At 34.7% G+C, this 144,179-nt stretch overlaps 1 protein-coding gene across 5 annotated transcripts; it reads right to left on the bottom strand.

Moving 5' to 3' along the window:
• Nucleotides 1-37,444: 37,444 nt before the first annotated feature.
• LOC123542745 (dynein axonemal heavy chain 6-like) lies at nucleotides 37,445-123,872 on the bottom strand. Of its 5 annotated transcripts, none has more exons than XM_053531109.1 (76): nucleotides 123,745-123,872; nucleotides 121,382-121,698; nucleotides 120,394-120,721; nucleotides 119,723-119,858; nucleotides 118,878-119,025; nucleotides 117,632-117,754; nucleotides 116,081-116,342; nucleotides 115,614-115,752; nucleotides 114,826-114,997; nucleotides 113,266-113,331; nucleotides 109,273-109,463; nucleotides 108,700-108,808; nucleotides 107,988-108,108; nucleotides 107,111-107,262; nucleotides 106,317-106,469; nucleotides 104,648-104,749; nucleotides 104,132-104,281; nucleotides 103,415-103,543; nucleotides 100,601-100,714; nucleotides 99,986-100,129; nucleotides 99,135-99,344; nucleotides 98,375-98,587; nucleotides 97,882-98,062; nucleotides 97,290-97,386; nucleotides 96,346-96,497; nucleotides 95,855-95,934; nucleotides 95,099-95,245; nucleotides 93,613-93,726; nucleotides 93,015-93,140; nucleotides 89,532-89,687; nucleotides 88,936-89,097; nucleotides 88,253-88,390; nucleotides 84,004-84,157; nucleotides 83,102-83,373; nucleotides 82,282-82,494; nucleotides 81,706-81,891; nucleotides 77,133-77,329; nucleotides 75,603-75,786; nucleotides 74,479-74,703; nucleotides 73,769-73,990; nucleotides 73,406-73,553; nucleotides 72,775-72,932; nucleotides 72,285-72,416; nucleotides 71,419-71,590; nucleotides 70,513-70,676; nucleotides 67,265-67,396; nucleotides 65,209-65,369; nucleotides 64,743-64,893; nucleotides 63,973-64,154; nucleotides 62,122-62,308; nucleotides 61,253-61,407; nucleotides 58,611-58,791; nucleotides 57,429-57,664; nucleotides 56,460-56,622; nucleotides 54,673-54,755; nucleotides 53,705-53,942; nucleotides 52,555-52,857; nucleotides 52,210-52,395; nucleotides 51,559-51,731; nucleotides 50,956-51,136; nucleotides 50,136-50,315; nucleotides 49,423-49,529; nucleotides 48,992-49,107; nucleotides 46,883-47,040; nucleotides 45,780-46,138; nucleotides 45,171-45,264; nucleotides 44,578-44,763; nucleotides 43,930-44,085; nucleotides 43,326-43,430; nucleotides 42,883-42,997; nucleotides 42,496-42,617; nucleotides 41,089-41,346; nucleotides 40,570-40,816; nucleotides 39,912-40,075; nucleotides 39,115-39,337; nucleotides 37,445-38,841 (listed from the first exon to the last, which is right to left on the bottom strand). In XM_053531109.1, exons 2-76 carry the CDS (start codon nucleotides 121,679-121,681, stop codon nucleotides 38,738-38,740), a joined length of 12,648 nt encoding a protein of 4,215 aa, XP_053387084.1. In that variant the 5' UTR covers nucleotides 121,682-121,698; nucleotides 123,745-123,872; the 3' UTR covers nucleotides 37,445-38,737. The 5 variants fall into 5 exon arrangements, with proteins under 5 accessions (XP_053387084.1, XP_053387085.1, XP_053387086.1 ...); XM_053531110.1 differs by lacking the exon at nucleotides 113,266-113,331 and adding an exon at nucleotides 110,616-110,666; XM_053531111.1 differs by lacking the exon at nucleotides 113,266-113,331.
• Between the last annotated feature and the right edge of the window lie 20,307 nt (nucleotides 123,873-144,179).

The raw sequence follows: 144,179 nt of genomic DNA, 5'->3' as shown, positions 1-144,179 counted from the left end.
CTGCGCGGATGCGCAGGCTGGTCTGGATCCATGCTGGTCGCAAACCCACTATGTTGGTTTTCTCATGGCAAGGCTCAAATGATGTTTCCTTTGAGGTTTTTAGCTGTGAATTATGTTGTTATTAATTTGTCCTCGCAACAAAAATATTAAATTTAAAGTATCTATTTAAGACATTTTCACAATTTTGACATCGACATCAGCAGGCATTCAACGTGACCAAGTTCCATGAGCACAAAACATTTTGTGGTCTCAGTTGAGTTTGAGTTTCAAATTTAAGTATCAATTTTATTAAAATCTCAAGATTAAATTTCAATTGAAAATGAACAGGAATACTACAAATGCATTTAAAAATAATTATTAACTTAAAACTTAGTTTTAAACATGCTACTTAGATATATGTAATAGTGGCCCCAGGTTCTTATAATAACCTCGGACTGACAAACAGCAAGTGATCACAATGGCGTTACACGGACAGACGGACGGATAATGATGAACACACTTGTAGACAGTGGGACACTGGATGTTGGACACTTTTATTAAAGAAGAACTAAATATATAGTGACTAATATATTTTATTTTGTATATATTCAATTATACCAATATTGAAGCTAGCTATAAAAATGATAATTATATTGTACGTCCTAAATGTATTGAAAGAATTATATTTATATTAATTTAATTGAAAATAATTATAATGATATGGCCGTATTTAATGGTCAACAATATAGAGATAGACCCTAAAATTTTCAGTGATAGTAATACATTAAATAAAGTCTAGAAATTGATTTCCAAGTCCTTGAAATAACCAAAAATGATTTCACAAATGTGAAGTTTATGATAATTTAGTTAATATCAATAACAGAAGTTTTAATTTTAATTTAAAGTTGTAATCCACAAAGAATGACAACTCTTGCCTTGGGCTAGTACTTATAAGCAGAGATGTCTATTAGTTTACTTCCCTTGCAATTACACAATTGAGTGAAAAATGAAAACTGTTTTAGACACAATATCATACATTTTTGCACAACAGAAACATTTAGGATTTATTCATTTGTGTTTGATTTACCTCTCAAAACATGGTTCCTATGATTCTGTCAACTTACATATGGTAAAAAATTAACTTTTGATAAGCCAATAATAAAATGAAGTACCAGTAAGTAAATAATAGGGCAAATAATACAGTTTTGCTTGTATCAATATGTCACAATAGAAGCATTTTTGTAATACAGAACACCTGATAGGGTTAGTAATGGTGCAATTTTATTGATCTCTATTTCCTATGCCTAAACAATATTCGTTGATGAGCAATGGACTAAGTACAAGTTTACGTGCCAAGGCTAAGCCTTGTTATACTGACCTCAGAGGTGCAGTATCTAACCGACCGATACACTATTGTGTCTGGGTATATAAATGGTCAGTGGTAGAACAAAAACATTTAATTGGTTAATCTGAGGAAAAAAACAAGTTCTAAACCAATCAAATATGTTAACCAATGAAAATAAAATATAGTAAAATTCTGACCAATGACAAAAGGCGTATTATCTTAACATTAGGTAGAGTTTCCAAAATGGCGACGTCCATACTGAAAATGACAAAAAATTACAAATAAAATAGGTAAGAATTCTTTCCTATTACATTCCTATCTCCTATGAAAAATAAGACTAAGCAGAAAATTGAAAATTTAAGTAAAATGAATTTCTGAAAAATAGCCTAATAGTCTGAAGTTATACTTAACAAAACCTAATTATTAACCTAAGACTAAACTTTAAACAAGTTAAGTATTATTAAAGTTATAATCCTGTTAAAAATCACCGTTAAAATAAAGCAAATAACTCTGTAGATTTGTAGAAAACAGTCTAATGAAAAAGTTCGCACGTTAGTTAGACTTGGATGGCCAAAAAATGTAGAGATACGAATGGATATAAAACCATGAAATATTTAATGACCAGCTGGTCACTAATTCACTCGACAGGCTTCGCCAAATTTCGTAAATCAACGAAGACAGTGTCACGTGACAAAAATTTAAATACGTCGAAAACAACAATGGATGATCGGCAGTGATACTTACTTATTATTACTTTTATCCTCCTATCCAATCTACTTTTAACTTCTTGTACAGGCGCGCAGCTGCACATAATACTCGCAGAGAGGAGCGCTGCAGTATAAATAGATAGATATATAGATAGATAGGATTGTGTGTAAAGACGGTGGATAAATGCTGAAAATTACAAATATTTTGCTTTTCGATGCCATTTCTACAAACAATACATTAATGTTATAAAATTAAGACTGTTGTTAAATAAAAGGAAAGGCAGTTTACCAGAAAATGCGATACGAATGTGCTAGACATGTTGTTGTTTTGTTTCTTAAAATAGATTAGCGTGGCTCTTTGTACGGTCCCGTACGAACAATCATTTAGCGTGGCTCGTATTACGGTCCCGTACGTTTCACAATCAATTTGGCTACATCTGCACAGTAGTCCCTAGGTAAAAGTTCAGCTCAAGAGATGTTTATATAATATGCTGTTACGGATCTCTGAGCTAAAATGAATCCAGTACTGACACCTAACCAGGAATCGTTCCAGAGGTCTGTCACGCTAATATTATTTTATCAAATGCAATGGACTCACCTTTTACTATACAATATTTCTAATCAATTTTCCTTTTGATCTGGTATAAATACTCCATGCAACATAATTTGAACAAAAGTTTCAAATTGGTACCTCTGTCTGCAATATTTTATCCGTCATTGCAGTTGTCACCTGATCAGGGTACTCTTCATTTTGAAAAACCAATAGGCGGTAGAGAATCGTTATTTATTGACATTTTCTGAGAAATTGTATGTTGTTTTATAGATTTTATGTGATATATAATAAATTCACAAATAGGTAAAATTTTGATACTGATTTTCAACAATAACCACGTGCTCTGAACTGTTGCATGACTTCATGAGATTCTCACGAGAGACTGTACGAGATGTTGCGGTTTGAGACTGGTTAGTTAAACAAATGGGGTTTCGCCATGACTTAATGAATGCGACCATCAGAGAATAAAAACAGTGTCAGTTAAGTTATGTTAGCCAGAACTAGATACAAATGTAGTCCCCATTGTCAATGACTGACTGTGACCGGGAGGTGACTGTCTGGTCGACATTTTGATGATTAAGCCTTTATTGAAAACACAAATTAGTGTGCAATATTAAAATCAGCAGTATTATATTACAATTTACAGGTTAAAAGATGATAAAACATATATTTCAGGTTTGAACATCAGTACTCTAGGCCACTCCTGAACTTATTAAGAGTAGCACTAGATTTAACATGATGTGGTAGGTTGTTTCAGAGTCTAATGGTTCTTAGGGAAAATAATGAGTTCTTGTGAAAATGTGTGCGAGAGGAGGGAATATAAAAGTGTCTAGCTGGTACTGGTGATCTACAAAAAACAACAAAAGAACAATGGAATGACGGATTTTATATAAAAGAATCAGGGATGTAGGGATGTGGAATTTCTCCTTGTTTCTAACGTTTGGCAGTACAGTTAACATTTCTGTGATGCTTCATCTACAGACATAGTTGATTTGAACATATCTGGCGGCAGTCTTTCGTACTCTTTCAGTTTCATATATTAGAGATTGTTGAATGCCAAACAGTTGAGCAATATTCCAATTATGGTTGAACATGTTTTATATGGAGTTTCTTAAATTTGTACATTTATCATTTGTTTGATAATTTCTTTTCGTGTATTTTAGGGTCTTGTTTTTTTTGTGATCTAACACTACTGGTTCGCCTAAATATTAAGCAATTTTATAGTTTTCAATCCATGGATATGTAGCTTATAGCGAAACGCCATGTTTTTTTTTATTTTATTTCTTTTTCTATACCCTAATCACTTCGCATTATCGGAATTCAACTCCTTTGACCGGGTCTTTTTCCAAAGCTCTAATTTATGGGGGTACTGCTAGAGAGTCTCACAATCATGCATGATATTTATAGTGAGATAAAGTACTGTATCATCAACAACGAGTCTTACGGTGCTTTTAAGTGAGCATGGCAGGTGACTGATATGTTAAGGAAAGGTAAAGACCTAAGGACATACCCTTGCGATACCCCTGATACCAAATGTGGTATATCTGATTGAAGATCTTTTGTGTTCGTATTTAAGGGAAATGTTTAATCCACATGGATGATTTTCTATATATACCTAATTGAAATAGCTTGTAGACCAGACGATTGTGATCGACTTTGTGAAACGATTAGATAAAGTCCATTACTATTAGGTCTGCCTATTTACTAGCTTCAAGGTAATCAAAAATTCTTGACTACTATTTAATAATTGAGTTTCACAACTTTGCTTTGAGTGGAAGCAATGTTAGAAGGAATTAAGCAAATTTTATTATATAGATGATTAATAATATTTGATACTAAAACATGCCCCATCAGTTGGAAGCAATTGCAAGTAAAAGAATGTGTTTGTGATTGCTGGCTTTGCTTCGTAGGCCCTTTATGTATATAGCGACAACGATAGCTGTCCTCCAATCTTGTGGAACACTGCCGGTACCAACTGAAGACATGTAAATTTTAGTCTCATTTTTATAGAGGAGCAGTGTTTAAGCTATGGGCGGACATTGTGTTGTAAGCTGTTTCTTTTACTTTCCTGTTTTTTGTTGTTGTTGTTGTTGTTTGTTTTTTCCCCTTCTGATGAATCTAAGTGAATTGTTTGCTTTTGGTGTGATGTTATCAACATATTCTGACCAAATGAGATATATGTATTTACCTAGTGTGACGCTCAGACATTTAGCTACGTCTCTAGTTTTCAGTGGGGGAGAGAGGGGAGATAGAGAGAGAACGGGAGAGAGGGAGAAAGAGAGGACTTATTATTGTCAATATTTTTTTTCAGTCTTATCAACCGAAATATGAAAGAAAAAGAAGTAAGCGTATTACATGATATTCAAACGATGATGTGAACTTCTAGAGATGACATTTTTATTATTCACAGTTATTGCATATGTGCCATACGATGACAACAATATTGCACGCAGACATAAAATTAGCTTTTTCCTATATTCGAAATCATTTCCTGTTTATGTGCGACTGAAAATTAAAGAAAAGTACAGAAATCGGTCGAAAACATATCAGTTGAATGACTTAAGAACAATGTAATACAAAACTGCCGTACGAATAGCCACCTGCGGTTTATTTCACTATTCATACGGGACCGTACGATAAGCCACTTCCTTTAGCGTAGTCACGGACGTATCCGAATGATGGCGGTTGTGTCACTGAAACCGAAAGTAACATTTTTATATCTGTCTCCATCGGTGGAATCTGTCAATTTACAAATAAATTTATCCAGCCAATTTCTTCATGAACGGTTGTTTTATGCGTTGCTGTAGAAAAATGACCTTCCTATTACTTTCGCTACGTAATCTTATCTGGCCAGTATTATAACTTTAATAGAGCTGTATGCTTAAGTAATTCAAACTATACTTATGTAAAGTAACTAAAACTTAAATGAAAGATAAATTGTAACTGAATTTATAAATTTTAGTAAATAAAAATTATATTATTGAAATATGTGTGTAATTTCAAATTTATATGACCATATATTAAAATGTATCAATAACAAAAATGAAAAATTCTGACACTGATAAATCCTAACATGATTTTTAAGAATTCATATAAAAAATACCTGAAAAAAATATTTGTTATAAAAAACAACTACAACTTAATTTCATTTAATCGCTCCAGTCAAATTCTAAAAAATCTATCATAACTCCTCTGAATCCCTCCTCTTCCTTTCTTCCTTCTCTCGTCTTTCCATCTCCAGTCTCCTCTGTTCCTCTTCTTCCCTTCTCTCTCTCTATCCTTGCAACCGTCTCCTTCTCCTCTGCAGTGGGCAGTCTGGGCTTTATGGTGTTCCCATATATATAGTATTTATAGTATGAATTTAGAACTCTGTGTTCCTCAGACATATGTCTGGCCCCTGCATGGAAAGTGTGCCGACGAGCGTCGTATTTTTTAAGGGAAACGAATCCACACAGTATACATTTAAACACAGTTTTACACGGCTCATGTTTATTAATCCAGGGCTGGTTGAATTTTGTGTATTATTTTGAGTACTGTGCACAACCCGACACTGGACAGGTGTCCCCACCAACATTCCACAACGGTCTTTCATCGTCTGGTCGTCTTAACTGAGCCTGAGCCATTGGTAGAAGCAAGTTGTAATTTGTATGGATACTGAAATTAATAGAAACATTAAGAAATTTTTAACTTTATATTAAATATATTTTAACAATTTTTATATATATTTCTATACTAAAAGGCAGGTTCCTAGAATTTTAACTTGTGATAATTTCATTTGTTTTATTTTGATCGAGAAGTGTATTTATTATGAACCTGTCATTTTTATATGTTAGCTTTCACGTTTATCTCAAAGTTGAATTTTTATAAATCTATTTTTCAGATTGTATATTTCTTTATAAAATGAGCTATAATCAGTTTTTCGACTAATTATGTATACTATACACAAAATGTAGTTGATAAATTAAGGTATATATATATCTATATATATATATTATATATCTTATTCATTATTTATCCATAACTTATTTATAAATCAATATAAATATACAGTCACAATTTATGAACTTTATTAACAAAGAAAGACCACTCCATCAGTCTTATAGACTGTTCAGTAATACAATAGTAATCTTTCATGAACATTTCAGTTATCATGAAACCAATATATAGTTCATTATTTATGCATGTTAAAGGTCATTTGACACCCAACTTGATGTAATAATGATTCTCCCTATTGTTGGAAGTTAGCATTAATATATACAACTTACAATTTCGCCAACCCATAACTTAGGTTAAACATTTATTATATTGTAGAATAAACAAACATTTACTTCAACAATACTTTAAATTTCATCAATATATATTTACAAAATATAGATAAAATATGTTGTTTATTTTTTTATGGCAGAGCACATATCAAAATTTAATATCTAAGTGTAGCTTACTATTCTACATCTGTAAGTAATCAACATAGTGTCATTAAAAACAGTATGTAATTATCAAATATTAATTACATTTAATCATACTTAAGCCTTTACTGAGGTGAATAAATTTCACAAAGATTCACTTGTCTGTCTCGCCTTGATCTAGGAGCAAACGGTATACTTTTGTGAGATTAAGGCTGATTGCAGTTTTGAGTTTGAGATTCAGAACTCAAATAAGTACACTCTGACTGACAATTTTCTGTCCATTGCCAGCTTTCATAGCCAATTTTACATTGTAGCCTCCCTTGACTACCTGGCAATTCGTGCATATTTGGATTGTTTCCCTTAGGCAAGACCACAGGATTAACGTATTTCGGTTATCTGCTACCTTGTGAAAATCGATATTCCATTGTTTATTGGAAAGTCAAGTGTATCAATTAGTGAGAAAGGGAAACAGTGTATTTTAGTTAAAATTAATATGTGACACTTTTAAAAGATATACAAGAAAGATATTTGTTGATCAAACTAAAGAATGATAAAATACATTTTATTTTTATTTTATAGCTATTTGATCAAACATAATAAAATAATAAAAAAAATATTTAGAAATAAGTTACAAATTTCGTTATGTTTTGACGGGAAAAAAAAAACAAACAAGTTTTCTTCAAGCTCTGTCTGCAGAGGTGCACAAATTCAAATTTGATATGTTAGAAAAATGTGTTATTCACTCATCTAGACGTTTTGTTTCAATGCTTGCAGAATATTGTATAAAAACATTGGTCTTACTCTAAGATTAAAAACCGAATATACATGAAAAAGTACACTTTAGGCAACTGTTTGAAATCGAAAATTCAGTATAGATAGAACACAATAATTTGATTTTATCCAGTAATATTATATTCAAATAATGGTGATTGCATCACTTTCCCATTTTTGTAAGTTTTTCTATATTATATAAATATAATGGAAGGATCACCTTCATCGGTATGATGTTTTTCATTATAATTTTGATATTATATTGTTTGTCAATGATCATTATTTTTTTTATATTACTGCTATATCTTTTATTATTTTTTTCTTAATATAATATAATAATAATAACAATATCTATTAATCAGATAATAATTACAATCTAGATAGTAATAAAATAATTATAATAATTATTAAAATCATTATTATTATTATTCCACATTCACCATTTCATTCAACTCCACTGCACACATCTTCATGGTCTAGGTGGGTCCCCTACTGTGGCAATTGCTCTCTAATCAGTCAGTGTTACATAATCGCTGATAAGCAGCAGATAAGATGGGAGTTGTTTATTAGATTTTGGGGGAGACACTTATATATATATATATATATTCTTTTATTCCACTTTTCAGTGACTGACATAACATAACAACTATTTACACAGAAGATATTACAAAATATATGAGTAATGACAATATAACATATGTAAGTACATTTACAAGAATGGTAGTTACATATACAAAGTATAATGAAAAGTTGTTGACAAATAAATTTGTTCAGCTCAGTAAAATGCATTTACGCAGCACTTCCCTGCATTCCACATTACATAACTTATCGAAAAACGAAATATAAGTATCATGTCAGGGAATGTACAATCAGGTTATACACAAGACAGATTCATGTAATTTTAGTCATCTAAGAAGAAACCTCCTAAGGAGGATATCATTAGATGGATCTAAGATTATTTTTATATTCCATTGATACGTCGTGTATGTATTTACAGCATAAAGTGTTGAAGCTCTTTTGGAGTTCTGGGTTAACGCCAAATACAGCAAGTAGATTGTAATCAAAGAGACCTCTTATGAATGCTTCTGAATTTACTCTGAGAAAGAAACTGCAAATATCAGAACTTATTTCTGCATGAATGGATTGAGTAAATCTTGTCCTTTCAATTATATAGGCATCACACTCAGCTAATATATGTCTGTTTATATCCTCAGTTTCTATTCGACACTTGTTGCAGAAATAGTTTCTTACGAAGTGCCGATAGAATAGTATTTTCACAGCACTTATAGCTTGGATAATTTCACTGTTTGTATTTGAGAAAAGCCATAGATGTAATGGTGTTACCAATTCATGTATTGCAATAAATCTTTCGAATTCTTTATCACTATTTGTTCTGTCCTGCCACATGTTATTTTGTTTGTTTGTTATCGCCTTTTTAATGGTACATTTCCATGTATATTTGTTTGGAAAATTTGCATCCTTCATATAGTTGACAATAAAATAAAATTGTTCATATTTATATAATATTTTGCATATTTCAGGAATGAAGCCGTGTTGGTTTTTGTAGCCTTTCATAGCAAACAAGTTGAGTCTGTAGTTGAAAAGTTTTCTAGAAAGAGTATTTGTTGGCATTGTACACAGTTTTTGTAAGAAGCTCAGTTTTCTTTGATCAATATCTGCTTCAATAGAAAACCATCCTAATGCGCTTAGAGCCATGTCTGTTCTAGTGCTTTGTGGGAGATGTTGAATTTTCTTTGCAGCTAGTCTTTCAAATCTTTGGATTTTTATTATGTCAGCTTTTGACATATTATGCCATAATTCCGATCCATATAGGACGGTTGAAAACGATACTTTCTTGACCAATGATGATAGAGTTAGAGGATTTATATCACTTACATTGTTTTCAAGGGCTAGCACAGAGAAGAGCGATGATTGGCCTTTATGTACACGTAGATCGGTTGTATCTGCAGCAGATAATGACTTGTTGAGTTTTATGCCGACATGTGTGGCTAAGTCGCAAGATTTTATTTCAGAATTGCCGAATTTCGCTTGGAACGTGTTATCATGCGATTTTCCGCCGAATTTGAGTACACAGCATTTGTCATAGTTAAATTCGTAGCCCCATTTATTTGCATACGTGTTGACGATGTTAAGCTGGTGTTCCAATGACATAAGCGACGGGCTTAAAAGTGTCAAATCATCGGCCAGTGTTGGGTTGCCACAGGCAATATTCCTGGTGATTATACCATGATTGGAAGATTCAGGATATTGCAAAAGTTCGTCAATAAAGAGTAGATAACTCCAGATAGACAATATGCCTCCTTGTCGAATGCCTTGCATGACTGGAAATAAATCCGATGTTATACCATTTACTTTGACACAACCGAATAAATTTTGATAGCAGTTTATCATAAGGCGTAGAAATTTTCCTTTGATACCTAGTTCTTGCATTTTCACTCTTAAAGCACTGTGTCTCACATTGTCAAAAGCACCTGCTGTATCTAGGAAAGCGGCGTAGACATTGGAATTACTCTCCGTGTATGATAAAACAGCTTCTTGTAAATTAAATGACACTGTCACGGGCCCTAAATGTTTTTGATATGCATTTTGCTGAGTATTTGGAAATGTTAGCTCTTTGCATAAAGTCCAATCAGTGATGCGTTTATGTAAAACTCGTTCGAAAAGTTTATAGATAACTGGCAGAAGGGTTATCGGTCGGTAGCTTTTAGGCTTCGTTTTTTGTTTTCCATCCTTATGAATTGGTATAATTACTCCAATTATGCATGCTTCCGGAATGTAAGAACATTGAACCATCATATTAAAAAGTTTAAGCAAGTGGATAGATAAAGTATCGCCTCCATGAATTATATGTTCAGATGTTATTGAGTCTAGCCCGGGTACTTTTCTGCGCTTCATATCTCGAATACAAGTTTTCAGCTCATAAAGTGTTATCTCCCTTGTTAAGATTTCATTCTCTGAAAAGTCGTCACATGCTTCAAACGTACTTACACTGATATCAAGATTATGCAAATATTCATTTTCAAAAGCTGATTTGTTCTTTGGGGTGAATACATCGGCATAATAGTTTCTAAATGTTTGATCAATTCCGACTGGCTCACGAATAGTTTGACCTCCCTCAATGATTTCATTTACTGGGTTTGATCGTTTACCTTTTTTTCGTTTTATTAAACTCCAAAAGAGCCTCATATCTCATTCAGCAGTCTCATTTAGCTCATCATAGTATTTTCTATTGACATCTGATATAGCAATTTTTTGAGCATTTATGAATTTGCGTTTAGCATCTTTATATTTAGCAAAATAAATGTTATCTCTACCTCGTGGTTTACCTTGCTGAAGCCATTTTATGCGTTCAGCCTTTTGATGTTTATATGCAAGCTTAACATCTTTATTCCAATAAGGCTTAACGTGACTGTTAAATTTACAAATAGGTAGCAAATCGTCGGCACATTTTTTTAGGCACGTCACAATATGTCTATATGAGAGTTCAACATTTTCTATCGTGCAGTTCTGATTTGCGATATCTATTTCTGATAACTCTGTTTGGAGAGAAGCCGTGTATGCTAAAAGTTGAACGGGTGTACATTTGTTCCATGCAATATATGGAGAGTCAGGCACATATACATGAGTTAATGGTAAATAATATGTAGTAAGTATCGGTAGATGATCTGAAACTGAACAGCAATCGTCATCAAATATAATATTAGATTTAACAAAATCACATTGGGATTTACTAATTATGATATAATCTAGTGTTTTTTGAGTGGGACGAAATGTATAATTTATACCACTTGTTTCACAGGGTTTCAAATCATTTTGCCTTAGGAATTGTATGTAGCTAGCCACTCTGTCATTGTGCGTTTGTAGTTTATAGTCAATATCTACATTTGCATCGCCACAATACAGTATATTGCCTTCAGATGAATATAAGCCATGTAGACCTTGTAACGCGTCTATACAATCTACATAGTCTTCAAGTGTATAATTAACGGATGGCATATAAACGCAGAATAAAAATGTTGGAACCAAATTTGTTTGCGATATTTTGATGCCTACAATGCGATTTAGATTTGCATTTGGTAAAATATCAATATCAAAATCTAATGATTTTCTGTATAATATGCTTACACCACCTTTACCACATCTCATGTTCATGTCAACAGTTTCACAAACAGTGTGTGAGCGATAATCGGAATGAATAGTATTTAGGAAGTGCACGCTGTTAGGTTTCAGTTTGTGCTCTACTATGCACGCAAAGTCGATGTTATACTTATCAAGCATATAACTGATAGATCCAGACGAAGACATTGCACCGCGAACATTCCATGTAAGAATATTGCATGAAAAGATCTTGTTTGTAGTAACTATGTTAATAAAGAAATTAACAACTAATAGTAAGATGGTTGTGTGTTTAACTTCAATCATCATGGTATTGTTCATAGTTCTGCTGGGCCGAATTTTCTTCGGTGTTACCATTTTTGTAAAACTTTGACTCCCATTCCATTTCCGTGTACCAGCGCCGACAGTAAACTTTGCGCGGCCAGAAGTTTTTACTTTCAACATGTCGGCAATCAGACTGATAGACTGTTAGCTTAGCTGCGAGTGATCCACGATTTGTATCAATAAGCTTGATAGCAAACGGCTTTACATTTTTGCTCTTAAGGAACTCCAATATTCCAGCTTTGTCCGAACTTGTAGATATACCTCCGACATAGTATCTGCGAGTACGGCGTGACTGAACGCTCTCGAAGACTGGTTCATTATTATCATGGCTATAGGTTTTATGTTGTTTGTAATGAGAATTGCTTAAATCTGATTTCATATTGTCTCTTTCTGCTGCGTCGTGCTGAGCAATGTCATCATCAAGATGTGACCGATGGCCGCCATGATTCAAATTAGGCTGTCGTTTAGAGATCATTACTGTATCGACTGACCAGAAGTACTCACTGCTACGGACTGAGTGTTATTGTTCAAGGGTGCCGAGGAGTCGTTTTGTGTCGCTGGTTTTGGAATGTTATTAGTTTCTGCTCTCTTTGCGGCAATTGATGCAAATAGTGATGTTGAATTTGAGCGTGACCGAGGGCGTTCACTGTTTTCATCGTGGTCTTTCGTTGATTGTTGTCGTTTGTCAATGCCAGTAGCAACATCTGCGTACGTTGGTTGCTGTTGTGGTTTTTGCTGTTGTTGTTGTTGTTGTGTATGGTAAAGACCTGAATTCGAACCCTCAATATGTTTTGATAATGATGAGATTTTTTCATTTGCTATTTTCCTTAGTCTCTGCTCTTCGTGAATAGAATCAGTTAGCCTCTTCCTTAAAAAGTTAATTTCCAACACTGCAGTTTGCATTGCTTGCTTTAGATTTGTATTTTCAGTTTTCATATTTTTCATGTCTTGTTGCAAAAGTTGTATATTTGATTTCATTTCAGCTAATACTTGCTGAACGGTTTTGCTGCATTCCATTGTTTGCAGGTCGTGTTCATCATTCTTTTCAGATTTTGTTTGTACTCGTCGCCTAACAAATACATCATTTAGAACACGGGGATCCTTGTTATTAATGAAGTCCTGTAAGGCATAGCAATCAGAAGCATACCTTTTACAGCTTTCTTTGGCTATAGTCGTTCTTCTTTGAACTAGCGGACCATTTGGACAATCTTCAGATTCGCGCGCTCTTTTCAGAAGGATACTTCTATACATGCAAATGTCGTCATCGTTTTTACGTGCAGCACGTACTAATTTCTCAATATACTCATCCTTTGGCTTGTTGAAAAGAATCTCATCTAAGACACTGAAGAAATCTTGATTGCATATTGGCTGGCTATCTATATCAAACGTTTCATTTAGGTACTGAGTATCGTCAAGGTGATATTGCGAGTTTTCATCATACAGATTTAATGTATTGAGCGTCTCGTATTCCTTCGTGCTGTTACTGAAATAATCGTTGATTTCGCAATCATTTACTTGAGTGGCAGACGGGGCCTGGCAATGATAGATCAATAAACTCTTTCGTGGGTCTGATCGCTCCAGTCAATGGAGGATAATCTTTTAAGTCTCCAGTCGCCATCAGTATTTTTCCGTTAAGCGTTCAGATATAACCTTTACCGTTATGCCCTCCGGCGTTTGTTGAAAACATTTAGCGTGACCTCTACACTGGCGGTATTTTTCGAATATCAATTTTTTAACAAACAAAGGACAGTACCCTATAGTCAATAATATATTTCTAATGTAATTTTCTGTCCATTTTTACTTCAAAATCAATTGAATACCACTTAGCTTCAATTTATCCATATTTTTAATCCATTGAAATCCAATATATTAGGTAAAATATCCAAATTTAGTTTTCCCTCAAAATAAAAACTGCCGACATAACAGGAAACGGAAGTTCAAAACTTAAATTATAAAAATACGAAATTTCTATTTGAAAAATGGTTATTTATGAAAAATGGCTATTTTCCTCGTGTTTTCTATTGTGGGAATAGGGAGTGATAGTATCAATTTTATAACGACCAGGGAAGCATTAAGATGCTATTAAATCACAAAACCTTTTACATCATTATAATAATGAAAGATTAAAGTTTGTGCTCATATGTGGATAAATTATGTGGCTTAAAAAATGAAAAAGTTATTACAATTTAAAAAATCATTTCCTATATATCTCTATAGTAGCAAAATCAATCGGATCGAGAAATCGATAACGCCGATAGCGTATTTTCAAGGGAAACAATTTCATCGATAAGCCAGCGATTTGGCTATGAAAGCTGGCAATGTGATCAGCAGTAATTTCATCTTGAAGGAAAACAGTATGTTTCACCTAATTTCGAGGGTATTTTTCCCTTCAGATATCTTTAAATGATCCACATGTTCAATAATGGGTTTACTAAATTTAGACTTTCGAATTTTGTATGTTAAACAAGTTATCCTAGATAACACTAGATATGGACCTGTCCAGCCCAGTCCCAATTTCTGATTTGCAATGGGAGGATACCATCTCCAGACCCAATCACCCTCGGAAAATTCTCTAGGTTTTAAACCCCTGTCATAATAGCTTTTCTGTCTATTTGCAAACAGATTTAACTGATCATGGGCAAAAGAGTAAGACTTCAATTGGGCATTCTGTTTCTGACTGACCTGGTGGTTGACCTACCATTAGATCAATAGGGCTATCTACCTCACGGCCTAACATTAAAAGGTTAGGTGAGCAACCAGTACTACTATGTTGAGTTGCACGATAAGCTGCCATGATAACACAGATGGTCATCCCAATCTTTTTGATTTTCTTCAACAGACACAAACATAGACAACATTTGAAGTACAGTCCTATTGGCCCTTTCAATCATGCCGTCCGATTTTGGATTGTATGGACAAGTTCGAGTCTTAGTTTACAAATTTCAGAGAATAAATAAGATTCGAATACTCTCCCTTGGTCAGTGTGAATTTGTAATGGGAATCCATACTGTATTTTTTTACATTTACATTTGTAATCAAAATATCAGCAACTGTATAGGCAGTATTATTTGGTACAGCAAATGCCATTTTCCATTTTGTGAAATAACAGCCACATACAATAATATACTCATTATTTTGTTTAGTTAAAGGAAGAGGTCCTATAATGTCTACTGCTATGATTTCCATGGGGCGGGTGGCTCTAATTTGCTTTATTTGAGCTTTCCCTTTATCCGGACCTGGCTTACATTTTGCACACAACTCACACTGGCGTACCCACTGGGCAATATCATTGGACATTCCTGGCCAGTAAGATCTGCGTTTTATGACTTCAATAGTGCGATGCCGTCCCAGGTGACCTGAATACCTGTGATTATGTAACTGATCAAAAATAAATGACCTGATCTTTTCAGGAGCTACTAATTGCAAAACAGTATTGTCAGAATTATCATAAGACTTATGATACAATAACATATCCCTGATCTCTAAAACGTCCCATAACTGCCAGAGTTTAATTACATCACTATGTAAAAAAGCAGCTGTGATTTTTCAGGTTTATCTGAACATTCTCTTTTAAGCCTGACAATTTCAGAAATAGCAACATCCTTAGACTGCATATCAATAAGTTCCTGATTAGACCAATGAAATAGCCAATTTGGTTCTACGTTTTTGGTACATCATACTGTCATACACTTACATCATTTACACAAGTAAAGTGTGTATTTTCATAAAAACGGTGTATTTACTCATAACAAGTTTGATTTGTATTATCAGACAGATAATTATCGGGTACTATCTCAGACTTATTACTCTTGCATGCATATTAGGTTCTCTTTCCTCACAGCTTAATGTTGACAAATTTTGGCACAAATTTATATCAAACTGATTTTGAGACGGTTTTGATTTTGATTCATCATTTAACCTAACATTTTGTGTTTGAGTAAAGTTATTCTCATATTCAGGACAATTTGTTATTTTGCATGGCCTTTTTTATCCGGCGAGTAATGCTATCAGCTTTTGAATGTTTCAAACCTTCACTGTACTGAATATCAAATTCATAGATACCCAAGATACTGACCCATCGTGCAAGTAAACCTTTAGGCTCTTTAAATTTCTGCAAAAATGTCAGACTTTTGTGATCTGAACGTATTAGGAATTTTCTACCTAGCAAGTAATGTTTATAATGTTGTAAACAAATGAACAATTGCCAACAATTCACGTTTTGTTGTACAATAATTTTGCTGGGCTGGATTTAAAACTTTACTTCCATATGCAATTACTCTCTCTTGGCCATTTTGCACTTGCGAAATAATTCCAGGAATAGTATCTGCACTTGCATCAGTATCTAAGATAAATTGACCATTTTCTTCTGGAAATGCTAATACTGGAGGATTGATCAAACAGCGTTTTTCGAAAGCATCATTTTCAGATTGGTCCCATTTAAATATTGCTTTCTTGCGTGTGAGTTTTGTCAAAGGTAAGGAAATTTCTGCAAAGTTTTTTTTATCATTTGTCTGATAATAGCCGCAGATTCATGACAGAATTTCATGTTAATTTGTCGGCGTTGGCCAATCTTTGATACACTGTATCTTTGATGGATCACATGTTACATGTATGCCTTTAGCAGAAACTTGATGGCCTAAAAGCACTATTTTTGTCTGGAAGAGTTTGCATTTAGCAGGTTTTAATTTCAGAGTTGCCTGTCTAAATCTGGTTAACACTAAACGCAAATTTTCAAATGATTGTGAAAAAAATTTGCCAAGAATACAAACATCATCAAGGTATACTAGACAAAAGCCTAAACCATTACGAACTGTCTCCATAAGTCGCTGGAAAGCAGACGCATTTTTAGTCCAAATGGCATGACATTGAAACAGAACTGTCCTTGACCTGGGGTCCTGAAACTAGTTTTATATGCATCAAATTCATTTAACTTCAACAGCTAGTAACCACTCGCTAATAAATGATAGTAATGACTGTTAGCTAACTGATCTAATGTTTCATCTATTCTAAGTAAGGGATATGCATCAAAAATAGTAACAGAATTCAAGGCCCTCAGGTCAATACAAAATCTGACTGTGTTATCCTTTCTTCTTACCAAACAAATACCAGACGCCTACGGAGAATGGCATGGTTCAATGACATCTTGTTCTAGCATTTTTTGCAGTGTCTTGGTTTACACATTCTTGTAAATGTATGGGAATTCTCCTAGCCTTGCACTGTACAGGTTTAGCATCACTAGTATTAATAAAATGTTCTGCTAAATTGGTCCGGCCTAATTTTCCATCAAGACCCACAAAAACATCAGGAAAAGAAGTCAGTAAAGTTTTGACTTGTGATACTTGATCTTTGCTCAGATCTTGGGTAACAGACTGAAGTTCGAGCTTTAGATGTTCATGTAATACACGTTCACCCTGCGATTGGTGTAAAGTTTCCTTGTCATTATTTTGATAAACTTCAGCTATCTGTGAATCTGAGCCTAGAATTAAATATGTTTTTAACTTTACATGACAACTGTTTACATTCATCACAGAAAGAATTGTTTTATTTTCATTGACATCAATCAAGGATCGTGCCACAAAAAGTCCTTGGTCAAAATTTCTGTGTAGGGTCTAAGATATTCAACCTATCTTGACAGTTTCCATTCATGTAGGCATGTATAGGCATTTCTGACCTAGCCGGAATAGTAACTGTCTCAGCAACTTGTATTTTAGCGCATGAAATTGACTGATATTTATTTATTTTTACTTTGCCAACCTTAGTTTTCAGTAAACGTTTCGGAATTTTCAGCCAAACAGTGTATTCTTCAAAGAAGTCCATGTCTAAAATACCAACAGTTTCTTCGATTTCAGCAACTATAAAGTCAAAACAGAAAATAAGATGTTCAATCTCAAAATTAAGAGTACATTTTCCAGCAATGTTGAGCCTTACATCATTTGCTGTGGAAAGAGGTACACTTACAGACTCTAATTTGGGTTTATTTTCAAGACTATTATAACAGGTACTTGAAAGTATAGAAACAGGGCTTCCAGAATCAGTGGGCATTCCACCCTTAACTTGTCCTAGAGCAGCTTTTACATAATAACAATTTGTTTTTTTTTCTTGGCCAAAATTATTTGACGAATTTTCAAATAACTGTGTATCGACCTTGCCATCAGAATTTTGTAACGCAAAAGTACTTTGTTTATCTGGAGCAGAACGATCTACATTACGACCTCCGCTGATCGGTAGTAAATTTAGGTATTAGGCCAATATTAGAGTATCTCCTTTTTGAAGAGTATTCAATTTCTATCATAAACCTACTTTGACTGCAATTTTCTGGGGGTCGTAGGTTCAAGCCCCACTGGGACCAAAATTTCAAGACCGGTTTAAACTCCCCAGTGGTGGTTTTGCCACTGACCGTTTCAAGGCGGTGCCCAACTGTGTTCCTATATTTGTTTGTTTTGTCCTTTGGTGTTTCATTTTCTGTGTTGTGTGCGAGGGTTGTTCGTGTGTGTCTTTGGAGAGACTGCGTGTTTTGAACGTGGCTTTCCCTGTTGGATGTTCTTCCTTGTTTTTTTTTTTTTGTTATTGATTTATTACTTCTGCCCAAAGATATTTTTGAATAAAGTGAGCAAAATTCAAAACAGACCCGCAGAAAACAGACCCGCAGGATTCGACCTTATTTTTTCAATGTTGGAGTCAGAATAATTCTGTCTCATTAAATCTTTTAACTTGAGGCACCCTAGAAAAAATGATATTGACAGTTTTATTTTTTAATTTCTTAATTGTTTACCATTAGTTTGACGATTCTTTCATAAAAAAAATAATGGTATAAATAATTCTCTGCAAACGTTTTGGATAAAGGTCGCTCAGATTATATATATCGTACGCACTACCGGTAATCGTCTGTTTGTGTCTACTCATCCCTTGTCTACAGAGCAATAGAGATGCGAAACAACTGGTCACAGTTTGTATTTGTTATAAAATACACGCCGAAATCGTGGAGATTTTACCGAAATGTTTATAACTTTTGAGATTTACATTCCGTTGATAAAAGCAATATCATTTTGAAAATAAATCTCAATTGACGAGCACTTTTTATTATTTCCTAGGTTGATGAGAAATGTGTTCGTCGCTAAAATCGTAAGAAGAATTTCAATAGCTTTTAAATTGCAAGTGAAAAATCAAAACTATTGTATAGATCGCATGAAATGCCCATTTAGAAAAAATAAAATGACGTATAGGTCGCTTCGACGCATAGGCCGCACCCCTGAAAATTTCACATTTTTTAACGTATTGGCCGCGGCCTATTGTCCGGAAAATGCGTCATGTATTCACGGTCCAAAAATATAGCTTCTGATATAACAAAAATGTAATAGAATCTACTGCTGTGTAATAGTTTATGCTACGGTCACGGCACCAATGTAATAGTGGCCCCAGGTTCTTAGCATAACCTCGGACTGACAAACAGCAAGTGACCACAGTGGCGTTACTCGGACAGACGGACGGATAATGATAAACACACTTGTAGACAGTGGGGCACTGGATGTTGGACACTTTTATTAAAGAAGAACTAAATATATAGTGACTAATATATTTCATTTAGTATAATTATATTCAAATATACCAATATTGAAGCTAACTATTAAATGAATGATAAATATATTGTTATTAAGTCCTAAATGTATTGAAATAATTATATTTATATTAATTTAATTGAAAATATAATGATATGGCCGTATTTAATGGTCAACAATATTCGTTGATGAGCAATGGACTAAGTCCAAGTTTGAGTGTCAAGGCTAAGCCTTATTATATTGACCTCAGAGGTACAGTATCTAACCGACCGATACACTATTGTGTCTCGGTATATATATGGTCAGTGGTAGAACAAAAACAATTGATTGTTTAACCTAAGGAATAAACAAGTTCTTAAACCAATCAAATATGTTAACCAATGCAAATAGAATATAGTAAAATTCTGACCAATGACAAAAGGCGTATTATCTTAACATTAGGTAGAGTTTCCAAAATGGCGACGTCCATACTGAAAATGACAAAAAAATAATTACAAAGAAAAGTGGTAAGAATTCTGTCCTATTACATATTAATGACAAATAAAGTTTCATTATCAAGCTAAGCTGAGACTGAAAATCTTTTCGAGTCTTCAGCATTTTAGTATATTATACTTAACATACATACTCTTCGACGAAATCGCCACCCTATAAAATATGATATTATTCTAAACTAAGGTGTGGTTATCTTTGTACTGTACACACAAATCTATCGATTTACAGAAAGAAACAAAATCAATCATGCGGAACGAAAGGTGCGAAAATAGCATATGCACTCGCGGTCCCCGTGCACGGTATGGTATGTTGTCGTATTTAGTAGGAATGAATTCTTCGAGGATTGCCCTTTATGAAGTACATTAAATATTTCATCATTTTTTCAGGTTGCTTGGCTTTTCAGTAGGCGACATTTCATTAATGGGACGAATTCGAAATTCGTACAAACCAGAAGTGTTGCAGATCTCCGACGACGCCCTAAAAGAAGACTGACGACTCCCTCACAGAACAGTTAAATTGTCAATGACCACTTACAGGATCATTTCGCCACGACAGCGACGACGACACGTAACACTGCTGGCAGACACAACCGTGCAATTCGCCCACAGACCGTAAGCAATCACCTGAGCGTCGTGGGTTTGTGGTGCCGTCGTCCCCTACGAGTAAGGTACAAAAGCAAAATATTACAGGCATTTATTTTAAGATAATCCTGCATAATAAATACATTCCTGTGCAGCATATACACTTAAAAACTACCTTTAGATTATAGATTTGAACATTGATGTGTAAACATGTATTTATAGCAACTCTTGATGAAATACAACAACACTGCTACCACAGATTTTCTCCCGAAGGTTTTATGTATTTATTTTAAATTGATGTACATGTATCCAGTCTCCTTAAAATGTCAACGGATGTCGGTTATGGAAAATATCGCATACTCGATGTTGTCTTTGCAAATTGAACTAAAAGGTTTGTTTTCAATTTTGCTGTCAGTTGTGAAAAAAAAATCGGTAACAGTCATTTATTTAAAACTTCATGCAGTATCTTGTCAAAATACAATTGCAAGTTTTGTCCCTAGACTCGTGAACGTTTGGTAATACCTAGTATGTGTAGTGCCTAAGGCACATAGTTCTGTCGTAGCTTGTTGCAAATAATAGAACATTTGGTTCTTCAACGATTACATAGAGAATGGAAATCTATGACCATGCACTAGATTTTGTAACCAATATAAACACAAATAAACTTAGATTAAAAAATAAACAATATAAATAACTGCTTCAATAAAGAAAGCTAGAGGATTAATCTTAAAGGGAAAACAATTATTTTAAAAGTAAATTGAAACATGTGGAATGCAAATGAAGTATATTAAAGAAATCCAGAGTATCTTGAGTCATTTCCTTTGGGAAAATAAACGGCCGTCTTAAGAATGTATGATTTCTCAAATAGTCAGGCTATTACATTATAAATTTAAAATCTATACTAAGTATATGAAATAATGCATTCTGATATTCAAAACTGGAACGCTATACGGAAACACTTTTTAGTTTGTCATGTTGAAAAAAAGTTAACTTCTCTGTAACTGTACTTGAAAGATTTACGTTTCAAATCTATAAATAAGTAACGTTTATTGCTCTTGAAAATTTGGCTTGATTTCGAATTGTAATCTATTGCATATCATAAGTTGCTTCGAATAAGGTCAACCCTGTCGGACCACAGTCGAACGACAGCATGTCAATGCACGTGATCAGTTGTTTAGACGGAATATAAGATATGACTTGTTTTCCAATATGAATTAATTTACTTTCACATACTAGTACAGTGCAACCACTGTAGAGCAACATCCTTTGGGAGATACAAATATTGACTGTTATCAAGAGGTTGTTGTTCTGGAGATGTAAATTTGATAGTGTATTTCAGCTTAGGGTAATTTTGATGATGTTGTTATAGAGGTTTTTGATTAAGAGAGGGCAGATCTGGAGAGGTTGTACTGTATATGATTCTATTTTTATAAGATCATCTTTATCACTTTTGAAACATGATGGACGTTGGTTTACTGTATGATATGAAATAATCAGCGTGTACGTACTTCAACTCCAATGACCATGGATGGCTTGGAAACAAACAGGGTTACTAAAATGTGGATGCGGTAATGATTAAAATTACTTAGAATTTGGTAAACTAATATTAACCAAGTTCTGAATACACGTCAGAATTTTACTGGATTTTTTTTTTTATATTTGATTTTCCTAGACTTGTTGCTTAACCAAGATAGCTTTATCTAAGCATTAGAATAGTGCATTTCATTTGGCCTGACCTCTGGCTTATGCAAATAATGGTAATCTAAAAAAACAACAACAAAAACCAACAGGAAAATAGGTAGAGCAAACCGATGACTAAAATTCAACGCTACATTGGTTACAATGTAAGGTAGATGACCACTGAATAAGAAATCAGGTCGCCGAATAAACTACACATCCTGCACAAAGATGCAGTAGACCGTCGTGAACCCTGCCAGGTCATTCAGTTCGGTACAAACTGACTAAATGTAAAAATGATAAAGTTCCAAATATTAGCTCCTTGAACGTTCGTGGTATTCGGTTATCATTCTATCAACTTGGCTGTCATTTATCTGTCAGCTGATCAATTTTGCACTTACATGTTCTCTATGACACTGATACGATATAATACGATATAATTTATTATCAAACGTTATATAGTATCAGCTAGGCTTTCTCCCTTCTTGCTCCATAGTTAGTTTATAACAAATAAATGGGTCCCATTATCCTAAACAAACAGTAAAATAAAAAGGACTAATTCCAAGTAAGAGTTGTTTGAGTCTCTTACATTTCAAAAAGTTTTCACTGATTGAATTAATAAAAACCCTAAAGAATTTTGATTAAGAATTCGAAGGAACCAATTTTAAGTTCCCAAACTTTACATATATATTTGAATATTTTTGCATTAAAACTGCTTTATTATCTAGTGCAAATGTAACTTACTTCAATGGGCCTCATTTCTAAAGGTTATTATTAGATGTGATGTACACATATCTACCAGAGACCGGTTTTTCAAAGTTTATAGTAGAGAGAATACCTTCTCCATACAAACGACGGAGGTTAAATATCATTGAAAATACTAAATTATCATTTCTACTGACAACAAACTGTTGCTTGACTGTTTTCTATGCTGATTTTTTCATTCAAACAATTAGGCCTGTTATATTACTAAAGAAAATGTCCGAACCTTAAACTTATACCAATATGAAGTTTTATTGATGTATTTTAACCTTTAGTTAAGTATTCGTTACAGGAAAAAAAGTCCTCAAAAGACATCCAAGGCAAAACTGTGAAAATTAAGTGATATTTAAGGACAGTTTCCTTTAAATTTCACAAAGTATTGCAAGTTTATCTACAATATTAACATTTTAACAAAATATTAGTAGCATTTGAGCCGCGCCATGAGAAAAAACATTGCATAGACAAACTGTTAGCAAACAGCATGGATCCTGACCAGACTGCGCAGATGCTTGTCGCAAACGCACTATTTTGGTTTTCTCGTGGCGTGGCTTATTTCTTTATTCAAGAAGCATACACAAGTTTATAACTGTTTATGTATTTCGAGCAAATAGTGTTATTATCAAGTAACCAACCAATTTGCGGTAACATTGTGAATACATGTTTGTTTCACAAATCCCCTATGAATGTTTTCTTTTTCTTGTTTTTTAAGTTTACAGTAGATACATATGTTTGGTTTTTAAACCTTTTAACTCCAATGCCGACGAGTGTGGTTTAGAAAATATATGTGAATAAATTTGGGGGGAAAATGCAATATTTGGTGACAGACTTTAAATGATAAATTCCTTAAACGATTCTGTTGAAATTTCGTGATGTTCAGCAAAATAGTATATATCATGACCAAGCGATTTGATTATAACTTTCCGAAACAATCCGTTGAAATTTTGTGGTATTCGACTTTCATTGAATTTCATATTCGGTTTATTATTATCATTATGTACTGACTGACCAAATTTTGAAATGGTAAAGTTCCACATATTAGCTCCTTGAACGTTCTTGGTATTCGGTTATCATTCTATTAACTTGACTGTCCTTTATCTGTCAGCTGATCAATTTTGCACTTACATGTTCTCTATGACACTGATACGATATAATACGATATAATTTATTATCAGACGTTATTATGGTTATATAGTATCATTCTCCCTTTCTGCTCCATAGTACTTGATGAAATGAAACTTTATTAAAGAAACAACTAAATGGGTCCCATATTCTAAACAAAAGACCAGTTTCTAGTAAGACAAGTGTTGAGTCAAACACATTTCAAAAAGTTTTCCCTGATTGAATTCATACAAAATTTATAGAATATTAGATAAGAATCCGAAGGAAACAAAGTTTGCATAATAATATGCATTTAAATATTGTTGCATTAAAACTGGTTTATTATCTAGTACATGGGTAACTTACTTTAATGGGCCTCATTTTTCTAAATATCATTCGTAAACATAGGTTAGGTTCGTAAACTATGGTTAACAAGTGTGAACCGGGGTTCACGAGCGTAAACAGGATAACGACCGACATTCGTAGTTTATTCGAGAAAGCTAGGTTATCAAACGTAAACCATGGTTTACAGTCGATATATTAAGATTTAAAAATCAACTACGAATTTCGGGCGTGAACTTGGGTTTACGGCCGTGAACCTATATTTACGAGCGTGGACTTCGTTTACAAAGGTGAACCCCTGTCTACGACCATTATCCTAGGTTTGTGATCGCAAACCATAGTTTACGGACGTAACATGAATGGAAATTGTCTAATAAATACATGAATCCAAGTTCACCGTCGGAAAACTAGAATTAGTGATGGATAAAGTAGGTTTTTCGAACGTAAAAGCATGTTAAGCTATTCTTTCGAGTGGAAACATAGGATAACGTTGTAAACCATAGTTCACGATCGTAAACGTATGTTCACATTCGTACACCCAAGTTAAAGTTCAATTAAGAAACCTAGTTTATCGAAGGTAAACATGGGTTCAAGAGTGTAAACTATGGTTTACGCCCGTTATCCTATGTTTTCGCTTGAAAATATATGTTAATATTCGATAATCCTAGTTTTTCAACCAAGAACGTAATTATTGGATAATTTGATTGCCGCGAACCATTGTTTACGTACGTGAACCTATGTTTACCACCGTGAACATGGGTTTACCAGCGTGAACCATAGTTTACGAACGTAAAACTAGGTTTGCGTTCGATAAACTTGGTTTCTCAAACAAAACTATGATTTTCGGTCGTTATCGTATGTTCAAGAGAGTGAACCTCTGTTTACGGTTGTAAGCACATGTTCACGATCATAAACTTAAGTCCAAGTTTGTTAACGTATGTTCACGTTTGTAAACTATGGTTTATGCTCGTGAACCCTGGTTTACGTCCGTAAACATAGGTTCACGCTGGTGAACTTAGAATAACGACCGAAATTCATAGTTCAATCGAAAAACCTTATCGAACGTAAACCTGGGTTCACGAGCATAAACAATGGTTTACGCCCTTTATCTTGCGTTTTCTTTCGAAAATAAAGGTTAGTATTCGAAAAATCTGGTTTTATGTTCGAAAATCCTAGTTTAGGCAAATTAAAGTTTATAGAATGTATAATGTCCTTTCTTTTCTCTTATAAACACGATTGAAACGAGTTTGCTGTAGAAGTGGTTAATTTAGCCTATATAAAGAATATATATACAAGCCTCCTAGTGAAACCTTTATTACATAGTACAACTATACAGTCTTTGCCTTAACCTTCTTTGTGGTAATGGTGTCTAGTGATGAAACCTGTATCTGTCACTTTTACCCTACCAGGAACAATACTGACCTAGGCCTCATACTTTTATTTAATATCTAATGGTTAAAGTGAACTCTAGTGTGGCTTTTGAGCTTTTACTTGTATAACGCAAAATTTATGTTCATTTTTGCTCGGTTTGGTTTGCCACTTTCCAGGACAACCGTCCTTCAGTGCTTTCAGCGCTTTGATTAAACAATTTAACTGCAATGCCGACGAGTCCGTTTTAGAAATATATATGCATTAATTTGGGAAAAATGCAATATATATTGACAAACTTTAAATGATAAATTCCTAAAATTATTCTGTTAAAATTTCGTGATGTTCAGCTGTCATTGACAATTAATTGAGTAAATATAATGAACAAACGATTTAATTATAACTTTCCTAAAACAATTCGTTGAAATTTCGTGATATATTCGACATTCATCGAATATTATTTATAATTAATTATTATCATTACGCAGTAACTGACCAAATTTTAAATGATAAAGTTCCAAATGTTAGCTCCTTGAACTTTCGAGGTATTCGGTTATCATTCTTTTAACTTGTGTGTCCTTTATATATGTAGTCAGCTGAACAAAATTCCACTTACATGTTATCTATGACACTGATACGATATAATACGATATATATTATAGCGAGCGTAGCTCTCGAGCAATTGGGCGAGGCGCAGTTGCGAGCGCGTAGCTCGCCTTACGGCAATTTGTAGGCGAATATAACAGAGGCAAAGTGATGTAGCTGAAAATTTTTCTACTTCCGTCATAGTCGGGATTCATTTTTTATTTTTTTTTTAAATTGCATTTTTGTTTCTTTTCATGTGAATAGGTTCTCGCGGATTATTTTAAGCAGTGAATAGTTTATTTGTCGTTTAAGCTACGCTCGCTCAGAGGCTTTGCCTATTTTCATATTAAGACGTTATATATAGTATCATGCATTCTCCCTTTCTGCCCCATAGTACTGCATGAAATGAAACTTTATTATAGAAACAACTAAATGGGTCCCATATTCTAAACAAAAGTCCAATTACAAATTGGATAGGTATTGAGTTAAACATATTTCAAAAAGTTTTCACTGATTGTTTTAATACAAAATTTAAGTGTACTAGTTAAGAATCCGTAAAATCAATTTCAAGTTCCCAAAGTTTACATTATATACATTTGAATATTGTTGCATTAAAGCTTGTTTATCATCTAGTACATATGTAACTAACTTCAATGGGTCTCATCATCAAGTTCTAAAGGTTATTATTAGATGTGATATACATATTCCTACCAGAGACCGGTTTTTCAAAGTTTATAGTAGAGAGAATACCTTCTCCATACAAACGACGGAGGTTAAATATCATGGAATACTAAATTATTATTTCTACTGGCAACAAATTGTTGCTGGACTGTTTTCTATGCAGTATTTTTCACTTAAACAAATAGACCGGTTAAATTAGTAGACAAAATGTCCGAACCTTAAACTTATACCAATATGAAGTTTTATTGCTGTTTTATAACCTTTAGTTAAGTATTCGTACGATAAAAAAGTCCTCAAAAGACAATCAAGCAAAACTGTGAAAATTAAGTGATATTTAAGGGCAACTTCCTTTAAATTTCGATTTCACAAAGTACATGTACTGCAAATTTATAAACAGTAAAATCAATTAAACAAAATATTAGTATCATTTCTTTATTCACGTGCATATATTGTAAAATGAAGGAGATCAAGAAGCGCACTTAATTAATGTTACTGTCCATGAATTTCGAGCAATTATTGTTATTATCAAATACCCCAGCCCTCTGCAGTAAGATTGTGAATACATTTTTGTGTCACAAATCCCCTATGTTTTTTCCTTGTTTCTTAAGTTGAGATACATATTTTGGTGTTTAAACGTTTAAACTCCAGTGCCGACGAGTCTGTTTTAGAAATATATTATGTAAAAATTCCATTAGAAATTCTGTTCTAAATTTTGACACCAATGTTCTGCATTTTGTCACCCCAACGCATAGATGGTAAAATACTAAAGGTAGGCCACCCATATGTGCTTTTTTTTTAAGTATCTTTTTATTTTTACTGGTATTCAAAGAACAATATAGCATATGGACCACAGTAACGGCCGCAGTAAGTAATAGCAGATCAGATGTAGACGTTACTTCAGAATTCCATACGCAATATCTAAAAAATCTGACATGATAATTATCTTTGAGTACTTTTTCTGCGTTTCATTTCTTTGCTTACTACTTACTCCACAGCAAAACGTTTATGTTGGAATTAGTTCAGCCCCAATATTTGAAATGACCAGCATATGTCTAGCACATTAGGTTTTAATACTGATTATATTGTTAGCACGAAACGCGTTTTCAACCTGTCGCTTAGTGGTACGCGGAATATCTTTTCAAGCTATTTTGATAAAATTCCTGATTATCATTTGAAAGTCAGACTTTGACATAACTTCAAAGCAAATTATCATGTCTAATTATCACTGTGAATAAATTTTGATTATATTGCTTGATAAATGTGAACAAAATGTGATTATAACTGGTATTTCTATGATTACTTTTGTGATTGTGATTAATTTCACACTGACACAATTATAGGTCACACGGTGGCTTTTTATAATGGGGGAAGACCGAATGCTCCTAACGAGCATTATTTCATCCTTGGGCTGGCATCTGGATAGAGCCATAATTGATCTTCCATTTGTCAGCAAATTTCAATGTTTAAGCTGAGTAGTTGGTCATCGTGTTCATATATGCTTAATGCATTTAGAAACGCAATGTTAATACCCTCGATTTTTCATACTTTCTTTTATAATTTCCTCGTACATGTATATTTGAATTACATCAAGGGTCCAAATTCACGTTTGAACAAGCTAACAGTTAATAACGTGAAAAAAACACTATTTGCATTTACCAGCGCAAGACATCATCGGTTAAAAAATATTGACTGAAGACCAAGTGTTGCGTTTCTGAATGTACTCAATATATTTGCTACCATCAATTGACTAAACCAAGGCCTTGCATAGGTACAACTAAAATACTATGAGACAGATATTTAAATGATATAGGTCGGCATTGAAAGAAACCTGGTATAGACATTGAAAATCATTTTCTTTTAAATTAATATACAAATGACGTCAGATATCATAATCGCTTCTTTCAGTGCAAATCAACCACGCACGTTTCAGTAATGTAACTTATGAAAAGTCACATGAAGTACAAAATATTCATAATTAGACCCAATGTCACTTTGATACGCTGTCTTGATTTCAGTTAAACAGTCTAGTTACCGGCCTTCATACTTACATGTATAACCTTTTAGGACAGTCCAGTATATTTGTTGGGTTTTTGCTTTTATACATTTTATCTAGTTATTTTATTTTAAGCTATTGGACAATCATTAAGTTATGTTTATTCACGATATAATAATATAAAACAATCGCATTACATTAAATGCTTTTTGACAGGTTATAATACTATTTAAGTGTTAAGCGTAGTCGTATTGGCTAACATTTACTTTATTACACAATACAGTTGTAAACGATATTTCGAATTCACCTATCTCTAAATTTCGGCTATCACGAAATGAAGACATTTTCAAATCCCGTTCCGAAACACGTGCAGTAATATAGTTTTCAGTCAAAATAAAATGATATTCTATGCACATGTTTTCGGTACGGAACTTGATAATATATTCGATATAGCCGGAATGGAGAGAAAGGCGAGTTCGAATTATCGGGTTTTATCTGTAATTTACAAGTTATTGTGTTACATTATGCCTAAAAGTTTCACAAAAGACTGATGCAGTGTTACCTTTCATTAAAAGTATATAATTTGCATGCAATTGATGGGAGCAGTTCTTCTTTCCAGACGTACTATCATTGCTGCTAAAGCTATTTTCATTTCTTACAGTTTTATGCAAATTAGGCATGTTGCTAATAAAAAAGATAGACATGAGTAAGCTTTCACGCCATTTTAATATTTAGACTACTACACTATGTGAGACTTTGTTTAAAACAGTACAATAGAACATATAGCAAAATTGTAAGACGATTGAGCTCAGTCTCTCTATATAAATCATATAAATAACTTAAGGTTTCAGACTTCCTTTGATTTACTAACTTATTACAGGTATCTCTACTGGAAAAGCTCATCAGTTAGAATGTATTTTTTACGTGCATCCACTCAGCGTGAATTGATAAAGCATAGCGATATTGTTCAGTAACAGCATTTAAACCAAAGATCTTTCAACATTGTCCTAAATAAACAATCACATATATAAATATATAGCATAAATGTGAAATTTGGTCACTCAGTAACTAGTGCAAAGATGGAGAACAAAAATAGTTTCAAAGTCTTGTTCTGTTGCATATTTGTGTCTTTTTCCACTTTAGTTCATATTGTGGAAAGCAGTAATTCTTCTGAAATAACTGGTTTTGACAGTGATGAGTATTCCAAAAGTAACTGCAGCTTGATGCCGGAAAGAGAAAGGGAGCAAGTGAAGCTCGATCAATTAATTGATGAAAATAATCGCTTAATTAAACTCAGTATCACGGTTAAATGGAACCAATATCAACCGAATGAAACCTATCCAACGGAAATGTTATGGTTCCTGGCGACGGATAAGGCAGGACAACATTTGCTTTTGTTACATGACAATTATACCGTTATGTCTCTTGGAACATTATCGTATGGCATTGCAGCTATGCAGTTAACATTGAAACAAAACCCTGAAAATTGCTTACAAAATATGACTGCGGAAGAAGTAGACACAGTCCTAAAATATACAATGCTGACTCTTCCTAAAACTACAAAAGCAGTGAATGAAGACGGAATAAGTATTTTACACATATGCAATGGATCTGTGAATTCTAATGGAAGTTGTTGCAATCTTACACTGACAGGAGCAAATGTCCAATGTTTTATGCTTAAAGAATACAACTGGTGGTCATATATTTCAAACATTATTTTCACAGTGACCTTAATCGTATTTATGCGCAGTGTCTACCTCATTCCTCAGTCCGTTTATGCAGATGACAAAGACAATTCATATCATTTTCCCAATGACCATGACGATCATAGTTTTGGTATAAAACTTAGAATGAAAACCCATCTTGTTCCCGAAAATGACGACAAATCTAACTTTGATGAAAACTGGACAAAAGTTCACAGTTTAGATATAGATAACAAACCTTTACAACTGTTTAGAGAAAAGATAAAGAACCATATACAGGACTTTAAAAGCAACGAAATTCAGGATCGCGTTTTCAACTTTCATGTACAACTTAAATCAGTTAAAATGGACGATGATCAACTTGTGTCAGAGTGCAGATCTTCTCAAAGATTGTCGAACAGTCTCTACAAAACATTCAGTGACGTTTTTCTCAAATGTGAAGTAAGAAATGCAGATTTTTTAAGAGAAATCTTTTGTGAACCTTTTTATGGAAACCTACGTAGGTCTGTTTGTTTTAACAGAATGGCAAAACTCTTCATAGTTTTCTTCTGTTTGCTTCCTTTAATTTTTAGAATGATATTTATCTTTAATTACAAGGGTTTTTCATATTTTATGTTTTATTTAACAATGTATATCATCTTAGTTGTGACTTCAGTCATAGTGTTGATTTTAGAACTCTTTATCAACAAGAAAGAAATATGGAAGGCTACGAAGGAGAAGATAGCCGAAAGCTTACGAATTATACATTTTAACGACATGGAGGAAAAGATAAAAATGTTTATTTTAACAACATTTTCACCATTTAGTTTAAAGTGTTATATAATTGGTATCATTCTTATGCCTTTTAGTTTTCTTTGTGGTTTGGTCATTCTTAGTTACCATTCGCTTCCAATTCTTAAGCTTCCGAAAACCACTTTAGATGTTATCAGAAAGAAGACAGATACAGGAAAGCTGCATGAATTTATCGAAGTGCTGTTTGCAGTTTTTGTATTTTTATATTTTATTTTATGTATCGCTACTTTCCTTCTGATAGACTGTTTTTATTTTTACACACAATGTTTTTGCTATATATTGATTGGACTGCTGCTAAATTTTGACAATGTCTCGAACACAGTCTTACTGATTTTGATAGTTTTAACGTATGCATTTGATTGTTTTAGCCGGGCTTACAAACAGATAAATCATTTCAATTACAGAGTTATGAAAATCTTACATGGGTTAATTGGTACAAGTAGCACATGTGATGAAGAAAATCGAAATCAAACTATACAAACGGACAACGAAAATAAAGTGGTCAGATTTAACATTTTTTCTCAAGCAGGCGACCAGTTCATCACTATATTGGCTGACGGGGAGGGTAAACCATGTCTGTCGACAACTGGTTTACTAACGTATACCAATTTTCAAAACCCTGAAAATTTACCCTTTATGCATATCTCAGAACGATTCTTTGATGAATTAGCATCAATGCGCGGACATTTCTCACCAGGACCAAAATATATGATTCTTTTTAAAGCCTGTAAAGAAATAGCTAGCCTTCTGGTCGCTTTGTCTGTTGTGTTTTTAATTATTTTCGGCTTTGGAAGAATGAATGAGGTATCTGCCGGAATAAATGTGTTTGTTACCATCGGAAGTAGCACTGCTTTAGTAATGTTAAACAAACTACTGTTTAAATCAGATGAATATTCCGTTAATGATCACGATTCACACTTGAAAACCCTGGTAAAAAGACATGCTAAAGGTTTTAAGGACTTATGGGCGGAAACAAGCTTGGAAATTATTGATTTTGTTATTGATAATTCGAACGTACAAGGTGGTAATTCTCCGTCGACTGAGGACTGTGATATACTTGTTAAAATATGCCACGAAGAGAATGAGGGAAAATCAGAAGAAATAGAAAAATGGTATGTTAAGCCATTTTTCCGAATTAAGAGATTTCGGAATGTTACGGTAGGAAATTGCTGCTCTAAGAAATCCTGTACAGGATTCTTTATCAGAGGCTCTGACAGAAAAGAGAATATGTTTGGTAGGAGAGAACCCTTATTATGATTTTTGTTTTTAACTTTTAAAAGTATTTTTTGTTGAAACAGTACCATTAATGCGACAAGTTAATAAGTTGAAAATGTTGATTGTTGGATGAGAGAGTTGGTATGAGAATTATTTCATTACAATTTACTTTGTATTTTTGTATGAAAAGAAAATAACGTTTAGTTTCGTATAAACAACATTGCTGCAATAATATGAAGACCTAATCCGCGAGATTGAACATGAATCTGGCGTCATTCATATTTAGCACAAACAAAGTGTCGTTGTTAAAATATTATTTCAAAAACGACAATCAAAAATATGATGAAAATGAAGTTGATACGACATGGCGACTTTAATGATAATTCAAATTCATATTAGAACTGTATTTTATCGGAAGGCAAATTAATTTTATCGTGAGTCGGTCATTTTGGCTGTTTTATTAATATGTTGAAAATATCGATGTTCTGACATTCATTTTGATTTATTTTAACATGGGAAGCATTGCAAGTAACTTATTCTTGTAGCAGATTGCTGTAAAAATGTAAACATAATGTTTTGTTGTTATTTATGTGCATTTAGACGGAAACTTCTTGCTAGTACAATTATCACGCTAGGGAACTTGGATGACTTGCAAAGTCAAAAATTTTAATTAATGTAGTTTATACCCACCTAAACGCACAAACTATATCATTCAATTCTTAAAACAAACACTGGGACTAATAGCAAATCCATGAATCACAGCCCCAGTGTGGTTTATACCCTTATAATTGCACAAGAAGAAACAATTAATTCTTATATTTACATCATACAATAGTTTACATAGTCTACAAAATATCTGGCTCCTTTCCACAAGTATAAGAAATCATATAAGTAATCTCTGACCTTCGACCTTTGTAATATACAATAAATTTATAATCACGCAAAATACCTATCTAGTATCTACGTTGAATTTTAATTCAATGTTGTTTATACGACAATAAAAGGCTTTTTAAATATACCTGTTAAAACACACAAGAGATCACATGCAGTTCTAAAATAAGGACATGGTTTTGCTTTTTTATTGAGAATAATTGTATATGAATAGCACACATTATTATGATCAGTTAATCTTATGATAAGAACAAATGTATTGACCTTGTATGCAGACAGTATTATTTGTCTTGTCTACATATTTCCAGACTTTTTTTGTCATTACGGAAGTCTTGTTTAAAAGATTATTTGTAATGTATTAACTATTACCTTAAATGTTTGTTCTATTTGTACTTTCCCTTTTCATGTTTTATTTTCTTTTGTTACAATGTTAACCAGGAATAAATTATACACTTTCAATGGGTTGTTTCTTTTTTCTATGACATGACTGAGAGCATTTTACGAATAGTAAGAGCATTCGACCATATTGGCATAGTTATCGGTAGTGGAAAATATTTTTCTCCTCAAGTATTTTGACGCCTTTTCGCCTAAAAGGAACAAGTTACATTCTTGTAAAGGCCCCCATGTTTTATAGGATAGCGCTGTTTTTATTCAAATTCAATTTATAACTGTTGCATTCAACTATTACGATTGACGCATGAATGCGTTATACGTCCGCCAACATTATACAAAGATTGACTCGGCTACCGCCTTGGTCAATATTACTTTCTTTCGGTGAATATCACATCATACCCTCAATAACTGCTTTATTTATTTCTTGGGTTTAATGTCGCAAAGACAAAATGATAGGTCATACGACGACTTTCCAGCTTTAATGGTGGAAGAGGACCACAAGTGCCCCTCTGTGCATTATTTCATCACGAGCGGGCACCGACCTTCCGTAAGCCAGCCGGGTGGCTTCCTCACATGAAGAATTCAACGCCCCGAGTGAGGTTCGAACCCACATCGATAAAGGAAGTGATTTCAAGTCAGCGACTTTAACCACTCGGCCACGAACGCCCCGTTTTATTATATGGGTCCAAGTTTACGAATAAGTAACAAATATTTGTTACAACATAATTAATGTTTAAAAGTAACAATGAATAATTTCCACTCTATTTTTAGAAAGTGGGTTTTCCCCATTAAACATGAAATATATTTTGAAAGTTGATTAGTGGTATCGGCCAATGAAATTTAAGTTATTTCTATAACATTTAATAATACTGGATTTACGCACGTATCGCGTGTACAATTTAAAGACTGTACCCAAAAACAGATCTGGTGATATGATACAGACTCCGGTATGTATATCGGATCCAAGCGATTTGAATGACTAATATCTTTGTTGTTAATATTTTGTTATCATCGTAATCCTAACCCTAACCTTTAGCTGATGATTTTGTGACATGCGCAAAACGAGATCTGTAATGAGAAACATCGAAATATAAATAGACCCACAGTCATAGTAGAGGTCAAAGCTGCTAATATTTAACGTTCATAAACAACATACATGTAGTAGGATATTCAAATAACTTGGTATAAACTTCGCTGAGGTGTTTCCGCTACAAGACTGGAAACAAATCTCTAAGGGTTTGGGACCAGTTATGTCATTTTTGCAGTGTTATTAAGAAACGTTTCTTTTCGGAGTTCATGCAAAATGAACGGCAAAATAGAATCGGCAAATCCATGAATTAAATACTCCGATCCTATTTGGTCGTACATTTCGCATGAACTCGTGAAAAACAAATTCGTACGTTATATTTACATTATTCCTTTTTCTTTTCCATTTGTAACAAGATTTTTCTTCAAATGGCACAGACTCTGTTGTAGTCAACATTTGTTTGTTTTTGGGTTTTACGCCGTTTTCAACAGTATTTCAGTATTATAAACAGCTTCCCGATCATTCTGTTCACACTAGACAGAATAACTTTTGACGTCTTCTAAGGTATTCTCCCCGAGTATACACGGAGGTCGCCAGAACAGAGACAAAATCAAGACCATATGGAAGCTTGGTAACCTTTAAGGTTTGGTGATAGAGGAACCTCCTGATATTATTTCTAGATATTGGTTATACTTAGGTGAACCACCGAATTCCCACGCTCCCCAACATAAAAGCAGATCTACCTGTGAAAGACCCACCACGACCTAGTGACCTACTTTTTTCGCCAGCTGAAACTTCATGAAAATCATTCTTATAATACAGGTGATTTACAGTTATACTACAAGTTAAGTTTTTACGTGGACAATTTAGGCCCTTCCTGAATAAATGTGTTTTACAACTTTATCTACAAAGTTATTCAGTCAATTTCTTTTCAGCATAGTTCTAAGAATATAGATGAATAACTGCCTTACACTATAGAAACATTTAACTAAAAACACTGATTTATGTACATATTGCTACATCAGTTCAATAAAATGTTACATGTAAGACATTAAACACATTGTCCTGGCCTTATATATGTCACTGTGAATTTGTAACTAAATACTTGCTATGTCTTATTTTCTTCATGCAAAGCAGGTATAATTACCATCATGGAAACACAAAAGAATGTGCCTCTTTATGGCAAAACTAGCGTTTAGGAGGTTTACCCAGAAGTATTACACAAATCATATTGGGAAACGTTTTGAATGAACTGAACGTCTTTGGATAATTAGAGACAAAACTGTTATCACACCTCTTGTGGTGCCTTAACGTAAAAATAATTGAAACATTATCGAAATACTTAAAATATTTCCCTGTTCAAAGGACATGTGTCTGGGCTTTTCTTACATATTCATTTAATTCGTCCAGCACTGATCTGTCTAGCGGTTATATTTATTTTATTATATGTTAAACGAACTAATAAACAGGGACTAATTATTGTATTGGTTAGGCGATGCCTCTCCGATAAGTGCTATGTTGTTGGAAATCAAGCTTTTTCTACACTCAGCTGAATTTACAAGCGATTGTACCAGAAGATCGAATTTATGCATAGACTCACCAGATCAGTCTTTAAGTGCCGTATGGCGGCCGTAGTCTTTTCGTACTTTTTTAGTTGTGCGTTTAGATCATAAACCGACAGTTCATTCATTGTTTTCCGAATTAAGGTGTGCTTAAGTATATGAAATGTTGATGTTAGTAGGATTTTAGGAGAGACGAACAGACAAACGCACAGACAAGGCAGCGACTATATATTCTGTCATACATTGTTAGTGGAGCTCAAAAATGAACTGTGCACTGACATAAATTGCACTGGCTCTTCCATCTACTACAGACTATTAACAGTGCATCTGACTTTGGTAAACGCATGTCTTTCTGTTGGCACAATAACTTAAAATGAGAACAACGACCGGTACCTCATTCCTATATTTATCGTCAGATTTACCAAGTCCATAGTCCGTATCATGTAAAGGAGTGTTTGGGCAAATATTGATTCCATTACAATTTAAGTATGAAACGAAAGCAAATTATTTTTAAAACGATTTTTTATTAATCACAAAAATGTGAAAATGGTTTTACATCAAAAAACAATACGGATAATAATTGCATGTAAATCTGGATATTATATTTGTCATTGTTTAATACCTAAAAGAATGTATCTTTGTCTACTCTCACTACTATACATAATCACATAATCTGGACGGAATGATAGCTGTGCAAATTTCTTTTAGAAATAAGATATTGAAAATATCACATTTACATATCAAAAAACACTGGACGGCATAAAATTTAGTAACGAAGTTCTGCAAATCACCTTTATTTCTCGTGTGACGAACTTAAACAAAGTTATTCAAAAGGCAAACACATTGTTGGGAACATGATAAAACCTCTATGTTTGCTTATGAGTAAATCATGTCTCAAGGAATTACAAATACAAGCTGTAGTACTTATGAGTCACAAGTCTCTTCAATAACTTAATTCATAAAAATATTGATACGCCAAAATACTGAAAAACGGACGGAAAAATATAAATTATGAAAATACCATAAAGGAAATTTATTATCACGTAAATAATAAATACTTTTAAAAAATAACGGTTAAAGGTGATGTTAATATTTCTATTATGTAGGTAATAACCAGCAATTAATAATACTTTAATACGTTTATGCATAAAAATTGTAAAATATTTAAATATGATTTGACATCTTAAATACTGTACACTTCAAATTATATAAATTTAGTTACTGTATTCAATAACTTACGAACAAATAAGATAAAACAACAAAATATAAGATTTTCAACAATAAATATATACACTTATCAATGGTCTTTCAAAAATTACAATTGAAAGATCCATGCTTATCACAGTCAGTTCAAGGTATTTTATTAATGTAAGAAATATCACATACCGGGGTAGGTGTTTTATATTCTTTGTTCCAACAGAATTACTTATCACAGCAATACCGAAAGCAAGAATTGTCAAAATATTTACAACTGTTACTCTTGTACATCCACATTTAGCAAACATAAAATGTGCAAACTGTGGCTGAAATATATGTGATATTTTTCTTTGAAAGCAGTCTTTTTTACAGATCCTCAAAAAAAGTCAAAAAATACAAAAGCTACAGTCTGATTTCACTTGTTTGTCCTCTAAACACTCCACTTGTAGACTGGTTCAATTGTTAAAACATCACAGAAGTGAATAAAAACTCCTTCAGTATAACACGACATATTTTTGAATTTCTGTTTAATGTTAATTTTATGGTCACATCTGCAAAATCGTACACATCAAAATGAAAAAGAAGTTTAGGTAGTTTGTTTTATTCATTGAGTTGACACAGCAGTGCAGCTCCCTTTGCAATCCAATAATCCTGTGGTAAACTAGATGGTAGATACACTGCCACAACATAATTCGTAGAATGACCTGTAATAGAAAATGTCAAAAATTATATTGCAGTATCAGAGGATCTACGGAAGATCCTTTTCCATTCTTATGTTTGATATTGAAACCAAAACCAACTCAAGACCTAGGGACTACTTTTAGTTCGTTCTGCAAAGCACTTGAATAACGGGCATAATAAGGTAAAGCAATCATAACTAAATTTCAATCTCTAACAAAAAAATGAAATAAGACAAGTCATTATATCTCTTCATATACAGGTAAACATACTGAAATAATGTGATATAATAACCATACCTGTTGTTGATAATGTTCCAGCACGTGCAGATGTTTTATACAACGGTGCCTTATAATCGGCCGGATCTGGTTCAAGGTCCATGTCTGGTTCCATGTGTAACATGGGAAGCTCAGCACTCATTTCTCCTGGTAACGCATCAACAATTTTCATAGTTTCCATGTCCCAAGCACTGGCATCCATAAATAATCCATGGACTAGCACTCCATCTTCCGGTACAGTCATCTGAAATAGAATATTTTCACCTAAGTTTAAACACGACTTTTTATTTCAGAATCTACAATGTTTCAGTGATATAGTATCTCAAAATTCATTTGTGCTTAACCTGGGGTCTTGGAAGTCATTGATAATTATGCACTTGTCCATAATATCTCTGAATTAAACACACCTCTAAATTAACGCTTATTAGTACAAATGGCATTAAACAGTCAATTTTCAGAGAGAAAATGGTCGAGACTTGATTTCCAGACTAGAAAATGAACTATAAACATTTCAAATTCTCAGAAATGCCGCCATATGAGATAACTTAACAGAAGAAACAGATCAGTTGTTACAATCTTGCAAGGTATAATATATATGAGTAAAGTACATACAATGGGGATTGGAAATCAGTTTGAGAACAGGTAATACCCTTCTAAAATTACATTTTTGTGATTCATATAACTGATAACTAAATATACGAGTTGTGCAAATTAACTGTTTTAGAAGTGACCATTCTATTTTTTGGAAAACTAGGGCTCGTTTTATGTAATACTTGTGTTTGATGACAGAAGGAAGAGAACTCAATGAATTAACATACTTCTTTATCCATCTCCATTTCTTCCCCGAATTTGAGATCTGCCATCTGTTTGTATACCTCCTTCTGGTCACGAATAACTGGATATACATGATACTTGAAACTCAGGTGATCGATTGGAAGGTTGTATTTTCTGGCATAGTTCTGTAGGGTACCAGTCAAGAAACCTGGAAGACAAAAAAATAAAATTTATTCATATGGCTTCAATTTACTCAAGTAATTTAAACATTTTTTTTAAGATGTACAGGAGTTGTCATTAATATAACACCCAATTAAGGAAAAAGAGCTAACTGAACAACCACTTTCGAAGAACGCAACCTCACACAAAAAGAACCTTACAGATAGAACAGTCTGCGGTAAAACGCCACCAGAAGGTCAAAAACGCGTTATACACCAAGTTATGGTGTGAGGTGATACAGAATCGATCTAACATAAGCTCTCCTATGAAATGGACATCAGTAAGCAAATTCACATGAAGGTAATATAGCTAGAAATCAATAATTGTACATCCATCAAATAACTTAAAGCAGCATCAAAAACGTCACCTACTGCTTTCCGGAATGAATTAAAGCAGAACTAATCAACTGGAAACACAGACTAAACATATGGATCCGTAAAATCTTCTCAACAAACAATTTAATCAAAATAAGTGCAAATGTACCTTGTGGGAAGAAAAACCCTGACAGCCAGAAAGACTTTGGAAGTCCATGCTGAATCCAGTTGTCAATAAATGCACAACGATATACAAGATCTTGTACCCAACTTCCAAGGGGCTTCAGTGAGGGATAGGCCGCATTTGCCCACATTGTTGGCACATGGCTATTGATAAAACTGTTGTACACAGCATCCAATTGTTCACTCATCACCACGTAGCCCTTAATAGCCTTCTTTAGGTTGTCTAATGAATTCTGAAAAATATCAACAGACAAATGTGAATTTCTATCATTGTATTAAATATGAACAATATCAGCTGAGCAAATGAGCAAATAACTTCCATATTTCTTGTTAATGACATTAAAAATCAACACTTGGATAACAGCTTTAAATGCTTGCATATGTTTACAGAATTTCAAATATGCAAACAGTTTTACTTATCATTAGTTCCATTTTTCCAGAAAAAGCTTCCAGCACAAAGCCAAACCACAGTAATGTATAGTTAATAAGAGCAAAATTTACATACCTTGATGACTTTGAGCAGTTTATTAAATCTTTCCACCTCCTGTGTGAGCACAGTGGTCAAAGAATTAAGGCGACCTTTTTCATCTGGTTCAAACATCTCTTGATTGGCTAATTCAATGTCCAGTTTATCCATAAGTTTTCCAAGAATTGTGTCTGCTAGTTCATATACTATCTCATCGTTAGACTTGCCCGTCCCTCCGCTGGACATTCGAGGTTGAACATCAACAATAGTGTTAACCAGGTTTTGTGTTTCTTGTGTCTGTAAAAGAAAGTCAAACCGTATCATAATTATTACATACTTGTTTTTTTATTCTCTGTTAAGTGACGATAGAACTGGAAACATTATTCAACCATATTGACATCTGATATTTCTCAGCACAAAGCTTATAACCAATAACTACTGTGAAATCATTTAAATTCGCTGGCATAAAATTTCGCGCAAACGTGAAAAAGGGCTGTTTCGCGCGGGCTTTAATTCGCGCATTTTCAATTTATAAATGAAAAAATAGAATTAAAAAATAATAATAGCGCGGTCTTAAATTCGCGCATCGGTCCTAGCGCGAAATACGCGAAGATTCGTCCTATGCGAATAAAAATGATTTCACAGTATTCAATTTGCTCTTTGATATGTAAGTCATCACTTTAGAAAAGTATCTTAAATCTTAACTTTATATGCAAAAATATTTGATAGGAGAAGTCAAAAGCATGCATATTGTTGGGATGAAATGCAAGCTAAACATTCCATGTACAAAACTGAGTTTTAATGATCTGGGCCCAGTTGTTCGAAACTTTAACCGGCTGTTAAACTAGCCGCTGGTTAAATTATGATTCAAAACACTAGTCTTGATGGGAGAATCTAGTACGATGTTTTGATTTTATTGTAAGGATTTTTCAAAGTTCATAATTCTTAACTCATACATTTGTTTTTCTAAGTCTTCTAAAATGTCGAAAAATAACCCTCAAAGTTAATCAACCGTTAGCTTAATCGCCTGTTAAAATTTCGAACAACTGGGCCCAGATAATTTAAACAGCATGTGAAATAGTAAGAGAAGTATGTTTAACTAGAAATGTGTCCATGGGACACAGATGCCCCCACTACATGACATTAAAATGACAATTTTTTCCTAGGTCAGGGGCCATAACTCCTACAATACTGAATGAATCCAGACGCAAAACCCCAGGTGCACAACTGCTCATGCTGACCAACATTCCTGTAAAGTTTTGTGATTCTACGTCAAATACTTTTGGAGCTAGGCGCGACTAAACATTCTCAGAAGGACGGACGGATGGACGGACAAGGGCAAATCTATATACCCCTTCCAAAGTGGGGGCATAAAAAGTTACCTAAAACCTGATTTCTCAAACCTAAAGCCCTCTTTTCCCTCAGCATATTCAAAGTTTGACATACCTGGAAAGCAATGTTAGCATTTTCGTGCATGCCAAATATCTCTGGCTCATCAATGAGAGGCAGACCTTCAATGTACTGTCTGTAGTCTTCTAGTGTAGAAGAATCTGGGGCATAGTAAATACCTGAAGTGCAAAAATATACACATATTTATAAAAATTATTAAAGTCACTGTATCATGTTTACTAGATTTTAAGTAGAACAATATAAAAAAGCTGATTGATCATTTTGGTAAGCTGCATGCTCAAAAATCTTAGTAATTGCTGTTGATAAACCACTATCTCAAAAAAAAAAAACAACAAAAAACAACAGTTAAGTGACTTCTATACTCTACTAGGATATACTATGATCACAATTAAAAATAGGGATTTTAAATTCAATGTCACTGACCAGAAGTGGAATATTTGTAGTCTGGTGCAAGCGTTTTTGGATTAAAGAAGATTTTAAGAATGGTTCTCAAACATCTCTGATCCTGATAGTCTGTCACACGACCACCATAAGTGATCTGCAATACAAGATACAAAACTGTAGTGTTACAAAATACTGAGTGTTATTATGTATTAAAGTGCAAGGCAAGCCAATCTTAAGGAATGCAAAATGAAGATCATTGATGTTGCAAATTAATCAGAAGTATTTCTTATAGATACAAAGTTTCAAATTTTCAACTTAACTTGGCTTGACTACAGATATTTTTTTCACGTAATTTACTTATTTAATATTTCTATCTTTAATTTGACATAATGTAAGGTCCAAACATTTTATCACAGTCTTCAGCTGGGAACAAATCTTCTGTAATAACATATTCTGCCCACAAAGAAACAAACATTTTTTACCTCTCCGGTAATGTAAACAAGAGCATCCCATGGTATAACACCTTCCTGGCAAAAGATTTGCAGGTTGAGGAGAGCACATTCTCGATCACTGTCATTGAACTCATACTGTAATACATTAAGAAAGAGATTTAGAGATGCACTGTTGTAGCTTAAGAAATTAATATACTGTAAATTCATTTTATTTCGTGTCCAAAAAATTAAATAATTTCACAGTAACCAATCCAAAATAATTATGCTATTAACTCATTAGTAATAGACCTTTGAAGACTAAAATAACTGACAGTGTACTCAGACAGAAACACAACCAACTTGTATGTGTGTGTGTGTGTGTTCGGGTTTTACGTCTTTTTCAAAAAAATTTCAGTCATATAATCGACGGTGTCTACTTGTAGCAGTAAAGCACAATGCCCAACTTTATAGTGCTACCTCACTGGAATATCACGCCGTAGACACATGGCATGATATCCCACCCAGTCACATTATACTGACACCGGGCTGACCAGTCCTAGCACTATCCTCTTAATGTTGAGCGCCAAGCAAGAACCTGTAAGTAAAATTACCGAGGGTATGTCATCTAGCAAGACAGGCAGCTAGACTTTCTTACCTTAATATTCCAACCAAGAGGACCAAACTTCTTTCTTTCCTGTATAATAGCATGGAAGAAACAGACTCCAAATATAATTCTTCTCCAATCAGATCCAAGCACGTGGTCCTCAAAGAAGTTAGGAGTTATCTCTGCAAATGCTCTCCTTGTATTTGCCTGAAAATATACCCATAAAGGTGCAAATTTTGCCAAGTCTCAGTTATGAGTCTATTTTGACTTGTTATATTTTCTTGTCCTTGGGGATCATGGGGAGCATTCAATTTTACTGAAATAGATTTCAACTTAAGTTGGTGCTATGGGCATGAGGGATGATGCACACCTCATTACCTCTCATGAACAGACTCAAACTGAGTCTGCTTCTACGTTGCTTGTTTGCGTCCTACACTTCAGTCTCAGCCATGTACCTATTATGACTTCATATCTACACGGTAACTTTATGACTGAATTTATTTTTCTTTGTTGTGGGGGAAGGGGGAGGGGAGTGGGTGGATGGCAGTGGGGTCACTAACATATGCTCTTATTCTCACTATGGCATGAAAAGTAATTAGCTGTAGAAAACATTCTACATTTTATAACTTATCTTTTTCAATGCCTTGAGGACATAGTAATTATATAAACAGCAAAGAAGAAAAACAAATTTCTGATTACCTTTAGTCCCTTTGGTGGTTCATTTGTGACCTTCACACTGTTCTGTAGAACACTGACAGGGAACTTTGTACTTGGCATGGAGCTCAGGAACAGTCTGTATTCATCGTGGATTTGGTCTGGTTTTTCTGATATACTCTTTACTAGTTCTTCCATTGACAACATCCAAGATGCCGCCAAATGACAATTCTGTACACATAAAACAGTTCATTGTTATTTTTCTTTGCATTTAATATGTCTTACATCATAGAGCAAAATCTGAAGTTTCAGAAAATAAGATTTTAACCAAATTCTACATTGAAGAAAATATTTTGACTCGAACATGCAGAACTACCTTTAGTTTTACAAGCAATTACCTGGACAAAAAATCGTCTGGAATGCAGACTGACAAACTTGTTTCTAACATGATAATAAAGACAGAAGGTAATGGACAAATTTATTATCATAATGATTTTCTGAACAAAATAGGTCATACTAACAAAAAATCGTCTGGAATGCAGACTGACAAACTTGTTTCTAACATGATAATGAAGACAGAAGGTAATGAACAAATTTATTACCATAATGATTTTCTGAACAAAATAGGTCATACTAACCTGTAGGAAAATCCAGTCTCCACTCACTATAGCACTCTTGATCATTTTCTCTGCCACTGGTCCTTGACCTTGACCCAGTGATATTGACTGGACCCTAAAATATAAAAAAAAACCACCATAAGCTGTGTCTCACAAAGTTCAATTAGTGTTTAAAATTTCTAGAATGGTCCTAAAATAAACTATTTAGTGCATTAGACATCTAGAGAAACTCTCTTTAAAAGTCTGCAAGTGTCTTCATTTTTCACACATATTTATTATCCGAATTCTGCAAGTGGAAATATAAAACTTTATCAGATTTTTATTTACTTTTAACTGTTTATAACTGACACAAGTATATTAATCTATTACAAGAAAATCTGGCAGGTGCTTTTAAATTCCTCATTTTCAATAAAGAAAGACACAAAAAACTCTCTTTGTATATCATGTATTCAGATGAAGGGTAAGGATAAAAAATTTAAACAATTTACAATACCAATCATTCTGTGTTAGAACTAAGTTATTTCCATTTTCTCATTTTCTTACCTACATTCATACATAGTCAAACCAATATAAGTGACTTTGATATCAATAAAATCCTAAACTATCGCAAAAATAAGGTAAAGGACTTACTTGTCAGTATATCCCCTCTCTCGAGCAAATCTGAGGAAAGCTCCCATAGGATCAGATCCTGTACTCAGTACAAACACCAATGGGGAAACTTTGGTCATATCGTTATACAGAGTCTGTAGAGCTACATTAGGACTTTCTACAAACTGGTCCCCTAAGTTCTCTCTCACAAAGTCTGTTGTTCCAAAGATAGTTTTCTCTTCCTTGAAGATCTTGATAAACATAAGTTTCTGGAAGCTGGTCAGTCTCTTGTCCCAGTGACCTTTCACAGTACCATCATCTACCAAATCCATATCCTCTCCTTCTTGTGGGGCATCTGGCTCTGGTCCATAACCCTCATCAGTTTCTGGGTTTGCATATATCTATAAAGAAGCAGATATCAATTACCCTGATAAAACTGATTTTAAGAACATTGAAATAATCTTTTGTTTTGTTTTAAATACAAATTCATTAAGTCAATATAAAATTCCTTTTTTCAGAAATCAATGTTCTTCTCCATATAAAATCTCTGAAAACAATGGAAAAACAAATATTAGAGGTTCTTGACTTATCAAGAAGGAGATTCTTCACATAAATTCTATTCTTCATTAACTATGAAAAGCCAGGACACAAGTTTATTTTGTCAAAAGATGGCAGAAAACACATACAAATAAATTAAAATAATATAAATGTTGTGTTCTTATCAGTTTATAATTAAACAGAAAGCCTGTATGTATGCATTTTCGGGCTAAGCATCTGTTTCAACAGTCTTTTTAGTCATTTAAACAACGGTATCTACTAGCAGCAATGAGCACATTGCTCAAGATAACAGAACTGTCTCACTGGCATATCATGCAATAGACATGTGACACCCTACCCTATCAAACTATACTGCCACTGGACTGACAAGTTCTAGAACTATCCTCATGATACGGACAACAAAGCAAGAAGATATTAGTTTCCATGTTTTTCAGTATGACACAGCCTGGGAGGGAACCCCAAGACCTTCTGCTGATCTTCAGCACTTAAAAGGGGCACTCTACCACTAGGCTACTATGGCAGTTGGAACTCTATTAATAGGCAAATGAGATGGAAAAACAGAAGAATAGCCCATATAATATACATACCACGTTTTCTCCAAGTTTAATCCAGCAAGGTGTTTTAGTTAAGTCATTGTATATTCCACGGAATGCTGGAATAGCATCACTTATGTCACAGGCTGAGTTCCACACTTGTCGACTGATCCAGTTAACACTTGGTTTTGGTGGTCGTTGTTTGTCAAGACCTGAAAATACATGTTAGTAAGTAAATCATAGTTTCCTTTTAGCCAAATGGATAATTTCTAAGAAAGAAAACTTTTGAATGTAGACTCTTCATACAAAATATCACAATCAAGCACCTTACATATAATGAGTTAAAAATAATAACTCTACAACTGGAAGTACAAATATCTCCTTGACTGAACTTAATACCTCAAGAACACATAAAACCTTACTTATATTTTTTTATAGTTACTTAAAAAGTATGTCAAATAACAAGGCTAAACATATATGTTGTATATATATAAAAAAATGAATTTCAGAATTAAATACAAATGGCTTTATTTTACCATGGTCACTTGTTACCTATTGTCTAACTCAAACAGTAGATAAAGGAAAATTAAAATTAAGAATCTGAAGAATATCAATACTGAAAAAGTAAATAATTTTGACTTTTGAAGTAAATAATGTCTTGTTACTATTAAGAAAGAGACAAAGATTCCTGAACTTAGTTTTTTTTTCAGCTGAACAGAATAAGAACAGACAATAAACTTGAAACAGAATTAAACACAATGTAAATTGGAAAATATCTGTAAACAATGGTAAATGGACTGTAAGAATTTACACTTCTATAAATGAAATATTACAACAAACTTCAGGTTTTACTACCAAAACAGGAGGTATGGAATGTTGAGTTACGATCTGTACAAATTTCACTTAGGGTAAAAACACTCTGAGAAACTGACAAAGGCAGACTGATTTTTGTCAGATTTTCCCATACTATAATTGATATTATTTTCCAAATCTGCTATCATTATTGATAGCATGTAAAACTGACTTAAAATGAACTATTTTTGATATGAGGTACCGGTAACACAGTTTGGAAACCGTAAATGACAAAACAGGAAACAATAAAAGGAAGGATAAGCAAGTGAACATAAAACTTGATGAACTTATTATGAACCTTCTGATGCTGAAAATATATTAACATATAACTTGAAATGGTTGTTTATACATGTTGTATAATTGCACTTAAAATGCTAGTATTTCACCATGATACATGTATTTATAATGAAGTGGAACAACTTTAAACTTCATTTCAAAATTCCAAGAACATCATTATTAATTCATGCAGCCCTCTATTCGTATGACAGGCAACAAAGTACACAAGTGATTACATCAACCCATATATACCATCATATCAATAAAATGAGCCGTGCCATGGGAAAACCAACATAGTGGCTTTGCGACCAGCATGGATCCAGACCAGCCTGCGCATCCGCGCAGTCTGGTCAGGATCCATCCTGTTCGCTAACAGTTTCTCTAATTCCAACAGGCTTTGAAAGCGAACAGCATGGATCCTGACCAGACTGCGTGGATGCGCAGGCTGGTCTGGATCCATGCTGGTCGCAAACCCACTATGTTGGTTTTCTCATGGCACGGCTCAAATAATTCAATCATTTAGGTAAGTGATTATAAAGATCAATATTTTTATGAAGAGAAACTGTAAAACATCACTAAGCTAAGCATTCAAACATTCAAAAATTGTTCTAAAAAAAAAAAAAAAAGACCAGTTTTTTAATTCAACAATATAAAATTTTAGACAGTACATTTATTTACGTCTTTAAGAACCTTCATTAAAATCTATGCCTTAAAAAAATTTCTATTTGTGAGAAAGTCACCAAAACAGCTATTTCACCAGAGAATACCATAATAAAAACTTGGCTGAAATACAAATTTTTCAAATCAGTCTAGAAAGAAAATCAAGCCCACAATCCTTTATTTGTGTGAGCTTACTTTTATAGTATATGTTGAAGATTTTGAAAGTAAAGTGTGTTCTCTTCACCATAAATTTTGATTTTATTCTGAGCATGCAGAACTGCTAGATTCTTTAGCTTTGCAGAGTGATGCCAATTAAGTCATTTTCAGCATAGTCTGCAGAAATGTGTGTATGAAAATATGCATATTTAAACATACCAGCAGCACCACGCAGGAAGAAGTTCCATTCAGCTACGGAGATTTCTTCAGCATTTCTCATGATCTCAACACACAACATGAATGAGAATACGATCTTATCCTTCTCAAACAAACCTCTGAAATATATATAAATGGACCACGTTTTTTTAATTTTAACAAAGCAACACTTCTTTGAAAGAACTTAAGAGTCACATATCATTCATTCTGTCATTGATAAATGAGTACAAGGAGTAATGATAGTTTGCAAAATGAATAATCAAATTAATCTGTAGCTACAGATAGCTTTGCAATATTTCATTAGTACAGGAATGCTACAAACAAAGTTATGAAAATTTGAATATTTGTGATTCTTAAGTCTAAAGTCTAACTTCAAGCCTCTAAATTCATTTTGTGACAGATAATTAAATTCAACGTATTAAAGGAAAACTTACCTAGCCACATTCTGGTATATAGAGAGAGTGGTTTCACGCAGACAGATTTCAAGTCTCTTCTCCAGGTCAGCTGATTTCTCACTGTTCTCTATCGTCAGGTTGAACAGCTACAAACATCCAATAAAACAGCATTTACATTTGAGCTAAAAGTTATGCATGACAACTTAACATATTTGTTACTAAAGTAAAACAATGATGACACAAGGTCACAAATGGGCGAGTAAAATACTGGAATTATCATGGGTTTTGTGTCTAAACACAACAAATATAAGGAAAACGGCAAAGGAGCCCATAAATTGCTTGAGGGTGTCTGGTTTTCTGAGCAATCAATGCTGGAGTTAAAGGTGTTTCACTGTATTTCATAGCAAGGATTCTGAGAATATTTCACTGACTTGGATGAGAATATCAGCATAAATGATCAGAATTATCGTACAGGGGTGTTAAGAAAGAGTATTTCAAGCTCTGGTGAAAACATTGTTAACTCCTAAATGGCATGCAAGAAACATAAATGAATTTTGCAACTCAATGGCCTGTGCTGTCTGGCCACCATTTTGAAAAGGCAAAAAATACACAAAGATTTGAAAAAATTGACACAGTTTTCTTATAGAGCTGAATTGTTTGCCAATAGACAGTTATTATCATAGCATCTGACTAGAAAATGATACATTTATGTTTCAAACCGCTGAAAAAAACTTTCATCAAATTAAACTTACAGCTTTAAAGTACTTCAATGAGAACTGGTACATTGGATCCACTCCTCCCATGTCTGCAACGACAAAGTACATGACAGATCCGCGGGTAGCTACAACACGATACTTTTCACGAGCAAGACTGATCTTCTCCTCTGTCTGTTCAGCTTCAGCCAATCTCTGCTTGATCACACCAGATGTTACCTAGCAACCAAAAGCAAACAAAAACTGAGTTACCTAGCAATCTAAAAACCAAAGAAAATGTGTAATCTAGTAACCAAGAAAAAATATGGGTAACCTAGCAACCAAAAACAAAGAAAACTGGTTACCTTGCAACCATAAGCCAAGAAACAATGAGCATATTTTAAAGTTGTATGATATTCAAGCACATATTTTATTCTACTTGAAGGCATCAAAGTTATACTCATGTGTTAAGTTACTCCAGGCAAATATATTATTGAATAATATGAAGTGTTATGACTATGTTTTAATGAAAAGTACAAAGAAGGAAGAAGAGATAAGCAAGAAGACCTTGAATGCTTTAAGATTTAATATAAGAGTTATAAATGTTGTGTCATCTCTACAAATTGCTGAATTTATCACAATACTTTATAAAGGGTGAGGGAAAGTCGGAGCATGATATCCAATGAAACTTCTCAATAGTTCTTTTAAAACATACTATTCAGAAAAGCACACTTTCTATTTGCCTTAGATTCCATACCTCATGTTTTTATTTCGATGTAAATGAGATGTGAAACCAAAATTTGTAGTCCTGTTTGGTGCCATATAGCCTACACTGTGTTGGTGCGCCATAAAACCCAAATAAATAAATAAATAAATTTACCTTAGAATCATTCAAAGTGTTAATAAGCTCCTCATTGTCCAAGATGTTCCCTTCCGACTCAAACAGAAGCTTGAGAATTCTGTCCTCTATAGCCTTCAGCTGGTTCTTGTCTGCGTTAATCTTTGTAATCAACTGGTTCCTCTGCTCCTCAAGGTCTGGACGTTCCAAGCTCACAACCTCACTGTAAATCAAGATAAGCAATGATTTAAAATATACATTTTTTTTGTGGTATTGTACAAATTCTGAAATTATCTTGAAATACAAATACAGCATGATCAAAAGCTATACATAACTTATGTTTGTAATATTATATGTTTACTGACAAATAGATTTTGACTTGACTTGATTTGATTTAATTGATTTGATGTCTCAGCCTCTTTAAATCTAATAAGTCCTTACAGACAGTAATTGAAAACCAATCTATGTAAAGAGAAAATAACTGTAAAATTTATATTTCACAGAATAAAATATTGTGTATTCTTTAAAGCAGCCATTTACATTATGCAAGTCGGATTATTGTATTTATGGTGATGATAAAAATATCTAATACTTTATTTAGAAAGCTAACTTAATCGTGACATTGAAGTGTCAATTAAATTTTACCTCAGTAACTGGTCCTCCAGGCCAGATTTTGTGACAGTGAAGTTGATAATTGTCACCTTGATACATACTTCTGGTAGATAGTGTGGATTTGACATCTTGGTTGTCATGTAGAATTTAAAGTTCTTGTCATAATCTATATCACTGTCACCAAGGCGGATCAGCAACCTACCTCCCTGTCAATAATAAAATTAGACTGTGAATGTACTGTTAAACCTTCTTTAGCAGCCACCTGTAGTAAGCAGCTAGTCAGTTAACTTTCAAAACTGACTTTTTGTTCTAATTTTTTTTTTTTGAAAGTGCTTTTATTCACAGGTGGGAAAATACAGAAAACGTTTATGTTGGATATAGAATTGGCTTATAGAGCAAGATGGTCTCTTTACAGTTTGTGTTTAATGGAAAACTGTAGTAACTTATTCTTTTAATTCGATGAGTTACAACACTTTTCCAATCAGCTCTCAAACTACTTTTCTATACTACAGGTTACTGCATTGTCATTTTTTATGATACCTGTACATTTTTTATTAGGCGACCAAATTTTTACTTAAATAAATTATAAGATCAAGGTAATATTTTCCAGATTTATAGTAAAGTATTTGCACAACAAGATTAATGATAATAAACAATCTGAATAAGGTCAATTTCTTTATTTACCTGCATAAATGTTTGTTTTAACAAGACTGGTTCCAAAGCAGGATCAAGGAATTCACCCAAATCTTCACAAAGTACTGGCATTCCAATGCGGATACAATTTTCCAGTGTACGTAAGAAGTTACCATCTGTTAACTTGATAATCTTCAAACCATTCTTATTCTCCATATTTCTGATCCATCTGTTTGCCTGAATAAAATTAAACAGATTGTAGCAAAAAATATGATGTGCATTATCTGAAGAATAATTTGCAACAAAAATTTCGGAAAAGAACAAAAAGTTACTATCATGAAGAATAATAGAAACTGGGCTTAATTTAATTTGGAAATTCTTTATTTGAATCTGTACCTGTTCTTGAGGGTCAATCATGAGTGGCCAACGTCGCCCTCTGGTCACAAGAATAGCGTTTTCTGTTGAGACCTGATCTTTTGGCAGACCATCTGTATTCCATTGCCTAATCTCGTAATTATCTGCTAACACACTGGTAATTGTCATTCCTTGTGTGACTGGAATGTTGAGCTCCTTGCATCGTTGCACCCAGTCTTCAACAAGTTCATGTCGATAAACACTCGTAAATGCACCATAGTATGCAACACACGCAGCTGCTACAAATACGTCACCCGTCACGTTGCCAATCTCAATATTGAATTTCTGCAAGAGGAAATCAATATCAAAGTATATAAAATCTGTTCATTTGATTGAATTTAATGCTGTTTTAACAGTATTTAACTTAATGGCAGTTAGTTTATCCAACCAATTGTACTTTGATTCTTGGTCCAAAACTGACTTATTCTCTGTAAGTAATTGACAACTACCCAATATAATATTAGACATGGAGGAAAAATATCTTCTGGGAGTCTTTTGTCAAATTGCCATTCAGTAAATTTGCCTCATCCAAGGATCAAACTCAAAATTTCTGGAATCAAAGTCTTGTGTCCCTAAGCTATACAAATCCACTCAAAGCATTTACATTAATTAAGACAGGCCTGTATTAGTAGGTAATGTTACAAGAATATAAATTTGGATTCAAATACTGTAAAATCACTTTATTTCATCGGGCATTCAATTTTGTGGATTCAGAAAAAACCAATTAGTTTGTGGAGACATGAATAAAATATGTAAAAAGATCCTTTGGAAGCTTAAAATGCATCCAAGAAGAATAATAGCAGACTCGGTTTGATTGAGTCTGTTCATGAGAGGTAATGAAATGTGCAACACCTCTCATGCCCCCTAGCACTGGCTTAAGCGGAACCCTATTACACATCTATTGAATGGACTCCATGATCCCAAAGAACCAGAAAATATAACAACACTGAATCCAACTATGGGGAGACTTTTGAAGTCATAGCTTTCAAGATAAAAATTTTAAATGGAAATTTTGCTTATTCATCAGGATTCTGTCATCCAGCAAAATTAGTCTAGATAAATATTACTGATTTCACAGTACATTGTTTTGTTTTCAACTCCTGTAAAGATGCATTTTGCAAGACAAACGTACATCAACAGTTTCACCCCATCTGACTTGTTCGTCGCCAAGGGCAGTTGTCAGTTTGGCCGCTCTCTTCAATCGAGCAGCAGTGGTTGAGATGTTTCTTTCCAACTTCTGTTTTTCTGCCATACTGTCATCGTATGTCTTTTGTAACTCGGCTATCTTAGCTTCTACCTCTGCCAACTTGGCCTGCTTCTCTCTCAACATTGACATGACAGCGTCCAGTTCAGCCTGGGCTGTAGCTAGTCTGAAAAGTTATATGAGCCATGCCATGAGAAAACCAACATAGTGGCTTTGCGACCAGCATGGATCCAGACTAGCCTGCGCATCCGCACAGTCTGGTCAGGCTCCATGCTGTTCGCTTTTAAAGGCTATTGGAATTGGAGAAACTGTTAGCGAACAGCATGGATCCTGACCAGACTGCGCGGATGCGCAGGCTGGTCTGGATCCATGCTGGTCGCAAAGCCACTATGTTGGTTTTCTCATGGCACGGCTCATATGATTACATGTATGTAGTAAAAATCACAGAGCATGGGTGTATTTCTTGAGCAACTACCGTATGCACATACCAATCTGTCATGTTGGCACAAAAACTAGTTAACTCAATTAACATAAAGAAGCAGTTAACAATCTTAGCACTTTTGTGCTAAGGGGAGAATATGTATAAGCATGTATTAACTTTTTCCGGGTACTGCATTTGTGTCCTTGACGTATTAGTCATCATTTCCATAAATGTGTCATAGTAAAGCCTGCACTGATAGTATACATACAATATTGCTAAAATCTGAGATCTGTATGAAACTATGGACATATTTAAGTCCAATATTAGCTTTTCAGTATTTCAATATCTCTATTATCTATATAAAATCAACAATATAAAACTGGTATTGTACTTGCTTTCCCAGAAAAAAATACATTAACTTCATTTTGTGCAATTTAGACCTATAGTCTGTTTCAAAAAGGAGCAATATACTTACTTTTGACGTTTTGGCTCGACAGTTCTGTAGACATGAGCATAAGTGTCCATAGCTCTCACCCACATGCACATAGATCTGCATGCCTGTAATATAAATAAAAAATGTGTAAAACTGGCTATATTATGACCTAGATATATATATATTTATAAATTGCATTTATGAGTTACCTCCCTTCTTAACATTTTTCTACAGACAATTCTGTGCATGAAAAGACTTGCTGACTACATATGTAATATGAATTTGTAATTGCACATTAAGATTGGTAATAACTTTGTGTATATCATATGTTCTTAAAAAATGTTTCTTCTCTGAATGTTACTATTTTGGTAACTCTTTCTTTTTTTATATGTATGATTCTGCTTCACATTTTGTTTGTGTTGTTGCATTTTCAGTCGCACAGACACAATTTTAGTTATATAATAACTTTCCATCTTAAATGGTGGAGGAATGTGCCTCTCTGAAAACTGTTTCAGACATGGGTCAGCAATGACGTAGCAACATGGACCTTCCAAAAGCCAGCTGAGTTTCCCAACCTGAATAACTACTATATATATCCCAAGTGGGACTTCAAACCAACAGAGGTTAGAAACATCTGACAGGGTCACAGGCGTCCCCATGACTAACATTTTAAAATACAACAAAAGGTGAGGTGTATGTATGTGTGATATCACATTCAAATACGTCAATGTGTATACAAGTATGTGATTATTACATATGTGACTATCACACACGTGTATTCTACACATATGCATAAAACATGACATAAACTACAAATAACATAAACTGGACAAAAAATGTTTATGTCCCAAATTTCACACTTTTATTATCATTTTCATCATTGCTGATCAAATTACTTTTCATTAAGTAAGTTTAATATGCAAAAAATGAAATTAGATTAAATACTAATAAATTATTAGAAATAAAAATACTTTCATTAATTGAACATAAATACTTTTATATACATCCAGTTCACATATTTAACACTACTATATTTTACAGAAGTTACCTTAAACATTTTACCAGGCTTACAACAAAATATAAGATGGTATATATTCAAGCAAATAAGGAAAAACTAAAATAAGGAACATATAAAACATAATCATATAAATAAGTCTGTCAAATACTAAATTTCCTTCACATGAACTTTTCAAGTTATAAAACAACATTTTTCAGTAGACTTTCAGTTAAGAAACTAGTGTTCTTTGATTTTTGCATCAGTTTCTGCAAGTAACTCACAACTTCCCCACATGAATCAGATGTGGAGCTATGAATCAGATATGGAGCTATGAATCAGATGTGGAGCTTTTGGGTGCTTACTGAGAGGATACAGAGGGTAAACTGTGAAAGGGGAAGACTGATTACAAACTAGATGGCTTACCGTATTTACCAGTCTATAAGACAATCTTCTAACAAGACAGGTTCCTTTAACTACTTCAAAATCAGGCTCTTTTTTAAAAACTGTCGGCCAATGACGTTGACTCCCATATTAGATGAGTCAACATACTAGGTCTGATTTTTAAGGAGCAAATACTTGTCTTATAGGTGAGTAAATTTGGTAACTATCCTTCATAAAGGTAAACAAAAAATTGTGTTACTAAGTTCTACATAGAGTAGTATTTTCAAACAAGTAATGTCAAATATTTTGCAGCAGTGATGACTCACATTCCTTTCTTTTTTGCTGTAGAGCAATATTGTCATTTCAGAAGCTATATTTAGATAAAGCAGGCTATAATTAGAACAAATGCATGCAATGACCATAAATAATAAATCACAATAGCATATTTTACCTTTGAAACTTTAGCAACTTCTTCTGGGATGAATTTTGGATTGTCAATGTATTTTTTGAGTTTTTTCAATATAGCTTCTCCAATGTTATCTTTGTCATACTCATACAGTTTTTTCAGGAAGTTGGCATCACCCAGCATAGACTTTGCCGAAGCCCAATCAGTCCTGAAATTGTGTATTTTTATTATTAACAGTACAGTGAAATACTCCCCGCTCGGGAACCAGTGATTCATAAACTAGGGTTTGCTACAGTAATTCATGAAAGAAATCTATAAGAAGATCCTTTGGAAGCATAGAATGCAACCAAGCAAAATAATACTAAACATGGTTTGACTGACTTTGTTCACGAGAGGTAATGAAATGTGCAACACCCTTTATACCCCTAGCACCGGCTCAAGTGGAATTTTATTATACAGATATTGAATGGACACCTTGATCCCTAAGAATCGGAAAATATTATAACACTAAACCAGTCTGTGGTCTTTTTCCTAACATTTTATACGTTTGGGCCACTTGAAACCCTGGATTACTCTAGCATTTTGCTCAACACTTTGCAACTTGCAAACGATCAGTGATATAATGTAATATAATGTAATATAAATTTATTGTGTTCAGAATCTCCATCTACAGAAGTCAGAAAGCTGGAAACTAGACCAATATCAAGATCTTCTTTTGAAGAGTAATAAGAAGTAGATAACTCAATATTCATGAAAATGCGGGTTAGTTCACTTTGGCCTCAGACTACCCAAATGTGTTATATGTTTAACTTCACATTAAAATAATCCAAGTAATAATTCATTTCATTTATCATTATTTGCAATAGCTCAATGTTGGCTCAAGTTTAGAGATTAAAATGTGACTCTTAACAGTATTGGTCAACAAACCTAGTTTTGATAAAAGTTGTTTAAAAGATTTTTCTATTTTTAGCTCCGGCAGAACATTGGTTGAGGTGATCTAAAAATAGAACTTACTTCTGTCCAAGAAGTATGCACACAGATTCCATGACAGTCTGTACCATTTCCGGTGGTTTGCTGAATACCTTGATCTCAGAGATATCACTTTTATCCAGGGCATCAAGAGCTTTGATAGCTGCTTCCAGTACAGGAAGTGCCTCGTCAAGGTCACGCTGGGCATCGTCCGCAATGGACTGAGTCTCTTCTGCTTTCCCCTTGGCAGTCGCTTCGTCTTCCATGACAACTTTACGCACCTACAGTAATAAGATACAGTTAATGCTTCTTACAATTTCTGCAAATAACCCTACCAAACTTTTCTTGTATTTTTGTTAAATTTTATTTGCAGGCCATGATAAAATAAAATTAACCATAGTTAATTTGCATGATTATCATATAGTATGAAATCTCAGTAATTTACCAGATACAGAGTAAGCTTTCTACAGCGAATATCACCAATAAGACTAGCAAGTGTTATCAATCAGGGGAGGTTACTATACAAAAAATTTTATCAAAAAACCCCCAAAAAACAAGAATATTTATCTGCCTTTGTAAAGAGGTGTATGGTCTGAGAAGTTGTCGAATTACGGTTATATGGTCAAATCTGTGTTTAACAGTCAGCTAAGACAAAATCTGGCTTCTTTTGGCAGGTGGCTGCTTAAGACAATAAGAAAAAGAAAATAAAACATGATATTTTGGGAAGCTGACTTACTGGCTCCTTAAGTGGCTGCTTAATACAGGTGACCACTAAAGCAAGTTTAACTATACAGCTCCTGCCTTTGCACAAAGGAACATTCTTTAGTTTATACATAAGTTAATTTAGGTTGATTGTGAAGGAAGTTCTACAACTTATATTAATCACTCTCGACACCTCATTCCTGATGGAATCCATCGCCACGAGGGTATGAGAGAAGAGGCCAGTTTCCCTTTTAAGGCTGAGCGCCAAGCAAGGGAGCTACTGGTACCACTTTTCACGTCTTTGGTATGACGCAGCTGGGGATCGAACCCTCGACCTCCCGCACTCGAAGCAGACGCTCTACCACTAGGCTATTGAGGCGGTTTTTCTTGGAGATAGTTATACAGTATTTTCAGCAAGTAATTAATAATTACAGCATACAACTAAGATGAACTAATGCATGGTCCTGCACATATTCTTTTAATCTTCACTTTCAAATTGTCATCAAGAAAAGAAAAAGAACATACCGCATCAGCCTTTTCCTGATCTACCACAAGACGTTCCATTAAATTATTGGTGTCCTCTGACCTCTTCTTCAGTTCTGGTTCAAGGGCAACTAACTCTTTCTTCATTTTGTCGACAAGTTCATTAGTCTCCAGCAGTTTGATAAGACCATTGTGCACACGATCCTTTGCATTCTTCAACTGCCTGAATTAACAGTTAATATCATATATTCCCTTATTAATATCCCCAGGGCAGTATACTTTGCAGAAGGGGGTAGGGATGCATTTATCAAGACACTAAAACATGTTGTGTTTTCTTTTTACATATTTTTACCAGATACACAGACTATAAAAGCCACTTATGACGAATGAATTTGAACAACAATATATGTAGAACTACCATACTGTTGGTATTTACTTATGACCTTCATCAGCTATTAAATTAACTAAATCAAAGTACTGGAAGTACCGAAGGGGAGGTCAGTATAAAACTTTGAAATTACAACTGTGCAATGATTGAACAACTATAGCACTACCATACTGGTATTAATTAATGACATGAATATTAACTTAAACAAGAGGACCATGATGGTCCTGAATCGCTCACCTCTTCCCACATGACCGTTTTGAGTATGTCGTTTTTTCTATTATTTGACATAGTGACCTAGTTTTTGAGCTCATGTGACCCAGTTTGGAACTTGACCTAGATATTATCAAGATAAAAATTCTGGCCAATTTTCATGAAGATCCATTGAAAAATATGGTCTCTAGAGAGGTCACAAGGTTTCTCTATTATTTGACCTATTGACCTAGTTTTCGAAGGTTCGTGACCCTGTTTTGAATTTTACCTAGATATTATCAAGGTGAACATTCTCACGAAAAATATGGCCTCTAGAGAGGTCACAAGGTTTTTCTATTTTTATATCTACTGGCCTAGTTTTTGACCGCACGTGACCCAGTTTCGAAACTGACCTAGATATCATCAAGGTGAACATTCAGATCAATTTTCATGAAGATCCATTGAAAAATATGGCCTCTAGAGAGGTCAAAAGGTTTTTCTAATTTTAGACATATAGACTTAGTTTTTGACCGCAGTTGACCCAGTTTCAAACTTGATCTAGATATCATCAAGATGAACATTCAGACCAACTTTCATACAGATCCCATGAAAAGTATGGCCTCTAGAGAGGTCACAAGGTTTTTATATTATTTGACCTACTGACCTAGTTTTTTAAGGCACGTGACCCAGTTTCAACCTTGACCTAGATATCATCAAGGTGAACATTCTGACCAATTTTCATGAAGATCCATTCAAGGGTATGGCCTCTAGAGAGGTCACAAGGTTTTTCTATTTCAAGACCTACTGACCTAGTTTTTGATCGCAGGTGACCCAGTTTCAAACTTGACCTTTATATCATCAAGATAAACATTCATACCAACTTTCATACAGATCTCATGAAAAATATGGCCTCTAGAGAGGTCACAACGTTTTTTCATTATTTGACCTACTGACCTACTTTTCGAACTTGACCTAGATATCATCAGGATGAAGATTCTGACCAACTTTTATAGAGATACATTCACAAGTATGGCCTCTAGAGAAGTCACAAGGTTTTTCTATTTTTAGACGTTCTGACCTAGTTTTTGACCGCACATGACCCTGTTTCAAACTTGACCTAGATATCATCAAGCTGAACATTCAGACCAACTTTCATACAGATCCCATGAAAAATATGGCCTTTAGAGAGGTCACAAGGTTTTTCTATTATTTGACCTACTGACCTAGTTTTTGATGGCACGTGACCCACTTTCGAACTTGACCTAGATATCATCAAGATAAACATTCAGATTAACTTTCATACAGATCCCATGAAAAATATGACCTCTAGAGAGGTCACAAGGTTTTTCTATTTTTAGACCTACTGACCTACTTTTTGACCGCACGTGATCCAGTTTCAAACTCGACCTAGATATCATCAAGATGAACATTCAGACCAATTTTCATACAGATCCCATGAAAAATATGGCCTTTAGAGAGGTCACAAGGTTTTTCTATTATTTGACCTACTGACCTAGTTTTTGAAGGCACGTAACCCTGTTTCGAACTTGACCTAGATATCATAAAGGTGAATGTTCTGACCAACTTCCATTTAGATCTTGTGAAATATATGGCCTCTAGAGAGGTCACAAGGTTTTTCTATTTTTAGACCTACTGACCTAGTTTTTGATGGCACGTGACCCAGTTTCGAACTTGACCTAGATATCATCAAGGTGAACATTCTGACTAATTTTCATTGCGATCTTTAGAAATATATGGCCTCTAGAGAGGTCACAAGGTTTTTCTATTTTTATACCTACTGACCTAGTTTTTGATGGCACGTGATCCAGTTTCGACCTTGACCTAGATATCATCAAGATGAACATTCTGACCAACTTTCATAAAGATCCCACAAAAAATGTGACCTCTAGAGTGGTCACAAGCAAAAGTTTACGGACGGACGGACGATGTGGGATCACAAAAGCTCAACTTTTCACTTTGTGACAGGTGAGCTAAAAAATCAAAGTACTGAAAGTACTGAATGGGTGGTCAGCACAAAACTTTGAAATGCCAACTGTGCAATGAAAAGATACTTCCATGAATGAAAACCCTATACTTTAATACTTACTTAGTCTTCTCTGTCAGCATAGACAAATAGAGATTAATCAATTCAAGGTAACTTGTGGGTGTGGTGTAATACTTTCTCTTCAGTTCATTAAAAAACCGATCAGCCATATCTGTTACACTAACATGTATCTCCACACACATCTCTGCTATACTTTGCTGAAATGAGACATTCATTACCAAAAGCTATATCTTTTTGTTCTCTTTTTACATATATGCTACAAATCCCTTATACAATAATAAATGTTTCAAAATTTACATTCTAACACAACCCAACTAAAACTTTGTGTTACAATGAAGCAAAGTCTCTATTTGAACATCACAAATATTAAGTCATAGCATCAGATGTAAAAGCAGCATTACGGAGTAGAAAAACACATAAAACAGGCAAATATTTGGTGGATGTTGTCAAGTTAAGATAGATAAAATAATATCTCAGTGATTTTCTCTTGAATAAAACCATTGTTCTTCAGATGAGTGTTATTATATTACTTGGGCTATATCCCCATTATATAATTCCTTATCATCCAAATATGCAACAAATAATAAAGGTTTAGGATATATTATTTCTTAAACAAATTTAATCAAACTGCTCATTAGAAGTTAAACTACAAACTTAAATATTCAAATTTTGGTCTTAAAAATATATCTTAAATGTGTAATGCTTAAGTGGGGTAGTAATACTATTAATAATGAGATCTTCAACACTAACATGATATACCTTTGTATTAATACATGCACTAAAATGAAATGAAATTGCAAACCTCTCTACCTACAGAATGTTGGCTGAGCTCTTCCTGATAAAACACCTTTAAGACGTAACCCACTGCAGTTAACTTTAAAATGAAATTGAACTATATCAGAATGACTTACCTTTAGCTCATCTGAACCAAGTTCTACACTTTCGAAGAATGATTTAGACACACCCAGCAGAGCCTCACGTGGCCATTCCGTAAACCAGTCAATGGTACAGCAGTTGACAAGAGATGGGAACATACGGCATCGAGTACGAAATGCATTTCCAACGGGTGACATACATAACACTATATGCAAGTTGTTTCTAAAGAAAAAAAACAAGAAGTGAATATATGCAAAGTTTTAGAGGGGGGGGTAAGGGGGTTGTTTGAATTGGTTTTAACCTCACGCATTCATATGGCCACTTTTAAGCTTTTGACAGTAAAGGAAGACCCCTATAATTTCATACACAAGCGGGCACCTGGGTAAAACCACCCATCTTCTACAAGTCACATACACAAGCGGGCACCTGGGTAAAACCACCCATCTTCTGCAAGTCACATACACAAGCGGGCACCTGGGTAAAACCACCCATCTTCTGCAAGTCACATACACAAGCGGGCACCTGGGTAAAACCACCCATCTTCTGCAAGTCACATACACAAGCGGGCACCTGGGTAAAACCACCCATCTTCTGCAAGTCACATACACAAGCGGGCACCTGGTAAAACCACCCATCTTCTGCAAGTCACATACACAAGCGGGCACCTGGGTAAAACCACCCATCTTCTGCAAGTCACATACACAAGGGGCACCTGGGTAAAACCACCCATCTTCTGCAAGTCACATACACAAGCGGGCACCTGGGTAAAACCACCCATCTTCTGCAAGTCACATACACAAGCGGGCACCTGGTAAAACCACCCATCTTCTACAAGTCACATACACAAGCGGGCACCTGGGTAAAACCACCCATCTTCTACAAGTCACATACACAAGCGGGCACCTGGGTAAAACCACCCATCTTCTGCAAGTCACATACACAAGCGGGCACCTGGGTAAAACCACCATCTTCTACAAGTCACATACACAAGCGGGCACCTGGGTAAAACCACCCATCTTCTACAAGTCACATACACAAGCGGCACCTGGGTAAAACCACCCATCTTCTGCAAGTCACATACACAAGCGGGCACCTGGGTAAAACCACCCATCTTCTGCAAGTCACATACACAAGCGGGCACCTGGGTAAAACCACCCATCTTCTGCAAGTCACATACACAAGCGGGCACCTGGTAAAACCACCCATCTTCTGCAAGTCACATACACAAGCGGGCACCTGGGTAAAACCACCCATCTTCTGCAAGTCACATACACAAGCGGGCACCTGGGTAAAACCACCCATCTTCTACAAGTCACATACACAAGCGGGCACCTGGGTAAAACCACCCATCTTCTACAAGTCACATACACAAGCGGGCACCTGGGTAAAACCACCCATCTTCTACAAGTCAGCTTGACGGCTTCCAAACATGAATTAATTCTATATTCCAAGCAAGGTTTCGAACCCACAGCAGCGAGGGATTCAAAATCTCGAACCCACAGCAGTGAGGGATTCAAAATCTCGAACCCACAACAGTGAGGGGTTCAAAACCTTGAACCCACAACAGCGTGGGGTTCAAAATCTCGAACCCACAACAGTGAGGGGTTCAAAACCTTGAACCCACAACAGTGTGGGGTTCAAAACCTTGAACCCACAACAGCGTGGGGTTCAAAATCAGAGACCTTAACCACTAAGCATGGAAGCTACTATGGTAAGTATAAAACACAATGACCAGACAGGAGTAAGACACTTCAGATCTGAATTGTGAACTTCTCACCAAGATACAGAATGTAAAGTACAAATAATTAATGGTTTCTGTATCTGTAACAATATGTGTAAGGATCTCCCATTAAAAACATGAATACTTAAATCCAAACAGTTATTACCTGACACGATTAATACAGAAATCATAGATAGCATCTCTGTTGCCCTCGGCAATACCAACTTCCTTGGCAGCTCCTCGGCAACCAATGATAAGTTGTTCATACTCATCTGGTTCAAACAAGTTCGGTACTTCACCGGAGTTCAGAACATTGTTAATATCCTCGAGGAATTCCTCTACCACAATCTATCGATAAAAATATTTTCTTTCTTAATCAACAAAATAGTTTCTTGGGAAATAGTCAGAACAAATTCAAAAGTGAAATTATATGTAACAGCAGAAAGCAAACCAACATTTACTAATTTTAACTCAAGATAATCAAATAGGTTAGGCAAGATTTATTAATAAACCCTGCCTGAAGTCTGTTTGAAGCTGAAATTGAACTGAATGAATCTTTAAACCAACTCTTCTGTGAAATCATTAATATTCACGGGGGACTTATTTTTGAAGTTGAGTCAATCCATAAAATTTAATCCCAACGAACAAGTAAAATTGGCATTCATTTATGCTCAAGAGTTGAAATCCATGAATTCATATCCCCAAAAAATTGCCGTTTTTACCAAAACCACAAAATTTCATGCCAATGAAATTTAATGATTTTACAGTAATTACAGTAAACAGTTTGTAACATCAAATTAGAAGGGCATAAACTCTTAAACTCAATTTTGGAGCTCTTTTCAGAGATATCTAGAGAAAATTGCTACTGTACCAGTAACTGAAAATAATTAAACAAAATGAGCATCATTAAAACTGGATTGGTCAAAGTAAACGAACCTGTGTATCTGTAAATAAGAAGACCGTGTGTTCATTTTTCACTCCCGCCATGTCATAAAGTTTCTTGATATCATCGTGGAATGCAGCATAGTCATAACCTCTGCTCAATTCTATCTGGAAACATTTGTAGCCGCAAATATGGGCACTCAGTCTGTAAAGATAAATATAAGAGTGAATTCGCCACTGGCACTAAAACTCATTTTTATACCTCATTCTTAATAATACGAGTTTTTAATGTTTCCTCCTTTAAAATACTATTAAAATTATAAAACATTAATTTCAATTAAAAAATAAACTATAGTGACTCTTATCTATTATAAAATATATAAGTTATAAGCCCAGACAAGTACAGAGATTTGTTTCCCTTTACCAGAATGGTGAAGATCATAAACAAACTCGTTTTGGGGCTTTAAAATCATCTAAACCTGTGTATTAAATGCCTAGTTAGTAAGGTAAGGATTCGAACCTTGTAAGCGACTGTTTTCCAGTACCGCCAACACCAACAAGGAGAGCATTACCACGATCTTGTCTGATCATACGCGCTATACGTGACACGTGCTCCATGGCGTCCAAGAAAAACACAAGCTTCATTTCCTTTGACGACTGCATATTGTAGTCATCTAGGTACTATAAACAAATATTGGAAATTTGTTAGTTTCAAATCAGACAGAATTCCAACTATAAATTATTCTGCAAGCATGCTCGTGTGATTTTAATGAAAACATGCTTCTGATGTACTATACAATTTTGCTTATAAGATGCACTTGCTTAAAAGATGCACACCAACATCTGGGGTTTCTTTTTCTTTTAATTTCCTCGCTTATAAGATGCTCCCCACTTTGAACTGGAAATATGACTCCTAATAATGCGTCTTATAAGCGAAAAAATACGGTACTGTGAAATCAGTAATTTTCATCTAGGGGACTAAATTTTCATGAACTTCGTGGTTAAGTTAATCCATGATATTAAATCCTAACAAACACTGGAAAGTACTATACATGTTTTCTTTTAATACTGACACCCACAAATTTAAGCCCAAAATATACAACCATTACAGCCAAAATCCCAAAATTTTATGCCAACATTACATTAATTTAAAACAATTTCACAGTATATCGCTAGATTTTAATATGACCTATACATATAATGGTATATCAAATATTGAAACATTACTTCTTTGTCCCCATAAGTAGCTAAGTCAGTGTGATGTCACTGTTAGTGCGAATTCAATGAAATATTTGTCACATTAGACTATCATAATGTTTTTTGCCTCAAATAAATCTGAAATTTTTCAAATCATTTTCCTTAACGACTGATACCTTTAATTTGTTGCATTAATATATAAATAATTTCTCAAAAAATAAAATGAAATTTTATAATGCATTTAATGAACACCAACATTTGCATGTCTAATCTTTCTAATTCCGATGCTCATTTTAACACAGAGTTTGCGATTGTTTCAGTATTCACAATTACAACTGTCATTTACTTTAGTGTTCACAACTACAGCTATCATTTTTTCAGTGTTCACAATTACAGTAAGGCAAAGTACAACATAAAACGTAAAAACAGAAACTGTGATCACAACTGCATTCCGGTGTTAACAGTTAAAATGATCATGTTCACAATATACAGGTTTGTGTTCACTATAACATTTGGGTGGTAACAATTACAAATAACAAATAACATTCAGGTGTTCACAGTTACAAAATATGCAAATAAAACATGTTTTCAACATTTGTTCACTATTACATTCCAGTGTTCACAGTTATAAAATATGCAAATAAAACATGTTTTCAACATTCACAGTTATAAAATATGCAAATAAAACATGCTTTCAACATGTGTTCACTATTACATTCCGGTGTTCACAGTTACAAAATATGCAAATAAAACATGTTTTCAACATGCGTTCACTATTACATTCCGGTGTTCACAAATAAAAAATAAAATATGTTCATAAAATATGTTTAACACATGTTCACAAACATGTTCACAATCACAATATTAATATTTATGGTACCTCACTTTCTGAATACATCATTCGATGAACGTACTTCGTAAGAAATGCACAACATTATATAATTACAGAAGGATAAAAAGGATTTTGGAAGTTTGGCAAACTAAACATGCAATGTATTTGGATAAATGGACATGTATTGTGGGAAATGCTGTTGAATTTGGGCAATTAGAGGTTAAATATGGGGGACATGTGAATTATACTATAATAATTACGGTAACAACAAAATGAAATGACATTATACAATATTACCCCTATGAACAAACGAGTTAAATGTACAAAACTTTAAAGATATGTGTTTATATTAGGCAAAAATACAAAAGATTAAAGATTATTATATTTAAATTAAGTTTTAAAGTAACCTTGCTGCAAAATACAGGGTTACATCCTCAGACAGGTGCCCATTCATCAACAAGTGTATCGCCCATTTTCTTGGAACACCCTAGGAAAGTTAAAATGATAAGAATGAATAAATGAATATGTAAATTTCGGTTATACTTACATCCTGAAGAACATTTGCTAGTTTTTTATGGTCAGCAAACTCCTCATACAGACGGTCCGCTCGTTCCGTTCCCATCTTGATAAAGTCACCAAACAGGATAGGGTTTGTAACAAAGGAATCTGGAGCAATATCCTGTAATTCAAAGGTGATTTAAAGCATGAATCAGGAGTAATATTGTTACATTATATCAAGAGCTGCAAAGTTAGTTCGAGCTACATTCTGTTATTTAACATGAATTTGGTACAATACTGTAACATTATACATAAAGATACAAACAAAATTCGGCATATTATAAATATCCTGTTATTTTACATGTATCTGGAGTAGTATTGTAACATTATACAGAAATCTATACAAATAAATTTGGAACAATATCTTCTTATTTAACATGAATTTAATTTGGAGTAATGTTGTAACACTATAAAGAAATATATACAAATATCCTGTTACTGTAAAATCATTTAATTTCGTGGGCATGAAATTTCGTGGTTTTGGTCAAAACAGCAATTTCGTGGGGATGTGAATTCATGGATTTCAACTTACGAACATAAAATGAATGGGAATTTTACTTGTTGGTTGGTATTAAATTTCGTGGATTGACTCAACCATGAAATCCACGAAAATAAGTCCCCTACGAATATTAATGATTTCACAGTATTTAACATGAATAAATGACTGTGCAACTGAAATCCCAATATGAAAACCATGTAAAATTCTACTTGTGCTAGTGCTTAGTGTACCAAGTTTTCTACAAATATTTTATGAATGGTTAACTTAACACTAAATAAACATGTACCTTTAAGCCGCTTAACCTTTAGCCTGCTAAATTTCTATAATAGACTGGTTCATCATTCAATTTGGGCAGCACCAATTATTATTCAAAGGGGTGTTCACAAAAAGTTTACTGACTGAATAGTAAACAGAGCAGACCATGATCAGCCTGCACTGGTCTTAAAGGCAGAATCACTTGCTGCCAGCAGGCTGAAGGTTAGAAGCTACAACGTTCTTGAATAAACTGCAACATGCAAGTAAAGCTCCTTTACTTTATAAAGCTAATACAACTTAGGTCCTATGGTAACAGGTGGAGGAAGACCCCAGTCAGGTGACCTGCCAGCGCCACATATGGGTAGGACCACAGTGAGGTTCAGACAAAAAGCAATAAGGGGCAACTGATTTCAAGTAAGCAATCTGTATCCAAACACTCACAAAGATCCCCCTTTGGTCATTTTAAAACATGGTATGCAAACTTGTTTTTGGGTACTGATAGAGAGGATGCAGTAATCCAGCAGTAAAATAATGAACTACGAAACCAAGGGTTATGAGTTCCATGCCAATCTCCTCAATCTTAAATTACTAACATTCCGGTTAAAGTCCTGTGTATAGGTGCTTTACACCTGGCATGCTAAAGAAGCTTCTGGAATCAGAACCTCTTCTGTACCTCACACTCTCCAACTAAAATTACTAACACTTCTGAGAGAGTACATCCCCCATATGATGTACAACAGGCGACCACAAATAAGCTTAGATCTACATACAAATTAGAAACTGATAAGCTCCTGCTAAGAAATGGAACTAAAGGCAAAAACATGCATCAATATTTCTAAGAGGAGGTAAGCCTCTTTTCTTCTAGGTCTAAATGCAACTGCTGAACCTCATAAATAAGTTTTAGACCTGCTTGGTCACAATAATCAATATTCTAAAATTATAGCCTAACCTATAAAGACTGGTAACAGGAAAGTTTTTCACAGAACAATAACTCTTTAATTAGTAATGATAATTCAAATCATAAACTGTCAAATAATAACGCTTATAACAAATAAAAGCATGGGAGTAGTAATACTACAGTTATGTTTCAAAGAATACATATATGTATAAAAAAGACATAGAATGCTATTTAAAAACAATATTCATGTTACTATTATAAAATCTTTACATTTTCTACATCTAGTAAATAAGGGCCATAGAATTTTAGATGTGACTGATCCCCTATTGATCAGGTGATGGAAATTCTAATGTTTTTGTGTGTGTGGAATATACATACATATCTAGCAATACTTATATCAGGACTATATTACTTTAAAACCTACCTAGCTACTATAAAATCAGAATTTTTTGCAAGGGTATTTTTTTGCTATATTTCCTCACCCTCTATATTCATTTAAACACGTATTTGTAAAATTGCTGCGCTATTTATGTTATGAATAACTTATATTATTGTTCGTTTTATTCGACCTGGCGGGGCGGGATTTCAAGACGGTCCACTGCATTATTGTGCAGGATATATAGTACATGTAACCAATGAGGCGTTGAATTTTAGTCGTTGGTTACCGAAGATTACAGAATTAAACAATTATGTTGCTCTATCTATTTCGCTCATTTTTTGAGACTGCCGTTATTTGAATAAGCCAGAGATTGAATCCGTCCTGCCAAGTCGAATAAAACGGATTATAATATAATAACAAATTTGCCAAACATGGCGAATATTCTACAAAGCAAATCAACATAAATTTCAAATACAAAAAATTTTCCACCTCGCAAAAATATCTGATTTTACAGCATACTAAATATATATATGAGATGCGCCATGAGAAAACCAACATAGTGGCTTTGCGACCAGCATGGATCCAGACTAGCCTGCGCATCTGTGCAGTCTGGTCAAGATCCATGCTGTTCGCTAACGGTTTCTCTAATTGCAATAGGCTTTAAAAGTGAACAGCATGGATCCTGACCAGACTGCGCAGATATGCAGGCTGGTCTGGATCCATGCTGGTCGCAAAGCCACTATGTTGGTTTTCTCATGGCGCAGCTCATATGAAGAAAAGTATGATATGGATAATCTATATGCAGGATTTCTAAAAAACCACTTTATTCAAAAATGTGTATGCTCTAAAAATAGGTGTAATACACTCTACTCTCACACTTGTCTTGATTTCTTACCCGCTGTTTAAAAAATAAAGATATTAAAGAGTTAATGAATACATATAATAATAAAACATAGAAATCACATATGCTGGAAAGAAATTTTAATATTCAGAAAGTGGAAATTCTAAATTTTGATATTTTAGGAGATTTCGATACTCAAGTAAAACCAATATATAATATTCATGATATTACTGCCTTTTAACTCTAAGAAATTTATTTTTCAAAAATTTTCATGACAATTTCTTTCATACTAAAAACTGGTCTATAAGGACAAATTGATAACTTTTACAGAAATATTTCTTGTATCTAACTCAATAGGATGTTACCTCAGAGAAATGTTTTCCTGCCATCTCTGACAAGATGTTATAGAAGAAACCTTTGTCTTCTTTATTAATTAGACGATCATGGAACACACGCATGGACTCATGGCAGAACAACCTGAACATCTGTTTATTATCACGGATAACTCCGGTATCAGCTTGCAGTATACCTAAAAAAATAGAATTAGTATGGTGAAATTAGCACACATTTTCGGCACAAACCAGGCAGTGAACTTTAAGAGTGGTATCCATGTTTTACAAGTTGTTCTATTTGAATTGGTCTTACATGGCAGTGAATTTCTTATGATACATCAGATGAACTATTGAAATGAAAAAAGTGGTGAATAACCATGGTTAAATTGAAATAAACCACAGCAACATACTATACTACTGATTAAGGAAGTGGACTGGTAATGAGACTTGGCAATTTCATTGTGATGATGTATACTTGTTAGGCAGCTCAGCATTCTTCAGACTTAAGGTAGTGTACCCGTAATAACATTCTGCAATTTCAACACAGTTACATTTTCTCCACATGCGAATTCGGCACTGTCCGGCCTTCAGTTCATCTGAACTGCATTGGTAGCCAGAAAATGCCAATATAGCATTAGGAGAATATGAATTGAACGAAAATTGTTGAATACCATTAAGGGTCCATTACCTTAAATATATTACTCAACAAGCAAATGGCTTTCCTTAAAAATAACAAATGGAGAATGCTGCAACTAAATAAGAAACATACATCATTTGCCAACTGTCATTCTACCCTAAGAAAGAGAGATTTTACCAAGCTGTAAATGTGCTCTAACATTTGTTTTATCATAAAGAGAATGAACTTTGGCAGAAGAAGTTTTAATGTTAATTTACTTAAAATCAAAGAATCAATTTAAGAATAAACATGACTACACTTACCTTGAATACACTTAGACAAATCTCTCAGGTTGAAGACATAGTGAGATTTAGCGGGTGTCGGCAAGAGATCTGTACTCATACGACCATAGATCTCAACTGCTGCAGCTACAATTGGCTCTGTACATTGTCGTACAGATGTTGGAAAGTCCATCAAGAATCCAGCCAATATTTGCTGTAAGTTAAAATAACAATTTTTACCAGTATATTCATGTACCATTTTCAAGAAACAAAATCATATAGATAAGAGAAATTCTTTTTTTATATAAAAAACCAACAATGAGAATTATATACATAAGTTATACACATTTTTAAGTAACATCAAATTCTCAAAATCATAACAATAAAACATCAAATTCTCTAATTTATTAAATATGAATTTAAACAGAAAGTCTGTACCACCTTTATTAAAAGCCAAAGTGTGGAAAAACAGCTTTATGAAAAACCCTTTATGTTTTGAACATTTTGCACAAACTTTAAGGACGTATCCTAGAATTTGGTGCGAAAATTTTCCCAATAACAGAATTTCTTCAAACTTTGGATATTGAAGGACAATCATCTAAGAAACAAAAAAATGCAATAAAAATCATAGGTCACCGGTATCGAAAAAGAGTTATCTGCCCTTGAAAACGGCATTTCCCCCAAAAATGCCGTTTTCAAGGGCAGATAACTCTTTTTCGAATCTGGTGACCTATGATTTTTATTGCATTTTTTTTGTTTCTTAGATGATTGTCCTTCAATATCCAAAGTTTAAAGAAATTCTGTTATTGGGAAAATTTTCGCCCATCTCATATACAGGGAATTCTAGCATACGCCTTTAAGCAAATAAGTTTCTTTAATTTCTATCTTTACAATAAATTTATACATACCATGAACATGTGCTTGAGACTGTGTTCTGAAGGAGAAGGTATAGTCAGCATGGCAAAATGTCGGATAAATCTGGGTGTTACGTTGTTTCTACCGCCACCAGGGGGCGCACATGCTGCTGCCAAGGTTACATCCTGAAATAACCAAGAAAATAACAATAAACCCTGTCTGACTTATCAAGCGCAGAAGTTGTTAAATTAATTCTTTGAAAAATTACAACTAATAGTCCAAAATCTTCACCTATGTTTGTTTTAATAAAATATGCTAGATATACAGTACTGTTGTCCTTACTAGTCAGAGCATCAATCAATTATGGATAAAGTATCCATGATGTAATCGATGAAATTTATCATCAATGACCATTTTAATTACTGTCTTAATGCCAAAAAATATACCAACCATGTTAAATCAGACAATAATCCACGCACAAAGTTCTTATTTATCTATTTATAAATAAATCACAGAAAATAAGAAAACCAAAATAGTACAGACCTGTATTTCCCTCCAGAAGAGAACATCTCTGTCATAGAAACCACCAAAGTCTTGGTACTGTCTGAGTAGCTCTATTGGAGGCTGAGAGCCGTATGTATCCAGCTTAGGCATGTTCAAATCATCAATGAAGAAAATAACTCGTTTATCACGAGGTGCACCTATAAATAGAAACAGAGTTTATTCTGTTGATATGTTCCAGCTTGCACACTGAAAACACCTTTTCTGGGCAATATTGCAGGCAAATGATTGTCAAGACCAACTTTTGAACAGTTTGCACTTAATTATAAGAACTGATCTTCAGGAGCCAGCACATAACTGTAAGCATTGACCTTCAGGGAGCCAGTTGGATGAGTCAGTCTAAGCTTTTGAAGCTGCCTTAGCCACTGGGCCATGGCAGACCCTCCATTTCTTCTAAACATGGTTATAATAACTGAGTTTGGATACCAGTCTAGGATTATAGAACTCTACCATTGGTTGTTTTCAAGACTGTGCACTGAGACAACATTATCAAAGGCAAGACTTTTTTACTGGTCTCAAAACTCAAGGTTAATAACCTTGTGATCAGGAGATAAAAAAAATCCTAACCCTGATTTCAGTTACATTCTAAAAATGAACTTTGACAACTAATTACCTAGCACAGTTTTCCTTTTCTTCTCTAGTTTACTTTCTATCATTTCCTGGGTACGCTTGCTAGATGTCTGCGCTGAGAAGTTGATAAAGTATGGTACATAGCTTGCCCTGTCTGCAACGTTGTTCAACAAGCCTCTAGCAATGACAGACTGCAAGAGTAAAATATCACACAGTCAATTATGGCTCTTAATTATTTTTTCTAGTAGCTTAAATATGTTATAACTCCTTCAGAAATTAGAAATTTCAACCATAAATAAAACTGATAAAAAAACTTATCGGAACTGTCATTCAAAACTTGTAAACATGGGATGACAAAGCCATAAACTAATACTGCAGTCATATTAGACAAAAAAAACATCCCTACCTTTCCTACACCAGTACCACCAGTGTACAGTACTGGATGTCTAACAGCCAGCAGTTTCTCAAGCAGGTAACCAAACCTCACAGTATCTACTGTGGGAACCAGCATTTCAAAGAATGGAATTTCCTTGTTGTATTTGAAGGATGGAACAATTTTCTCCCACATGTCCATACGCTTTGTCTCAAAGTCAACAAAACAGCTCCACAAGTCTCCACCAGCTGGCAGCTAGAAATTAATATTTCATTAAATTATAATATAAATGTATAAGTTTTTTTTTTCAAACTACAATACAAATATACCCTAGAGTAATACCTGTATAACACACTTCATCAAATTATACTGCACAATCTGTATAGCTCCAGTACAATTGTTTTCTTTCAAAATCAGCAAAGCTTTTCACATTATTTGATGTTTAAAGATATTTGTAAGATATTTGTACACTTGTCAAAGTCACAGTATAATAAGTCGTAGCAATCAATGATTCTAAATACAATATAAGTTACAAATGGACAAATTAATAATGTTAAGCTAAACCTCTGTCCAATTCCTTTTGTTTAACTGCTAGAGATTAAACTGCATTATTTACAGTCACAGCAGTTTGAAGACATCTGTTTCATTCCGTTATGTCCCTTCTGATACACCATACCACATGTCACATACATAAAAGTGAAGTCTATAAAACAATTTTCAGACTTAGGCAGCAAATGACATACCTTTGCATCTCCATTGTCATCAAAAGTGTTCCTCACAAATGTATCAAAAGCATCCCAGTTGGATTCAACAATGTTCCCACCGATACACCATACATAGCAGAATACAAATGTTGTACACAGGAGAATGTTCAGTTTATTTGGGTCCATGCTAAAGTCGGGGCCTCCTCGGCAGAATAGAAGTGACTCCAGCAGCTTGCACAGTGTCTCCACCTTGGCAATGTCCACCTTACAAAATACAGACACAGTAAAACACCAATCAGTCAAAGTCCAAAGGTGACAACCATAATATGTTTGACAAAACAGACTTTTATACTAGTCACAATGACCTGATGTCAAAACTTAATTACAAGGTTTGTTTCATTTTTTTTTATTTAACGCCATTTTTCAACAGTATTTTAGTTCTGAAACAGATGGCAGTTAACTTTATGAATGTTCATGGATTCTGTACTAGTACAAACCTAATCTCCACAAGTTATAAACTACCAACTTCTTCACATGAATTAGAGATTAAGGATGAATGATTTCAGACACAATGTCTTTTACCAAATCATCACAGATCGCACTCACAACCCCAAGATGCAAAGATCTGCACTATACCTTTTTTGCTACGCAGGTTGGCTTTAATTTTTTAGTAACTGTTGTCTTTTATTAAAACAAAACATAACTAAAAGCAACAATGAATTTAAAGTCACATCTTATGCATAATATTGTGGCGCGCCATGAGAAAACCAACATAGTGGCTTTGCGACCAGCATGGATCCAGACCAGCCTGCGCATCTGTGCAGTCTGGTCAGGATCCATGCTGTTCGCTTTCAAAGCCTATTGGAATTAGAGAAACTGTTAGCGAACGGCATGGATCCTGACCAGCCTGCGCATCTGTGCAGTCTGGTCAGGATCCATGCTGTTCGCTTTCAAAGCCTATTGGAATTAGAGAAACTGTTAGCGAACGGCATGGATCCTGACCAGACTGCACAGATGCGCAGGCTGGTCTGGATCCATGCTGGTCGCAATGCCACTATGTTGGTTTTCTCATGGCGCGGCTCATATAAACCTGAGACTATGAAAATAGAAATATCATAGAGTGCTTTGTCATGACAAAGCTCCTATTCATTTTTTTAACATACCTGATTTATAACTTGTGTACACTTCTTGCTGACAAATCTGAGACCAACTTCCACATATCTCTCAAACAGTTCCATTATATAAGTTTTCACTTCCTCCTTCAATCTTCCACTCCATTGGTGCATCCACTTGTGTACATAAGGCATCCACTTGAGTTCATCTGCATCCACGTACACCATTCCACATCTAAAATGTTACAAAATTAATATAAAATTGCCCATTCAAAGCACCAAATTGTGTACATAAGGCATACCCATCCACTTTATACATGGTACTGCATCTAAAATATCAAAATATTAGTACAGAGCATCCACTTTGTATACACATAAGACATTAACTTGTGCACATAAGACATTAACTTGTGTACATAAGACATTAACTTGTGTACATAAGGCATCAACTTGTGTACAGAAGACATTAACTTGTGTACATAAGACATTAACTTGTGTACATAAGACATTAACTTGTGTACATAAGACATTTACTTGTGTACATAAAGTATCAACTTGAATTCATCTTTATCCTGATGTACACTATTCCACATCTTCTATATTATGAAATTAGGAAAGCGCTTTTCATTTAAATCAAGGTCAAGGTCTCTTCTATCACTTTTTCTCCAATCTATAATCAGGAAGACAAAATGTCCTGGAAGGAAATTAATTTGTTGTTGCTAGTTTATTAAAACTCCTTAGTGATATGATGATACCATGCAGATAAAAAATAAAGCTATTTGAAATCTGGCATCCGTGACCATGACCTTTGACCTAGCAAACTTGGTCATGCACGTTTTTGTGATAGATAACATTTATGAATAGTTATTTGAAAAACTAGTATTTTGAAAAAAAACAAAAAAAACAAGCGCTGTCACTAATGGTGACAAATGCCCCCGCAGCACCTTGACCTTTGACCTGGTGACCCCAATGTCAGTAGGGGTGGTGTACTCAATAAGTACTATCAGCAGGTGAAGTTTGAAGGTCCTGGGTGCAGTGGTTCGCATGTAAAGTGCCTTCATGCAAAAAGTTAATGTTGGTCCCTTTGACCTGGACCTTTGACCTGGTGACCCCAAAGTCAGTAGGGGTGGTGTACTCAATAAGTACTATCAGCATATGAAGTTTGAAGGTCCTGGGTGAAGTGGTTCGCGAGTAAAGTGCCTTCATGCAAAAAGTTAACGTTGGCCCCTGTGACCTTGACCTTTGACCTGGTGACCCCAAAGTCAGTAGGGGTGGTGTACGCAATAAGTACTATCAGCAAGTGAAGTTTGAAGGTCCTGGGTGCAGTGGTTTGCGAGTAAAGTGCCTTCATGCAAAAAGTTAACGTTGTGACGAACTAACTAACTAATTAACTAACGAACGAACGGATGGACAGTTGAAAACTAATATGCCTCCCTTTGGGGGCATAAAAATTTGAAGTATCTCCAAAATGGCAGCAATGTTCCAATTTTCTGTACCTGCACAAACATATCATCAACTCAAGGCAAAAAAACTGGTTAAATGCGTAAAAACTTTTTGCACCGAAGTGAAACCTATATATACCTGCTGACTGTTGCTGGTGATGCAACCGCCAAGTCCTGTACTTCAAACAACATGTGAATATATGGTGTGAATTTTATTCTCTCCGAGTTAGCTAGACACAACATCTTGTTGTCGTCAAGTACTGTGTTCATGTTCTCAATCCACAGGGCATCCACTGGTCCATCACATACAACCCACTGGTGGTCTGTAGAGGTGTCCTGTAAAAAAAGTATGTTGTGAGAATTACAAATCATAGTTTGATAAAATTTAACAATGGCAAAATATTTCCAGACTAGAGGTTGCAACAGTCTTGGTTAATAGCACTTCTGAGTCAGTCTGATTCACATGTTTTTAATTTGTTGCTTTTAAGCAAAGAAGACAAAATTGGTAAATTAAGTCTTTTGAAAAGTATTCATTTTTTCCAGCTGAATTTCTACAGGAAACCAAGTTTAGTAGCTAAATAATGGAAAATCAAGCAGGCTATATTTTCCAGAGTTAAGTGAGTTTCACTGAGAACATGTTTTTGGTTCTTATCAAGTATTAAAATACCCTTAAGGGCAGTTTTTGGGCTAAAAGATACCAAAGTAAACTGGTTTGAGAACAATGTCAACAGAAATGTACCCAACTCTAGTCTGGATTTTCTCCTTAAAAACAAAAAGAAATATTAAGTGTTGCTGAAATAATGTTAATGAAGGGAAGTTATTTCTCAAGCATGCCATGACAATATCAAACAACAGAAAGTTTGCTAAAATTAGTTTAGAGCAATACAAATTATAATAAAAAGAAATAAATCACAGGTGCACAAGTAAAATAAATGATTATACCAAGGATTGTGTGAACTTATCAAAATGCGAAACAATGCTATTAAACTTGTTATACTAAAAGTTTAGACAGTGTCACATTCCAGTTGTGCAAAATATATAACTTGGAAAATCTGCAAAAACAACCCTCATGCATACAAAGAGTTTTTACATATAAACTGGGAAAATTCTTTTTCATAAGCTAAATGCATTTCATAAGAAGTTCAGTGATTCAAGACAAAAACCAGCATAACAGTATAGTTTTACAGTTTTATGAAAATTAGCTCAAATTCAAATCAAGGGGAGCTAACTAGGACTGCCAAATCAAGTGCCAAAGTATTACTTCCCCTGGTTGATTATAAAACAGTTTGGAGACCAGTCTCAGATCTGCAGCATGTGGTTGGTTGATTCCTGAGCTAAATTTTGAAACTGACCAATGACAGAGCAGCATTCTGAGACTGGTGTCAAAACGTTTGTTTTATAACCATGTACTACAGTTATACTTGCTTTAGACTGGTAAAATTATCAAGGATGAACTTTTGGTAAGATTACCAAAGCTACATTATTTTTATTTACAAAGATAGATGGAAGAGAATTTTCCCAGTTCTCTGTACAGCATTGGTATATTGAACATGCATTGATTTCAAAATACTGCAATCCCGTTGTAAAAGCCTGACATGCAGGACACATGCAAATCTTGGTGCAGATTTATATATCTAGTAAAATATGTGCACAAAATACATGTATACAATACAGATAGAGAGTGAATATCATAGAAAATAAATATTTTGTATATATGTATACACCTATTCAACAATATTACAGTATAACAAGGTCTAATAAGTCTAACAGTATGTATAATAATCTCAAACCTGTTTAAATTTTTAACTAAGCTAAAACATTTTTAGGCCTTTTAAGATGTCCTTATGTAACTAACCAAGATGATTTAACCTTTGTTTGAGATAGAATGATGACCTGTCCACATAAGCTGCAGGACTGTTTAACCCTAATCATACTGGACATGACTGATTCTGCTTTTGCCACCAGTGTAGATCATGATCAGCCTGTACATCCATGCAGTTATATCATGGTCTGCACAGTTTGCCATTCAGTCATTATCTTCTTGGTAAGCACCCCTTTTAACAGTAAATAGTACTGTCCAAATTGAAAGATGGACAAGTTCATTATAGAAATATAGCAGGGTAAAGGGTAGAGATGTGCTTATCAATCATGGCTTAGATGGCTAATGAATGAATCGTCCATGATGTGACTGTCTACAAAATTTTTCATTGTTGCTGAAAATTATCATCCAAAAAATGCCCCCCTCCCCACAAGTTAATTTAGTCCAATAGTCATGAAAAAAATGATTGCTACTTATGAAAATTAACAATTTTTAAACCCTTAAATTCTTTTGTAGTTCTCATTCCACCAACATGCCGAATGTAAAATTGTATTTTCTGTACAAAATCTAGCATACAAACAAATTAACATGCACAAATAATGATGACTTAATTCAAATTTGCACCAATTATGAAGATATTACTAAGTTATGTTTAAAATATGTTATTTTAGCTTGACTGTGATGAAAGCTTTAAGCTCATTTGAAACATTCTCAATTCCACTTCCTGGGAAGACCAGTACTGTTGATGGTCTTTACCCCAGTGGGGCTTGAACCCACAATCTCTGAGCTAAGCAACTAACACTTTAATCACTAGACCATCACTTTCCTTTTGAAACAGAAATTTCTTTAAGAGACACATTTTAAGCAATCTTGTTAGTCTGTTTTTATCTAAAACTTACTTCTAAACAATGCAAAGATAGAGAAAAGAATTACAATGAATTACCAAGGTTTTAGCATTACCTCTACAGAGCATCTTCATTTTTACATATATGGTACAAACTTAAATTATGTCAAAGTCTATAAAGATTAAATTTAGATATACAAGCGTATGTTTGTGCAACCCTCCAAATATTGCAATAAGCATGACTGAGCCGTGTCATGAGAAAACCAAGATAGTGGGTTTGCGACCAGCATGGATCCAGACCAGCCTGCGCATCCGCGCAGTCTGGTTAGGATCCATGCTGTTCGCTATCATGCAATTTCTCCAATTGCATTAGGCTTTGAAAGCGAACAGCATGGATCCTGACCAGACTGCGCGGATGCGCAAAGCCACTATGTTGGTTTTCTCATGGCACGGCTCAGGTAAAAATGGGGTGCCATTTTACAAACCTTAAACATCTATCAAAAAGGATAAAGTCAAAACATATTAGTCACGTGTTTGATCAGAAATCATTCAAATGTTTTGTGTAGGTACCATATACATAGATTTTAACACGATATACTGTGAAATCATTTCATTTTGTGAGCCAAAAAAAATTTCATGAATTCAGTCAAAACAGCTTCTGTGAAATCAATCAATTTTGTGGGCATGAAATTTCGTGAGTTTGGACAAAAAAGCTACTGTAAAAGCTCATATTTTTGCTGGGTCAAATTTTGGCAAATTTGAAGTTTGCGGTATGTTCAAGAGGTTTAATATTCGTGAAATTGTAAAAATTGTATCCTACTTGAATCTGAATTATTATACTTAGTCTAACGGTGAATATTTACACACGGATCAATTTTTGCGAAATGTAGGGCCTCACAAATTGGCGAAAGTTAAACCCTCACAAAATTTCTGCTTTTACAGTATTTCAATGAAAATTGACTTCATAACCTCTATGATGACATGAAATCCACAAATTTTCAGAATTAGGTCTCCTCAAATGTAAATAATTTCCCAATACCAGAGAAAAAAAAGAAGATTTTTTGTTGATAAAAAACAACCTCTCGAAAGAATGACTTGAAAACATATATGGCAAAATAATGTCTTAATATTTTTATTCAATTAATCAAAAAAAAAAAGATCTCTTTCTGCAAAATTTTCTGGTTGAAATAAAAAAAAAATAATTCAAAAGATATCAAAATATGATCACAAACCCTTGTGAAAAAATACCCATCTGAAGTCAAGTATCTGAGGATGAAAGTCAGGAAAAAGAATGTAAAAAATACATTCAACCTAAAATACTGTATATGGTACATACTGATAATGTTAGAATTATTTACTGCATAGCATTGACAGAAAAGAAAATACATGTATAGCGGACTGTTAAATTACAGACACAATAGCAAGCAGACAAAACAAACATTAGCTGCAACAATTAATTTAAGCTTGCATATTTATTCCAATTTGATGACACAATTTAATACGTAACTTTAAAACATTTACATATTCAATTAATAACTTCTGAATAAGAAGTTTCTAAATGGGAGACACTAATTTTGATTTAAAATGCAAAAGAAACAAAACATCAAGAAACAGAAATGCCTTACTACAAGCCTCTTTTTAAATATTTATAACACTGAAAGAATTTCTACAATCTAGCCATTGTTTTAAAAAAAGTTCTGACAATCTGAAATTTCAGAAAATGATGTTATTTACACACCTGAAAGTTTGAAAAAAAATGTCATCTAAAATTAAAAGGGTCCTTTAAGCAGATAGATAAATTCTGAGGAACTTTGATATATCTGCAGTTTAACCACTTGTACATAAAAAAACAATAAAATTTACAAGAAAGAACGACCCTCTTTTTAATCCCATTTTTTTGGTAAATACATGTACTTCCTAGTATCTCCAAAAAATTGAAAATTTTTTTTTTTGAAAAAGACTATAATTAACAATATCAAAGCCATTTAAAAAATACTAGAAGACAGTATTATAAAGGCAACAAAATTAAATTTTCAGAAAACGATGTACCTGTACACAATGTCTGACTGTCAGACCCATGAGTCCGTCGTGCCATTCTAGAGTCAGTTTATTTATACCGCCGTACAGTTCCTCCATTGTGATAGCCTTTGGGTTCAATACGTATGTATGAACTGGCTGGTAAAACTCCTTCTTTACACCTTTCTCATGTAAATTTTCACATGTTTTGGCTAAAACCTAGAAATGATAGAATGGATAATATCTAAAAATAATTATTTTTTTGCTGTTGTTGTTTAAGGTGGGGGTTTGGAGTATTTATCTCTCTATTCTCAGTAATACAAGTTAAGAATGACATAAAATTGATAATATACATGTAACATCATTTTTCTCTAGCTTCGCTGAATAGTTAAACACTTTAAATTTCTTCAGAATAACCAAAAATATTTATTTTAAAGCTTAAAAAGCTTCATCAAAAAGCTCAAAAAGATTTATTTAAAAGCTCAAAAAAAAAATTACTTCATTCTTTTCAACTTTTCAACAGCTTGTATATATTATTAACAGTTTCTTCTTTTGAATCGAAATTCTGTCTGCTGACTTCAATACAGTATAGTTATAGGGTACACAAACCTGATAAATGGTAGTTTTGCCACCGCCTGTTGGTCCGACCAACATGACACCGTGTCTGACCTCCAGTGTCTCGTAGAACTGTATGACCTTTTTGACCTGAGTAGGCAGGACAACCAAGTTTCTCTCAAGGATCACACTTTCTATTTCCTCCTGTAGCTGGCCATAGTCGTGTTCCGGGATCATCACGCCAGGGAACAGATCAGACAAAATAGCCTATATGTAGACAAAAACAATGGTATCCAGTTTGCTACACAACCAAGCAACTCTTGTAAACTTGAAAATAATTTGAAATTTAAGGTAGTATTTCTGTAACAACAAGCGGCAATTTCTATGACATTGCATATTCTGCATTTTTAGCATCCTTCAGCCACAACAGAAAATTGCTTCTTTGAACAACTGGAAAATGCTGAAGGATGCTTAAAATGGGGAGACTATGTAAACAAATGGAAAATTTTGAATGCGTTTATGGGTGCATTACCTTAATTTTTATATTATCTCTAAATGTGACAATTAGCTGAACTTACAAGATTCAGAAATTATAAATGACACCCACCCCCCACACACACCCAAGTTGAAATTCTATTTGGCAAGATTAACTTTAAAACGTAAAAATATAAAGAACACTACCAACTATTTCACATCAAAATTATAGTCTTATGTCAACACTCTGAACAATTGTATAATTACCATTAACATAAAAAATACATATTTTCACCTCACAGTGTGCCTGCCTTAGAGTTCACATATTATCCAGGCACTGATTTTCATACATTTCAAATAAAAAATCATTTCAGCAAAAAATCTAAACTGGTATATATACCTGGAAGAGTATAGCATCCTGCGCCAAGAACTTGGGAAGGTTACTGTCCCTGAGAGCTCTAATCAGCACCACATCCTCATTCTTGTCTGGGTTCTGACGTTTCAACGCTCCGGCCATGACGAGCACAGATTTCACGGCTCGCATGCCAAAATCATAATGGTCCTGTTGTGACAACTGTTCACTACATAACTTGTACATCTGCGTCATCTTCTGGGCGAGACCCTTTGATGATTCAAAACCCTCGGAATACAAGATCACCTCAGCAATTAGTGCTGTAAACGAAAATATTACATATCGAGGGCTTAGCGCAAAACTACTGTATCTTGTTCTTTATTTATATACAGTTACAATAGTTTTGCATCAAGCTCACGATATATGCATCTTTATTTTCAAGTAAACATTAAAATTTCTGTGAGTAAATTCTAAATGTCCAACAAGAAAGCATGAAAACAACACTAAATACTGCAAAATCATTAATTTCCATGTGAGACTAATTTTAGTGGATTTTGTGGGTATGTCAAACCACAAAATTAAATCCATGCTTACAAATAAAAAGCCTATACATTTACCTTCAAAAGTTGAAATCCACAATAAATTTACATCTCCACGAAATACGCATTATAGCAAAAACCATGAAAAATTCTTGCTCACGAAATTAAGAGATTTTGCAGTATTAATTTATCAATGGTGAGTATTACAGATTTAACTTCCTAGTTTGTAAGGGATAAAACAATGCACATTACTATCAAACTCCTTTAAGCTACCCACTCCTCTTACTGGGGTACTTTTAAGTGCAGAAGGCAAGCTAGTTAACTTAACTTGAATCTCAGTGTCTTAGCTGGATACTCAGCTTCTTTAATAAGCTTACATGAGTGTGCACATTTTCTTAAGTTCATACTTACTGTAATCTGGTACCATCATAGCAATGGGTCTGAAGAGAGCCTTCAGGTTGTCCGGGAGTTCTGTACGTCCGGCGTAACCAGGATTCATCGTGATAAATGCTGCGCAACTCATAATCAGCTTGATCTCACGCCCCTCAAACATAAACCTCTGCAGCTGTTTACAGAAATAAAACACTTCAATGAATTCCACAAAAACGAATTTTCAATAATTTTACCTTTCCTATCAGCTGTACTTCAATTTTTTAATTCACTGTAACAGTTACCATTCCAGAAATCAAACACAAGAGTACCTCAGAACATTATATTCTTAGGCTGGGCTTATTTCAGAACAACTGTATTTCCTCAAGTATAATTTCTTTAGAATTACTAACAAAGAATATTTTATACAGCTAGAGTTCCAAAGGTCACATATCAGGCTCCAATGTTATTAAAAACTGTGTTTGGAAACTAGTCTCAAAATGCTGCCCTGCCATTGGTCAATTTGAAAATTGTTCAGAGAAACAACCAATCAGAGGCTGGAGATTTGAGACTGGTTATTATCCTTAAATCCTAATGATTAGCTTAACATGTTTGCATGTCTGTATTTTTTTAAACACCAGTCTTTCTATAAATTCTGTTCAAATTCATGAAATACTTGCCTGTAGTCTTCTTAACAGCAAAAACCTAATTTCTCAAGTAACCTTGTTAACCCTCCACCCCTCCCCCACTACCCGCTTTACATCCAAAACAAAAGTGAAAAAAAAACAAAAAAAAAAACAGTGATGCAATGAAAAAATGTGTTTTGTGGTCTATTTTTCCCCAATATAGAAAGCATCTAATTCTTATCCCTTGGCTGACAAATCACAGTCTACTAATTATCTATGACTGAGTGTGTGTGATCATAATTTATTTAAAATTTAAGTGACACATATTTGTCTACAAATTAGTGCTCCTGTAATCTGTTTTACAAGCAATAACTGAACAAGTAAACCAACTGTAAACAAACTTACTCCTCAATAAATCAATCATAAATAAATACATGTATTATTGACTGAAAAAAGTGATGATAAAAAATCAGCTTTAAATGCATTCTTTGCTGAAAATACGTACTGACAGTATTACAATGTGATACTACAGTTTTACAAACAAGTACACAAATGCAGTGCATATCCATTGAATACAAGTGTAGTATGTTTAAAATAATTATACATGAGCTTTTTGAAAACCGTTTACACATTTGTTTGCCAATGCCATGCATTTTGAATTTTTGCCATTCTAAATTGTGAGATATACAGAACTACCTCTTTTTTTCTGGTATATCGTTGACCATAAATCTCTAAAAGTTCTTTCTTTCAAAAAGAAACAAAATAGTAGTACAGAAATGTTACATTCAATATTCATTATGCGCATTCACCAGTGTTAAGGCCTAAAAAAACAAGAGCTGTCGGAGGACAGCAACGCTCGACTATTCAACAGCCTTGTCAATTGAATGAATACAAAAGTCAAAAAAGGGGCATAATTTTGTAAAATGCAAAGTAGAGGTATTGAACCTCTGTACTGCATGTCATATCATGACAGTGAACAAAGGTGTGAAGTTTCAATCCTTTCCAATTTGTGGACACTGAGATACCAGCTTACATACAAATACTTAACCAAAAACTGCTAAGTCAAAGGGGCATAATTTTGTAAAAATGCAAAGTAGAGTTATGGGACCTTCACAGTGCATGTTAGATCATGACAGTGAACAAGTGTGTGAAGTTTCAATCCAATCCAATTAGTGGATACTGAGATATCAGATTACATACAAAAATTTAACCAAAAACTGCTAAGTCGAAAAAGGGGCATAATTTTGAAAAAAAAAGAGTAGAGTTACGGGACTTGCTTAGTGCATGTCAGATCATGACAGTGAACAAGTATGTGAAGTTTCAATCCATTCCCATTAGTAAGTACTGAGATACCAGCTTACATACAAAACCTTAACCAAAAATTTCTAAGTCGAAAAAGGGGCATAATTTTGAAAAAAAAAGAGTAGAGTTACGGGACTTGCTTAGTGCATGTCAGATCATGACAGTGAACAAGTATGTGAAGTTTCAATCCATTCCCATTAGTAAGTACTGAGATACCAGCTTACATACAAAACCTTAACCAAAAATTTCTAAGTCGAAAAAGGGGCATAATTTTGTAAAAAAGCAAAAAAGAGTTATGGAACCTGTGCAATGTAAGTCAGTTTGTCACAGTGAATAAGTGTGTGAACTTTCAATCCATTCCCACAAGTGGTTACTGAGTTACCAGCTTACATACAAAACCTTAACCGAAAATTTCTAAGTTGAAAAAGGGGCATAATTTTGTAAAAAAGCAAAAAGGAGTTATGGAACCTGTGCAATGTAAGTCAGTTTGTCACAGTGAATAAGTGTGTGAAGTTTCAATCCATTTCCACAAGTGGTTACTGAGATACCAGCTTACATACAAAACCTTAACCAAAAATTTCTAAGTCGAAAAAGGGGCATAATTTTGTAAAAAAGCAAAAAAGAGTTATGGAACCTGTGCAATGTAAGTCAGTTTGTCACAGTGAATAAGTGTGTGAACTTTCAATCCATTCCCACAAGTGATTACTGAGATACCAGCTTACATACAAAACCTTAACCAAAATCGGGACGCGGACGCCGATGCGGACGCCGACGCATGGGCGAGTCCAATAGCTCTACTATTCTATGAATAGTCCAGCTAAAAATGCTTGTTTCCGGTATCCCGACCTACCCTAAACATTTGCCACGACCCTAAATATTCTTATGTTCCTACCTACCTACCCTATTTTTTGGGGCATGTTACCGGAAACAAACACTATTTTTTAGGCCTAAGAAGAGAAATTTTCCTGATTGCAAAATGTTCATGCTTCAAAAACTCCTGTTCTCTGCTAGTGTTATTAATTTTTATGTAATGGCCGAGCATTTTTTACTGGCTGAGTTTTTTCTTATGGTTGAATTCTGTCCTCATATTGGAGTGGTGTGACTTCATTTCAACAGGGCATGTCTTGAAATCATACTTAAATCTTATATCTATAATCTAGTTACCATTTACCAACCATTCTTTTTACCAGCTTCTTAAAGTACATTGCGGTTTGCTATATTCAAGATTTACAGTTTACTATCATATGATGCATTATGGCAATATATTCTTTATATACATGTAGGAAATTGCTGCCAATAATTTAAGAAAACCGAAGGAATTCAATTACTTACTGTACAGTTGAACTTCAATATCTCAAACTCATAGGGACCGACAAAATTGGTTCGAGTTATCGGTAGTTTGAGCCAACATATAAGATACATTACACTGGGATTTTGCCAGGACTTGCCCATGAGTTCAAGTGAAGAGTGATGTTTGAATTATCTAAGTTCAAGGGTCATTGTAATAAAGAAACAATACAACCATACAACACAAGAGTTTTCATTATTTACATGTAATTTTGTTTGACGGGTTATTTTTTACACCTATGCTATACACAAATTGTACAATACTGTGTTTGTTACACTAGGCACATGTACCTGTGCTTCTGTCTTAGGGTCACCGCGAGCCTTTCTCTTCAAAAATGATTTTGAAAAAAAAAACAAAAAAAAACCGATTAATAAATTACGTTGAATGATCACAAAATTAATGCCCATACTTTCATACCTTGAAAATGTCTACATTCTAAATTAACCCTATCCTTTCAAAGCCATGTTCTAATGTTGCAGTCACCCTTATATGAGCCGCGCCATGTGGGTTTGCGACCAGCATGGACCCAGACCAGTCTGCGCATTCGCGCAGTCTGGTCAGGATCCATGCTGTTCGCTTTCAAAGCCTACTGGAATTAGAGAAACTGCTAGCGAACAGCATGGATCCTGACCAGGCTGCGCAGATGCACAGGCTGGTCTGGATCCATGCTGGTCACAAAGCCACTATGTTGGTTTTTTCATGACGTGGCTCATTTTAAAAGTGTAAAATTTAGAGAAAACTTTCTTTTACTTAGGGATATTTTGGACACAAGAAGTAGTTCACCCAATTTTACTTCACTTCGCTTGACCCAAAATTTGACAAGATATAAAAGTTAATTGTAAAATATGTTAAATGGTGAACAGTACACACACTAAATAAAAACAATTGCATTTTGATAAAATCATCCTAAACTGAATCATGCCAAAATATCCCAAAGCACGATACCATTTCAAAGCTAAAAATGCTAAATTCAATCTGTATATTTATTCATTTGAATGCAACAAGAGTTCCCTACCTTGGCTGCTTTCGCATTTCTGATGGTGATCAACTGTTGCGCAATCACGGAAAGAACTTCAATGTCAATTCTGTTAAACTCATCAAAACAGCACCAAGCCCCTGACTGAGCCAGACCAGAGAAAAATCGACCCATCATCTGTCAAAACATATCATGATATGATAAGCATTTTGGATAAGGAAAAAATTGTATAATTCTGACACAAAAACAGGTAATTTCTGGAAATTTCAAGATGTTATAATTCTAAAATATTGACAACAACAGTAAAATCTTGTGCAGAATGATAACAAAATAATAGATATTTAGTGTGTTTATTTTTTGTTTTGTTGTTTTAATATTTATATAATGAAATTGAAGCGAGACATTTTTAGTTCAACTTAGAGAAGAAGCCAACTGCTATGGTGCTATATTTATCACCGTTCTATCTTTTAAACTATGTTAAAATATCATAATATAATTATATAATAGAGGTCTGCTTTAGCTAGTGCTAGCAGTTGTGAGATACGTTACACCTTTCACTGCCATTCTATCAATCTGACTGTGCAGTTTGACTGGCAGTTTGCCTGAGTGGGAATTATGTAGATGTTGTTTTTTTTTAATAAAATGTGGGAAAGTGTGAAAGAAAAATATAAAAACACAGAAAATATAATAGTATAATGATAGTGTTTAAACAAAGTACAAACCTTGTAATCCAGACCATCGGAGCAGTTGAAGACGACACACTGTTTGGCGAGGGATTTGGCGAGATCCTTGGTGGTCTCCGTCTTTCCGGTACCAGCAGGTCCAGCTGGCGCACCACCCAGATCCAGCTGCAGAGCTCCCATAAGGCACAGGTAGCAACGATCCTAAAATAGTCAAAGCATTATAAAAAGTTTTAATGTACCAAGTCTTTCATAAGATAACTACTCCATACTTTTCTGTTTAAAAATATTTGGCCACATATTGAATGTTTTACCAACAAATGTCAACAAAAAGCATCAAACATTTATCAATCACAAAACTGCATTGTCAATTTCTTAAGAAAAATTTCTCTGACAAGGGCTGCATATCTTTTTGTCAGTAGGGAGACAGACTTATGACAAGCATATAACTTTTTGTTTCGAAAAGATGCCTCTTACAGTTGTCTTTTCAAAAAAAGGCATTCATTTTTTGAAATATTTTGCTTCTACTTAATGGACCATAAAACATAGATGGAGACTTTTGAAATGTTTCGCTTCTTCTTTGAACAGTAAGCATAAAATGAGACAAGTATAAGCAGGTAATACTGAAAAATACATACTGTAAGTGGAGTGATGACAAGACGAGGAGATGCTCCGAGATATTCGTAACCGTAAATATACATAGAGTTGGACATCTTCACTACACAGTTGTCTAGTTCCACGTCCCAGTAATATCGCAGCTGTTTCTGCCATTCAAAGTTGTCTATGGAGTCGCACTGTAAATATCACAAGAACACGTGCATTTAAATTAAACGTATGTTTTTTTTGCTGAACATGGAGAAATGACCAGAAAATTCATTCCTTTTTTTAAATAAATGGCATATGAACATATGACATCTGCAACAATAAATTATACATAACAAGATGTAGAATTAAAGGTAAACACAGCAAACACGGCTAGCTCGACCAACAATGATGATGAAATCACCAATATGTTGGATAACTTGAGCATTTTGAAAGTTCAACTGTAAATGAAATTGTTAGTATTAGGGAAGTAACTCTTACTTATACAGAGATAAGTTTGTTACAAAGTAAAATGTAGTAAAACAATACTAAATTAATGTAAATTTGTTTCCAAATATAATCAATGAAGGCCAGATAATAGCAACAGAAAACCATGCTTTCAGCTATGATACATTTTTACATAAAATTCTGTTAAAATTACTGTGTTCAAATCAGTTCAAAGTCTGAAAGAGCAATAAATAATTTTTTGTATGTCCATTTTTTAATTAATTCTATCTTATACTAATTTATTTCAGCTTGAATGTGATGAAAGCCAGAAGCTTATTAGAATCATATTCAATCTGCTTCCTTGAAAAACCAGTACTTGTGTCATATGACGAAGGGTCATGACCCCACTTGGGCTCAAACCTACAACCTCGGGATTCAGTGACCAACACATTACCGCTAGACCACCTCTCCCCTAAATGACAACAATTAAAGTGTTGCCTTTTTCAAAAAATAAAGCACAGAACAAATGTCTCTGTAAAATGCATGTAAGTAGCATTTCACAATGATAAAATGTTACATGGGAGGAGCTAGAATTAAAGGGTAGATTTATCATGCATAAGGAATCAACACACAGAGTTCGTACTATATATCTATTATACATATCCATAAATATGTAGATATTACAAGAGAGAATATAAAGTCATGCAATTCTGATGAAAGTAATAAAAAAAACAACATGCATTGGAAATGAAAATCAGTACAGATGAAACACTATGTCATATGAATTGAAAAATATACTATACTTGGAACAACTATCATCAAGGTATCTGCTTTTTACTGAATTTGAGTATCACAAAAAATATGTAGTCAGTGCACAAATCTTAGTTGTTATTAACAGCACGAGAGTAATCTTGCGCGCGAGTGCCAGATGGATTTTGCCCGCATGGGTAAAATTACTGGAAAGCTAGTCTGGTGTGCATGAAAACAACCTTAAACCCCAACCAAATTAATGCATAAACCAGACTATTTTTTATGAAACTGCTTCTACTTCCATAACCATTCCACAAATTCACCATTCTGATAAATCTGTTCTATCTAGTATGTGATAATTCACTCTTTTGACAAATCCCTGTTCTATCTAGTATGTGATAATTCACTCTTTTGATAAATCCCTGTTCTATCTAGTATGTGATAATGCTGGTCTAAAGTGTTATTTAAATATACAAAAACATCCCTTTAAGTGCAGAACTTTTGAGAATAAAAAATTAACCTTATAAAATAGTAACTCACAGTTGAATGATATAATACTACAACTATAAATGAAGGGAAAAAACAATTATACTGTATGAAATCAAACTTGTTGTCTGCTAAAATATCATACACAAATAGTAAATTGACGGCTGAGCGAGGAACTATTGTAACAGTATATAAATAAAGAATAAGATACAATACTTTCATACTCAGCCCTCGAATTGGCATTGGCATGTTTTATTATAAAGTGGTTTTTGTCCGTACAAAACCCATATTGACACAAGTGCGTAGCCTGAGTACTAATATAGGTTTAAGGCAGCAAAAAACACTTAAAGTGTGACATTGCCAGTCAGCAAGTTGTTTGTTATGTATCTAAAAATAACTGCGCATGCTTCCAGTTATTCACAGGGCAAGTATTATAATGCCAGTCACGAGTTCTGGTGCGCATTTCCGGTTTCTGGCGTAGGGTTACAGAATTCTGTCCCGTATGACTGAGCGTACTTATAATAAAAAAAGGTATATAATGAGTATGATATGATTATACAATATAAAATTGCATGCTGCTATATAATTTATATCATTCCTCTTTTCTATGTGCGTTTTATACACTTACACGCTGGAAAAATGGGAGAAAATATGACATATTAGTAAAGCAGTTGTAGACAACAAGTAACACTGTTTTGGACAGACAAACACACTTCAGGATAAAATTAAACTTTTATACATTCTTAATACTGTAAAAGCACACATTTTCACTGGGTAAAAATTTCACAAATTTGAATTTCTGGGTATATTGGCGAGGTTTAATATTCGCGAGATTATAAAACTTATATCCTATTTGAATTTGAAATATACTAATGGTGAATATTTATGCGAGGATTAATTTTCGCGAGATGTAGGGCCTAGCGAATAAAGCGAAAATTAATCCCTGGCGAACATTTCTGCTTTTACAGTATTATTAACACAGAAAAAAGACTTGGTGATAATTGTTTAATAAGGTAAGTGGTGTTATTATTATTATCCCCATTAAAAGATAATTTAACTGAAAAAAAAAGCAGTTGACTTTAGCCATTCATTCCTTCAATCTATTTTTGGATGTACTTTTTTCTTGCCTATACTCAAAATCAATGAAAAATAATAATTTCCAGTCTGTGCCTTTTCAGAGAAAAATAGTTAAGAAAATTAGTAAACTGTTTATCAAAAACCTCTTAACTGTAAAAATTGCTCAAAATATAATTTTTGACTCAATTTTTTTTCGTAAATAACAAAATGTTATTAAACACTGTTCAGTACAATATAGTATCAAATAAAAATAGCATTTAAACAGACAAGGACTGTCATTTATATAAAGTATTTAGTGATTAATATTTGTTAATTGTTATGTTAATTAGATTGATACTGTAAAACCTTTATTAAGCAGCCAGTCAAGGAAGCTACACAATCTAAATGCTTAAGGCAGGGGGCTTCTTAAGACAAGTTGAAATCATAACAAAATTTCAATTTCGTAAGTTAGGTGACCGGCTGCTTGAGGTAAGTAGCCACTTAACCTTTAGCCTGCTAAATTTCTGAAATGGACTGGTCCATCATTCAATTTGGGCAGTACCATATATTTTCTGAAGGGGTGTTCAATGAAAATTTACTGACTGAATAGCGAACAGTGCAGACCATGATCAGCCAGCACGGACGTGCAGGCTGATCTTGGTCTGCACTGGTCGCAAAAGCAGAATCAGCAGGCTAAAGGTTAATATAGGTAACCACTATGGCAGGTTCACCTGTATTTAGAAACACTGAGGTTAAAACCGAAACAACAAACTATTCCTGGTATAAAGAAATATACGTACCTGACTTTTCACCATTCCGGTTATCATGTCACGTCCGTGTACATCTATTGTGATCAGGGCACACAAAATGGCACGGGACAACTTGGGCAGCTCTCCACGTACAATTGCAGCCAACTCGTTCAAATCCTACAAAATTAGAAAATGTAGGTTAGGGTCTCAGTTACATGAATAAATGTTTGAATATCAAGCTATATTTGCATACCATATCATTTTACAGAAAATTGGTTCAAGATTAACCCTTAGCCTGCTGGCGGCAGATGATTCTGCCTTTGCGACCAGTGCAGACCAAGATCAGCCTGCACATCCATGCAGTCTGATCATGGTCTGCACTGTTCGCTATTCAGTCAGTCAATTTTCAGTGAAAACCCCTTTGAGTAATAAGTGGTACTGTCCAAACTGAAAGATGGACCAGTCCATTATAGAAATATAGCAGGTTCAAGATTAAGACAAACTAAAAGGTTCAGGAATATCTTAACAAGTCACAGCTTCATTAAGAAGCATTAAATCTATATTAACCAAAACATTTTTTCAGATCTATATTTAACCTAATATTTTTCAAATCTATAAATACCCCAAAAAATTTCAAATCTATAGTTACCTTGAAATTTTTCTGTTCAAAATCCTTCATGCCCTCAAGTCTGTCAGACTCCTCGCCCTCTAGGATCTCTGTGACGTCTCTACACCAGATCAGCTGCGATACTGTCAATACAACCTGTAATAACAGATTCATATTGATTTATCCATTATCATGCCGAACACGACTGACTCTACCTTTGTGACCAGTGCAGATCATGATCAGCCTGCACATCCTTGCAGTCTGATCATAGTCTGCACTGTTTGCTATTCAGTCAGTAAATTTACAATGAACGACCCTTTGAACAATAAGTGGTACTGCCCAAATTGAATGATGGACCAGTCCATTTTAGAAATTTAGCAGGGTAAAGGTTAAAAATGTGATTAATTTTGCTTATAAAGTGCTATCTCTCTAGAGCAATGCTTCTGGGAAGGCTTACACTAAGTTTGTTTGAAAGGATTTATTGCTCAAGACAGGTTAATTGTATGGATAACACGTTTTATCCTGTTATAACACCTGCAGAAACCCAAGGGACAAGAATACCAAAGTATCCTGAGGGATTCTGCAATGTTATAACACAAAACTTACATGTGTTAATGCTATTCTAGCATAAAACAATTAAAAACTTAAAAGTGAATATACCGATAATAAATGTTAACATATTTTCATGAAATGTGCGGAAATGTCAACATGGTTTCATGAAGCTGAGGTCATTTCCTTTTGGTATATATGTAAAAAGGTGACTTCAGAGAGTGAATGTGAGAATCTCTCTGTTAGCGCACAATTACTCTCCTATTAAAACAACCCCATAAAACAATGAAAGCAGCAATGTTGTGCTAGTAATAGGTATAACCTGTATTAATTCTTATCATGCTGGACACGATTGATTCTGCCTTTGCGCCCAGTGCAGATCATGATCAGCCTGCACATCCATGCAGTCTGATCAAGATCTGCACTGTTCGCCATTCAGTCAGTATCATTTTGGAAAGCACTCCTTTAAACAGTTAATGGTAATGTCCAAACTGAAAGATGGACAAGTTCACTATAGAAATTTAGCAGGGTAAGGGTTAAAGATTCCATTAATATTTCAACTTTGTTATTGAAAAGATGGATAAAACAGTAGGTCAATAGTCAAACAAACAGGAAGTATCAGAAAATGTCATGGTTCTAGGATTAGAACACTAAATGTGGAGACCAGTCTAGAAACTCTAGCATCTGATTGGTTGTTCCTCAGCACACTTTTGAAACTGACCAATGGGAAGGCTGCATTCAGTGACTGGTCTGCAATTGCAGATTTGTAGCCTTGGAGCTTTGCTTCAGACTGTAACACAGTACTTTTTGTCATATAGTTTTTTGTAGAAAGCTTTATCATTGACTTATTTTTCAATGTAACAAAAGAAGGCAATTTTATGAAACTGACTTTCTACTTTCTTGACCAGACAAAACTAAACATATCTGTAGTTCATTTCATTTCTGTTTCACACTGGCAACACAACAGAAATTGTTTTACCTGAGAACAATGGGAGACAACCCATTCTTTACGTGGACGTCTCTCGAAGTCTGTGATGGCAAATTTTGTCAGTTTACGTAAATTGGAGAACATAGCTTCTTCCACTTTGCCCAACCATTCCTCAACATTGCCTCTGGCTTTCAGTCCCTGATAGGTAGATGTATTATATAATTACCACAGTTCAATATAAGCAAAATTAAAAATAACTCATTAAAAAATTTTTTTTGAGTGTGCAATGATTGCTGAATTGATCATTATTAATACATACTGATTTTATATAAAAAAGAAGCTCTTACAAATTACTCCAGCTTCCATAAAATAATTTAATTTCTGCCAAAATGGCTGTGTTTTTTTTTTCAGGTCAGGAATTCACAATCATATAAAATTTTAGATGAAATAATTGGAATTTCATTTATTTGTTGAAATATAATTTTATTTGATTTAGAAAACCATGAAATTCCTAAAAGTCACCATACATGAAAATACTGAATTCAAAGAACATTTTTGATCAGGGTCCATATTCAACAACCCTTTTAAAGTCTGAAACTTAAGAATGTATATGCCAAATCTTCTTTTTGCTCCATCAATGTTGGGTAAGCACAAAATGTAATGAAACTTTACATAAATGTGAATTTTGCAACTACCAACAGCTTAGCAAACTTTCATCTGTATGCATTTGCAATAAACCAAGTCCAGCAAAACGGACGAAGTTTGGGAGGTATAAGAACTGAAGTTGCAAATTTTAATGACATTTACCTTTCCTAGACTGACTTTTTCATTCTCTGGTGAAATCATGGCCTGAATGTCATTGGTGTACTGTATCTCCTCAGGTTCGCCTGTAGAATACAATCAAGGGTCAAAAGTAGACCTGGATCAGTAAACTCAAAATCTATCTATTATAATCAAGGCCGACTACAGAAGCAAGAAATCGCAAGATTACAACTGACAGGCCTCATTACTGCCACAGAAGATGAATATACAGCTGAAGGCTTTCAGTACAATTCAAATACTGGAACAGTTATAAACATATAAACTGTTTGGCCAACATTTTTTGGAGAAGGCACTAACTTTTTTATAAACTTTCTTCAGGAGTGTGTTAACAAATGCATTGTCTAAAGACTATGGTGTTTTTTGTCTATCTGACAAATTTGTCTAATTCTTAAAGTGTCTAATTCTTAACGAAAATCTTTTATGTTCAATTATGTAAAAAAAAGATTGATAAATCTGCAAGACACTGTGTAACAAACCTTCCGGAGTAGACTTTCCATCAGAAGCTTGTATTCCGAACTCAAGCTTAGCAATGGCATCAAAACATTTCCTAAGATGTGGTTGTACAGCCAGGGGGTTCCTGGTCTGTGCCAGAATCTCAAGCAACTCATCGTTGGACAAGAAGTAAAATCTGAAACAAATCAAAATAGGCATAATTATAGTATTTTCATTGACAGAAGTAGCTTTCATTTATGGTGTGTCCCTGATATGGTATCTTAACATAAATTTGGCATGTCCAAACAATTTTATGTATTGTATTAAAGTTTACTTTGTTTTGTTGGGTTACATCACACCGACACAATTATAGGTCATAATTGAGCTGTGCCATGAGAAAACCAACATAGTGGGTTTGCGACCAGCATGGATCCAGACCAGCCTGCGCATCCGCGCAGTCTGGTCAGGATCCTTGCTGTTCGCTAATGGTTTCTCTCATTGCAATAGGCTTTGAAAGCGAACAGCATGGATCCTGACCAGACTGCGTGGATGCGCAGGCTGGTCTGGATCCATGCTGGACGCAAAGCCACTATGTTGGTTTTCTCATGGCACGGCTCATTTTGTTTTGTTGGGTTACATCGCACCGACACAATTATAGGTCATATGGTGATTTTCCAACACTGATAGTGGAGGATCATGAGCGGGCACCTGGGTAGAAGCATCAACCTTCTGTAAGCCAGATGGATGGCTTCCTCATATGAAAAATTCAATGCCCCGATTGAGGCTCGAATCCACATTGGTAAGGGGCAAGTGATTTGACGTCAGCAACCTTACCAGTTGGCCACAGAGGCCCCTTAATGTAGATAAAATCTGATAATAACTGTGCATCGTTTGCTTATATTTGCACATTAAAACAGCTACAAAATTAAATATGTCCTTGTTTACATTATACATTTAGGAAATAACATCTTTTTCAGAATGTACCTACCTTGGGAAGATAACTCTCTTGGATTCGAGGTATGCCTCTAGACATTTCTGGATCTGGTCAAGCAAGGCATTGTTGTTCTGGAAAGTCTCAAGTAAACCTAAAGTACACAGAAATCATTTGACACATTCTAAATGCCACCACTACAATCAATTAATATTCAATATTACTGTAAAAGCACATATTTTCGCTGGGTCAAAATTTCGTGAATTTGAAATTTTGAGTATTTTCGCGAGGTTTAATATTTGCGAAATTGTAAGAATGGTATCATACTTGAATTAGAATTATACTAATGGTGGATATTTACACGAGGATTAATTTTCGTTAGATTCAGGGCCTCACAAATATTGCGAAAAGTAAACCCTTGCAAAAATTTCTGCTTTTACAGTACACTGTAATGATGTATTAAGTGTATGGACTTACTTCTTGAATATTTTCTCAGATTTTTTTTCTTTTTCATTGTTACGCAAAATAATTATAGGTAGTCAGTTGCTTTTTGTGACCATGAAGTATGACCTTTTGGTAATCTTTTAAATTCAAATGGAGACAATTAATTATTATTCGTGAGAGTATATAAAATGTTAATTGGTCATACCAGGTTGTGTTCCAGCTCTGATAGCAGATGGCACTTTGTTCACTTTCCTCATGATATCCTTGTAGGATTTGTCCACCTGCATAAACATCTTGGCTTCTGCTGGCAGCTGCCTCTGAATGTCTGGTGCCGAGAAAATACTCTCCAAATATAGCCATGCTCTCTGACAGTCCAACCATTCATCCTGGAAAGATCAGGAAATACAGTCAGACTATTCAGCTTATACCAATTCATTTTAGGTCAATTGTGATGAAAGCCTAAGCTATTTTAATTAGTCTTGAATCGGCTTCCTGGGAAAACCAGGAAATGACCCAGGAAGTTTCAAATCCATGGGGTGAGAGTCCAATGCTTTAACCACCAGACCAGTGCCCCTATCCCTTTGTATATAGACTTTTTCTTTTAAAGTTTATTTTCCAGAAGAATATCAATTAATCAGCAGTAAAATGACATGACTGATAGGTATGTTATTTTTTTTAAGTTAATTCTTTGAACATACCAAAGTTTTCCCAAACAAATCTAACTGCCGAGTCCATTCCTCTACTCGTGGTTTGATGGGACCAACATGTCGAGAACTTGCGATGGTTGCAACGTTGATGTTACTGTCGTCTAACAACTGCTGAATTTCATCAGTTCCACCAAGAATAAATACGTCCTTGGAATCTTTGTGTGGAAGGACAACAAACTCAGTAACCTTCCAGGCATCCTCAACCTAAATTTAATAACACTTGAAACATTGAAAATGTCTAATAGAGATTTAACCACTTACATTCCACTTTTAAAATTTTCTATATCAAAAAGGCAAAAGACATTTTTCAGATAATATTTGCAATTCAAATGCTTTTCCATTGCTGTACTTCATACAGTACCTATTTTTCAACTTTTGATGAAATATTTTGACCAATTAGGGCAGTGTCTCCAGGGGCAAATCATTCAACTGGCCACTTTTGTTTATACAGAGAACAGCCAGATTAACTTGACCAATATTTGTGGTCAAAAGAGATATATTCTATGTTTGAGTCGCTCTACAACATAGATAACTCGAGTATTTTGCACATCCCCTTGTGACGTCAAACTACTATTATTGTTTTACTGCATACAGTCACATCATCATGAAAATTTATTTCAATTTTATCACATGGTACATCCTATGCTATTACCGAAAAGGACAAAAATGCTAATGACATGATCACATTCAATTAGACCTGACAACCCTGCCTACCGAATATATTATGACATAATCAGAAGAAAAGCCTCACCTTTTTCAGAATGCTCTCCAAGCTGGCCTCAGAGCTGGCCTGTCCAGATATCTCTTGTAGCGTTTCTGCATGTTTGAATGCATTTATATCAGTCAGTTTACCCAGGGTGAGGGGGTCCTCAGGGGTAAATTTGTACTCTAAAATGTTCTCTATCACATCCCAATGACGCGTTTTTAGGCATGGATTTCTCAAATCCGTGATAACAGGTAACTGTAGTAACAGAAAAAAGTCATCATTATCAGAACAATTTAAAGTTTTTTTTTTTGGGGTTTTTTTATCGAGTTTACATCAGTCATAAAGCAACATACAGCTTTTGACTGCAAGCCAGCAACAGGGTAGCACCACCAACCATCTCTTAGTTAGATCTATTACTTCCTTACATGAAAAACGTATTGAACACCCATCGATGGGGAAGCCATTTTGAAAGCTGTGTAAAGACAAAACCTCTAAAAATGTCGAATTGAAGTCTAAAATGCCTAAGTTAAATCTTGAACTTTACACTTTTCCATTCTACTTTGTTCTTTGAAAAGCCTGAACAAGAAGTGAAGTACTTGAAACTGTCAGTAGCTATTATGTTTCTTATAAATAATTATTTAAGTCTTAATTTCAAATTTTTTCAGGTATACTACAGTCAAACTTTGTTAACTCAAACTCTGATAATTCATACACCACCCTTATCTCGAACTCATTGTCAGGTCCCAGAAAAATCACTGTATAATAAATTTTGTTCAATAACTGGAACACCCAATCACTCGAACAAATATTGCCAGTCCTGTCAAGTTTGAGTTAACAAAGTGCAACTGTATTACAAGTTCTTACTACATTAAAATCCTAAGACAATAAAATCTTACCCTTTCTCTCATCAGTTCCACCTTCTCTTTCAGTTTAGGTACGACAGCATTAGGGGGCAGCCCTTTCTCCAGCTGCATCACTGACTTGGCATATTTCATTGTTGTTGAGCTCATTTGCTCGGGATCAAGTGTCTCAAAGTTCACCTGTAACACATTAACTGTGCTAAAAAATTGTGTGTGGACAAGATGATGAGTTCTTTGAGGCAATGTCACAATTAAATTAAGTTTAAAATCCTTGCAAATTTTCATGTGAAAGTATATTTCCGTACTCTGGATAAAGGTCTCAAAATTAAATACCAAAAAAAATACAAGGAACATACTACTAGGTTAATAAATGTAACAAAAATATTGTTTACATAACGTAAAGGGACCAGACAGGCATACAGCAAAATCCTTTAAAAAAAAGTTTTTTTCTTGTTCTGAAAGAAGTAACATTAATTTTCGCCTAATGACTGACATCCATGCAGTTTGATCATGATCTGCACTGTTCGCTATTCAGTCAGTATCTTTTTGGTGAGCACCCCTTAATGTTTTAAATGGAATTGTACAAATTAAAAGATGGACCTATTCATTATAGAAATTTAGAAGGGTAAGTGTTAAACTACAGAGGCGTACCTGTGTCCAGTCGGCAAGGAGACCATCCCATTCATCTATAGCATTCCACAGCAGTTCTTTGAGCTTAAGCTCAGCGTGAGCTTCTTCCAGGGCGTCAAACTTTGTCACCTCAACCTGCCAGAACAATGTTCACATGTAGAGACTTGAAAAACATTAAGTTGTAAGTAAACCCAGATTAAAAATGAAATGAGTATGAAACAAGGAATCACGTCTTTCAATATTGCTGCCTGTCAAACTTGTGCATTTCAATATATAAAGCAAGAAAATTATCCTAAGTCTATATCTGAAAAGAATGTTTCTAATGAAGTTCATGACTTGAAAAAATATGTATGATATCAAAAACTTCTATATTCTATCACAAATCATGATATGAAAGGAGATATAACTGAACATACTACTTTTTCTATTAAAGATCAGGATGTGATACTAGAATACCGTAGATACCCACGTATAATGAACACATTTTTTACCCCAGGGACAGTGCTCAAATTGGGGGTGCGTATTATACACGGGTGCGCATTATACATTGGTATCTATGGTAGTTCAATCAATCATGAATTTACAGACATATAAATATTGTGATTATGTGATGGCAATACAGTACACCATAAAAAGCTGAATATTCGACAACTACTGCAGCCTTTCACGACACTACATGAAGTATACTGTAAAATCATTTAATTTCGTGAGCATGAAATTATGAAAGTTCGTGGTTTTGGTCAAAAGTGCTATTCGCAGTGTGAATGAGATTCTGTGAAGATAAAATGAATGGAAATTTTGCTTGTTTGTTGGCATTAGCCCTTATCATGCTGGACGCGATTGATTCTGCCTTGCGACCAGTGTAGATCTTGATCAGCTTGCACATCTGTACAGTCTGATTAAGATCTGCACTGTTCACCATTCGGTCAGTATCTTTTTGGTAAGCCCTCCTTTTAATAGTAACTGGTACTGTCCAAATTGGAAGATGGACAAGTTCATTGTAGAAATTTAGCAGGGTCAGGGTTAAATTTTGCAGATTTATGCAACCAAGAAATCCACGAAAATTAGTCCCTCATGAAATTTAAAGATTTAACAGTACATGTATTATGAATATTTTACTCAAAATGAGTTACATAGTGCAGTATGCTGACCCAGACACTGAAACACTTATATAGCACTATACTATTTGTATGGCAAATTTAAAATTCAAATTGTGAATACTTCCACACCAATTCCATTTTGTTCACAAAACAAATTCATGATATGCACAAAGGAAACATGGATTCATGGATTTAAGATTCTGAATGGGACATAAATGCAAATTTTATTTTGTTTGTTAGGAGTAATTTCATGGAATGATCCATGAAAATGAGTCCCTTAAAATTAAAGCCCTGCTCCGTGGCTATTCAAATTCTATTGTGTGTATGCAACCCATGATTATAATAGGTAACAGTTAACGGCCATGCGCCACACTTTAGCACGCAAAACCACAGGTATTTTATATAGAATATTACATAAAATAGACTCTATTTTGACAGGCGTCACTGTTCATAGTCTGGATTTTCATGCTCGTTCAGTGACAATTTAAGGTTAAAAGGTAGGACTGGAGCAGGTCTTTAAAATGATTCTGAAGTATGCCAAGTTCGGCAATAATCAACTGTCAGAGATGAAAATAAGACTTTTAATAACTTGTATCATTTTGAATATAATTATGATAAATAATTCCTGTATAATTAAGAGAATTTTGGGCTAATAATGTGATTCCAATATCCCTGATGTTAAAGCACATCTGGTGTGTCAGAAATTAAAATATCCTGCAATCGAAACATAATTGAGCCGCACCGTATGACCAGCATGGATCCAGACCTGCCTGGGCATCCGTGCAGTCTGGTGAGGATCCATGCTTTTAACTTTTAACGCCTATTGCAATTAGGGAAACCGTTGGTGAACAGCATGCATACAGACTGATCAGGATCCATGCTGGTCACAAAGCCACTATGTTGGTTTTCTCATGGCGCAGCTCAAATTTCTTTTTTCCACAAAACATTACGTACACATTTCATGTATATACATGTGCAATTTATACAGATTTGACCACAATATCGAGATATACAGTCCAGGTAAATTACAATTATCTGTCCAGCATCTTTGTTAGTCTTCAAACTATGTAGAAATAGCTGGCAAAATATAAAATTCAAATTTCATAATTGAATCATGGTTATAATGCACACATTTTTTTCTGTCTATTCAAGAACAGGTTATGCTATTCATATAATTTTGAAGTTTGTTTTTTTGCCTTGATACCCTTTTTCAGGTATTACACACTCTTACACACACCCTGTTAAAGCTTGTAATACATATTCCCCTTTTTGAGCTTACATGCATTCTTTCACACACACACACTTTGAGGTAATACACACATCCTTTTCGAACTAATACATTGTACAAACCATTTGAGCCGCACCATGAGAAAACCAACATAGCATAGCATCCGCGCAGTCTGGTCAGGATCCATGCTGTTCGCTTTCAAAGCCTATAGTAATTAGAGAAACTGTTAGCGAACAGCATGGATCCTGACCAGACTGCGCGGATGCGCAGGCTGGTCTGGATCCATGCTGGTCGCAAAGCCACTATGTTGGTTTTCTCATGGCACGGCTCATTTCACATCCTTTTCAAGCTTATATACACCCTTGCCCTCCCCATTTTTTGAGCTAATATACATCCCTTCACACACCCTTTTTAAGTTAATACACACCCTTTCACACACAATTTCAATTTGCAATGTGTTTGAAATGAATGAACCTTTAAGACATTTAATCCCAAAAATACACAAACCTTGAAATTTTTCTGGTACGATTTGTAAGTGAAGGCTCGCTGCTGAAGATCATCCATTTGAGTGAGAAGCTTCTTCAGTACAGATTGCACCTTCTCCTTTTCGGCATTAGCATCCAGAATAATCGGATTCTGAAAAGAAACAAAACTCAATTATTACACATCTTCCAACAGGGATTACCTCCCCTAGCACTATATTTATCACTACTATCACACAGACCATGTGACTATGAAAATCACCAAAAATGTGGGTGAAAAGCTTTTAGATGAGTTTTGTATTCAATGATATAATCGGGTTTTTGTAACAGTAGCTCAATCTAGAATGCTGTATTCAGCTCGATTTTGCCAGATTGGATCTCAAGAGGTGGACAAGTGCCAAGTGTTTTTTTGTTCTTGCAAAATCCGCCAGAGCCGAATAAAAAATCCCAGACCTAGCTACCGTTGTAATGACCCTTTTATTATATACCTCAACCTTTTTGTTTGATGTTTAGTTATGGAATGAAATCTTAAATGTCTGTTCATGTTAAAATAGAAATGAGCGAAGTTTTTGTGTTCACTATTTATAGAACTGTGTCAGGTCATGCATATGAAATGAAAGTAGTCTGGCAACATACAATACAAAAGGTACAATACAGAATTTTTTTCTGCCTGTTTGTAATCACTTGCGAAATACAATCTGCTTTTTTGACAGAATTTAAACAGATATTCAAAGTATTTTACCTGCGCTTCCTGTTTGACCTCTTTCACCTCCTTACTAAGTTCCACTATATCCTTGTCCAGGTGTGTACAGAACTTGTCTATATTGGCATCTCTCTCCGCCAACGATTTGTCAATGGCATTTCTTACATTTGTGATGCTTGGGCCTAGTGTCTGTAAAAGAAGATAATAAAATTTGTAAAAGCTCACAAAATTTTTTTAACAGGTGACACTTTGATGCAGTGCATTAAGTAAATAAAATTAGTTAAAAGATTCTTTTTTGTCAGCAGTTATACTGTATTTAGTATTATGAATACTTTAAAAGCACATATTTTCGCTGAGACAAAATTTCGTGAGTTTGAAATTTTTAGTATGTTCGCGAGGTTTAATATTTGTGAAATTTGAAGAAATGTTATCCTACTTGAATTATAATTATATTAATGGTGAATATTACCCGAGGATTAATTTTTCTGCAAGATGTAGGGCCTCGCGAATAAAACGAAAATCAAACCCTCACAAAAATTTCTGCTTTTACAGTACCTGATAGACGGCGAAGTCCTCGGGAGGTGTGGGCACCTGGAACACATCAATCAATTCATACATGTCCTTCACAACCATAGACTCCTTCTCCAATGGTTCAATCTGAAATATAAAATCATAGCAATTCAAATCTTGTAAGCTTCTCTCTGCAGAAGGTATGAAAATGTTAACATTTCCATGGAAAACAATTTAATTCAACATTGTTTTGCTGTAGTTTAATAGTTGTATAACATTGACAGTAAAATTCTTTTCGCATTTTTAAGTCTGTCTGAAGGGTGCAATCTATTTTGTTTTTTTAATGGAAAGCAGAAAAACAAAATACATGCATCATTTCTTAAAATTACTTCTGGTTATAGCTCATTTCAACTTGAATGCGAATTCAGAAGTAACTTGTCCAGACTTGAATGTCATCAAGGAATGTCATTCAGCTCATTCTGTTTTGAAAGATCTAAGAACATTAGAAAATCTTACTATGTCTTATTCATCAAGCAATCCAAAATATATTACCCTGATTTGAAGCTCATTAAGGAATGTCAGAAATGTTTTATTCAATACATGAATGTCACCAAGGAATGTCAAAAATAAGTTCACCTGACTTGAATGTCATCAAAGAATATCAAAAATAGTTTAGACTGGCTTGAATATCATCAATGAACATCAGATATATCTTATCCTGACCTGAATGTCTTTAATGAATGTCATCAATGAATGTCATACATATCTAACCCTGGCTTGAATATCATCAATAACTATCAGTCATATCTTACCCTGACTTGAATGTCATCAATGAATGTCATACATATCTAACCCTGGCTTGAATATCATCAATGACTATCAGTCATATTTTACCCTGACTTGAATGTCATCAAGGAATGTCATACATATCTAACCGTGGCTTGAATATCATCAATGACTATCAGTCATATCTTACCCTGACTTGAATGTCATCAATGACTATCAGTCATATCTTACCCTGACTTGAATGTCATCAATAACTATCAGTCATATCTTACCCTGACTTGAATGTCATCAATGAATGTCATACATATCTAACCCTGGCTTGAATATCATCAATGACTATCAGTCATATCTTACCCTGACTTGAATGTCATCAATGAATGTCATACATATCTAACCCTGGCTTAAATATCATCAATGACTATCGGTCATATCTTACCCTGACTTGAATGTCATCAAGGAATGTCATACATATCTTACCCTGACTTGAATGTCATCAAGGAATGTCATACATATCTTACCCTGACTTGAATGTCATCAAGGAATGTCATACATATCTTACCCTGACTTGAATGTCATCAAGGAATGTCATACATATCTTACCCTGACTTGAATGTCATCAAGGAATGTCATACATATCTTACCCTGACTTGAATGTCATCAAGGAATGTCATACATATCTTACCCTGACTTGAATGTCATCAATGAATGTCATACATATCTAACCCTGGCTTGAATATCATCAATGACTATCGGTCATATCTTACCCTGACTTGAATGTCATCAATGAATGTCATACATATCTAACCCTGGCTTAAATATCATCAATGACTATCGGTCATATCTTACCCTGACTTGAATGTCATCAATGATTATCAGTCATATCTTACCCTGACTTGAATGTCATCAAGGAATGTCATACATATCTTACCCTGACTTGAATGTCATCAAGGAATGTCAGGCTCTTCACAAACTCTATGGTAGTGCTTGGTGTGCTCTCCAATCGGAACTGTGCATCCTGTAGTTCAGCAATCAATCTATCTACCTCACGTCTCGCAAGTTTAGGCAACATGTCATTCACAGCCTACAAGTATAGATATATACAAACATAAAAACTAAAGATCGGTGCAGTTATACTTATAAACTTCATGTATTCTGTTTTGACTCACATACTGACTCATTTATTAGATGCGGCATCACATTTAGGTCTGATTCTTGAAGAGAAAAACCTAGACTTATGAGTAAATGTGACATATTTTCAATGTTATCACGTTCTGTCCCCATCTGTGAAAAAAAAATCACTTGTTTGTTTGTTTTGGGTTTAACACCGTTTTTCAACAGTACTTCAGTTATGTAACAGTGGGCAGTTAACCTAACCAGTGTTACTGGATTCTGTACCAGCACAAACCTATTCTCCGCAAGTAACTGCCAACTTCCCAACATGAATTAGAAGTGGAGGACAAAAGACACATCTTTTATCAAATCATTACTAAGAACATACGTCCTGCCCAGGGTTCAAACTCACAACCCCGTGACCCTTAAAGCTGGCGGGTTGAAATAAATTTTAGGAAGCAATATTATTGATTTGTACAAATAGTCTCGTGTGTCATACAAATTGCGAATATTCTACCAAATAAAGCAATAGTCCAACTTTAAATACAGCAACTTTTCAGCCTTGGTAAAATATCTAAATATTTACGATATCAGATATTCAAATGAACTTACATTAAGACATCTCAGTGGTGACGGTATGAGGAGAGATTTCATCTTTGTGGCATCCACCAGCAACATTCCTATAGACCTCTTCTCTTTGATTGCCTCTGCCATCTTGTGTTGGCCGTGGTATCTCTCAAGGGCCTCACTGAACCAGGCAACATCTGTACAAATAAGAGAATTTATTTATTTATTTTGTTGGGTTTAACGTTGCACCGACACAATTATAGGCCATATGGCGACTTTCCATATGGTGACTTTCCAGCTTTGATGGTGGAGGAAGACCCTAGGTGCCCCTCCGTGCATTATTTCATCACAAGCAGGCCTCTGGGTAGAACCACCAACCTTCTGTAAGCCAGCAGGACAGCTTCCTTACATGAAGAATTCAACGCCCCAAGTGAGGCTCGAGCCCACATCGATGAGGGGCAAGTGATTTGAAGTCAGCGACCCTAACCACTCAGCCACGGAGGACCCCACAAACTAGAGAAGGTTCACTACTTTATATGCAAAATATTTAGTCTACAAAACAAATATGAAATCATTTTCATTTGAGTGGGGCTAAGTTTGTGCATTTTGTGGTCGTTTCAATCCAATGACCAAATCCCTACAGAAAAATAAAATTTTTGAATTTTAATTTCCTAAAATCTGAAATCCTCAGGAAATAGCTATTTTAAATGAATCCAAACAATTTTATGAGAACAAAATTAAAGATTTCACAGTAATAAGATGTACATGCTTAAAATTCATCAATTTGAAAATAACTGAACTTTTGCACAACCGTAAATCCAAAACCAAAACAGAAAACAAACATTATGGCCAGTGTTAAATAAATTCAATCTGAAATTTGAATTAAGCTGCTAAAATAAATAACTCCAGAAACTTTTCATACCCTGATCCTGATCCTTGATGGCCTCAAGATCCATACTCTCATTCTCCCTGTAGAACTCTCTGTGAGGCTCAAATGTGTCTGCGTACTGGCTGGCCGCTCTGAATGCTGCAGTAAGAGCTTCCTACAAGACAAATGCACATGCTTACTCTGAAATTATTTCTAAGTAAAGGGATAACACTACCTATTCTACAATCAGCTTTTGTATGTGGTGCAATTTTGCAAACTCCAAAGTTTTGTACATCAATATTAGGATGTCAGCTCCATTTATCGTGATATGAGCTGCGCCATGAGAAAACCAACATAGTGCATTTTGCAACCAGCATGGATCCAGACCAGCCTGCACATTCATGCAGTCTGGTCAGGATCCATGCTATTCGTTAACAGTTTCTCTAATTGCAATAGGCTTTGAAAGCGAACAGTATGGATCTCGACCAGACTGCGCGGATACGCAGGCTGGTCTGGATCCATGCTGGTCGCAAATGCACTATGTTGGTTTTCTCATGGAGCAGCTCATTTATTGTTATACTTGTCCTGATGTGATGAAGACATTAAATGAAATGTACGGTTACAGTGAAAGAAATTCATGCTTAGTATACAAAGATAAAGTTGTGTGTTCCAAATTATTTCTGTTGACTGGCTGGAATGTTAATAAACAAACTTCTGTAAAAGATCAGTTTTCAAATGTCAGTATAAGAGATAAGTAAATTCCTACCCTGATTGAGTGTATAATGGTCTGCAGATGTTTGTCATCTTCAAACATGGTTGCCAGACTGGGACCTTCACCACAAGACTTGTCTTCAAATTTGTTGTTAATGATTGGCCTGTGTAAAAAGAACAAAAAGATTACTAACTGTGGCACATGCTCATACGTTAGTCACAATCTTACAGAAATTGTGGAATTGCATCAAAGTACAATGTATGTGTATGGAGTCTGAGGTTTTAAACTCTGAGATAATTAGCTGAAACTCATAAATACCTAGAGAAAGACACTTAAGTTTGGTTTGTCAACAGAGGTGCCTTGTAAATGTATCTAAAGGACAGGTACCAGGTTTTGAACAATGAGAACTGGATCCTGAACTATAAAACTCTTTTTATTTCGGAAGAAAGTTTTAAAAGTTAGTTTGGGTACAAGCAGATTTATCTTGTAAATGCATTAAAGTACGAACTGTATGTCTGGTACCAGGTTCTGAACACTGTGAAATGCATCATTATCTTATGATAATTTCCAAAAACTCTTCAAAATCAGGAGATTATGAAAGGTTGGTTTGGTTCCCAGCAGACTTACCTTGTGAATGCATCAAAGTATGTGTCTGGTACCAGGTTCTGCACACTGAGGACTGCATCTTGGAATCTTTTGATGACCTCAGCAATTCCTTCCTGAAACTCTTCAATGTCTGGAGAGAACAAAAGCTGGTTTGGCTCCAACACAAACTCCGAAATGTACAAGGGAGGTAATATCGGTACCTCATCTTCCTCCTAGAAAGTTGGAAAAAAATATTACATATACTGTGCACACTTTTCTCTAAATACTTTTCATCTTAAAAGTATTGAAGTCTCTGATAAAGAAATGTGTACCATGACTCTTGAAGGAAGCTAAGTGATATATCAAAGAGGTGCCCTTTCTTTAAAGTGATATTTATCTTTGCTATTATGTGGCTAATTATATATATTCTAATACTCTGTGTATATATATAACATACCCCTGAATAATTCTTAATATATATTCTTGAAATTCCGTCAGTGAATATACAAAAATAAAAGTAATGTAAACTTATAATAAATATAACTTATAACAATTTGTACAAAAAACAATGCTGGTATTTACTTAATATGTTTTTTTTTGTGATGGGGCGGGGAAGGTGGGTTAATATGGAAGGGGGTCACAATTATCGGTGGTGTTTGTTTTGTGCAGCTTTTAATCATGGTCAAAATGTTTGTTTCTTATTTAATAGAAATTTTGTATAACAATAATAACTGTGAAATAAAATAGTCTGAGAAAACAGACCAAAAAGCATAACAATAAGAAAATGTATTACAATAACCTCAAAGAACTTAATGATAAATCAACAACATGAAAGGAACAAAATTTAAACACTGGCAACTGTAATTATTCAAATTGAAAAGAACCTAGAACTTTAAAGTCACATGTGATATTAAAGTTACCATTCTCCCCTGAGAATTTTCATTTAATTTCATACTTTTAAGATAATGTAAAGAGATTTACTCTTACATGAAAATGAGTTTTGAAATCTTATCCTCTCAAAAGGAAATTACAAGAAAAAATCTGTAAATTAAAATTAATATATGAGCCGTGCCATGAAAAAACCAACACAGTGCATTTGCAACAGCATGGATCCAAACCAGCCTGCACATCCATGCTGTTCGCTTTCAAAGCCTACTGCAATTAGAGAAACCATTTAAGCAAACAGCATGGATCCTGACCAGCCAGTGCATCTGCGCAGTCTGGTCAGGATCGATGCCGGTCGCAAATGTACTATGTTGGTTTTCTCATGGCGCGGCTCAATTTTTTTTTCATTTTCTGTAATTATTGCACTAAATATTCTGGGTTTGAAGCAACTTTCTTCCTTTGAGTAAATCACATGTACACATTCTTTTCTTTGTTTTTACCAAAATATTTTCCAAATTATCTTCATTTTCATTTTCTTTGGGTTCTTCTACCTTAATCAGAGTGTACAGGAACTAATTGTAAATAGCGCATATCACAGAAGATTTATCAATAATATTTTTAATCTTTAGCCTGCTAGCGGCAAGTTATTCTGCCTTTGCAACCAGTGCAGACCAAGATCAGCCTGCACATCCATGGTCTGCACAGTTCGCTATTCAGTCAGTAATAGTTATTAGGGCTTTTTTATCACAAATAAAAATATGACGGTTCATTGAGTTCAAAAAAGTATCTTTGATATCTAACTAGAGCAAAAACATAACAACAAAGTTAAAAGATTGTATCAAATTTCAACACATGCCACCTGGCAAAGAACCAAAATATCTTTATATTGGGAATTTCCCCAACTTAAAATAATTTGAAAATTTTGGCTTTGAATCAAAGTACCAATACACTGGGAGATTCCCAACTTATAAAAATCTTCAAGTATTAACATTATAAAATCGATTTTAATGGATCAACAAACTTGTGTCTTGTAAATCACCTGCAAAAAATTGATTAAAAGGATTATTTTATTAATACAAATGTCCCCACAGTGAAACACTTATCAAAACAATAATAGATGTTATGTAAATTTCAGTATATAGCAATTCTTATTACACAATTTTTAACAACTTTGAACAACCCCAAATAAACAATAAAATCAAAAATTGCTAGAGATATGAAAAAAAAGATTATTTAACCTTTAGCCTGCTCGGCAGCAAGTGATTCTGCCTTTGCGACCAGTGCAAGCCAAGATCAGCCTGCACATCCTTGCAGTCTGATCATGGTCTGCAGTGTGTTCGCAATTCAGTCAATAAATTTTCAGTAAACACCTCTTCAAATGATAAATGGTACTGCCCAACCTGAATGATGGGCAAGTCAATTAAAGAAAATTAGCAGGCTAAATGTTTAATCCTACAACTGTCTAACATTTATCTAAAGCCACAACAAAAAATAGCATGAATATTGCTAGACCACCACTAAAAGTATATCGTAACTAGCTGAAATTGCTGCTATCTATTCTATCACTATAAAATAAACTAGCAATGAGGAGATATGTACTATCAATTCTGTATTTAGCAGCCAGCCTAATGAGATACATAACCAGATTGCTTACAGATGGGGGATGCTTATGTCATAAAAAATAAGAACAAAATGACTATACAGGAAGTCAGCTGATTGGTTGCTTTGAGCAAGTGGCTGCCTAATACAGGTGACCAATAAAACAAGTTTTACTGTATTCTCAAAATAAGTGACTTAAAGGGATAAAGCTGCTAATCTAACTGAAGGCATCTTATTTTCTTTCAATGCAATATTATGTGTTGATAGATTTTACATTTTGTTTTATAAAACACCGAATATACTTTTATAATTTCTGTGTGATTATGGTTGTATGCATTCTTCGTATGCAAATTTAGTTCATATAAGCGCCTGGATTTCAATTTATTCAGGGGAATGTAAAAATGGCAGTTACGTAAAGAATTTAACCGAAGGGAAATTATGTTTGTCATAACGGGTCCACTTGTAACCTTAAATAGAAACCATCAATATATATTCTAGCCATTTTTTAAAAATTAAAGGTTTACTATCTTAATTATCTAACAGTGGTGGCTGATTTCTGCCTTATTGTTCTGGCATGTTAGAAGAGCACGCCCAAGCTAGATTGACAATTTAACATATTAACACAACAAGTTCTTGACAAAAATAATAGCATGTTGGTGCTACCTGCCAGAATGACATATATCTCATTTATCATACTGCTAATTTGAGCCACGCCGTGGGAAAACCAACATAGTGGCTTTGCGACCAGCATGGATCCAGACCAGCCTGTTCGCTAACGGTTTCTCTAATTGCAGTAGGCTTTAAAAGCTAACAGCATGGATCCTGACCAGACTGTGCGGATGCACAGGCTGGTCTGGCTCCATGCTGGTCGCAAAGCCACTATGTTGGTTTTCTCATGGCACGGCTCATTTGTTACTTTTCAAATGCACCAACATGACAGAACGATATGGTACACTGACCAGCCACCATACCTAACAAGCATAGAATATGATAAAACAATAATTGAATAAAAGATCTACCACCAGTATACAATATATACCTAAACATATTTTCTTCAAAATGATGAACACACATATTGTCAATTCTATAGTTTTTAAGCAAATTTAAGATTAATAAAAAAATAATTTATCAGATCTATCAAATCACACATAGATATTAGGAATGTTAAGCCATGAGCTTAAGTTTAGGTTTCAAAAAAAGATCCAACTGACATATTTGGGACAGTTATTAAATTAGCTGTATTTTGATAGCATTATATTATATTTTCAGACTTTTTCCCATTAATCTTTAAATTTTGAAAAAAGAAAAACCAAAAAAATGTGATTTTTAGAGTAATTTTTTTTTGTTTTAAACAATCTGCGTCAGCCATTCTATTCTGTGGAGTTGATTAAGAAATTGTCTTCTGCTGTAAAAAGTATCATTTGGGGACATTACAGCAAACTTCAGAGTGAACCAGATTTTCATTGATACATAATTATACATGTATATAATATTATATTATGCATATTCATCAAATTGAAGAAAAATGTTCTAATCAGCATGTATTATCACCTCTTCAACATTATCGGGTTTGTCTTCGGAATCTTCCGACTCCTTCTCCTTAGCTTTTGCCTTTTTCTAATGTTTAAAACAAGATTTTTCAGAAAAATTTTTTATGTGTAACACTTTAAATTATTGTCAATAACTGACATTACACTCTCCAGGAAGCAGACTAGACATCTTCTTCAGAAGTCTTCCACAATAGAACCTCTAGATAACTTTGTCAATACCTACTTCATTTGCTGATATTTCCATTCAGCAGCATTTTGGCACAAATCTTTGCCAAAATATTTTACCAAGCAGTCATAACCATCCGTGAAATGTATTTTAAAATCAACACTGACTGTGAAAAAACATGTACAACTCTGGAGGAAAATTTCAGTCAACAGCCTGTTTTTGACTTACATACGCACAGAAAAAGTATCCATGACCTCATTGTAATTATAATAAAGACAGGTTCAAAATGTAAACACTATGTAGAAAATTCCAATACAGAATCAAGGTCAATATACAAGAGGAATTAACAATGCGAGGTAACTGATGTAACATAGGGAAACATTTATGAAGGATTTACTTGTGTTCAGGGGACTGAGTGTTGCCTTGGTAACAAGAGAATACAGTTTTGTGGTAATACAAATGTAATGAACTTCACTACAATCAAAACTCATTTCTTCTAACCTTTCTTAAGAAAACAGAAGACATTCTAACTACACTCATTTTCACTGCAGATTTCAGAGCTTGCTTAAAATAGATTGCAAAGAGAACTTTTCACTGTAAATTTCAGAGCTTGCTAAAAATAGATTGCAAAGAGAACTTTTCACTGTAGATTTCAGAGCTTGCTTAAAATAGATCGCAAAGAGAAATTTTCACTGTAGATTTCAGAGCTTTCTAAAAATAGATTGCAAAGAGAAATTTTCACTGTAGATTTCAGAGCTTGTTAAAAGACTGCAAAGAGAAATTTTCACTGTAGATTTCAGAACTTGCTAACAATTGATGGCAAAAGTGAAATGTTCATTGCTGACCTCTGAGCTTGCCAAAAAAACAGATCACGAAGATGAATTTCAGCAATATGGTAATAAATCATATTAAAAAGTTTCCAACACAGAATAGTAAAATTTGTATGCTTGCTGTTTAATACTGGTTTATAACACTATTCCTTACATGAAACAAATTTATATTCCCAGCGTGTTCCTGGATTATTTACCGTTACAAACTTCTTCTCCAAAATCAAATTACAGCTAAACCAAATGAAAAAGTGTTGCAAAAGAGCAAAAGAAATCATTTACAATCTTCATAATGAGCTACAGCAAAACTGTTGTTAAAGCATCTGTAAAACTCAATCTGCAGGTCTGCTCGCTGAAAACTTCCATTTTGAACCAACTTGGTCCACATCAAATTTAGGGCACATATAAAGCAAATAAACACCAGTCTTGTGCAGTTTTTAGTTCACAGCAAACCGTGTTGAGTGTTTATTGAAGATCCTTTAGCTCTCTTTTAAAGCATACTTATTTAAGTTAGTATAAACCAAACAAATTAATATTAAACTACACTGAAAATGAAGAAATCAAGTACCTTTTCTTCTTCAGCTTTCTCATCTTTGTTCTCCTCCTCGAGACCCTGGATCTGAGCCAGACTGGGCGTGTTCTGCAACTGTTCCGTTAGATAGTTCAACAGTGTGGAAACAGAGTTAACTGCCAGCACGTGCATTGTGTTCACAATCAAGTAATCAGCCAATCGGATGAAGCTGAAAACAAAACATAACCACAGATATGGAAATGTTTATGTTACATTGCAGTCTGCTAGCAAAGTATCTTATATCTAAATACAGCTTAATTCTTTCCTTTATACATATGTTTCATATATTTATCTATAATAGATATACCATAAAAATTTTGTGTTGCAACAAAGTACAAACTACACATTTATCATCAATTAACAATCTTTTCAATGTGACAAATTTTTGTGCAACTTATTTAAAGGGGAAAAATTTAGATGGCAAACTTGTACAAGTTTCTAAGGAACATAGCAAAAAATCTTCTTATTGTAACTTAACTTGAAATTTTTGCCATTCATCAAATTTAGTAAGAAAAAATCCTACACAATACCTATCGCTGAAAGATGGTCTTTTATCAACTCCAAGCCTTTTAGAAGGAATCATTTATTTTTGTGCAACAGGATATTTGGTGTTTTCTGAGATGTCACAAAAATGTTAATTTGTGGATTCCCGCCATTTGGACGTAAAACGAATGAGAATTTTCTGCTTCACTGGACACAAAAAATTACTCCCCCGTGAAAATTTATGATTTTGCAGTATATGATATTCAGTTTAATAACCTCAAAAAAAAAACAATGCAACTAACCATGTGAGACGTTTACAATGTTCTCTCTTGTTGGCCTGCTCTGTGTATGTCATTTTATCAGGGGCCTCACCATAGATGTCCATATCATAGTTGCTCTGCATAAGATAGCTTGAGGCCGTACCAGGGGCACCAAAATCTCCTAAATTATTGTAAAATTGAATCAGTTAAAGAATATAACAAAAACAAAAAAAGTATGAGAAGAAATAGAGTAATAATTGTTGTGAAAAAGGCTAACAGCTGATTTTTCAGGCGTTTAATCTGAATGTCAAGGGTTTGAACCCTGCTGGGTCAAACATGTGTCATCATACTAGATGCAAGTTTGGTTTTCAACCAGGATCAATGAATTTGGGAGTGGTTTCAAGAATTTTCAAGATATCATGAAATATCTTATCAATGAAATACAATATTTTTAATACACTCATTTTTAACAAGGTGCTTGTAAGTAATTGAACTGTCAGAAAATATACCTGGGCTTTCCCCTCCATCATAAAAGTAATCGTCAGGTGTGAATCCTGCCTCAAGGAGAGCGGTACGGCATGCGCTCCTGACCACTTCCTTCACCAAGTCTCGGAATTCCATCAAGCGTCCGGCTACCTCGCTAAGCTGTGTGAACTGTGCCTCATTAAACTCTCTCAGAGAGTATGTGTGTCCTTTCTCCACCTTGCACAGACCCATGTCACTGATCCTGTGACACATCTCTCGTACATTCATCAAAGCTGGTCTCAGGGACTTTAAAATAGAATATTAATTGAGTATTAATCATTATTTCACCATGATTGTCCTACCAGAAACAAATAAGATTAAGCTCGATGTAACATTTCCAATTGTGTATTAAAAATCAAACACACTACATAATCTATGGCTTTAAACAATTCATCGCAGAACTTTATACATGTATTTAAGCCGACAAAAAGTGATTTTGTTCTAAACCTTTGCTACATGTTACTGCAGGAAGACAAAAAGACAAAATCATATCTATGTCAGACAAGAAAACACAACTAAAATCATGAAGAAATGGACTGAGTATTTTTGCAATAGTTTCACTTTTCCTGACCATTGCATGTGACAATTCTTTTCAAAATAAACCTATAAAACTTTATGCACAGCTGAAACTGTCTTGGTGGCCACCTATATTAAGCAACCATATGCCTTAAGGCATAAAAAAAAAATTGTTTGTTTCCGGTATCCCGACCTATCCTAAATTTTTGGCCCGACCCTAAATGTTTTTATGACCTTGGAGAATATTTTTTTCAACTTTTTAATAAAAAGATGCAAAACTGCACTTTTTATGCTTTAAACATAGCCAGTGATGTTAGAAATCAACTTACTGATGCTCTAAAGGCATTACGTCCTTATTTGTAATCATTTTTTGACAAAAAAATAATTTCCGAAAAGTCCCCCTTAATAAAAAAAATTTCCAAAAAAAAAAAAAATCCGACCTACCTACCCTAATTTTTTTCAGCATGTTACCGGAAACAAAGAATTTTTTTTGAGGCCTAAGTAGCAAGACAGCTTGCATCCCACACTGACTTTTTGATATAATATCAACTGTCTTGGGCAGCCACCACTTTGGGCAGCCAGATTATGATGGTTCAGTGGCTTTACCACTCAATACAGGCTAAACTGTATTTGACTTTAAATCAATATGTCTGATGACAAAATAAAACTGAAACAAATCGCTTCTTACCTAACATGACAACTATAAAGTTACCCCTTATTATGCTAGACACAGTTGATTTAGCCATTGCAACCAATGCAGATCATGATCAGTCTGCACATCCCTGCAGTCTGATAAAGATCTGCACTGTTCGCCATATAGTCAGTATCTTTTTGGCAAGCATTCCTTTCAGCAGTACATCCCTGCAGTCTGATAAAGATCTGCACTGTTCGCCATACAGTCAGTATCTTTTTGGCAAGCATCCTTTTTAGCAGTAAATGGTATTGTCCAAATTGAAAGATGGACAAGTTCATTACAGAAATTTAGCAGGGTAAGGGTTTAAAACTGGGTTACCACTTACCGGATTAACGATAAACAGATTTGCATTGAGAGCCTTTTTGCATTGTGCAATCTTCTTTGACTTCACATTTCCTCGCCATACACTGAAAGCTTTCCATTTTCTGAACAGGGCAAATGTGGGTATCTGAAACACATTTATACATGTATCTAATTTTGCTTAAAGTTTGATCATGTTGATAATAGGTTATAACAAAATAAATGAGCCGTGCCATGAGAAAACCAACATAGTGGCTTTGCGACCAGCATGGATCCAGACCAGCCTGCGCATCCGCGCAGTCTGGTCAGGATCCATGCTGTTCGCTAACAGTTTCTCTAATTACTATAGGCTTTGAAAGCGAACAGCATGGATCCTGACCAGACTGCACGGATGCGCAGGCTGGTCTGGATCCATGCTGGTCGCACACCCACTATGTTGGTTTTCTCATGGCGCGGCTCAAATTAAGAAATACTACAAGATGTTGTACCTCTCTACCTAAATGAAAAATTTACTGTGGAATGATTTGATTTCAATAATAATACATGTGCATAAAATCGTTGGTTTTACAGCCAAATCAGCTATTCCGTGGGGATACGAATGTTTGAAATTCTAATTTGATGTATGAATAATGATGAATAAGAAATTTATTCATTGAGATTTAATTTTGTAAATTGACGCATAATGTAAATTATTCCCCCATTAATATTCATGATTTTACAGTACTTACGTACTAACAGCATTAATTAAAATAAGACTTATTTTAAACATGATCAACAATTGAAACATCATTAAAATATCAACACCAAAGACAAACTGTTCTTTGTACGGCAAAGTAGTCAATAAGCTTAGTTAAAGCTCTTTATTTGAAAAAGTGACTTGTATTCAATTTTGGTTGGGTTTAACGTCGCACTGACACAATCATAGGTCATATGGCGACTTTCCAGCTTTGATGGTGCACCCCAGGTGCCCCTCCGTGTATTATTTCATCACGAGCAGGCACCTGGGTAGAACCACCGTCCTTCCGCAAGCCAGCTGGATGGCTTCCACACATGAAGAATTCAAAGCGCCGAGTGATTCTCAAACCCACATCAATGAGGGGCAAATGATTTGAAGTCAGCGACCTGACCCTAAACTTTGTTCAAAGTAGTTCTTTCACTGTATTGTCCAATGCAATGACCTTTGTGATAGCCTATATATATATCTGTGTATAAAAAGGCATATTACAAACATACAGCCAACGATTAATTATTCTATATATAGCCATTCTTACCTTGATCAGTTTTCTGAAGTATTCATACTCCTGTTCCCATCTGTCTAGTGTTACAAATTCTGTTTCATCGTCGCTACGGATACGGGTAACTCCCTTCTGGCTGATCGTACAATAGTCTGTCTTGTTAATATTCTCATGGTTAACCACCCTAAAACGAAATGTCTCAATAAGTCAACATCATGTAAATCTATTTTAGCAAAAAAGGAAAGAAAGATTCATCTTATTACAGCCAACACTAGATGGTAACATGTACGAATACAAAACCAGTCCTCCAATTAGAATTATTGAACTTCATAACAGTCCATTATACTGGTGTTTTACGCCCATAAGGCTATAGGACAAAGTTAACATCAGGGATTCAGGAGCGTCTTCTGTACCTTACCTAACTAAACTATTAACTGACTTCCGGAGTTGCCCATATATAGTTTACTTGTAACAATTTAAAGTTTAGATACAAACAGTCTGTATTATTTATATTTACTATTTAGCCTGATTAAAAATGTTGTTGGCAATGATTCTGTTGATATTTATGCAATTCTTTTGCAAGACAAGTGTCAGTCGAAGAAAATCATTAAACAAATGCTGTTTCTGAATTTATATTTCAAGGAATAGCTCACTTCTGGCTTGTTAAAAAATTACTATTGATCCTTTTCTCTTAAACTTTAAAGTATCCTGCTGGCAGCAAGTGATACTTCCTTTGAGACCAATGCAGGCTGATCATGGTGTGCCCATTTGCTATTCAGTCAGTAAATTTTCAGTGAACACCCCCTTTGAATAATAAATGGTACTGCCTAAAAACAATGATGGACCGGTCCATTTTAGGAATTTGCAGGTTATAAACTTACTTTAGGTTATAATAGTGATAATCCACTGAAGATTTCGGTACAGCCGGACTGAGATAGAGGAACCCAATCTTCTCATGATCTTTGATAAGCTGTGTGATCTTGCCTGTGTCATTCATTCCCTCATAAGTCTCCAAAACTGTCGAACAGAAAACATAACCAATTCTTGAAAGATAATACATAGATCTATGAACTTGTCTTAACCAGGACTAAAGAAAAATGGAAACCCTTCCCCATGTAAGCCACTGTCTCGATTTGGATTAAGAAACTTCAATGGTGAAAACAAATAATTTAGTGTCTAGTGCTTCAATTTGTTTTAGAAATTAAATCCATTCTTTCTTTAAGTATTCTGATAAAACTGGTGTTACATCACAGTTTGCAACTTAACTAAATATATTTGACAGTTCTTTTGAAATTTTCAGATCTGTGAGTATATCCAAGGTTAATAGGCTGCCTATTTAAAGATAATTTGAATTTTAATTCTATAATATCTTTAATATAAACGACCAAGCCAATGAACAAATATCTAAGATAGAGTAAGAATTAACAACTGAAATTATGCAACAAAACAAAATTTACTAGAAAGTTATACCCTGTTGCAGATAATCAAACTATCTTTATTACTTGGCATAATTTTATCATTCTGGAATGAACAATAAAGAAATAAATCTAACCTTTTGGTTTTGTTGAAGGTGGAATAACTGGTCCAGCAGCATGCACCCTGCCTCTAGGTGTGCTAGCCTTGGCCTGCTTGGGTGGAGTTGGAGCTCTAGGTCCAAGGGCTTCTTGTTTCTGTTTCAAATCATCTGGTAAGTCAGGCAAAGGAGAAGGCGGCATTCCCTCGGGCCTCTCTAGAGGAAGGGGTGCACCAGAACTTTTTCTTTTCTTCTTGAGAGGTTCTTCAGCTGCCAGTTTAGCTAATTTCTCAGCTTCTATCCTCTCTTTGTTCATGCGCTGTATGTACTGGGGTTGGTTTCTTTCTTGGTACTTTTGTAAACTAGGCTATTAAATAAAAGATTAAAAATACTAAGTAATTTGAAGTGAAATAACCATAACATAGAGCTTTTTTTTCAAGACACAGCATGCTGAAATACCGAGTTAAAAAATCAACTTTTACAGTTTTGTCAAATGCCATTCAACATTCGTTTATAATTATAAAAAACTGTGTCCACAGAAACCCCAAATGAGGGTTTTTCACCCTCAGAATGGAATTTTGCACACCTAGTTTTGGAGACACCTGTTATATATCTCCTAGTAAAGCGGGTGCAAAAGTGCAAGAAAAACTCAGTTTTCAACCCCAATAGTTACTTTAAATGCCAGTGGGAACACTGTATAAAAACCAATGTAATAATCATTCTTGAATTTCAAACTCAGCTTGGTTCTAAAACAGGGCAAAATGGCATTTTTACACTTTCACTAGTTAGCGTTTTTAGGAGCTTGATTTAAGGGGACTCTGATTATTTTAAGCAATTTGTTTTTTGAATAAGTATGAAATATATACTAATGTGATACAATCACATACATGTACATATTTACATATTATTATTAAATCATATAATAAGATAATGTTTGAAACATGATTTAAAACAGTGCAAAAATCTTCATATGCACCATCTTCAATTTCTTGTTATTTCTCAAAATGAAAAATGGCTGTAGACTTACAACAGGTTCTAGTTTAGGAGCTGTCGGTATGTTTGCCTTTTTGGTCTGTGTCTGTGTAACTCTGTTAAATCTTAGCACTCTTGGATTGATGGCAGCTTGCTGAGGGGCATATGAATACAACCTGGCTTTCAGTTGCTCTGGGTCTACAGCCTTGAGGCCAGCCAAAGGTCCATTTGTACCTCCATTTAATTGAGTGTCTAGTGAGGCCCCAGTCTGGCCATTTACTGCTGCAGTTCCATTAACTCTGCCACTCATCTGGCCATTAAGGCTCTGACGAGTCAGAGGCTGTCCGTAGGACATCTTCCCTCTTCAAAAAACTACAATAAAAATCATTTATATAAATGCTGGTTAAAAACATTTTTCTCGGTGAGATACAGTACGCCTATGTTAGTGGTTGTAAGTAAATACATTTTTAGTAGCACAAAAGGTGCTGTGTTTTGATCAAATATAAATAATGTTTATGTATATCCTTTTTATCTTATCTCTTGAAAATAAACACCTGAAACTAATAACCCTGAATCTTATGTCATGTTCGACCTTCAACAGAATAGCATTGTGTGATCAGTTTTCAAGGTTTTGGGCTAGAAATTGCACATTACCAGTATGCACTACCTCATTGGATTTTAAAAAGCAGGGGATGCTTGTTACAATCACTTATATAAATAAATTGTAACATTAATCTATTCAATCAATGAAAAAGAAAAACCTAGGTGACTGGGCGGCAGATTCTATAGGAATAAAGAGAGTGTATCTATTGAAAGTGGGAACCAGTAAAGTGCAGATGTCCCCAGTTTTGTAATACAATACTGGGACTGCCTGAACAAGGCTAGCTAGATTAAGTAGTCCAACTAATTGTACGCAAAGGGCTCTTTGATATATTGAGACTAAAACGCACTCCGCGCACAAGTTACAACACATCTACCATTCAAATCAATGCGGAAAATTTTCCTTCCTGTGTATATAAACAGTGACGCAAATCGCGTCAATAACTTTGGAGGCTTCATTACAATTGTCTGGAAAACTCATTCTAAATACAATCACTATATGTCCTAACTAATGATAAACCTGTTTTGTAGACAAAATGCTTATAAACGTCATGTATGTCACTGTGTTTTCCACTTACACCATTAACTTCCTACCTCAGTCATGTAAAGTTGTGTGTGTATCTACTGGTTATTTCTAAACCTCACTAGCTTGATGTGTATGTTGAACTATAAATCATGAAGTTTAAAATAAAAATGTGTCAATTTCCACCTCAGTACTGATCCTAACTCCTCAAGACATTGAGGCAAATATAAGGTAAATTTCAGTCTATAAAACAGATCTGCCTTGCAACTTAAGCTAGATAGATAATACTGGTACTGATGATAAACCCGAACAGAAAATGAGGTTTTTTACCTGTAACTTTTTTTATTTCTGCAAATTGAAATCAATGGTCCGTATCAAAATAAAGCTTAACCTTTGCTGAAAACTTTACATAATTCAAATTTATATTTAGTAAGCAAACTCACTAGAAGTGAGGGTCTGAAAGGGGGAATGTAAAAAGGGGTCTTTATGAACGTTGACTGATGATAAATTCGAACCCTTTGTCGTTTACAAAATGTTCTTGGTATTATTATATTGAAACTTTCCCCAAAAAGCTGCAACAGTCATTCCTGATCAAGTAATGAAAAGTTAACAAATGTCAGGCCTTCATGTTTCGACAGTGAGCATGCGCAAAAAACACCCTCTTCCCCAGTAATTTGGGATAAATATTTTTTATACAAATTTATGTAAGTCATTTATTTATACAGAATATTTACCAATTTTGTTTTTGTTTACACCAGTTGGTGTTGTAAGTGGAAAATATTAGATGGTGTGTTCAATTTTATAAATAACCGATTGCAATCGAATATTTCCAAGGTGTTCGACTTTATCATCTGTCCGGGTTTATCATCAGTACCAGTAAACGTATATCAGAAGAGACATCTAAATAAACTCTAACACAATGAAAATGTTTTTAATTAGGTGACAACCAGAAATATTTCACCTTTTTAAGGGGAAGGAATTCATGAAATTGTACTGACTACTGAACTTTCTGAGACAACTTTTTGAACAATTATTCACATGTAAAAAACACAAAAAATATTGCAGTACACTGGCCCTTACAGATATGTCTACATCAATATGGATGTCATCGTAAATAAGCACTTCGAAAACTTCAAGTCAATTTTGGTGTTTTGTTAATGATAGATAATTACACAACCTACTGCTGAAATTTTCAATCTCCATCATTAACGGAAAAATCAACTGAAACGCCATAAAAACAAAACAGTTTCATTCCTGACATGAATTTTACAATCAGTATCAAATGAAAACCTTACTCTGGATAATTTCAACTTGTTATGTCTGTAACTTGTTGATTCAAACGTGAAAATATCCTGAAAGATTTACGAACATAAATCCGCCATGTTGGTAAACATCACTTGGCAACAAGTCCGTAACGGATCGCGGGAAATGGATACAATGATTGGATAATGTCTTCTTCGGGAGTTTCCGTAGCAGGTGCGCGGATATTTAGCTACACGACAGGAGAAGTATTCTACGGTCCCCAAAACATTAATTTAATATTTCAGTCTTGCTATTACATTGTAATATTTCGCATAAATTTATACGTACATGTTTAGCATATCTTTATACACGGTTACACATTACTTTAAATTTGTTTTTGAAATGCGTGTTTTGATAATTAAACCTCGCTGGAAGGTCTACATAGGCATATATATATAGGTCTCAACTTGTCCCTATGGTGTCCTACATGTAAATAATGTTTTAATAGCGACAGGATAGTGTACTATACAGAAGACGCTCTAGTTCCTCTTAATTAGTGTGACTGGTGCCAAACACTAGAGAGGGGCTGTTTTGGCCAGAAAGCTCAGCTGTGATACACAATTTAAGATTTTGTACAGTGTAAATGGTCATGGTGTACAAGTTTTATGTACAAAATACACTGAATCATGTCTTTAAAGTGTAAGAGTTGAGTAAAATATTCATTCTAGAAAGACTCATATGCTTTTTAGTAAGCTCACATATTGGACTTTTCAGAGCTGTCTAGCACATTTTTATCTAGGTTAGCCATAGCTGAATGATCACTGAAAAGTATATGAAAGGTAAATCTACATCTACATCTACATCTACATCTACGGAAATACTCCCAACCACCAATTTCTGATCATAACTGCGAGGTCGGGACAGTTGTTAAAAGCATGTTGCTATGTTATGATACATGTGTTAGGAGTGTAAGAGCAGTAATAGATCTATATACAGCTTGTTAAAAATAAAAACAGGATAATGGCATTAGTACATATACGAGTCTAGGTAAGATGTTAAGCACTGAAGGTTCGCACTGTCCTTGATGTTAATATTACGGTAAGGCGTTCCAGTATCTGATTGTGCGGGTGGGAGGGGTGGGGGGTGGAGTTCATACGATATTGTGCTCTTGAAGATGGAGTGATAAAGTTTAAATTTCTGGAGGCTGTCAGGTGGCTATGATCTACAGAGACGAAGTTGTGTGATATTTTATACAACATAATCAGAGATGCATGTTACATATACTTATATAATAATTCTTCTTTGTTCTAATGTCTGCCATTTAAGAGTTTCAAGCATTAATGTTACGCTTCTTTGGTATGAGCAATAATTCATAACATATCTGGCTGCAGCTCTTTGTACCTTTTCTATCTCATATGCTAAGTTTTTCTGCCATGGATGCCATATGGTGTTACAGTATTCTAATTGTGGGCGAACATATGTTTTTGATATTACGGTTATTACATTGTACAATTCTTTTTATAAATCTGAGAGTGTTACTAGCTTTTGAAGATGTAATTTCAATATGTTTTTTTTTTCCAACTAAAGTCATCACTAGTAGTAATCTCAAGATATTTAGCATTTTCTGTAGTTTTTAGTTCTTGATAATGTAATTTATATGGAAAGATGAAATATTTTTTTAGAGATTCTAGTAAGTTTTCGCATTTATCAGGATTGAATTCCATGGACCATTTACGTTCCCATTCTTCTAATTTTGTCAAATCATTTGAAGTTTGTAAGAGTCTACTAATGAGTCGATGGTGAGGTATAGTGTCATCAGCAAGTAAACGTATTCTACTTTTAACAGAGTCAGGAAGGTCATTGATGAAGCAAAGGAAGAGAAAAGGACGCAACACTGAACTTTGGGGAACCCCTGATAGAATTGGTAAAGAATCAGAGTTTGAGCCTTCAACTACTACAGATTGAGAACGATTACTAAGGAAAGATCGAATCCAGGATAGAGATGTTTTGTTGACACCAAGTTTCATGAGTTTACAGAGAAGAAGTTGATGATCGACCTTGTCGAAAGCTTTCGAGAAATCCATTACAATGAGATTTGTTTGTTTTCCAGATTGGAGATTGTCAAACATTTCTTGTGTGAAGGATAATAGTTGAGTTTCACAGCTATGTTTAGAACGGAAGTCATGTTGGAAAGGTGTGCGAAGACTGTTGTTGTCGAGATGGCGCATGATGTCAGAGACCATGATATGCTCCATTAGTTTGGAGGCTATGCAGGTCAAAGAAATTGGCCGATAGTTTCTGACTTTATATTTAGGACCCGTTTTGTATACAGGTGCAACGATAGCAGTTTCCAGTCTTTTGGAACTATACCAGTTCTCAGTGAGTTCTGGAAGACTTTAAATGGAGCTGTTTCGAGAGAAAGTTCTTTAAGTAATCTTGGCGACAGCTGATTCGGGCCAGACGCCTTGTTTGGATTTAGATACTTGAGCATTTTCAAAACACCTTCTACAGTTATATCAATGTCGGTCATTTTATTCACTTGTTGAATTTTGTCACTTTCAAAGAGGTTTAATTCACAAAGTTGTTTAAGACAGACTGGTTTAGGTTTTGAGAAAACAGAATCAAATTGTTTGTTTAGAATTGTTGCTTTATCATATGGTTTGGTATAAGTTTTACCTTCAGATTTAAAGGGTGCTACACCATGATTGTCTGAAAATCTTATTGTCTCTAAATCTTATTTACCGTCGCTTTGTGAAACAATTAATATAAGCTTTGTAGAGCTTTTTAGCGGCCCTTTATTAAGAACAGTTAAAACCAATTAAACCTTACCTCCAGCAATTTGCTGGTACCCATTTACAGCTACGTCGACTGAGGCAATCTTGATAAAGTGCACTACCTGAGGACAAACCGCAGTGGAAGTAGCCAGGATTCGAACCAGGGGTCTTCACCTCGTAGGAAAGCGTCTTAGCCCTCTCGGCCAATGAGCCCACTAAAAGGTATTCATTCTTATATTTGCCATATACTAGGCTGCTTAAAATGCGCACAATTGTCAGCTTCAGGATTTTCTTAGTTCATATTTTTGTTTTTCGTGCAAGGAGACGACGCATTTCGGAGATTGCCACTTTTCATTATGGCTCCACAACCTTAATAGCTACAAGTACAGGATTTTTTTTAATCTCATTTAAGCATGTAGAAAATCTTATTTCTTATTATTATATTGCAACATTTTATTGGATTTTTTAAATGTAGCTACTCATATTGTGTCATTTTAAACTTGAGATATTTGCACACACCATTTTGATGGTTTAGGTTACTTTATATATGGTGATTACAGGACTTTTGGTCGTCAGCTTGGTAAAAATTTGCCATTAAATGGTCATAAAAGTTGTATTACGTTTATGTTTTACGAACCTTCAAATGCATACTCCATTTCTTTTTAAAATCCGTACATGTAAAACATTGTTTAGATGTCTTATGACAGTTGTTTTTTTGCAGTTAGAAAAAAATATGAGCCGCGTCATGAGAAAACCAACATAGTGGCTTTGCGACCAGCATGGATCCAGACCAGCCTGCGCATCCGCGCAGTCTGGTCAGGATCCATGCTGTTCGCTAACGGTTTCTCATATTGCAATAGGCTTTGAAAGCGAACAGTATTGATCCTGACCAGACTGCGCGGATGCACAGGCTGGTCTGGGTCCATGCTGGTCGCAAAGCCATTATGTTTGTTTTCTCATGGCGCGGCTCATAAATTATGAAATTTTACATCTAAAAATTTGGCATTATTGTACAATAAAAGCAAAAAGGGCCCTCGCCGACAAGTAACAATATATATATAAAGTCACGGACTTCGAACAACTTGCCATTCACATCTGTTGGTGCGAGTCCTACTCTATAGTTCTCGTGCATGGTAGCCACCTGTCTGGCTTGCGAAAGGTCCTGCGCTGGTTCTACCCAGGTGTATGAAGTCCGTAGGGACACTTGGATTCCTACTTTTTCAGTGTTCAGATTTGTTTACTTTATTTCCGTTTCATTTCTTTTCTCTTTTATTTTCAGCAAAACGTAAAATGTTATGATGTACAAAACGTGAAGGTTTTTGCATTAGTTTAATTCCATTAGGTTACCTCACATCAGCAATACGAAAATTACTCAAATTATATGTTCATGTCGGCAAAAATAGTGCATGCTTGTATCACAATATATTTTTTGACACAAATGCAATGTGGCTAATTTATTGTTATCGTGTAATGAATTCGTATTTGAAAGAACATATTATATTGGAGAAGATATACAGTTTACGCACGAATTCCTTTGTTAGCAATTCATTGTGAACAAATTCTGTGAGAAGATCCTTTGGAAGCATACAATTCAGCCAAGCAAAATTGACTCGATTGATAGACTCGGTTTGACAGAGTTTGTTCATGACAACAAATAAAATTAGTTACACCTCCGACGCCGATCACAGCACCGCGTGAGCGCCCCAAATGTTTGACGAATTTCAAGGTTCTGGCTTTGTTTTATTTCGATTCATATAAGCACTAGATCAATTTCATGACACATGTGTGGCGCCAAATAAAGCCGGTCGACGGGACGTCAATGCATAACACGTTCTGAAACAATCCTAATCAAATTTGCAGTAATGACCACACTTTTGAAAACTTCCTGATAAATGCTAATGGAAGTACATTCAAAAATATTGAAATTAATTTGAAACGTTAGAGATTGATTTGAATGTTGAAAAGTTTTGTATATTTCATGAAGGTTTCAAAACAGGTAAAACTGATCGAAGATTAAAGTTTTGACGGAACAATGTGTTCATTCGTATATGATTGCTCATACGTTACCATGTTACCTAGCGTTTATGAAATATGCAGTGATCCACCACTCAGTTATGAGTCAGTAAAGAGGACGGTGGCCGATTGTTCAGCGATTAGCAAATGCACTTAGTCAGGCTATCAGATTGAATACAACATGTCTCTTTCTTCCCACAACACCTTACCCCCCCCCCCCCCCCCCCCACCCCAACCCCACCCCGATCCATGTTCGGGTCGGAGGAGCATAATAAGAGCTGTATAATGACTATTTCAAACACCTCTTTATAAAAAGCTACAGGAACCTGTTATTCTCTATTTCTGAGCTAAAAAGCGGCAAGCGGACTTCTGTGACCGAGTGGTTAAGGCCGCTGACTTTAAATCACTTGCCCCTCATCGATGTGGGTTCGAGCCTCACTCGGGGCGTTGAATTATTCATGTGAGGAAGCCTTCCAGCTGGTTTACGGAAGATCGGTGGTGCCCGCTCGTGATGGAATAGTGCACGGGGGGGGGGGGGGGGGGGGGGGGCAACTGGGGTCTTCCTCCAGCATCAAAGCTGGAAAGCCTCCATATGACCAATAATTGTATCATCGTAACACAGAACAAGAAAATATGACACAATATTCTCTATTACAAAATTTACTGAAGTGTATATTTTTATCTTTCCAAATGAAAGCAGTACACAATACATATATGGCATGAAATGAAAGACTAATGAATAATGCAATAAATGAAATGAACAGTTAACTGTAAAGATAAGACAAGAAGAAGAAAAAACATGGCATGAACCACAATAATCTCTATTTACTGAAGTGCGCATACATGACATTGGAGTGCGAGAAAGTCAACTTGATATGTTTGAGGCCCGTCACCATGGTTAATCAATATGAAAATGAAAATGACAGATGAATGAATGTATTGGAAATGTATAAGCATATTGGAAATACGGGATTGACAGATAATAAACAGATACAATACAGAACAACAACACATAGAATACTCCATAGACAGATAAAAATTAAAGTGGATATTCCACCCTGCGAGAATAACATACTATATTAGAATTCCATCAACAAACAAGAAAAAAAAACATGCTGCAAAAAATACGATTGTTAGTCCAACTCACATTTGTATAACATTTACCCGAAACGAAAAAAGCAATTGAGTGCTAAAGAAATACTGTGACTAGTGTAGACTTAATTTCAGAATTCATTAAGGTTTTACAAATATATAATTTTTCAGTAACTGAAGCCAGTCTTTTCGTTCAGTATAATATCGATGTTGCTCATTGCAAAGCTGGAGCGGTCTTCTGTGCATGTACGGAAGTGATTATCAAATGGAACGCGCTGCAAAAATACGCAAATTACTGCATGTCTGCATACATTTAGTGTATACTATGTATAAAATACTGACTAAAGGTTAGGGTTAGTATTACCATGGTTACAAAATATATACAATAAAGATACTTTTTCATTCAAATTGCTTGAATCCGATATTTACCGTAGTCTGCAATTTAAACAGGCGCTCTACATTTGTGAACAAAGTCAGTTTCCGGCGTAAATATTCGCTTGAATATTCATCCAATTGCCAGTCTTGTGAATTACTGATTAATAAACTGAAATGAAAAAATATACCGATGTTAAAAGCACAAAGAACAAGAAAAAATATAGTTTAAATATTCAGAGGTCATAGCATGCTCGAAGCTAAAATTATTTTAATATTGAATCAGATAGACAGGCAATGATGACAATATATTCTATTTATTTTCTGCTCAATGAAGGTAACGAATTCGTTTTGTTGTTTTTCAACAAGCGCGCGTTTCAATAAGCACTGTCTCTTAGAAGTAGGTATGACTTAAATGAATAACGCAGTAGGCTCTATCCTAATCAAATTTGCAGTAATGAGCACACTTTTGAAAACTTCCTGATAAATGTTAATGGAAGTGCATTCAAAAATATTGAAATTAATTTGAAACGTTAGAGATTGATTTGAATGTTGAAAAGTTTTGTATATTTCATGAAGGTTTCAAAACAGGTAAAACTGATCGAAGATTAAAGTTCCGACGGAACAATGTGTTCATTCGTATATGATTGCTCATACGTTACCATGTTACCTAGCGTTTATGAAATAGGCAGTGATCCACCACTCAGTTATGAGTCAGTAAAGAGGACGGTGGCCGATTGTTCAGCGATTAGCAAATGCACTTAGTCAGGCTATCAGATTGAATACAACATGTATCTTTCTTCCCACAACACCTTACCCCCCCTCCCCCAACCCCACCCCGATCCATGTTCGGGTCGGAGGAGCATAATAAGAGCTGTATAATGACTATTTCAAACACCTCTTTTTAAAAAGCTACAGGAACCTGTTATTCTCTATTTCTGAGCTAAAAAGCGGCAAGCGGACTTCTGTGGCCGAGTGGTTAAGGTCGCTGACTTTAAATCACTTGACCCTCATCGATTTGGATTTGAGCCTCACTCGGGGCGTTGAATTCTTCATGTGAGGAAGCCTTCCAGCTGGCTTACGGAAGATCGGTGGTGCCCGCTCGTGATGGAATAGTGCACGGAGGGGCAACTGGTGTCTTCCTCCAGCATCAAAGCTGGAAAGCCTCCATATGACCAATAATTGTATCATCGTAACACAGAACAAGAAAATATGACACAATATTCTCTATTACAAAATTTACTGAAGTGTATATTTCTATATTTCCAAATGATAGCAGTACACAATACATATATGGCATGAAATGAAAGACTAATGAATAATGCAATAAATGAAATGAACAGTTAACTGTAAAGATAAGACAAGAAGAAGAAAAAACATGGCATGAACCACAATAATCTCTATTTACTGAAGTGCGCATACATGCCATTGGAGTGCGAGAAAGTCAACTTGATATGTTTGAGGCCCGTCACTATGGTTAATCAATATGAAAATGAAAATGACAGATGAATGAATATATTGGAAATGTATAAGCATATTGGAAATACGGGATTGACAGATAATAAACAGATACAATACAGAACAACACACAGAATACTCCATAGACAGATAAAAATTAAAGTGGATATTCCACCCTGCGAGAATAACATACTATATTAGAATTCCATCAGCAAACAAGAAAAAAAAAACATACTGCAAAAATACGATTGTTAGTCCAACTCACATTTGTATAACATTTACCCGAAACGAAAAAAGCAATTGAGTGCTAAAGAAATACTGTGACTAGTGTAGACTTAATTTCAGAATTCATTAAGGTTTTACAAATATATAATTTTTCAGTAACTGAAGCCAGTCTTTTCGTTCAGTATATTAATTATCGATGTTGCTCATTGCAAAGCTGGAGCGGTCTTCTGCGCATGTACGGAAGTGATTATCAAATGGAACGCGCTGCAAAAATACGCAAATTACTGCATGTCTGCATACATTTAGTGTATACCATGTATAAAATACTGACTAAAGGTTGGGGTTAGTATTACCATGGTTACAAAATATATACAATAAAGATACTTTTTCATTCAAATTGTTTGAATCCGATATATACCGTAGTCTGCAATTTAAACAGGCGCTCTACATTTGTGAACAAAGTCAGTTTCCGGCGTAAATATTCGCTTGAATATTCATCCAATTGCCAGTCTTGTGAATTACTGATTAATAATCTGAAATGAAAAAATATACCGATGTTAAAAGCACAAAGAACAAGAAAAAATATAGTTTAAATATTCAGAGGTCATAACATGCTTGAAGCTAAAATTATTTTAATATTGAATCAGATAGACAGGCAATGATGACAATATATTCTATTTATTTTCTGCTCAATGAAGATGTAAATTTTGGTAACGAATTCGTTTTGTTGTTTTTCAACAAGCGCGCGTTTCAATAAGCACTGTCTCTTAGAAGTAGGTATGACTTAAATGAATAACGCAGTAGGCTCTACTGAGAGGGAATTTTGGACTTGTTACCTATAGCTAAATGCTTCGTTCTTTATTTTATCTATGAAAACATTGGATATTTTCATTCCATTATGGCTTTTGTTGGAAAATTATCTACATTTTTTACTTATATGAAGTGGTATTTTGAACATAATAATGATTTTTTTAGATTTGTATCAAGAAATATGCATGAGTTTTGTAGCCATATCATTCCGCGAAAGAACGAGTGCATATTTCTTGATGCAAATCTAATAATATTTTTATTACATTCACATCTATACACTTTGAATTATTATATAAATAATGCAAATTTGTTATCAAGCCTGAGTGAAATATAAAATATAGTCATATGAAATTTGGCCTTCAATATGGAAAGGAATTGACGTTTTGAACAGTTTCCATTGAAACTTAACGGAGCTAATACATGTGAATGTACATAATGTTTATGAATACAGTCAAACCTGTGTTAAATACCACCTCTGAACAGAGACCACCTGTCTCTAAATACCACGCGTTTTGTTTCCCATTGTATTGTTTACATGTTTTTTTTTAACCTGTGAATAAAGACCACCTCCCAACAAAGACCACATTTTGGCTCTCCCAAGGGTGGTCTTTGTAGGAAGGACTGACTGTACTTGCTGACCACGATAAGACAAACACACGATGCAGCAAATGTCTTTTAGAAAATCTACTGGATATTTTTAGGATGCAGTCATGAACTGTTAGTACGTTAGATATGATATCTATACACTATCCAGTAATAGGTTTGCATAAAATGATTAATTATGCTATATTAGAAATATTCACACCTTCTATAATCTATATTTGCGTGAAATTCTTACTTGGAAATCCAAATACTTGCACTTCGCAAAGATGAAGAACTGCCAACCCTGCAGACATAAGTTCTACGTGCACATATCTCGCCTCAATTGCAGGAGCGAAGTTTAAGGTATGAATGTTATTTATCTGGCCTGGCACACTGCCAACAACGACCATAGACTGCAATGAGGTACCAACGGATAATGTCAAATCCTTTGCCAAGTGCCCTGAAATGATCTTATCGTTCAAACATTGTTTTTTTCCAATGACAAGCGAGGGATTTTCAAAAACGTAACCCACTTATTTCCATATTATTTCATAACTGAAGAATTTGATCCACTTAATCATGATTAAAATTAATGAGTATTCATTGTTCCACCTACTATAGATTGCCCGCATTCAAGGAGGCGGAGCAATTACAAAAACAGGGACTGCATACAAGAAATAATGTGTCTATGTAATAAACGCACCAAATATATAAATATCAAATTGTGTTTTTAGCTTCATTTTAATGCAAGCTGTACTTTCATAGTTCAAGTTTGACCTTTCTGCACCTTTCACTCTAAATCAATTACCTCTACTGGTCTAAAAATAAACCAGGGTGCACTTACTTTGTCTTGTTTTATTTATACATGTAGTTGCTTAAATTGTACTGTGAGATCATTAAACCTGCACATTATATTTTCATTGAATAAGAATATAATCTTGTGTTCTACAAACTACTCGATAAGTGAGCAGTCTACTATGTATTTATAATATTAACCAAATTAAAATCTTCCGGCACTAGTGCTAAAGGACGGATTACACCAAACCGGAAGTGACTACTCAGTGTGAAGTAGTCCAAAATGTAGTTCCATGCTATGGATGAAATCTGGTATAATGAGTGACATAAGGAGGTGACAGTTAAATTTTTGGCTTATGTTTATAGCTTATTGAGAAAAGATCTAGACCATTTTCATTGTAAATTTCCTGGAATAAGTTTTATTCTTTGCGAAAAAATGTCTACCTACGCGTAATTGCTAAAGGCTGATCACTATCAAATAGAATGTAAGCCTCCACAGGTCTATCACAAGTAGTCCAAATATAAATAGTACTAATCTTTTTTCCTTTCCTAGTGCATTTTCTCGGCAGCAACGTGCTTACTTTTACCCTACCGCGTTTCAGTATGTATCACTTTGCATTCTAATGAAATCGGCATGTTCCTATCGCATGCTAGATAAACATGGCGGCGTAAGAATTTAAGTGGCAGGGGCCAGTTTCGCATTTGGCCCGGGTGCGTTTTTTAAATAAAATAGACATATGTACTTTACAGGCATATATATTCAACTGGTTATTTATGATGTTTATAGAACTAAGGATTCCTGCGTACGAGTGATTATTGTGTAAAATAAATATGTGCATGTATCGATTTTCCTAGCTCCATGTAGACGGCCGGGTCTAAAAATTTACCTGAGGTAAGGAAGTCAGACGACTTGGAAACGGTCCTCCATCCATCCAGCTTCAGCTCAAATTTGCGGAAAAAGTAAACGGTTATGAGATACTTTTCTTCCCAGCATTATTTTCGTCTGGCCACATGCTTTAAAAATATGCATGTGTTTTAGGTCAGTCATTTGCAGATAATACGGTACAGGTCGCGCAAGGAGTGCATTTTGGGCCATTTTTGTCTAAAAATTTAGTGTCCTGAAACCTGCGTTTTACTCGTTTTTATCACAGAAGCAACAAAATCGGCAGACCGAAAATGTCACATAATGAAGTGCTATGTCTATGCGAGACATTCGCTCAACAATTGCCTTGAATTTGTCGAAATTGGATTTTTTATGATTTTTTTTCGCACTGGCATCAGCGCAGAGTTGTGGAGTTTTCAAATTTACTGTCCCTCGCCCCCATAAATGTCACGAAAAGAGAAATTGAAAGAAGCAAAAAGTAGTAAATTCAGCGGGTTGTATTTAACGAACTGTAGTTTTCTTATATACAAGTTAGCACCCCCTTTTCTTTTTGTTTTTCTAAAGTAGCGATCTAGTTCTTTATGGGAATATAAGTCTCTGAAAATCTGATATGCTACAAAATGTCGAAACAACGTTATGAAGTGAGTGGATTTTATATGAAATAAAGAACAGCTGGATTTAGTGGTGTTCAGCCTAAACGGCTGTTTTCATGGGGGCATTTTTAGAGGGTAATGTTTCTCAGAACAGATTATTTTTCTTATATACAACATAACATGTCAATATTTTTCTATTTTTGATAAGAAGACATGTTATACTAAATGACCATATATGGTTTTCATAACATTGAAATGCTCTAAAGTGCTGAAAATGAGGTCTGAATGTTTTGTTATTAATATGAAATAAATAAGGAATTGAATTGGTAGAATGTGACCTAAAGGTTAGCACTAAAACGACCTTGTATCAAGTTGTAGTAAACATGTACTTCTCCATCACGAGTGAAGATAGGACTAGCCAGTGAATTCCAAGAGACTGAAGAAGGCGTGGTTTAGTTTACTTCAGAGAGAGCTTTTTGTTTCTTTAACCTGTCAGGAAAATGAAATGGGGCGTTTTAACTATAAGTCGGTTATAGATACACTTATTGAACTTCTAAATGCATTAAGTTTGCCTTCACTACGCTACGCTCCGTTTCGGCAAACTTAATTGCATTAGAAGTTCAATAAATGATCTATAACCTACACTTATACTTATTTCTTTACAGGTAAGGGTAGATTTCTTGGAAGCACAGAGCTCCAAAAACACAGCACCAGAGCCACGCATTTACATAGTAGGCCTACAACAAAAAGAAGCTGTAATGGAAAAATATTTCAGACGGGTTGCTTCAAACATCCAACAAGTACATATTAATAGGCCTATATAAGCTAAATATTGATAAAGGGAAGGAATTGGTAAAGGGCGAAATTGGGTCGTGGGTGGAGGAGGAATCCGAAGGGGAAAGGCATAAACATATTATTTGTTTCCGTTAACATGCCAAAAAAAGGTAGGGTTTTTTTTTTTTTGGATACATTTTACAATGAAGAAGGAGCAACGTCCCTTGATAAATATCAACTATAGCGAAAATATCGATTTGTTTCCAACGCCATAAAAACATTTAGGGTCTCGGCATTTTTAGGGTAGGTTGGGATACCGGAAACAAACAATTTTTAAAGGCCTAAGTACATAACTCATATATTTTTTCATTCAGCCCTATCAAGTACTGTACGTACTTTATTACGTTATGATGGCTGACTTACAAAATATGTTTCAAACTTTCTACTAGTCTGCTAACAACTAATGAACAAACTTACTACAGCAATGGTCCAAACGGTTATATAATTTTACTTGGACGATGCCAAATATGGATCCAAGATCAACCCGCCACCAAGGATGTAATTCTGGTTTTGTATGAAAACATGATCTTCCGCTGAAGTATTGTCGTGTATTGCCATCCACACCCTTTTCTCCGTCATAAGCTTTATACATTTTAACGAACACGCTTGACATCTTTGTTGTTTTTCCGCGGGCAACATTGGTAACATCAACTAAAATTGAGTAGAATTTTCGGTTATACATATGTACAACATTTGCTAACTTGCTAACTACTAAATACATAGACGTAACAATAAAATCTAAGATTCTGCAACATACAAATACGCACACTAATCTTCACATTTCATCGAGTTCTCATATTTAAGTCGATACTTTTTTTTATTAATGGCCTAACTCCTATTCGATTATAATGTATCACTTCCGAATAATGTGACGTGAATTTTTAAAATTCTACTAACGGTTGCAGGACAAAAAAAACTGTTTGTAGGTAACAAAACGGCTATGTTGAATAATTACGGATTGTCACAGATTGTTTGTTTTCATGCCATAACGTATTCACGAGCACCTGGCTTTCCGTTCATACCGGCGGAAATGTACACACATCACGTGACAGAGGATGGGAAAAACAGCATTTACTTCCGGATAAGTACTATTACCGACTGCCACAACGGGACCATCACCTTAAAATTAATTTCCGACGCATATACACAAACTCTTTCCGATTATTCTTGAAGAGACGTCTAAAGGAATGCATTACACACCACGATTCTTTCAAAACTTACTAAACCTATTTGACTAGTGTTAACTAAAAAGCAAGAAAAATAAGGGACAGGTCTGACGAAAGAAAACTATATTTAGTCAAGTAAACAATTTTTCAAATAAACTAAAAATACTTAATCATAAATTGCTTATGTATTGTATGTCCTTTATAGATAACTGATATCTCCGGTTGTTGACTGGGTGTTTAAACCAGATAAAATATAATTACGTTTTGTGCATTTGTTGACAGTCGTCACATTCCAGTTTCCATTAGACAGGCAAACAGCGTATTCCATTCCATTGACTATCCTGTACCCAAAATCACATTCATATTGTACATGGTCACCAATACTCTTAAGGTTCCCTAAAATCTTTCCATTCGGCGGAGGTTCATTTTGCAGACATTCTGAAAAGAACCAGACAACAATTACAGTAGAACTTGTCTTAAGCGACATCCATTGATACCAAGTTAATATGTCAGATAACAGAGGCTGTCGGATGAATCCAGTTAACCTTTGCCTGCTGGCGGTAAGTGATTCTGCCTATGCGACCAGTGCAGACCAAGATCAGCCTTCACTTCCGTGCAGGCTAATCATGGTCTGAACTGTTCGCTATTCAGTCAGTAAATATTCATTGAACACCTCTTCAAATGATAAATGGTATTGTCCAAACTGAATGATAGAAATTCAGCAGGGTCAGGGTTAAAACAGTTTTATTGCTGTACAATCTTTAATTACCCGGCTTTGTCTGTTTATGACAATCAAAACGTTTTAATTTAATTTATTGTATTATTTTGACAATGAAAAGTGTAATCTGTAACATAGACAACTTTCTAGATCAACTAACAAGATCAGTACCATTTTGAAAAGTATCTCGGTATATGAATAAACTGATGAAAATACAGCCGACAGTGGTAACAGTCTGACATCAGAGTCAGGGGTCGTGAGTTTGAGCCCCGAGCTGCTCCAACTTAAAATTACTAACATTTGGATAAAAGTCCTGTGTATGGATGCTTTACACCTGACACGTTTAATAACCAGGGAAGCTTCTGGAATTGGAGTGCCTTCTTTATGTTGCACTATCCTCATATAAACATTTCTAACGGTCTTTTGGAGGCGTCGCCCATATGGGTTTACCAGTGGTGACTATAAATAAGCTTACGTACAACCAATAACGTAATACCCCAGTCACACATATGGCGCGGATAGCTACGTCCAGTTACGGATAGAAACGTAGTAATTCGTATCGATCCGTACCTAAGCCCTACGGATTGATACGGATTACCACTTTAAGGTACGGCTCAGGTCCGGATCGTTACGGATCGATACGGATTACTACGTTTCTATCCGTGGCTAGACGTAGCTATCCGCGCCGTATATGTGACTGCGGTATTAGAGACGGGAGATTATTATCACTTCAAACATATAACATAACATATCGTATAACAGGGCCGTAGGAACAGGGGTGGGCTGGGGTGGGGGGTGGGGGTGGGTGGCGGGACAATAATTTGATCAGTTAAGGTAAATTTTTAGCAATCTTTTGACAACGAGTAAATTTTAGCTGTGCCCTGCAGTTTTGTAGTTGTTTTTGATGGGTAAACCATGCACAACTAAAAAAAAGTAGGAGTCGGTTTTAGGTAAGATGTACGCGATTGAAATGGGCTAATACAATTTCCGCTTGAGTATCACAGTTCTTTTAGCATACACAAGGGTAGGAGGCATTTCTTTCTGGTCTGTGCCAGAGAATTGACATATCTGTTTATTGCATGAAAATTGAAATGGCTTACCGGTGTTTTTACACACTTGTTCACATGGTACACATGTCTTTCTGCTTTGGTCGACTTTGTCACAGTAAGCACAAGCTGGGGGTTTCTATAATATAAAACAAAGATTTTATAGATCTATTTGCATGGAAGAATTCGGCTGTTTTTAATTCCATTCCTAGCTTTAACATATCAGTATTATTGCTGTGGTGTATTGGTTAATTATAACGCTGCAAAAGCCGACATTATCAGTTTTGTCTGAAAAATATTAAATAATCAAAGCCTCGAAGTTAGCTTTATTTTTACACAGTTTGTCCGCACACAAGCAAATGTACCGCGGAAGTTGCAAAACCTACATTTTAGGTTCTAAACGTGTAGATTTATGTATAGTGTTAAGGTTTAGGCCTTAAAAATGTTGCAGGTTTCCCACAATTATAATATAAACAATTGCTGAAAACTACGTGTCACCTAGTTATGTAAGATTTCAGCACTGGGACATTATTGCAAATGCATCATAACGAACAGTTCTTTGAAAATAGTGAGTATTCAAAGGCGTTAAACCGTCCAAAAGTGTGGACCTTTCATGCAGTCTTTGTCCGGAATTCAATGCATATATAAGTAAATTGACAATTGTTTTGTAGAGATATATGTTTTATATGTTGATCAATTTTCATGTAAGACAAGCTTTGGTGTTGTTTGGAATATTTTTCTCAAAAGGTAAAGCTACGTCTTATCTTGGTGTTTTCGGACAGTTTCAACGAACATATTGGTTGTTGGACTGCACGTAAAGCAACTCTGATAATCGTGAAACACCGGGTATTTTCGTATCCTTCGCAGAGCATAATGGCTGAGATTATCAAATTGTGCCTTTAATGTAATTATGATTGCTTGTACAAAATGTATCATTCTTATACAAAAGTAAGACTGAAAAATATACCTCTTTAATGTTAATATCTGATGCCTTGACCTCAACGCAGTTTCCTTTAATTCTGCCGCTTTCGTTTTCTTCTGACGAATAAAGATGACAGATGTTGAATCTTTTTTTATAACTTAGAGCTTTGCAAAACGGACGCAAGCCGCATTCTTTTACACATTCCGTAAGTGCCATTTCTGGCAATATTCCGATTGTATCCTTTTCACCGCGACACGACGGTTTGAATCTAAAGGTGTAGCTCAATTTGACGCCATCTCTGCTGGTGTAAGTAAATGCAAATGTTTTTTGGCAAAGTAGAATTACCACCAAAACGTCCGAAATCCGGAAAATGTTCATACTTCAAGATGCCCCTGGCCGACATGCACGCGGCGCTTAACACGCAGTAAACTGGTTAATTCGTACCAGACTCAAGACTGTCAGAGAAAAGAAGCTGATTTCTTTCGTTTATATTAAAATTCATGAAGTTGGTAAACACACTTATCCTTTGATATTTTGATTTGTCAGATTATCTGTGTTTTTTCTTTCCTAATTGATGCTCTCCCATTCAAACATTTAATACTTCATAAAAACTGTAACCAAGTTGAAAAAAATTTAGCTTAGATTCTACACATTAAATTATAAACTTTCAGTATAAGAAAGCTGCAAGACATCTTAACTTTATTGTGATAGTCAGCAAATGCACTTTATAATACTGAAATGCATCTCATGAATATTTCTGACGAACGTTTTGGTGGTCGTATTTCACTTACCGATTCTGGTTAAGAAATTATTTGTTAAAACCTTTTAAGTTTGTGGACTATATATGTTTTAAAATATCAATAACTCATACAAATTCATCCGTTGGTAACAGAAATGTTAGACGTTAGCTTTTATTACCTGTTCATCAAATTTACATTAATATTACATAATGGAGAATATCAAGTTTCTGTCTTATAAAGTTAAAGTTATTAGGTAAGTCGAAGAAAATATAAAAATCGAGGCTTTAGCTTTCTTTTCCGCTGACAAATCTTACGAATCTACACTTATGACGGCAGTGTAAACCTTATGCTCTTAATTTTATCCTACCTTTGTAAAATTTACTACCACTGTTTAGTAAATTTTGCGGTATCAGGCCGCTAACGACATTTTGCCGGACTTTCTTTTCATTGGTATTTTAAAGTATTTTTATGTGAGAAGTCCCGGATAATCCATTCAAATTGCTTGACTTAACAGATTTTGGAATCATCATAATATGAGCCGTGCCATGAGAAAACAAACATAGTGGGTTTGCGACCAGCATGGATCCAGACCAGCCTGCGCGTCCGTGCAGTCTGGTCAGGATCCATGCTGTTCCTTTTCAAAGCCTAATGTAATTAGAGAAACCGTTAGCGAACAGCATGGATCCTGACCAGACTGCGCGGATAAGCAGGTTGGTCTGGATCCATGCTGGTCGCAAAGCCACTGTGTTGGTTTTCCCATGGCGCGGCTCATATAATCTATAATATGATCTCGGGTGGATACTCAGATTATAGGAAAAGTCAATGGATTGTCATAATTCATGACGAAATCACGTTTTTATAAGTTTCGCATTGAAATTTCACTTTTTGCATCTTGTAATTTATCTCAGACAATTAATTCAAGCGGGGGAAATAAAATTAAATTTTAACGACGGTAATTAACTCGAAATTAAGATTTACATAGATGTTGTATTTTCTGTATCTTGTAATTTATTTCAGACAATGAATTCAACTGAAAGGGAAACATAAAATTTTAACGTAATTAAATCAAATACAGTTCAATTCTTTGCATTTTCTATGAAGTGGTGGATCCACATCTGTTTAGGGAGAGGTGAGGGTGGGGTGTGGGCATAATGTGCCAAAGAGAATATTTTGTTCGAAGTAATTACCAAGTATATAACAGTATTTAAGAAAACTTTTATATTTCATATTTATCCTAAGGTGTACAAAATTATATGTACCGGGTGCCTATCAGTCCTTTGAGAAGAAAAATAGATTAAAAATTGAATGTAGCATGTCTGCTTTTGGTTTTATGTTCTAAAACAGTTACCTTTGGTACGGAAATACATGTCTCTTGATTTGAAATATTGAAACACGTTGTGAGCATTACATGATCCGTAATTCAAAATTGTACAGATATACTTTGTTCGACATGGCAGGAACAAATATTATTTTAAAGAAAGTGACGCCGCTTTGTAATGCACAGTTTATTTAATGCAAATAATTAGTCTCTTTCTTATGGGGGCGGGGCGGTGATTTCTGCCAACCTCGCCTTTTAGCCCGCCACAAAGCGAAAAGGCGAGCTTCTTGTTTTTGGCGGGTTGTCGCCTTTTTGCTTTGTCGCGGAGACTAGAGTGAAAAGGCGGGATTGAGAACACGACAAGTGAAAACCACAACGGGCACAACGGGAAAGGGCAAATTGGCGAGATTTTAACGTCAGCGGCGCATTAAAAATCTCGCCTTTTCGCCTTGTCGCTTTGTCATCCGGGACAAAGCGAATTGGCGACAACCCGCCAGTGCAAGAAATCTTGCCTTTTCGCTTCCAGCGCTGTATAAAATACATATTCTGTCATATCGCATAATAATGGTGTGCACATGTGCTTACAGTAAGGCGACAATGCGAAAAAGCGAGATTTTTCTTTTGGCGGGTTGTTGCCTTTTCGCTGTGTCCAGGTCGACAAAGCGACAAAATGAAAAGGCGAGATTTTTTAAAAATCTCGCCTTTTCGCTTTGTAGCATTCCTGTAGCACATGCGCTGTATAAAATATACATATTGTCACATCTTATAACACCACCAGTCTACCTGAAGTATCACATCTTAAGTTAACGAAATCTTGCCATATAATATAAGCAATAATATGACAACCTCGTGACTTAAGCATGCCGTACAGAAATATTCTCAAAATCTGCATATTAACATCATCAGTTATGGAATGAATTCGAACCTTCAGTTAGACAATCACCCTCATTTAACATATTTAAGGCAACATTAAAAGAATTGTTTAAAGGTGGATAATCAGATTTTGGCCATGTAACGGATTTGTTCGAAACTTTAGCATCTGATCATTTACACTCATTTATGTTCACTTAAAACTTAATACAAATTAGATTTTCACTGGAGGTATTTTTAAAATTTCATTTTCCTATCCTGGCTGCCCAACCAAGAGAGAGTTATTTTATCATAAGTATAAATTTGATAAACATACTTTGCCTAAGGAAATGTATAAATATTAGACATATTGTAATATATTTGTAAAATATTTGCATTAAAAATTATGTATTTAGAACGCAAGTTTGAAAAATTATTATCACCTCCCTTTGCCTATCTTGGTTGCGCAACCAAGATAGATTGGAAATAAATGAATTCAGAAGCTAAACACAGCTTTAAAACTTGCATTTTGGTTCAGATTGTTCAATAGTTGATATGTCTATCAAATGCAAATGTAAAACTAGACATTGTATCGAAATATAAAGAAATACCCAGCTTTTTATATACTTTCATATTAAAGGGGAGTAATTACAAAATTTTATAAAAATAATAAAATATACATTTCAAATAGGAATCTAACTCTATATAATCGGTCTTTTTGTTCCTTAAATAATTCTCTACCAGAATATACAAAAAGTAAAACATGTCATTAAATGTTTAAATGTGATTGACCAACTTTAAGCCTCTCATTGTACCAAAGAGAAAAAGCAGTTTATCATGTTGGATGGATTAAGAGTTAAATGTAGCATACTTAACTACATCACTTACGAAATGACGCATTTTTGAATGAGGAAACGGTGCCATTTTATTTCAATTATGGATTTCTTTTGGAACAGTCGGGATGAAGAGGCAGCTTCAAAAAGCAATATTGTAGCTCCATTACAGAAATATATTCTTTGATATTCTTTTTTTTTCTATTGTGTTTTTGTAATTATTTTGTTTGTTTGTTGCTGCTTTTTATCTCAAGTAACTTGCATGCATTAAATCTTTTTAGTTGAGTATAACATATGAGTTACTATGGGAAGGAATGTATGCTGATGTTGAAATAACGAGTAGCCCGACCCTTCTGCTTTTTTGGCTAGTGCTAAAATGTATGCACTATTGTGTTTATCTTTGAAAAAGTGAGCAATATGATTAAATTACCCATCTCATAACAATAGTGTGCGCATGCGCTACAG

Source organism: Mercenaria mercenaria, chromosome 19 (assembly GCF_021730395.1).
Source record: "Mercenaria mercenaria strain notata chromosome 19, MADL_Memer_1, whole genome shotgun sequence".
Classification (NCBI taxonomy): domain Eukaryota; kingdom Metazoa; phylum Mollusca; class Bivalvia; order Venerida; family Veneridae; genus Mercenaria; species Mercenaria mercenaria.
This window is presented reverse-complemented; position numbering and strand designations above follow the sequence as displayed.

Coding starts and splice junctions, on each gene's coding strand:
- LOC123542745 (XM_053531109.1), bottom strand. CDS start 121,681: ATGTCCTACGGACAGCCTCTGACTCGTCAGAGCCTTAATGGCCAGATG. Junction 116,343..117,631: donor ATCTGTTTATCGTTAATCCG/GTAAGTGGTAAC, acceptor TCTATTTTAAAG/TCCCTGAGACCAGCTTTGAT. Junction 97,387..97,881: donor CAGAGCTGGAACACAACCTG/GTATGACCAATT, acceptor TGTGTACTTTAG/GTTTACTTGAGACTTTCCAG.